The following is a 124,489-nucleotide window of genomic DNA, read 5'->3' as shown; positions in this document are numbered from 1 at the left end:
GGTCCTACAGTGAACCATCTCTGTAGACATCGTCATATCAGCCACCACGATCATTGGGAAAGAAACCAACACAGCATTGGCCAGATTTAAAGAAATAGCTTGCCATGGAGTCTCAGAAGGCAAGAGCCAGAAATTGCCAAGGCTTTCTGGAGGAAGGGGGTGAACCAGAAACGTTGATGAGTTAAGTAATCAGTTCAGGACTTGAAAAATACCCCAATGGAGTCACGTATGGTGGCTCATACCTCTAATCCTAGCGTTCAAGAAACTCAGGCCGGAAGGTTGTGGTGAGTTCAAGGCTAGCCTGATCTGCAGGGATCCTGCCTCAAAATAATAATGATCTCGAAGCCAATTAAACCAACCAGGTTCCTTTCCTCATGGGGACCTCGTGTGAAATGGTTGCAAACAGCAGCCTCTTTGGGAATGTGTGCAGCCTGTTACCTATATGAGTTGCCCCAAGGGACCTTGGAGACAATTTTCTGGTGGCTATTAACATCTCTGATCTCAATGTTGTCCCCAAGCTGGGCTCCAGGCAGGTGCCTTTGGGATGCCCCAGGACACAGTAGTCAGGATTCACATTGGCCAGCTCATCACGTCCATCTGTGCAGAATAAGGAATGTGTGACTGAGGCCCTGTGTAGAGCCAGGTTCAGGTTCCCTGGCCACTGGAAGGTACCTACCTCAAAGAAGTGGGGTTTTCACCAAGTTTAATGCCAATGAATTTGATGATGTCATAGCTGTGAAGTGGCTCATCTCTGGCGGCTGTGGGGTGAAATATATTCCCAATTGTGGACAAGTGGCGTCCACGCACTTTCTGAGGGCTTCCACTGTATTGTCCTGCATCCCACCAAATCATCTTCTGTAATAAATCTCACATCCTGTGTGAGAAAACAAAGAAATAAAAAGATGGCCAGACAAGTCCTGTGGTAACAAGAGAGGCCTGAGGTAAACCCAGACCTGAGGCAGGTCTGCAAAGTGACATTAAAAACTGGAGAGAGCCGGGCGGTGGTGGTGCACGCCTTTAGTCTCAGCACTCAGGAGGTAGAGACAGGCAGATCTTTGTGAGTTCGAGTCCAGCCTGGTCTACAGGTCTACAGAGCGAGATCCAGGAAAGGCACAAAGCTACACAGAGAAACCCTGTCTCGAAAAAACAAAACAAAACAAAACAAAGAAACCAAAAAAACAAAAAAAAAAAAACAAAAAAAAAAACAAAAACAAAAACAAAAAAACCCAAAAAAACTGGAGAGAGCTGGCAAGATGTGAGGCCGTTCGGACAAAACAAAAAAAAGCTCACAAATCTCACACAACTCAAACATGAATTTCAGATGCGTTAAAATGCTCTTTAGCCGGGCGGTGGTGGCGCACGTCTTTAATCCCAGCACTCAGGAGGCAGAGGCAGGGAGATGGATCTCTGTGAGTTCAAGGCCCGCCTGGGCTACAGAGTGAGTTCCAGGACAGGCTCCAAAGCTACACAGAGAAACCCTGTCTCGAAAAACAAACAAACAAACAAAAAACCAAAAACCAAAAACAACAACAAAAAGCTCTTCTTTTTCTTTTTCAAACCCTGTCTGGTGTAGAACTTGCTCCCTGCAGCACCGTGACCCTGGGACACATCTGCTAACACAGGAGCACTGCAGGGCATCGGTGGGAGACCAGGCCCAAGAATTCAGTTCCTAGCCCTCTGAGACTCCCTGCAGACTAGACTCCCAGAAGTTTACATCCCCCCCCCCCCCCCCCCCCCCCCCCCCCGTGTAAGCTGAGTTCTAGGTAGGATTAAAACAACTCCAGGGCTGTGGAGAGAGCTCAGCTGTAGAGTGTTTGCCAAGGACACAAGGCACTCAGGAAACATAGCCCCCAAACCAGACAGATGATAGAAAACTCAAGGCTGGGCCCAGCTCTCTTCAAGCAGCCAGTATCATTGGCCTTGGCCCTGGGGCCTGGGTGGAGGCCACCTGTTAAGAGTGTCCCTTCCGGCTGGGTGGTGGTGGCACGTGCCTTTAATCCCAGCACTGAGGAGGCAGAGGCAGGCAAATCTCTGTGAGTTTGAGGGCAGACTGGTCTACAGAGCAAGATCCAGGATAGGCACCAAAACTACACAGAGAAACCTTGTCTTAAAAAAAAAAAAAAAAAAAAAAGAATGTCCCTTCCCTGGAGAGACTTAAACAATGTCTGCCCCTTCCTCAAAAGTGTGATTCCACTAAAGGTCACCATGGGGGAACCAGTTAGTTTATTGGGCTTACTGAGAGCATGGGGGAGGGGTTACTGAAGCATGGGTAATTCCAAAGCAACTTTACTGCCAAGTCTTCACGCAGCATGGGGATGATGGTTCCACATGGATGATGCCCTGAGTACATGGAGTATACGCTCTAGACCTCTCAGATCCAGAGGGCATTTGCAATTGGAGCAGAGCGGCATTAAAATGGCTGCTCTCCTTTTATTTCTGGTGCTATGATAAAATATCCTGGCAAAGTAACTTGGGGCAGGAAGGGTTTATTTGGCTCACAACTCACATTCCGTTATTGCAGGGAAGTGGAGGCAGGAAGGAGAAGAAAATTATGGGTAATTGTTTGATCCCTTGTTCTCAGCTAGCTTGCTCTTCTCTTATACAGTTCAGGACTCTTTCTCTCTGCCTAGGGAATAGTGCTACTCACAGTGGGCTGGGTCTTCCTACAGCAGTTAACAACAAAGACAGTACACACAGACATGCCCACAGGCCAACCTGAGCTAGATTCTTAGATTCTTCTTCTTCTTCTTCTTCTTCTTCTTCTTCTTCTTCTTCTTCTTCTTCTTCTTCTTCTTCTTCTTCTTCTTCTTTTTGAGGCAGGATTTCTCTGTATAGTCCTGGCTGTCCTGGAGCTCATTATATAGACCAGGCTGGCCTTGAATTTGCAGAGATCTGCCTGCCTCTGCCTCCCGAGTGCTAGAATTAAAGTTGTGTGCTACGACAGCCTGGCTGCTAGATACTTCTTTATGACTCTCTTCTCAGGTGATTCTAGGCTATGCTGCTGTGGTAGTTTGAATAAAAATAGACCCCACAGGCTCACAGATTTGAGGGCTTGGTCACCAGGGAGTGGCACTATTTGAGAAGATTAGGAGTTGTCACCGGGGTTGGGCCTTGAGGTTTCAAAAAGCCCATTCCAAGCCCAGAGTCTCTTTCTTCCTGCTTCCTGTGGATCTGGATCCGGATACAGACTTCTCAACTACTCCAGCACCATGTCTGCCTGTGTACCACCATGCTCTCCACCATGATGACAATGGACTAAACCTCTGAAACCGTGGTCATGGTGTCTCTTCACAGTAATAGAACACTGGCTAAGACAGTCACATTGACAAAACTGACCAGCACAATTCACCCCCGTCAATGTGATATACAAATGTTGTACCCGTTTTGAGAAACCCCCAGAGACCACCAAGGAGCCGGTTTCTGATGCAAGCACATAAGGGTCCTTTTATTTTCAGGTTCAACCTGGGCCACTGTCAGGCAGATGGAGGGAAATGAGGAGGCTGAGAGCCCAGGTGTAGAGAGTTTTTATAGGGAAGAACCGCAAGCCAGGGCTCACATACTTCAGCAACTTGGGATTGGGTAGAAAGGATATGGGGCAAGATAATTTTTTTGAAACTGTTGGTCTAGACTTTGGGCGCGAAACCACATTTGAAACCATTGGGTTAGACTTTTTGGCGGGGAACTATAACCCACTGAACAAGATTATCTGAATTATCTAGATATCTTCAAGGGACATAAACTGCAGACTATACGTCTGCAGGAGCATACTGCTCTGCATCTGTTCGAGTTGTCATGGTACGTTCCTGAGGTCCTTCGAGGAACTGAGTAGAGCAGGTGGTCTAAGATGGTGGCCCTTTCTCTAAGATGGGGTCTGTATTGCCTTCACACAAACATGCCATTTAAACCATAACTTTTTATTCCTTGTCTCCAAAGTCTCATCTGTTAATAGGATATAAAATAAGTCCAACTCCAAAAAGCCCCTGAAGACTCTCTCAACTATGAAATCCTATGAAAAGTTTTAAAAAGCTATAGATTTCACTTTTCTTATCCCTAAAGGGAAGAGCTGGGGCATAAAGAAAATCACACCAGAGCAAAACTAAAATCCAGCAGTGTAAATCCAAATCCTGTCGTTCAACGTCTGACATCTGGGACCCACACACAATCTTCTGGGATCCAAAGGGTTCGCGAAGTCCCACTTCTTCTGCTCTGCTGTCTTCAACATGGAGCTTCTCTCTTAGGCAGCTCCCTTCCACACCTGCAGTGCCCCCTGACAGACAGCCCATGGTCCTGGTCTTTTCAATACTTGGAGCCTCTGTGGCAACTGAGCCTTCACCTTCTCCAATGTCTTTTCAGCACCTCTTTGCAGGGATTCGAACCTGCCACAAGGTGTCAAGCCTCAGCTGCTTTCCATGACCTCTTCAAACCTGCGGTTTTCATGCCCTCAAAACTAGTACCACCCGAACGATGCTTTACAACATTGCTAAGTTTGACCAGCTCAACATGTAGCCTGGTCCTCTTGAGCCAGCCTCCGTGGGCTGATCCCGAGGAAACACATTCCTATTGTCCCAATGACACGTGGGAATTTCTACTTCAGTGGTGCTGTGCTCTGGGACCATCACAGCTGCTTCTTCAGCCCCAGAATAATTGGCGCCCTCAGGCAGGGATCCAAAAACCCGTCTCTGCTCCCACGTTGAGGGAGTGTCAACAGGCGACAGCTGATAATAGTGATGGCCTCTGGCAATCAGCCGAGAAGATCTAAAGAAGATGATGGTTCTGAAGATCATGTTCCACCACTAAAAAGGAGGCCTCGCTTTGCTTGGCCATGTCCACGTTGGCCCTCACTCCCATCTCGTCAGGCGACCCTGGCACAGGTGCCAGCCCCGACGCATAAACAAAGTCATTAAGATAGTTATCTAAGCATTTCCTGCCCGGTTCTGATGCCCAAGTTGTCTTTTTACTGACGTTGGACATGTTAATGGTGTTTGAGAAAGCCAGGATTCACACCAGGCAGCTGGGGGGCATCTCTGTCCAGTTCAGCATATTAAACCCTTCCTCTTTGCCTAGGGCTGTGGGAATTGCCTGTCCTGCTTCCACCTGAGATACACTTCCGTCACCGAGTCTCCAAAAAAACTGTGCCATAGGCGATCTGAGCACCGACACCTGTTTTTGGGGTCTTACAAACACCTTGTGGGTGGTTCTCATAGGAGAGGACCTGGAGTTTCCGGGGCCAAGGTGAGTCCCCAGCTTGGCTCTGAGCCACTTCTGACAGCCCCTATGGAGGGGACAGTGGGTGTCCTGACCCTTCTGTGTGGACAGAAAGGAGGGATACTACAGGAAGCCAGTTACTGACAGATTCTCAGCTGAGGTCTAGAAGCTTCCTTAGCATCCTTGTGTTGGCCACAGGATGGGTGGGATGGGATATGTTGGTGGCTAGACCGGGATTACTTTAACGGGGCACTGTGGATATGTGACGTGGGAGAGCCCCTGAGTTTGGCAGCACCCCGGCTTCTACTTAGTGTGTGCCAGTGGCGTCTTCACAGGCTCCAAACCAGAAACGCCCACAGATGCTGGCAGATGTCTCCTCAGCACACACTCCCCTGGCTGTGACGTGCTGGGTTGGGCGTGGGATCCAGGTGGTCTATGAGTCCCTGTCAAGAGCTCTGTGGGCCCAGAGCAGGGAGAAACAGAGACCCATATTCTGAGTGCCATCTTGGTTGCAAGAAGGCTCCACCAAGCCCAGCCTATGCTTTCCTGAGGACAAAGGGGTTTTGGGGGGCATCCATGGAGATGAGCTACAGTACCTGGCCCCTGCGGTGGCTGAGGCCCTGCACTGCTCAGAGCCCCATCCCTCCTGCAGATGTTTTTGGTATATCTCCTGGCTCTCTCCTGCCTGGGAAGCCCTGTGCCCATGGCCTCTGGTAAGTCCTCAACCCACCTCAGTAACTGCTTGGCATCAAGTACACTATCCTGGCCCCCAGCTGTTCACTCTTATGGCTTACCTGAGCATCGGGTAGCATCATCTGGTCCAGGATGGGGGTGGCAGGAGGCTGGTCTGACTTGTTCACATTGTTTTTAGTATCTGTCTCCAAAAGCAAGCCAGTGGGCATTGTGGGAGGTCACCGTAGCCAGCGGGGGAGGTGGCCATGGCAGGTCAGCCTGAGGATCTACAGTTACAAGATGGCCTCCTGGGTGCACGTCTGTGGAGGCTCCATCGTAAATCCACAGTGGGTGCTGACTGCTGCCCACTGCATCCAAAGGTGAGACACCACTGGGGGCGCCTACTGGGTGTAGAATGTAGACAGTGGGCTACCCCAGACCAAGTGCCTCCCCCAGCCAGGATGCCAACCCAGCCTTATACCGGATCCAGGTGGGGGAAATATACCTCTACAAGGAACAGGAACTTCTGAACACCAGCAAGATCATCATCCACCCCAAATTTAACATTTTTTTTGGGGGGGGGGTTTCGGGATGGGGATGGGGTTTCTCTGTGTAGCTTTGCGCTTTGTGCCTTTTCCTGGATCTCGCTCTGTAGACCAGGCTGGCCTCGAACTCTCACAAAGATCCACCTGCCTCTGCCTCCCGAGTGCTGGGATTAAAGGCGTGCACCACCACCGCCCGGCTCTAAATTCAACATTTTTTTTTTTTTTAAAGATTTATTTATTTATTAAGTATACAGTATTCTGCCTGTATGTGTCCCTGCAGGCCAGAAGAGGGCACCAGATCTCATTACAGGTGGTTGTGAGCCACCACGTGGTTGCTGGGAATTGAACTCAGGACCTCTGGAAGAACAGTCAGTGCTCTTAACCGCTGAGCCATCTCTCCAGCCCCTAAATTCAACATTTTTAATAAGAGGTTGACTTGGCCTTGCTGAAGCTGACTACCCTCCTAACCATATCCAACTGTGTCTGTCCAGTCTCTCTGCCAAAAGACAACTCAACCTTCAACTCAAGTGACCAGTGCTGGCTGGCTGGCTGGCTGGGGCAACCTTCTTGAAAATGGTAAGCATAGCTGGGCCTGAAAGGTGGAGAGACAGAGGGGGCGTTGCACAATCTCTCCTTCCCTGTCCCTTCCCAGAGGGCTAGCTAGCAGTGTGGAAGGGAATGGGTAGAAGCAAGGCTCTCCTAGGACTCAGCTGCACATTGGGTAAGCTTCTTGGTCACCGATGAAACGCCCACAAAAATCAGGGACATTTTCAGATCTCCTGGCCAGCAAGTAGCCAAGGCAGAATCAGCCTGGGCTGCCCTGGTTTGAAGCTGTTGCTGCTGCTGCTGCTTTTCAGGCTCTGTCCCATGCTGGAGGGAAGCTGATTAGATGCCCACCAGAGGCTCCAGATGCACACATACCTTTTTCTAGTATATGTTGCAGCCATGCATCATAGACCCAGAGTGCAAGCAACAGCAGAGAACTCTTATCTTGGAGTGTCTGAGGCCAAGATTTCACTGCTGGCTTCAGGGCATGGTCCTTGTCCCTTCTAGTTCCTCCTGCTCCACACGCTGTCACTTGTGGCTTTATCACTCATCTCTGCTGTCTTTCCATATGTCTGTCTCCTCTGTGTTCTCTTCTGCCTCCTGAAAGAACTCTTACAGGGGAGTTAGAAACCATCTAAAATCCAGGATGAGCTCATTAGGTAGCCTAGGCTGCCTCAGACTTATGATCCTCCTGCCTCAGCCTCAAGGGCTAGGACTATAAACCTGTGCCACCATGCCTGCCTCACAATGGCCTCATTTTTTTAACTTAATAACATATGTAAATAACTCATCTCTAAGTAAAGTCACATTCTGAAGTTCTAGGTGGATATGAATTTGGAGGGTCCGCTAACTCCTATTTATTCATTCATTCATTCATTCATTCATTCATTCATTTGTTTGTTTGTTTATTTATTTATTGAGACAGAGTTTCTCTGTATAGTATTGGCTGTCCTAGAACTCACTCTGTAGATCAGGTTGGCCTCAAACTCAGAGAGATCCGCCTACATCTGCCTCCGAAGTGCTGGGATTAAAGATGTGCACCACCAACCGCCCAGCTCTAACCCCCTTTTATAGACTCTAAACACATTTGACGTAGAAGGATATGTCTGTAAAGATAGCTTGAGATCATGGCCCCATCCAGGACACACGGGGGAATGGAGGCTCTGACTCAATCCAGGCCAAGCAGTGAGGTCAGGGCCAGGATGACCGGCATGAAGTGCATCTGTTAGGCTTGGGGGCCAGGTCCCCTCACTCTTGCTTCCTGCCCCTTCCACCCCTCCAGTACCTCTGCAGCCTCCCTATCAGCTGTATGAGGTGAAAACCCCGATTCGGGATGACAAGACCTGTGAGCAGGCTTACAGGACAAAAATGCATCGCAAAGGCAAAACTAAGATCATCTTTGAGGACATGCTGTGTGCTGGCACCTTAGGCCAAGGCCCCTGTTTGGTGAGTCATCCAGGACCGGCTGTGACCCTCCCACTCTTGATCCAGATGTTTCACCCTTCAAGGGGGCCTGGATCCAGATATTTCCTTGTGCTTTGACTCTGATGGTACTGCTCCTCTTCCTGCAGGGTGACTCTGGGGGGCCCTTGGTCTGCTGGAGGAGCAGCAAATGGGTGCAGGTGGGAGTGGTCAGCTGGGGGATGGATTGGGACAACAAGCTGCCAGCTGTCTTCTCCAGAGTCCAGAGCTCTTTAGCCTGGATACATCAGCACATCCAGTAGCTATGTCTACTGACTGCTGCCAAGCGACAGAGGCAGCTTGCTGACAACTCTGTTCTGTCCTTCCTAGGCCCTGCCTTGCCCTGCAGCCTACCCCTTCCTCCCTGGCCTGTTCTTCCCTGTTGGCAGGAACGCCCAGGTTCCTGTGGGGTTGGGCTGCTGTGTGGCTGTATTTGTCTTATTAAACTGACTGAGTAAACGAAGGTGGTCAGAGTGGTCTTTGAGGTGAGGGCCTGGCTGTGAGGTGGGTGGACTCAGAGTCTCCAGGATCAGTTATAATTCTTCACTTTCTGTTTTGGCACCTCAGTCTTGAGGTGGAGTGTATCTATGAAACAAATATAATAAACAAAATGCAAGTCCGGACCAAGATTAGAATGCATTGATTTAATGTCTGGTGGCACATGTAAGAACCATTTTTTCATAACCTCTTGACTTTGGTTGCTTTTTGAAGGGCTGTCACAAGCAACTAACCTTATCTCGTTGGTTTGAGATAGGGTCTCATCATGAAGCCTAGGCTGGCCTCAAACTTACAACCTCCTGCTTTGGCTTCCCAAGTGCTAGAATTACAGGAGAGCACTGGCAGGTCCAGTGTGACTTAGTTTCAGTTCTAACAACTTTCCCCTTGAGTCTGAACAACAGTCTCTTAGACATTGCTGACTAGCCATCTGGTAGTATGTTTGCAGTTGTCCCGTGATTACTAATAAAGATTTGCCCTGGTTGGTCACACATTGGTGGTGCGGGTTAAGTGACAAGTGTCAAGGAGTTAGTGCCAATAAACTCGTCAGGATCAGTTTAAGCAACAGAGGCAGAGAAGGAGCGACTCTTAGGTCAGTCATACCTGAGTGCCACTCTGCCTGTTGGGTGGGATGTGTCCGAGCATCTCAAAAATGTCGTTCAGGGTCCTTTACCAGCAGCTGCACTTCTGTAGAAGATAACTCTTAGTTATAAGACTTCCCAAAAGCACAACCTACAGGAGCCAGGCTACTCTGAAAATTAAATAATCGGGTACAACTTACAAATATCTGTCAATCTTTAAAAGGCTTACATAGGATAAGAGGTATCTATCCACAGAGCCAACAATCAAGACACAGATATAGAAGCTATTTCTAAAGCAAAAAATGGAATTCTTCGGCTTGGTAGAATAAACCATATAGGCGATCACATTTATTATTTATTTTATACGTGTAACCTGCATGTACATCTGGGTACCACATTCAGGCCTGATGGCCGAGGAGGCCAGAAGAAGGCACCAGATCCTCTGGAACTGGAGTTACAGTTGTTTGTGAGCCCCATGTGGGTTCCCAGAATCAAACCTGCACCCTCTGGAAGGGCAGTCGGTGCTTTTAACCACTGTGCCATCCAGAGCCTGGAATGGCAATTTTTAAATGCCTTTTTTTCCCTAAGTCTGTAAGACACATATCATGCATGTTATGAAACCTTTTTATAGAGGGTGAGAGGGTCTCTGATTCTGATCATCATCCATTTTAAGCAGGAGTCAGTTGGTTTTAGGAGCCAGTAGCAGGAGGAATGTCCAATGTAGCATGAAAAGATTCTATCATTTTTATCAGTGGTTCCTTTAGAATCGCAAAGTTAGGTAGACCTTGGTGGGCCGGCAGACTTTCCTTGTTAATGCTCTGTATTCCATAGTCTCCTTGGATTTAGCCTTTTTCATCCGGGTACTATCACGTGGTTTTCTTGTATCTTTTTATCCTTAGCAGAGGTTGCTTATACTAGTCAGCTTGGCACACGGTCAAATGTGTACGAAACATTTCTCATCTTTTTTTTTTATCATATACCATAAAACTTGTATTTATGAGGAACTAAAATCTCTTTATTTCACCCCACCTTATAAAACTTTTATGCAAATGTTTTGATTCCCCTTGGAAAAAACCTTTGTTTACTTTAAAGCTTTAAAAGAGTCAATCTCATCCCCTTTTCCTTCACTTCGTTTGTGCTGATTCTTTTAAAACTAGCCAAGACTAGACTAAAAGTCAAGTCGTCATCTTCTTCTTCTCCTTCTCCTCCTTCTCTTCCTTCTCCTCCTCCTTCTTCTTGTTTTTCTTTTTTGAGACAACTTCTCTCTGTAGCTTTAGAGCCTGTCCTGGAACTCTGTAGACCAGACTGGCCTGGAACTCACAGAGATCCGCCTGTCTCTTCCTCCCGAGTGCTGGGATTAAAGGCGTGTGCCACCACTGCCCAGTTCAAGTGTACTTCTTGTCCCATGTGCTCAAACCAGTAGGCACGATGGCCCCTGTGTCCCGAATTTATTTCTTTTTTTTTTTTCTTTTTTTTTTTTCGAGACAGGGTTTCTCTGTGTAGTTTTGCGCCTTTCCTGGAACTCACTTGGTAGTCCAAGCTGGCCTCGAACTCACAGAGATCCACCTGGCTCTGCCTCCCGAGTGCTGGGATTAAAGGCGTGCGCCACCACCGCCCGGCTCCGAATTTATTTCTAACAGAGGAAGCAGGGCATGCTCTGGCCAGCTGTGCCCACTGCTCAGGCTGGCTCTGACCTACTGCAGACTCTTCCTTGAGCAACAGCATGAAATTTACAACTCTGTAAATTTTGCATAATATATAAAGTAACAGCTAAGCATGTTTCTAGTCAGATGCACAGGGTATTAAATGTACTAAAGCCAACTGAAAACAGTTGCTTACCAAAGCAAAATTAAAGATGTCACCAATAACCAACCCTTCAAAAGACCTTGACTTTAAGACATTTCCTAAGTAGCCAAAAGTCTGAAACACAGTCATCAGAAAACAAAACACAACTTTTTCGGATGAAACATACAACTTGTCTTAAATTGACAATGTAGTGCTAAACAATTTCTTTAAGAGCATCTGGTAGGGGCTGCAGAGATGGCTCAGTGGTTGAGAGCACTGGAGATATTTGCTTGGTCCCTAGCACTCACATGGCGGTTCACAACTGTAATCAAGGGCACAAAGAAACCAGCAAACTAGACCACTCCCTGGGTAGAAAGAAGAGTTTATTTGGGGAATCAAACTGCTGGGCTGCCTCTCAGGGGCAGAGAACAGCAGCCCCCAGGGAAAGCCTTTCGGATTTTAAGAGGACAGGAGTGGTGGGAGGAGACTTGACGGCCAGAACAGCCTGGGAGTTAGCGTGGGGGCTTTGATCTGCGGCAGGCTGTTTGTGTTAATCAGGACTAGGTGTCTTTGCCCAGGGTAGTTGACCATCATCGTGGATGAGGGGAAGGTGGCTTTCCTGGTAACAGAAGCCACCTTAGGAGATCCCTGAGGGATGCTGAGCTTGGGTTTCTGTTACCCAGGGACAATCCTGCTGACCTGATCAGAGTCTTTCTGTTTAGGACATTGCCACCAGCATGGCCATCTTGGAGGGAGGCCTGCCTAGGACCTAACAAAGCCATTGATAGCTCCAGTTCCAGGGGATCTGACATCCTCTTCTGGTCCCCAGGGGTACTGTATACACATGGTACACTTACATTCAGGCGTAACACTCATATGCATAAAATAAAAACAAATAAAATTTAAAAACAAAACAAAACCAAAAACTATCTTGCAGCTGGGTGTGGTACACACCTTTAATTCCAGCACTGGGGGGGGGGGGGGGGCAGAGGCAGGTGGATCTCTATGCGTTTGGGATCAACCTGGTTTGCATAGTGGCTTCAAGGCCGGCCAAAGCTCCATCGTGAGACACCCCCTCTCCCAACAAAACAAAACAAAACAAGTCTATCTTGTTGCTCTAGACATAGGGATTAGATTACACTGTGCCACCTAAAGCATCTTACGTTGCCAGTTGCTCTCTCTTTCTCTAATAATAAAGAAGATAAAGGCACCTTACCAAGATTCTGCCTGTGAGTGTTGGACTTTTATTTTCCAAATGCAGTGTTCTGAAACTGCAAGCAATTCCATGTGATGCTCATGCATTAACTAAGCTGTCACTGTTTCTCTTTTAATAAACTCACATGTAGCTCGTTTGACATCTTAACAAGCACAGAGGCACAGCAGAAGGAAGAAGACATGCGTTAGATTTATTTATTTATTTTGAGACAGGGTTTCTCTGTGTCCTGCCTGTCCTGGAACTCGCTCTGTAGGACAGACTGGCCTCAAACTCAGAGACCCACCTGCCTCTGCTTCCCAAGTGCTGGGATAAAAGAGATGTGCCACCGTGCCTGGCTTTTATGCTTTTTTTTTTTTTTTTTAATTTTTTTTAACTGACCTACTCTCAGCTGTGAGCATGTCAGTTACGAGAGCAGCTTCTAGTCTTGCTATTTAGTTTCAGGGTTAGGGTTAGGGTGTAATCCCAACCGGCTTGAATTAAGATTTTCAATTGTCTCTAAACTGTATCTGAGTGACACAGTCACATCATCCTGGTGGGCTCCCTGTAACAATCCTCTCAGAGGTAAAGCCTAGAAAAATTTGCTTTGTTTCTTAAATTTTTTTTTTTATCCTTGGACTTTAGGTTTAAAAAATAGACACAGAAACAATTGCTCTTATGTAGTCCAAAATGACCCAAAACCCGTTCACACATACACTTGAGCATTTTTTTAAAGGCATTCCAATTGTGATTACCAGCTTAAAATGAATCTCAAAAAATAAACAAAGGGCTGGAGAGTTGACTCAGCAATTAAGAGCACTGACTGCTCTTCCAGAGGACCCAGGTTTAATTCCCAGCACCCACATGGCAGCTCACAACTGTCTGTAACTCCAGTTCCAGAGCATCTCATCCCCTCTTCTGGCTTCCATGGGCATCTGGCGTGCAAGTGGAGCACAAACGTGATGAACGAGAAACAGAAGGGAAGGAAAGAATGTGACTGCTCTGAGGTGTGGTGGAGGCGAAAGTTTACTGTAGCTATGTGGGAGAGCACAGTGAGAGGCAGGGACATCTGGGAGAATCCAGAGTGGACATGACCCTGAGCCATATGAGGAGAGGGGAGGGGAAAGGAAAGGGGAGAGAGGGGACCAGGTACAGCAGCTAAGAGGGCAAAGAAAATACCAGGTAACCAAAATGGTTGGATTATATAGGGAAGGACAGCTGGGAGAAGGGCAGCCCAGCCCCTGGGCTGAAGAAGTTTAGGGTAAGGGGTGGGGTACACCAGCCAGCAGGGCCCTGTAGCAGGTAGGGACTGAGGGATGCAGGGAGAACCTGGTGGCCAGCATCTGCTTTGATATGTTAAATAGGCACCTCAGCCATTCATGCTGGGTTGGAGACCTAACACATACATGCAGGCAAAACATTCATATACATACCATTTTAAAAATAAATAAGTAAATAACTTTTAAAATTCAAGAGTCTGGTGTGGTTCCCGTTAGAAATAAGTTCCGGGGGCTGGAGAGATGGCTCAGAGGTTAAGAGCACTGGCTGCTCTTTCAGAGGCCTTTCTTAGCACCCACATGGTGGCTCACAGCCATCTGTAACGAGATCTCGTGCCCTCTTCTGGTGTTCAGGCATACATAATAAATAAATAAATCTTTAAAAAAAAAACTCTACTTAAAAAAAAAAAAGAAAGAAAAGAAAAGAAATAAGTTCCGGGCCTCAAAGAAAGAGACCACCACTTCAGCTGAAGTATCTGGACAAGGCAAACTTAACTCTTGATCAACAGGGCGTGTTCAGAAGAGCGAACACATGGAGACAGGAAGTAAGTACATTTGTGGTTGTAAGTTAATAGATTCCAAAGATTTTTTTAAAAGTTTTTTTTAAAATAACTTATTTATTCTTATTTTATGTACATTGGTATTTTGCCTGCATGTATGTCTGTATGAGGGTGTTAGATCTTGGAGTGACAGACAGTTGTGAGCTGGGGTGGGTGCTGGGGATTGAACCTGGGTCCTCTGGAAGAGCAGTCAGTGCTCTTAACCACTGAGCCATCTCTCCAGCCCCTCTGGCTATCTTATTCCTATGGTGCTCCCCTCCCTATCTGTCATCCTGTCAGGGTTCTATCTAACTGCTAATCTCTCAGCTGACACTTCACATCTTTCAGAAGCACTTTGCTCAGGGCCAAGTTTCTCACTAACACATTCTCCCGGTCCCTAGGGCTGGGATGCAGTGGGGCACACAGGAATCACAGGATTGTGCCTTTCCACTGTCCTGGGGAGACCCTTTGCTCTGAGACCCCGGTGCCCAGTGCTGCTCCCTTGTCTCAGCTTCTGCCCAACATCCCTTCTTGCAACAGAGCCCTGGGTAGCCACATCCTTCTAACGGCATCCCTGAGACCAGAACCTGGTTACGACCCTCTCGCTGGCCAGTCTGTGGTCCCTTTGCTAAGAGCTGCACCCCACCTCCATATGGCTCTTTCTGATCCTATCACTACTTATCATCTACTTAGTGTGTGCCAGTGGTGTCTTCACAGGCTCCAAACCAGAAATGCCCACAGAGGGGGCCAGATGCCTCGATGGGGCACACTTCCCTGGCTGTGAAGTGCTGGGCTGGGGATGGGATCCAGGTGATCTGTGAGTTCCTGCCAGGAGCACAGAGCTTCCAGAGCCAGGCTAGCTAGGGTCTCTTTGACCCAAGAAGGGCAAATTCCATTGTAGAGCCAGGAGTGGAGCAAGCACATGGCCTGTCCTTGAGTGTGGAGGTCCCCTGGGACTGCTGCAGGGCCCTTCGCCCACCCAAACACTCCAGCAGTCAGAATAAGACTTCAGGCAAACGTGTTGTCTAATTGGTCCACAAACAGGAGAGCTTGGCTTGGCCCACTGTAGACTCCAGGCAACATCTGTTCTTGGATTTGACAGTAAAGTTTGTCACAGCGGCCACAGTCCTGTGGGTGTCCCTAACCAGCACCGGGCTCCTAAGCCTCAGCTGCCCACTGAAGCAGCAGGGACATGCTTGCAGAATGCCCTGGGGCAATTTCTGCAGGATGCACTGTGTGGTGCTGGACAGCGCAGGTCCAACAGAGGAACCCTAGGCCTCAAGTTCCTTGTGACATGTGTTGGGTACGGCCATGTGTCCCGGCATGGGGGAGCTGCTCCACTCAAGTCTCAGAGTTCACTAGATGGATGGGGGATTGCCTCACCCACAAAACACAGGCTGTGTCAGGGAGGGATATCTGGCACTTCTGGGACACCAGCCAGAGCCACAGCCCTCCTCTTCCCGACATTCCTGGTGATGCTACTGCAGGCAGGTGGTGACACCCATGTAACCTTGGTGACAAAGGACTTCAGGTCCCTGAGCATGGGCCACCAGCCCCCTCCCATCTTTCTTGAGGTCAATTGCCACTTCCTCCCAGCTCTTCCTCCAAGCAGAGGCCTGGCCAAGCCCCCTGCCCACTTCCTGGGGCTTGAGGATAAAGGAGCTGACAGGCCCAAGCAGGAGGAAGCTGTGGAGACTTGGCATGGTAAGGGCATCATCCTCTGCTTTCCCAGATGCCTCCACTGGCTTCGGATTTCAATGTTCTCCATCCCAGCCTAGGCAATCCAGTCCCCTCCACGCCCTTCCATGCTCCTCTCCTTACCCAGAATTATGATCTAGCCCTCTCCATCCTGATCCCGGCTACTCCCAGGCCCCTCCAACTCCCTCCCCTGTGCTTCTCTCCCCAGATGCTGGGCCCGCTGTGTCTGACCCTCTTCTTGGTTGGGTGCACCACTGCTGGAACCCCAGGTGAGTCCTCACTCCATGTCACCCTTTCCTTCTACACTGGTCCCATAAAGCCCTGTCCCCGGGACCCTTGGGACACACATGTGAGCCGCTCTCCTGCAGGGTGGGTGGCAGGCTGAGCGCCGCCCCTCCCCCACCCTCTGCCTGTTGCTTGCAGCGCCCCTGTCTGAGGATGTGCTGGTGGGTATCGTGGGGGGCCACAGCGCCCCCCAGGGGAAGTGGCCGTGGCAGGTCAGCTTGAGGATCTACAGCTACTACTCGGCCTCCTGGGTGCACATCTGTGGGGGCTCCATCATTCACCCACAGTGGGTGCTGACCGCTGCCCACTGCATCCACCAGTGAGTGCCTTTGTCCTCCAGCGCTGGGTAGGATGAGGGGTAAATCGGAAGGGCCGAGCCAACATGGGGGTTCAGTTGATTCTGTCCGGGAGAACCTCCCCACAGTACCTAGAGTATGTACTCACAGCTTCTTTCTGACCTCAGGAGAGATGCTGACCCTGCATCCTTTCGGATCCACGCTGGGGATGTGTACCTCTACGGGGGCAAGGAGCTGCTGAGAGTGAGCCAGGTCATGGTCCACCAGGACTATGTGGATGCTGGCCTGGGCTCAGACGTGGCTCTGCTCCGGCTGGCGGAACCTGTGCGGTCCTCTGCTAATGTCAAGCCTGTCAAGCTGTCCTCTGGGTCTCTTGAGGTCACCCAGAAGGATGTGTGCTGGGTGACCGGCTGGGGCACAGTGAGCATGTACAGTGAGTATTGGGGAAGGATCTGAGCTGTGGGAACACACTTGCCATCTGAGGGCTCCTGGTGGGTGATACCAAGGTCCTGGGAGCAGGATCCAAAGAGGAGAGATAGAGCTGTTGACAAACATGGACTAATCTGGCTGCACCTCCAAGCTGCTCTGCACATCCATTGGAGTCTCTGTACCCGAGGCCAGTGACACAGTTGGGCCCAGGATCCCAAGACTCTGAGGCAGAATGGTTGCTACTTATTTTCCAACTAATAATAAAGCATTTTGGAGAAAATGCCAGAAAACAAACTCATTTGTTTGGCCCTTGACAGACAAGCAGACAGAATTCATGTGCAGAAGTCCTAGAAGTTGTAAGTGAACGTGGATCTTTCAGGCTGTCATCCACACATTCCAGAAGGGGGATGCCGAGGCTCAGAGATGGAGCTGGATTTGGACAGGGATGGAGCTATGCTCGAGACAGGCCTCCATCCACTCTACTCCCAAGTGGAGCAGTACGATTGTGGGATGGGGAGGGGAATCTATGCACCACCAGCCACATCTCTCTTCTCCGCAGGATCACTGCCCCCTCCCTACCGCCTGCAGCAGGTGCAGGTGAAGATCGTGGACAACGACCTTTGTGAGGAGCTGTACCATAACGCCTCCAGGCACCACAATCGTGGCCAGAGACTGATCCTACAGGACATGTTATGCGCAGGCAGTGAAGGCCGAGACTCCTGCTATGTGCGTCCCACCCGCCTCCCCCTCTCTTTCCCCATTCCCACATCAGGGCCAATAACCATCAATGCTTCTTTTTCTTACAGGGTGACTCAGGTGGCCCTCTTGTCTGTAATGTGGCAGGCTCCTGGAACTTGGTGGGCGTGGTGAGCTGGGGCTATGGCTGTGCCCTGAGGGACATCCCTGGGGTCTACGCACGTGTGCAGTCCTTCCTGCCCTGGATCACTCGGCAGATGCAGAGGTTCTCCTGAGCCCAGCTGCTGGCCTCATGCTGGTCAGCTGAGGATGGGTCGGCTTTGATCACAATTCCAGGGTTTAGGCTCTGGAGTGTTGGTGCCCAGTGCACTGAGCACTAGCTACTGAAGGACATGGCTCTGTTTCCTGGCTTCCTAAATAAAGATGTGATGCACATTCGTGTTCAAGTTTTTGTGTGAACACAAATCTGTTTTTCTCTAGTGGAAACACCTATGGGTGCTGTTTTAATGGTTTTCTAGACAAGGAAACCAAGGCCTGAACTCACCAAAGGTGGGACTCAGGCAGGTCTGCATGTGTTCCCCAGGCACCCTGAATAGTTATCAGGCTGATTCTTGTCTCTCAAGCACCTAGCATCCCTAAGCATCTTGGAATCTGGATATGGTGACATTGTGCAAAGACAGACAGGGTGACAATCCCAGATATCCAGCCTTGGGACAATGATACTCTGACCCTCATCAATGTCACCATGGGGCCAGGAGACTGCTGCAATGTTGACATCCTTCCTGTACCTCATTTTTTTAACCCCAGGACCCTGTAGACTCAGTTACCCAGTGTGACTAAGGTTATCTTCTGGGCTTGGGCTATTGCCTTGAACTACGCACAGTGGCAGCTGTCTGATGCCCAGGGTGAAGGTGAGGGCCACCAGGTACCCAGCCTCCCTCACAGAGCAGTTCTGACCCAGGGTGCATGGTGGGGAGGGGCTTGGTACAGAGGGGCTGACTAACTCTTTTCACTGGAAGCAGCAGGAGAAGGAGGGTGGATTGGGTCGGAAGCATCTACTTCAGACTCAGACAGGACTGTCCTCTCATCCAGAGGCTCCACCTAGGAGTTGGTAGTCTGCAGAGATCATCCAGGTGCGTAGGGCAGTGAGTTGCACTGACCTTTGTGACTTGTAGGAGATGGGAGGGGTCTGGCGAGTGCTAAACTCAGATGAGATTCATTTCAAGGGGTCAAGGGTCAAGAGGGAATGGAGAAGGCTCTGCCGGGGCCTCTGCTGAGTCTGGAGGGGGAATCAGGATTGCAGGGGAGATCTTAGGTCCTGAGGGGCTCCCAGCTTGCTGAGCAGGGCCCCAAGGTAGCTCAGGCCTGGCCTCTGTTCCTCTGAAGGGAAGCAGGTGCCTTTAATTGGCTTCTTTCCCTTTCTTGCCTGTAGCTGGGCAGAGCAATGGGAGAGAGGTGGTCACTCCAGGGAGACCTGATTCCCATGGCTCCCACAGGCCTCTGGACAGTGCCACTGTCCTCAAAGGTACCACACACACACACACACACACACACACACACACACACACACACACCCCACAGCCCGTCAAGAGCAAGACCTGCCCTGTGCTTCCAGCACCTCCCCAGGACAGGGAGGGTGGAGGAAAAAGGCTTTTCTGTAGCACACAACTTGGGTGACATTGCTTCAGGGTCAGAGAGCATAGGGTGAGAGAATCTGGAGTCTCGGGACTATGGCTGTCCTATGGCTCCCAGGATGCCGGAACTGTGTTGACCCAGTCCTTTCTCTTGTAATTCCCCCTTCCTGGGGGTGAGGAGGGGGTCCTCAGGCCCCTGAGAGGATGGGGTGGCCAGGGTGCTGGGGCAATGGGCACTGCTCCTCTGACTGGTACAGTCTGGTTCCCCACAGCTGTGCTTGAGACCCTTCCTGTGCCACTGTGCCACCCTAGTGACTTTTTCTTCTTTTGCCTGTGACACTCTGGGAGCCAGGGTCAGTGGGCTCTTTGAGCCCAAAGTCTGTGCCCCACTGTGCTCCATGTGGCACTGGATACCCCATTCCTGCCGTGGCACTCAGTGTCTCTTGAAGTATTTTGTGTGGCTCATAGGACACTAAGCCAATACTTGCCAGCACTTCTAGCTGCCAGAAGTGATACTAAAGGTGTCCTTCTGCCCTTCAGAAGAGCATGTAAGCATATGTGCTTCCAGTTTACCTATCAGGCTACAGAAATATTCCCTCAGTCTCTGCCCAAAAGCTAGTGGTCACAAGTGAGCACGTGCGCGAGAGTGTGTGTGTGTGTGTGTGTGTGTGTATGTGTGTGTGTGTGTGTGTGTGTGTGTGTAAGAAGGGTGTATACGTGGGGCCAGAGGACATCTTGTAGGAGTCAGCTCCCTCCCTACCATGTGAGTCTCAGGGATGGAACCCAGGCTGTCATGTTTAGCAGCCAGTTCTTGTATCTGCTGAGATCCATCTCACCTGCCATTCCCCACACTCCCTGAGACAAGATCTTTTTGTTTGTTTGTTTGGTTTGGTTTTGTGTTTTTGAGACAGGGTTTCTCTGTGTAGCCTTGGCTGTGCTGGGACTCACTCTGTAGACCAGGCTGGCCTCGAACTCACAGAGATTCGTCTGCCTCTACCTCCCAAGTGCTGGGATTAAAGGCGTTGGCTACCTTGCCTGGCTCTGAGACAGGATCTTGCTGTTTGTAACCTCGACTGGCCTGAAACTCACTGTGTAGGCCAGGATGGCCTCAGACTTGTGCCTCAGTAGCCACCCTGGCACCTGATACAGAGTTTACTTCTCACTAAGTTTCACTGAGTAGCATTTGCCTGGAGGCTCAGAAACTTGATCACACTCAATAGACTCTGGAGGTGGAGGAAGGGGTGGGAAGGGAAACCCACCTCGTCTTCCTTTATAGGACAGCACTGGCTCCCGGAGAAGGTACCCTGGTGATATTCCTGTTGTAACCACCCTCTGACCCCTACGAAGTACTTTTGTCTCAACAGCCCTTGCTGATGATGATATAGTAGCTTCCTCCTGCAAGGAAGGCCCTGGCAGTCATCCTCAGAAAATGCGGTAGCAGGTATGTGGAGACACTCTCATCAGTCTTAGTGGGTGCCATGCCTTCTTCTACATGCCCAACTGAGTTCTTTTCCTCATACCCCAGGAAACCCCAGGTGTGGTGTCCTCTGCAGGGGCATCTGGAGGTGAGGGGAATTGGTGCCTGCAAGGCAGTGCCCAGGGGAGCACCCACTTAGAAGAGGGTTCTAAGTCTGACAGCTGGAGTTGCTGTTCCACACCCGCCTTTTCTCACAAATGGTTCAGGCCCTGTCTTTATCTACAAGGAAGGAGATGAGTTTTCATGAATGGCCACTGATGTTGGGGTGACTTGTTGGTGTTGTTTGTTTTATTTTTCTGTTACAGTGTTGGGGGCTGAAACCAGAATCTTGTGCACGTGGACAAGCACTCTGCCGTGGACCTCTGTGCCCAGTCTGACATCGTTGTTTTTTAAATAGCAAAATGCTCTCTAAACGATGAGACAATTAAATGTACACGACAAGAAAATTAAATGGAGAAAATCGTAATTGAATCCCACGGCAGTCTGTACAGAGATGTTTCAGCCAAGCCTGGTCATTCTCAGGGCTGCGCCAGTGTGTCCCAATGCCCTTGACAGGTGCTATTATGAATACACAACTGGCTGGTCCCTCGTGAAATCTTGGGGTAAATAAACCTTTTAGGATTCTATTAGTGTCAGAGCCCTTTCTGGAATGTTCTTGGTAACCTCATTTTCAGAAAATAATGACCAATAATAACTCCTGGGACATTTCCTAGGGACACTCACTGTTTCACACTCACTGAGATTGTCCCTGCACCCCAGATTAGGAATGGGGAAGATGATGGTTTCTCTAAGGCCACACACATCAGAAGACACAGACTGGGAACCAAGCACTGAGAATGTCAGCCCTGGACCTTTCCCCTGCTCGCCTCTGAGCCTGATCCTATGAGAAGAGAACAGGACAAGTATGGCCCTGGGCCCTGAAGACAAACAAGTCAATACAGTGGCACTGGCTTTCTGAGGTAGAGCTGTCAAGACAGAATGGTCCAAGCACCTTGCCCCTTCCCAGCTCATCTCAATCCCAGGGACATCCTGCTCTGTCCCCAACTCGCAGTCTAACTTCCCATTTGCTCAAGGCTCATCCTGAACGTCCATCACAGCATCCTCCATTGATAGTCAGGGGTATCCCAACATGCTGCTTGTTTGTATACCACAGCTCCATCACCAGCAACTGAAATTGTTCCTGCTCCTTCAACTTCACCCTGAGGATGCTGGGAACCAGCCAACATCACACGTGACTAAGCAAATCTGATCATATGGACAATAGAAATTCCTTCTCCCTGGATCACCCAGAACTCAAGAGAACTTCTCAGGTCTTGAAAAAGTACTGTGCTTAACCTAGGAGCTGGCTTATCAATAATCCATGTTCCCCTCGAGCACAGGCTGGGATATATTTGGGGACATTGGAAAAACCTTGTCTGTGCCTCTAATCAGCTATAGTTTAAGTGTCCTGAGGACTCGGGTCATTTTACTCGGAGACAATGATGCCCCAGCACTAGTCCCTTGTCCCAACTCTCCTCTTGCAACACCAGCCCCGAGCAACCACATCCTTCACCTAACGGCATCCCTGAACCCAGAACTTGGACAGGACCTCTCATTGGCTGGGTTGTGGCTCCTGAGCTAACGGCTACCTGACCCAACTCCTGTGGTCCCTAGTTCTCTCTGATCCTATCACTGGATGTGCCCATTCATGGCGGCCTGGTCCTGCCTCTATCAGGGTGGCCAGGTATCCTGTCTCCAGGTCTTGTTGCCTCACAGCAACAGCAGGACCACCAACGGGGGCCTCAGGTGATCTCACCCAGATAGGGCACCCTGGGCTTGCAATGGCCACAGGAAGCAGGAAATGGTTTCCCTTGAGTGAAACCTTAGGTCACTCCCTAGGTTTTGCTAGGTTTCTTGGGAGCTGTAAGGGGCCCAAGCCTGAACTCACCTCCTGTCTGTGCTCCCATGCAACTGCCCAGATGGGCATCCCTTGTCTCAAAGGACCCTTGTTTGCCGTTTCCCAGTCCGGTTTTGTTTTGTCATTTGAGACAGGGTCTCACTATGCAGCCTTGGCTAGCCTGGAGCTTACTATTTAGACCAGACTGGCCTTAAACTCACAGAGATCCACATGCTCCTGCTTTCTGCTGGGATTAAAGGTGTGTGCCACCACATCTGGCCAGCTGTTCCCAGTCTTGATGGTCCATGCAGGTTTTGAGGCTACTCCACAGCTAGGCTTCCTTTCAGGTTGAGGTTCCCACATCACAGCCCCCGCCCCTTTGCTTCTTTGCCCCAGTGTGAGGGTCCCAGAGCCAAACATTCCACGCCCTGATGCTAGGCTTACACTACTCTCCCAAGTACCCTGTGTTGCATTTTAAAAAACGACAGGAAGGAGTCACACCATACAACAGGGCCCATGTAGGAGGTTTATTGAGGGGAAGGGGGAGAAAGGGCAGAGAAAGGGAGCAGAGACCGGTTCCTGGGGATGAGAGCAAAGGAAGAGAAAGAGACAGGAGGTGTACAAGGCCCGCTTCTTATAAGGAAACGTAGCAAATGCGCACAGGGAGTGCTCTTAGTGGCTGCAGCTGAGGTCTATCCTGTCAGGACCCTAAAGGCAGACCAGTACAGATGCCTAAATGCTAACATCCTGACCATCCTGGGGCCCCTGGGCTCACACTGTCCCCATGCACAGACGCTCTGTACACTTAGTTTAAGCACTCAGGACTTGCTCTCACTGTGCGAGGACACGGCCTGATATGCATCTCCCTTGCTTCCTCCATACTCCCCAGATGCAGACAGCCCTGAGTGATTGGATATGCTGTTTCAGGAGCACTGCCCCAAACTCTAAAGCCCACTCTGGTCTTAGAGCTTGGAGACATCAAGTCCTGAGTAGGGACTGTCATTGCTTTCCGGGTCATCTCGGGAAAAGAGCAGAGACATGTTTCCAATGACTGGTGGGACCCTTTCTGGAAGAGGGTATCATGGTGGCTGAAAAAGAGGAGGCTGGCCTGGTTCTTAGGGGGCTGGTGTGCCCACACGAAGGAGCCTCATCCTTCTGTGTAGTGCAGGTGAAGGGGCTGATGCTTGGCAAACCTAGGAATCTGACCGTCAGTATGGGGGCTAGGCCCCCTGGCTTTCCATATGGGGCCTTGAACTTTCCCCAAAGTACCAAAGCTAACACTGTAGGTAAAACAACTGTCAGAGGACCAGGTGGTGGTGCACGCCTTTGATCCCAGCACTCGGGAGGCAGAGGCAGGTGGATCTCCAAGTTTGAGGCCAGCCTGGTCTACAGAGCAAGTCCCAGGATAGCCAGAGCTACACAGAGAAACCCTGTCTTACTCCTCCCCCCACCAAAAGAAAAGACCTGCCAGAGGCTGGGAGTGGGTAGAGTACTTGCCTAAAATGCTTGAGGCCCCAGCGACGCATAAAAACAGGCATGGTGGTGCACACCTGTAATCCCAGTACCTGGGAGGTCGAGAGGTAGAGGCAGAAGAATCAGAAGCTCAAGGTTATCCTAGGCTACATACTGAGCTTGAGACCATCTTGGACTAGAGAGAAGTCACCCACATTTTCCTCACACACAGAATTACTGACCACAAATTGGGAGAACTTTCCGCGGCTCCAGGGCACATCTAATACTAAGATTTGTGGAGGAAACACAAGACCGAGTTACTGGGGGCGGGATGAATGTGGGGGTTGCTGGCAAGCTTCGGGATCCTTGGGCTTCATACCCCCACGGCTGCTGCAAAGAACGGGTCCTGGGTTCAACGCCACAAGCTCTGCCTACAGGTGTCTACAGTGGCAAGGTTCTCAGCCACTCAGGGCAGTTTTTGAGACGTGTACTTGGGGCCTGTGTTCTAGACATGGTAGGCCCAGGAGGAGTCCTGGACAGAAGCTTCCCTGAGCTGTCAATAGCATGGCTACATGCGCCTGGCATGGGGGGGCTGGTTAACCCGGGTCCGAGTGCCACCTACAGAGCTGGAGAGGGTTATCTTCCCTGGACCCTCATGGTGCAAGTTGTGCTGTGGGCTGAACTGAGACTAGCACCCGTCTAGGCTGCAGCCCCCCTCCTCCAAACTTCCCCACGACGCTGCTTTGAGCAGACAGCGACACCCCTGTGACTGTTACTCTGGTGCCTGGACGCAGGGAAGGACATAGTCCCCAACAGTCCCTGCCTGAGGTTAAATGCCACTTCCTTCCAGGCCCTCCTTGAAGCAGCGGTCTGGCCAATCCTCCTGCCCACTTCCTGGGGCTCAAGGATAAAGGGGCCGAGAAGCCTTGGCCAGAGGGAGCAAGAGGCCTGACATGGTAAGGGCAGTGTCCTCTTCCCTCCCGGATGCCCTCCAGGGGCTCCAGGTCCCAGTCTTCTCCATCCGGGGCAAGCCTGGCTTCCTCCACGCCCTTCCGTGCTTCCATCTTCTCCCAGATCCATGCAAGGGCTCCAGCCCTCTCCATCCTGATGGAAGTCAGTCCAGCCCCCTCCATATACTCTCTCTGTGTCTCCCCAGATGCTGGGCCTGCTGTGTCTGACCCTCTTCTTGGTTGGGTGCACCACTGCTGGAACCCCAGGTGAGTCCTCGCCCCATGTCACCCTTTCCTTCTACACTGGTCCCATAAAGCCCTGTCCCCGGGACCCTTGGGACACACATGTGAGCCGCTCTCCTGCAGGGTGGGTGGCAGGCTGAGCGCCGCCCCTCCCCCACCCTCTGCCTGTTGCTTGCAGCGCCCCTGTCTGAGGATGTGCTGGTGGGCATCGTGGGGGGCCACAACGCCCCCCAGGGGAAGTGGCCGTGGCAGGTCAGCTTGAGGATCTACAGCTACTACTCGGCCTCCTGGGTGCACATCTGTGGGGGCTCCATCATTCACCCACAGTGGGTGCTGACCGCTGCCCACTGCATCCACCAGTGAGTGCCTTTGTCCTCCAGCGCTGGGTAGGATGAAGGGTAAATCGGAAGGGCCGAGCCAACATGGGGGTTCAGTTGATTCTGTCCGGGAGAACCTCCCCACAGTACCTAGAGTATGTACTCACAGCTTCTTTCTGACCTCAGGAGAGATGCTGACCCTGCATCCTTTCGAATCCACGCTGGGGATGTGTACCTCTATGGGGGCAAGGAGCTGCTGAGAGTGAGCCAGGTCATCATCCACCAGGACTATGTGCATGGTGTCTTGGGCTCAGACGTGGCTCTGCTCAGGCTGGAGAAATCTCTGGACTGCTCAGCTAACATCAAGCCTGTCATGCTGACCTCTGGGTCTCTTGTGCTCACCTCAAAGTACCCATGCTGGGTGACTGGCTGGGGCATGCACCACATGTATGGTATGTGTCAAGAAAAGATTTGGGCTGTGGGAACAAACTGGTCATCTGAGGATCCCTCGTGGGTGGCACTGCGGTCCTAAGGAGCAGGATCCAGAAAGGGGAGAGAGATCTACTGATGAATACAGAGCATCTCAGACTGTTTTCCCCAGATACTTTAGATGTTTGTTTCATCAGAGCTCTGTACCTGAGGCCAATAGCATGGCTAGGCCCAGAACCCAAGACTAAGAGGAAAAGGCCCTCCTACCTCCTATCTCCCCATTCTCCCCCCCCTCTTTCTCCTCCTCTCCCTCTTCTTCTGGGAAATACTAGAACATCTGGTTCAACTCTCTTTGGTTCTTGAAGTACAGGCAGATAGATTTTTGTTACATTATTTATGTATTTGGGGGGCATGTGTGTCATGGCATTCATGTGGAGGTCAGGAGACAACTTGCAGGGGTGTTCTTTCCTTCTGTAAGTCCCTGGGATTGAACTCAGGTCTTCAGAATTGGCAGCAAGTGCAAGTACTTCTACCTATGGAGCCATCTTGCCAGCCCCTATAAGCAGACAGAATCCATCTTTAGCCTCCTAGATGTCAGAGTTGGACATGGACCTTGCAGATTGGTGTCTCCTACACACACTGTTCTAGGCATGGATTCGGATAGGGATGGAGCTTTTCTCAGCTCCTGGGATGAGTGGCAGGGGAGTGGACAGGTGGGAGCTAGGCATCACCAGCCCCGCTTCCTCTCTCTACAGCGTCGCTGCCCCCTCCCTACCGCCTGCAGCAGGTTCGGGTGAAGATAGTGGACAATGCCCTCTGTGAGCAGCTGTACCACAATGCCACCAGGCACCACTACCAGGGCCACAAGTTCATCCAAGGCGACATGCTGTGTGCCGGCAGCGAAGGCCGTGGGGCCTGCTATGTGAGTCCCATCGACCTCCTCCTTCCTGTCCCCGTTCCCACTTCAAGGACAATACCGAATGATGTTTCTTCCTCTTCTAGGGTGACTCAGGTGGTCCCCTGGTCTGCAGGGTGGCAGGCTCCTGGAACTTGGTGGGAGTGGTGAGCTGGGGCTATGGCTGTGCCCTGAGGGACATCCCTGGGGTCTACGCACGTGTGCAGTCCTTCCTGCCCTGGATCACACGGCAGATGCAGAGGTTCTCCTGAGCCCAGCTGCTGGCCTCATGCTGGTCAGCAGATGAGTCAGCTAACCTCTCCCAGCACCCACTGCTTCAGCCTTGTGCAAGTGCGCGCGGTCTTCTGAACCTGTCCAGTCCTCTGGCCTTCTGGGTGTCTGGACATCCCTGACCCAGGGAAGAAAGCAGGGAGGGTGGCCACCAGGGGTGGCTGCTCTCAGCCTGATGGAAGGGGAGAAGAGTGGGGATTTGCTGTGCATGCCTGCAGAACTTTGGCTGGTCTTAATAAAGGTCTTGCGCCCATTCAAGTTCAGCATTTTGTGTAAGTTTACATCTCCTTTTCTCTGGAAACGATGCCTACAGGTGTTGTTTACCATATGTTAGCAGAACTATCTACCCGTGCTGCTAAACCTGTCTATGCTCTGTTGTCCTTGTCCTGGACGGGTATCTAGAGAGTCACCGTTGGGGCTCAATATCTTGGCATCCCAAATGTACTTGGAGTCAACATGTGGCTGCACTGTGCACAAAGAGTTGGGGGCCAGGGGACATCTTCAGCATGACAAAGGACTTTAGCCAGTACCAATGGCACAATGTGCTTGAGTGACTCACAGAAAGTCTTCATTCTTCATCACCATGTTCATTCTATGCTAGGACATTGTAGACTTGGGTACTCAAACCGTATGGATAAGGTCACCTGAGGAAGACGGGGCTGGAAAATAAACGCCTGCCTCAGCACCCCTCAGCCAGAGCCCTAGGCCCAGCAAGAAGATGTCCAAGCAGCCTGATGAGAGGTCAGCAGGCCAGGATGGGGCTGGCAGCAACTAGTCTCATCTAGGGCAGATTCTGAGTTTCCCAAGGAGGATGCCCACAGGCATGGGACAGTGAACTGAGCGTCAGCTCCATAGTATGTAGGGGACAGGAGGGACAGGGTGGTGGCCTGGATGGGACTAAACCCAAACCAAGAGAGAGTAATAAAAGCTGCAGGGGCCTGAGAAGAGCTCCAGTCAGGGTTCACTTGAGGGATGAGAAGGATGGAGGATTGCAAGGGGTGGTCCTGTCCCCGCCGCATACACCTTTCGGTATCTTACTGAGCAAGGCAGTGGGGGTGGGCTGTACTCAAAGGTGACTGGGAATCAGCCAGTCCTGTGGCCAGCTGCAGGCCCCTAATATTGCCAACCAACCACCTCCAAGGCCCTAATATCGCCAAACAACAATCACCTGCCTGTGTTCTCGAGCAGAGGCCCACCCCAGGATCATTGTACCTTCTCTGTCCCACACTTCAGGACCTCCACGACTGGGACTGAGGGAGGCCACTGGGGAGGGTGAACCCTGACACCCCTGCACATCTATCTCTGCCGGGAGTAGCCTGGAGATGGCTTTAAGGGGAAGAGCAAAGGTGTTGGGTATTTGCCGAAAGCAAAGAGCTGGACAAGCTTCCAGGGGGCTGCAGAGCAAATCCTTGGAAAGCGCTCTTTGCTGTTCATTTAGAGGGCCTGCAGGTAGTGCTGCAGGCCGTGAAGAGGATACTGTGACTTGGGGTGCCTGCCTGCGAGGTGTGCAAGGGGCCTGGTCATAGGCAGAAGGCCAACACCTTCTGGTGCGGGAATGTTTGGGTTCAGCAGGTAGAAAGCGGCCTTTCCCACTCCTTTCAGGGTCGTTTTGTTTCTGTTTCTTTTGGACAAGGGAGATCTATGTGGCCCAGGCTGGCCTCAAATTCCCATGCCAAAGTTCTTGCAGGAGGGTGTCCACTCTTTTCACTGGCTTTTATTTGCTATTTTACGGGTCGCTGGCAGAATGAAGGTGGATTGCCCAGCATATACTCAGACTGCACTGGGTCTGGGATGGGACAGAGAGGGCAGTGGTGGGAAGCAGGGTTTGGGGACCTGGGACCTTTCTACATGAAAACAGGGGGTGCCAGGTGACATGCATACCCACCCAGACTCCTGGCACGCCTCCCACCTCCTACAGTCCTACAGGACCACACAGGCTAGGAGTTTAGTAACGCAGACGTACCTGTGAAGCACTCAGGACCCCGAGAGAAGTGGATCATATCAATCTATTGCACTCGGCCTGATGCACACTCTGCAGCTCCTGATTGGCAGAAGGCCAGATTATTGGCAGGAGGCCAGATTGTTTCCTGGGGAGTGACCACCTTCCTCAGCCTGTGGAGGCCCCTAGGCCTGTCCAGCAGGATTCAATCCACTGGTCCACTCTAGGGTCTTGCAGGTATTGGGCAAACACTCTACCACTAGGCTACGTCTCCAGTCCTTTTTGACATTCTGAGACAGGCTTGTTAAGTTGGCCACGCCACCTTTGAACTCACATGACCATCCTCCTGCCTCAGCCTGCCAGGTGGCTGAGATGGCAAGCCTGTGCCTCCAGGCCCAGGTCTCTTCTGCTTACTGCTTCTGAGCACATGCACGTGACCTAAGTGTCCTGGCTCTTCCCTGTGGCTGATACAGTCCGCTGAAGGAATCCACAGGACTTACTCGTCTGGGTACAGGTTGGTGGACATTTGGGCTGTTACCAATTAGGGATCTTAGGAGTAACACTGCTTTTAACAGTTTGTGTTTTGTGTGAACACATGTTTTCTCTTGGAGGAACACCAACTGCAATTGTGGACTCACACAGAATGTTGCATGGATCCAAGGCTCCCAAATCCAGGACCGTGATTACCACCTGTTGGCTGTGGCCAGGGCTGGAGTTCTCCTCAGTTCTTGGTATCCACCACCTCCTTGGCTTCAGGAATTCTAGGGGTTGTTCGGAGTCTCTTCCCAGGTTTTATTTGTGACAGGGTTTCTTTCTGTAGACGAGGATGGCTTCAAACTTGCGGTGATCTGTCTGCCTCAGTCTCCGAGGTGCTAGGCTTACAAACATTAAGTCACCATGGCTAGCTCTGTGTCCTTTCTTTCTTTGGAGATAGAGCCTCATGAAGCCCAGGTTGGCCTTGAACCCCTGAACCTCCTGCCTGGGATTATAGATTTGCGCCACCATTCCAGATTTCTTAGTTTCATTTTTACTGCTGCTTTGATAGAAACACCTTAACAGGAGCAACTTAAGGGTGGAGTGTTTGTTCTGGTTCCCAGCTCAAGGTATACTCGGTCACCGTGGGGAAGGCATGGAGGCAGGGGCATGAAGCAAGTAATCACGTGATAGTCACAGTTCAGGAGCAGAGCAACGAATGCATGCTGCTCAGCTCTTTTTATACAGTTCAGGAGCCCGGACAGAGAACGGTGCCTCCTACAGTCCATAGGTCTTCCACCTAAACCAATGTAACAAGATAATCCCTCCTGGAATGCCCAGAGGCCCTTCTCTCAGCTGATTCTGTTAAGTTGAAAATCAACACAATCGCATTCAGTTTATTCTGGCCTGGGGAGTCCGACCCAGCGCCTCCTGCGTGTTAGACAGGCACTCTACTAACTGCGCCACACCCCCAGCTCTGCTCTCCCCGTTCCTAATTAGCATTTTTGTCGAGGCTAACAGTGTACATTTCACCACATGTCCATATTTCCTATTTGCATATCCTTTTTGGTGAATGTGCAAATGTTTTTTATTTTGTTTTTTAATTGCTTCCTAAGTTCTACATAATATATGTCTCGAATCAAAGTCTTCTAAACATTTAAACGTTCTATGGAGAACTGATTTCGTTGTACAGAGTGGGGGGATAGAGGTAAATAGAAGAAGGGATCTGAAAGTTCTGAAGGGTCTAGTCATTCTCAGTTTGGGCCAGAGAGCTGTGGAGTCTGTCTATTGTGGGGACAAGACCACCAGGCCAGCCCTGGACCTTGTATCTGCTGTAAGCTGGGAGGAAGGACAGGTGAGGTCCACTGACAGCTCCCCCCAATCCTGCTGCATATGGTGGGGAAGAGCTCTTACCTCCATTTGTCTGCAGCCCAGAGTGCCAGGGACCAGCTCAGAGGCAGAACACAGTGAGATAGGCTGGACAGAGTGGTCCTCGCTGAAACCTGAGTTTCTTTTCCCCTGTGTGGGAAGGGGGCAATGCCCCCTCCAGGCAGCCTTCCTGGTTCCTGTAAGACACACTCACCCACATCTGGGAGTCCAGCTTCAGGGGCTCCTCAGAAAGTTCTAAAAAACACCTTCCTCAGTGTCCGTGTTCCCACATCCAGCCCTGGGTCTTCCTACTCCACCTCAGGTCAGAGGGGTCAAGTCTCTAGCTGCCCGAGCAAGACTTCCTGTCTGGCTGGGGCCTAACGACCAAGGGTGTGGCCAGAATGCGGAGTATAGGACTTTCCTCAGTTCCAAATCTCAGGTCAGGGTTGGAGGGTTCCACTGATACCCTCTAGATCAGCGATCCCCTCTAGGTGTTGGGGAACTGAGGCTGGGGAGAATTGTTCAGTCCTCCTCCTATACATGACATCATAGGGCAGGATGTGGCTGTTTCGGGCCTGCCTGACCCACAGCCAAGGCTCAGGATTGCACAGTAGGTGCTGGAGGGCTGACTCAGCAGTTGAGAGTATGCACTGCTTTTGTAGACAACCCAAGCAAGTATGGGTGGTTTACAACGGCTGTAATTCCAGCTCCAGGGCATCTAATGCTCTCTTCTGGCCTCTGTGAGCATCTGCACTCATGAGCGCACGTAAGGCTCTCCCCACATCATTAAAAATAAAATACATCTTAAAAAAAAAAGAATGCACACTAAATGTTTGATCTGGTGATGCATGAGCCCACTCTGGAAGACAGTCAGAGCACTGGCTCCCTTAGGTGCAGATCTAAGGAGGGGCTATTTGGGGAGGTAGGAGCTGTCAGCTCATCCTAGTACAGATGTGTCCCCACAGGCCATCCCATCTGGTCCAGGAACCTGATGTCACCCAGTTTTAGGGATGTATCCTTCATGTAACGTATCTCCCCAAATCCTGAACCCTAGAGCCATTGCAGGTTCCCTTTAGGGCCCTCCCCTGTCCCACTTCCATTTGCCTCTAATATTAGGGACCTGGTTTCCTCTTCACTTTCTCACTTAGTTTCTCACCAAGTTCTTGACACTCTGGATTCCAGGTCTGCTGTGGAGGAAGAAATTCCATCTGTGCATCCGTGCATTCCCTCAACAACCAGTGACAAGTGTGGCCTTTGTCCTCACCAGATGGAAGGACAGAGGGAGGTCACAACCTGGCTTTGGTTACCCCATCCCAACTACTGGGGTCTCCCAGGGTCATGGACTAAATAAGTTTGCTGTGGACCACAGTGGTAACTTGCTCTTAGGGCCCTGGTCTTTCTGTCTCCGGGATTCTGTACAAGACTGAGGCTGGAGCTGTGCCCTCCTCCAGGCTGCTCACTGGCCTTGGCTGCCCTTTGATCCCAACCAGGAGCGTTGAGCATGTGTCTGTAAATGATTGCTGGGCTGAGATGTATCTCTCTGACACGCACAGAGATGAAAGCCAGCGTAGTGCCTGCCCTGTGCCCCTAACCCAGCCTGTCTGTGGACCTCATACTTGGAGCTCCAGGTTTTTAGGGCCTAACCTTTGTTCTCTCTGAGCCCATCACACACACTATATGGCAGAATTCTCAGAAAGTTGTCCCCCCCCCCCCCCCCCGGACATGGACAGTGACAATCCATGGAGAAGAGGATATGAGCGAAGGCATCCTCTTCACATGATTGGGAGTTGCAGGGTGTTAAGGATGTGCACACAGAGCTGTCAGAGTAGGCAGGCTGGCTATGTAGAGTCAACCCAGGTCCTCCTCAGGAACCTAAGTCACTGTTCTATTGCTGTGAAGAGACATCATGACCAAGGCACTCATAAAATAAAGCATTTAATTGGGGGCCTGCTTACAGGGTTTTTTTTTTTTTTCCAAGACAGGGTTCTCTGTGTAGCCCTGGCCATCTTGGAACTCACTCTGTAGCCCAGGCTGGCCTTGCAGCCTCTGCCTCCTGAGTGCTGGGATTAAAGGTGTGTACCACCACTGCCCAGCTTGATTACAGGTTTAGAGGGTTAGTCCATGAGCACTATGGCACAAAGAAGACCATGGTGATGAGCAGTAGTTGAGAGCTTTACATCCTGATCTACAGGCAACAGGTAGAAAGAGAGAGAGAGAGAGAGAGAGAGAGAGAGAGAGAGAGAGAGAGAGAGAGAGAGAGAGAGAGAGGCCATTCTCATCCAAACCAGCACACACAGGAGGAGACTCTTCCTGTATAGTGAACAGCAGACTCCTGGAAGCCTCTAACTCTACCCTTTGGCTGGCTGTGAGGTCGTTTGTTAGTTGGGGACAGATGTTGGCTCCATAGAAGTAGTTTCAGAGAGCCAGAGAGATGAGAGAGAGAGGGGAGAGAGAGAATACTGCCACAAAACTGAAATCTTCTGTCTCTAATTGCAGCCCCCTCCCATGTTAAGAGCACAGGAGAGGAAGGAACCTCAGTGTACAGAAACAGCAAGGGAAGCTGTGCTGTTAAACTGGTTTAAAAATTGAGCTACTTTTTGAAGAGGCCAATGATGTGTTCATCCTATCTTGGCAAATACCACTGCATATGCTGTAGTATGTATATGCCTCATTATGGAGGCACAATTCATGTTGTCTTGTTATGCCCAGATCTCGGGGAACCCCCAAAGACCACCACAGAGACCAAATCCCATATAGAAAAGCAAAGAGCCTTTATTTCAAGCTCAAGCTTGGACTCTCTGTCTGTCCAACGCAGTAGTAAGAGCAGACAGCCCCGAGACTGGGTGGGTGTGGGAGCCCACAGAGGTTCCTCAGTGAGATCTGAGCTTGCTTTACCCAGCAGGGCTGCATAAGGGGATGGATTGACCATGTGCATGATTACCAGGTGTTTGGAGGGGTCTGCACTTGGCTGTGTGGTACGCTTTGACCTAGCAAGCGGGAGGTCTTTTGCCCCACCCCTTGGTATTCCTATAAAAAGCCCTTTAGAGCCGAGCGGTGAATCCCAGCACTCGGGAGGTAGAGGCAGGCAGATCTCTGTGAGTTCGAGGCCTGCCTGGGCTACAGTCCTGTCTTGAAAAAACCAAAAAAAAAAAAAAAGCTCTTTTGAAGAGATAGAAGGGGCAGGTGGATTTTGATCCAGGTCCTCCCAAAGCTATCCTGTCTTTCTGTCTACTAATACCTTATGTCTCTCTTCTCCTCATAGAAACCCTGTAAAAGGTGGGAGTGGGTCCCCTACAGGTGGGATAAGTTTTTTTTTTAATATTTTTTAAATTTAACTTTATTTTATGTGCATTGGTATTTAGCCACTGGTGTCAGGGCCCCTGGAACTGGACTTACAGACAGTTGTGAGCTGCCATGTGGGTGCTGGGAATTGAACCCAGGTTTTCTGGAAGAGCAACTGGTGCTCTTAACTGCTGAGCTATCTCTCCAGTCCCCCTTTTTTTAGGGGGGTAGGTTTTTTTTTTTTTTTTTTTTTTTTTTTTTTATCATGGTAGAGGTTGAGGGTGAGGGGATTTCCAGGGTTCAGGACCCTGATTGGCTGACATTTGTCTAGGGTTATCTTGGCAAAAGGGGAATAGGTGTGTGCTGGGCTCAGGGACATGTGTTGATCTTATCTAATGGTTAGAATGTTTGGAATGTCAGGTACTTCCCCTTAGATATTGGCCCTTCCCTGGGTGGTGTCAGTTTATGGCTTTTTCCTGGATCCGGGTGCTGCCTGCCAATAAACCGAAACTCAGGCCTACTTTTTAGCTGGTTTTTATTAAGTTGGTCATGGCAGCAGTGTGGCCAAGCTGTCCTGGGTCATACAGTCTCACATGTGAATCCAGTGCTGGCCAATCCAGAAACCACCTCTCTATCGACAGAGTGGCATTGTCATAGACTTCACTGGAGACCTGCCAGCAGGGGGCAGCCTCAGACTTGAGCAGCCCTAGGATCTCGAGCAATCCTGACGTTATTTATAAGGATGTAAGCCAGGAAGCCCCAAAAATGTCTAATAAAGATGCTGGGTGTGATGGGCTGGACAGATGGCTTGGCAGTTAAGAGTACTGACTGCTTTTCCAGAGGACCTGGGTTCAATTCCCAGCACCCACATAGTAGCTAACAACTGTCTGTAACTCCAAGATCTGACACCATCACATAGACATACATGCAGGCAAGGCACCAATGCACATAAAATAAAATTAAAAAAAAAAGATATTGGATGTGGTGCACACCTGTGATCCCAGCACTGCTGGATGTGGTGTGGATCTGTGGTCCCAGCACTGCTGGATGTGGTGTGGATCTGTGGTCCCTGTACTGCTGGATGTGGTGCACATCTGTGATCCCAGCACTGCTGGATGTGGTGCGCATCTGTGGTCCCAGCACTGCTGGATGTGGTGTGCATCTGTGGTCCCTGTACTGCTGGATGTGGTGTGCATCTGTGGTCCCTGTACTGCTGGATGTAGTGTGCATCTGTGGTCCCTGTACTGCTAGATGTGGTGCACATCTGTGGTCCCAGCACTGCTGGATGTGGTGTGGATCTGTGGTCCCTGCACTCGGGAAGCTGAAGCAGGATGATCATGAGTTGGTTGTCAGCTTGGGCTACACAGTGAGACTGGATCTTAAAAAAAAAATCTAATAAAGAAGCATTGGGAAACAGGGGACAACTGGTACATGTGTGACATCAGGTGAGACAAGCATGAGGACATGGTCCTTTGGGTATGAAATTCCGGCAGTCAGGGTGTGTGTGTCCCACGTGATATTTCCTCAGTGTCAGTAAAGCCTCCATTGGACCACAGCAGGGCCGGGGGATGGCGCGGCTGGCAGAGTGTGTGTCTTGTAAGAGTGAGAACCTGAACTTGGCTTTCAAGAATCCACATAAAAGCTGAGCACGGGGGCACACCTGTGATCCTGTGGCTGGGAAATGGAGACCTTTGGGCACATGGATGAGCTAGTCTAGGCTAACTGAGCAAGCCCCAGGCAAGAGACCTTGTTTAAAAAAATGACACAAGCCAGGCAGCGGTGGTGCACGCCTTTAATCCCAGCACTCAGGAGGCAGAGCCAGGCAGATCTCTGTGAGTTCAAGGCCAGCCTGGTCTACAGAACGAGTTCCTGACAGGCACCAAAACTACACAGAGAAACCCTGTCTCGAAAACAAAAAAAACAAAAACAAAAACAACAACAACAAAAAAACCACAAAAAAAGAAAGAAAGGAAAGAAAGAAAAAAAGATACCTAAGGTTGACTTCTAACGCACGAAAGCACACACACACAGAAATGACGAGGGACAGTCAGTATCAACAACAGCAAGGACAAGCACTTGTCACTTTTCTGACATTTCCCCAAGGGGGCAGTTTTCTGTTGTCTAGACAAATGGAGATCCAGCACCCCAAGATCCCAGCCATGTCCCTTGGGAGGAGGTTCCAGACACAGTACACCTATGTGCACAGTAACAGCAATCACCTGAGAACCTCAAGTAGCAATACAGCAAAATCCATGGCTACTTTCACGCACTTTAATGAGCCATTGAAGGCGGCTGACTGCACACTGTAGGTGCCTGGGTGGCAGGGTCAGGAGTGGTCAGGGATGGTGATGGGGAGCAGAAGGACAGGGAAGGTGGAACGACAGGAAGGCAAGGATGCCGCCTGGGCAGGAAGCAGTGTGTTGGGAACAGCAGGCATCTGGTTCTTCCCTGACCCTGGAAGTGATTCAGGAGTCCTTGGGGGACATAGTGGTGGGTCCAGTCCAAGTAATGTGTGACCTGAGTGTAGATGCCAGGTCTGTTGACTGTGCACAGCCATCAGTCCAGCTGATCACATCTACCTGCAGCTAGGTATCTTTTATGTGCAGACCAAAAGTCTTCTGGAGTCACCCTAGAGAGAACAGGGGTCAGTACTCTTGTTAAGGCTTGGTAGAGGTGGCAGGACCATGAGGGGACAGGGGATCACCTCTCAGGAGTCGTGTTTTTCACTCCCAGCACACAGCATGTCATCATGGACAATATGAACATTGTCCCCTGTGTTGAGACCTTTGTGACACTTCAAATCACAAAGGTGGTCTCCACAATGGGAACTTGCACCTTCCTTAGGGAAATGGCAGTGGCAGTCTAACTGTGGGTGAAAGAAAGGTCGTCATGGTGGGCAGGGTCCCAGGGGGCTGGGGTGGGCTCAGCTAACCCTGTTCTCTGGGGATAATCGTGCTGGTGAGTGTCTCCTTGAACCAGGCCTGCTGCACTAGGCTCTGCCAACCTGGTTTCTTCCTCCAGGCTGGACCTGGATTTCTGACCTTAATCAGAGAAGGAGGACAGTCCTGGGGGTCATCAGAGAGCCATCTGGTTGGTGGAGGGCAGGGTCAAAGGCCATCATCTGCCCTTAGCATGGCTGGCTCCGGCCTAGGTTGGGTAGAAAAGTTCAGTGGAGCCCTGGCCCTGGACACCGTTCCCCCTGACCTCTGTGTATGGGGAGCTTGGATCCTGTCCCAAGGATCCCAGAATCCTGAGGTCCATAGCCAGGGCCTGCTCACAGCCCAGTCCCTAAAGTTCTGCTCTGACTTGTCATAAAAATAAAAAAATATATAAAATAAATAAAAGAAGGAGGAGGAGGAGGAGGAGGAGGAGGAGGAGGAGGAGAGCAAGAAGAGGAAGCAGCAGCAGCAAGAGCACTTGAGAGAAGAGAAACTGGTGCTGGAGGCACCCAAGGGCCCTGTCCACACCCACACCACATTTGTGGCCTGGGTGACAGCCCATGAAATGCTGGTCTTCGCACAGTTGAGGCCAGCTTCTTTCTTCAGGTGTGTGACAGTGTTGATAAGCCCTGTCTCTCTCTTCCTCAACCCGATTCCTACAACACAAATTGACTGTAGCCTCTTCAGACATGGAGAGACTAAGACTTCAGGTACCAAATGGCTTGTCCTAGCTACCCCGGGGTATCCTGGCTTATGGGACTTGAAAGCTCTGTTCTGATACCTTCCCACTTCCTAGGTCTTCAGATTTCTACTCCCCAAGTCAACTTGTTGGAAGGAAACCCCCAGTGCTGAGGATGTGGCATGACCAGGCCCTCGCCTGTCTAGCCCTCAGCTGTCCCTGCCACATACCATCATTGGCAATGTCACCTGGCCTATCACCCAGCACAGTGTCCCTGAGGGGAGGTCTATGAGGCAGCAGGGAAGGAGCTAGGGAGACATAGCCGGAAATATTCACAGGGTCCTTGAGTTCCAGCAGGGTGATGTCTGCCAGATCCTGAACAGTATAGAACTCAGAGTGTGTGATGAGCTGGCCCACACAAAGCAGGTGGTCATGGTAATAAAGGTACTACTTGAGATACTGTACTCTAACTTTGTTCGGGTCAGTGATAGTCCTAGAGAGGAGAAACCTGTGTCACTGTGTAGCCTGAGAAAGAACCTCTAAGATGCATCCTCTTTGGGCACACTGGGATGATGCTAGAAATGAATAATGGACCACTGTGTGTGCAAGGGGATTAAGATTTGGGGCATTAATTAAATCAGGTATGGTGACCCACACCTTTAATCTCAGCACTTGGGAGGCAGAGTCAGGAAGAACTCTATGTATTTGAGGTCAGCCTGGTTTACAGAGCAAGTTCCAGGACAGCCAGGGCTACATAGAGAAAATCTGTCTCAAAAAACCAAAAAGAAAAAAAAGGTCTATGGCTTTTTATTTTATTTTATTTTTATTTTTTTATTTTTGGTGACAGGGTCTCTCTATGTAGCTTTAGCTGTCCTGGAACTTGCTTTATAGACCAGGCTGGCCTTGAACTCACAGAGATTCACCTGCCTCTGCCTCCTGAGTGCTGAGATCAAAGACGTGTGCTACCACTGCCCAGCCATTACAGACAGTCTTAATCAGTGGGCCAAAGAAGAAATCACAGGTAAAGCTAGAAAGACAGAGAGATACGCGAAATGAAGACACAACACATCGAAACACATGGGGTGTTGACAAACCATGTTGAAAGAAAAACAAAGCTCCACAAGTCCACACAGAGCACCAAGAACTCAGACAGAGCCCCCGAGGCCAGAAGGTGAACTCTGCACTCCATGATGAAATTACAAAGCAGGGCGGGAAGTGAGGCTAGGGAGTGGAGTAACACATTTCCACACATAGGTCAGGACAGCAAGTTTGGGGTCTGGAAGGCATGTCTAATGTGACCATCTCTCAGACCACCATGAGATGACATTACACCAGAATCCATGATGACAAGTTACATCTTGTCTTCTAATGCCCCGTCCAGGTTGCCATAAGTCACTGGATTACTTTTGTCTCCCTACATCTGGTTTAAATACCTGACCAACAGCAGAGCTGTAATGGGGTTTCCAAATGCTCATATTTTTTCTTCTTTGGTATTCCCTTGTCTTCATACTCTCCAAGACTGCTGGCCAGAGCCAGATGCTATTGTGAATGTAATGCATTTGTCCAAAGGCTCTTTGTGATTAGATGGCAGTTGTAGGTCTGGAGGCAACCCCAAAGAGGAGAAATACCCTGGCATCATCCCATCAGGGGCACCTGTTATCAATGGGACTCTGTTGGAGACATTTGTCAGCCTTGTCCATGGTGGAGGGCAGATGCATCCCTTCAGGGCTACTCTTCTGCTGCCATCCGTCTGGTTGGATGAAGATGAGGAGACGGGGTCCCCAGTGCTGGAGGGAAACTGTGTTGAGACAGGTAAGGACCTCCTCCTCCCATGGGCACCCACAGAATAAGCAATTTCTGTGAGTCCTTGATCCCCATGACATCAGATTTCTGGTTCCCAGGTAGGGGTAGCTAGGGCTGGGGACAACTGCACTCTTCTGACTGAGGCAGATTCCATGCTCCCTGAGGCACATCCTCCTAATGAGAGACTCTCCAAGAGAGGGAGGGCCCTGCTTGTCAAGTGTGTAGCTCAGGCGTGCGCACAGTGCCGGGGCTGACTCTTCTTCAATCGAGTACTGTCACACATGGAACACAGCCTTATGAGTAGAGGCTAAGGGCCATCAGGGGCTGGTGTGGAGGCCAACACTGCATCTTGTTTATCTGAGACATGATCCAACAACCCAGTCCCTGCATGGAACTCACCCTGTACCCTGGGCTGACCCTGGGGATGGATGCTATATGTAGCTCTTGAGGTGTCTGCACTTTTGTCCCTTCTCAGGGGACAAAGTTAGGAAATACACATGTGTGTGCTCACACAATACCCAGGCACATACATGTGCTGATGCAGTACACACAAGCACACATACTGTCAAGTGAGCTCTTTCTCTGGGGAGATTTAAGCAAACTCCAATCGCCTCCTTGTAAGTGCACTAACGACGAACCAACGTATAATTCCAAAGTCAGACTTGGGGAACCAGTGTGTTTCTTGGACTTGCGTACAGAATGTAGATAAAGGATTACTTATGGGAGGGTACGTGACCCCAAAGCAGTTGCACCACCTAACATTCTCGCCTCAACATTCCCCCTCCCCCAGTCAACCTGCCATATTCTGTATACAGTAGTACCTCCGCAACCCAGGGGGCTATGTGCAGTTAGGGTATAACTGCATACAAATAAATGGCCAGAGAGACCAATGACCCTCTCTATCCCTTCTTCTATGGAGGAATCAACAGTCAAGCCTGATCTTGGGAGGCTCTTGTAATCAGTTACAGCTGTTCTGATGAAGATGCTGGCGTCAGGCTGGCAGGACAGCACTCTACAACACATTCCGTGTGTACAACATCCACGCTCACACACTCACGCCTCATATCCATGTTTCTATAGCTACAATGGAAACTGCAAGCTCTTGGTCACAACTCTCCCCTAAAGGGTCCCCAGGTTTACTTCCTTCCCATCTTGGACTGCTGGTCTACATCACCCTCCCGCCCCTCCTCCAAGCAAAGAGGAGGGCAAAGGTCACAGTTCACACACTGGTTAAGTTTAGAGCTCCAGCAGCCCTGGTTCTGCCTCCAGCTCAGAATCTGGGTAGTCCTGCCCTTTCTTTCCATGGGGAAAACTGAGGCTTAGAGTGCAATTACCTGCCATGGTCTCATGTAGAGGGTCTGCCCATCCTGGTTCACCCCGTTTATGCTTGCTCACCCTAGGGGTTTCTACTACAACCCCGTGAGGTCCCTACATAGCCTGGGCTCAATGTCACCACATAAGAGTCAGGTAGCTTAGGGGAGCCCCAGTTAGCCTTGCACCTGGGCAGGAGGCCCAGTGGGGTGCTCCACAGTCTCCTCCCTGGTCTGGTATGCCCTCTTCTGGAGACACTGAGAACTGTGGCATGAGGCACAAACTAGGCTTTGTAGATAACTCCAGATGGTTGTAACATAGGAAAGTCTCAGGGTTCTGCAAATGCAGGGATACCCAAATCGAGTAAGGCAATAACGCACAAAATCAGCTTACAATCCGACTTCACCAGCAATTGGAAAATAAACTCAGAAGCCAAAACTATTTGCTAACACTGGCTGTAGGATAATACACTGTCTTGTTCTGTGGTTACTCTAACACATCTATTATTTTCAGTTACATTTGGAAAGTTCACATTTAAAGAGCTTTCCGCTTCTAGAACATCCTTGATGCAGATCTAGATCATGTTATCTATCATCCTCTTTTTGAGGCGGAACTTTCTCTTCAGATTCCAGGGTAGAGAGATACTAGCAATACATTCTCTCAGAATCTGCGAGGCTGAGAAATCGAGAAAGCCCTGCCTTTTTTTTTTTTTCTGTTTGTTTTTTTGAGACAGGGTTTTTCTGTGTAGCCCTGACTGTCGTGGACTCATTTGTAGATCAGGCTGGCCTCAAACTCACAGAGATTCGCCTGCCTCTGCCTCCCAAGAGCTGGGATTAAAGGTGTGCACCACCATCGCCTGGCTAAGCCTTGCTCTTTGATTTTTGTTTTGAACCAGGATCTTGCTATGTAATCCAGATCTCAACCATCCTCCTGGGATCACACCTGTGGGCCACCACGCTCACCTCCTTACATGAGCTCCTAACTAGTTAATCTCTTGGGCTTGAACCAATCACAATTCCTTGGAGTACCCAGATCCACAGCCCCTGATTCAATGGTGCCTGCAGGCCTAACCCCTCTTGGTCCTCTAGGTTTGGAGCCTCCCCTGTGTCCCTAGGATACCCTCTCCCTTGACACCTCTGGATTCCTGCGGTTCTGTCTTGTCAGCATCCTGTTTGAGAGCGCTGGGGACATCTTGTTAGAAAGGGAGTCTGCCCTGTGCTGTGCAAGGAATATGTCCAAGTTGAATATACCTCTGGGGTGTGCAGAGAATGGGGCAGGGCAATCCTCAGAGAAACCCAGGAGGTGGCAGTGGGGACCAAGCTGGTGATGGACTAGAGCTCAAGGTGAGGAGAGGGCTGTAAAACTCTGATTTGCAGGCCAGAGAAGCCAGGTGGTGAGGTGGATGGGCAGGTAAGACCGTGGTCATCCTGGTCCTGGAGGGGTACAGGGGTGACTAGGGTGGAGTGTCTTCTGGGAGGAGGCTGGTAGCCCCTTCTTGGATTTTCCTCCTCTGCAAGTGTTGCCCCTTACTGATGAAATGCTCGATGAAATGCTCAGCTTATCAGATGCCCAAAAAACAGCCTTCCATATCAGGAGAGCTGGGCAGATAAGGCCCAGGACACACTGCAGGATTTATCTGTAGAGCTGGGTCTGATGGGGGAGCAGGGCCCCTTGGGCTGGGACACTTGGTCCTGTTCCCTGACAAGGCTGATTCCTATTCTGACAAGGGGCCTCATGTGACTCTCTCCCTAAAACTGTCCAGGAAAGCTGAGCCTGAGCCTGAGGACTCGGGGGACTTAAGATGAATGGCACTGTTACCCTTGCTCCTTTTGGGGTGGCTCACAGACTGTCTCCTGTTCTGTATCCCTCTTGGGAAATGTGTTAGAGTGTGTCAACATGTCATTATAGGGTGACACTGAGCAGGGAGCTTTTTTGAGATCTCCTCTGAATCCCTGGGCAGGGGACAGAATCCTCATCTCAACAGTTGGAAGGAGTGTCATCTCAGTGATGTAGGGCACTCAGCTAAAAAGACCCTCAGTGTGCAGTGTTCTGCCCATGGTGGGACCCCCTGGAATCTCCAATACCAGCAGCCCTGGTGGACCCTGAGCAGAGACCAGCTGGATCTCAGAACTCTGCCTTGCAATAGCCTGAAACACCAAGACCCCATGCGGGGCGTGTGTTGCTGGTCTTCTGCGCTCAATCTTGTGACTTGTGGGACTCAGAAGGGCATCTGGGTGGTGGGGGCATTGTTACATGGGGGCCTTTGATCTCAATCATTTCCTTCGTGTCTGGATTGGAGGGTGGTATGCCCCTCCTCTCATGAACTCTGGTCTGGGAAAATAAAAGGGCAGACAGAGGACAGCAGACAGAGTAGAGAGCAGCGGAGACAGCCAAGGTAAAGTCCTTTCCCAGAGCCCCTGGCATCTGCACATCACCCTGAAGCAGAGTAACCAAGCTTATGACCTTAGTGACCTGGAGCACCAGACCCCAGACTCCCTGGCTGAACCTACTCTCCGTTTCACGGGCCCTGACTCCATTTGGACTCGATACTCTGCTAACCCCAGTCCAGCCCTGTCTCCCAGCTGGACTCAAGCTGAATTCCTCACCTCTTCCAGATGCTGAAGCCGCTGCTGCTGATGCTGTGCCTCCTGGCCAGGCTGCTGCGTGCCGCCCCTCGTGAGTTGTGCCTTGAGCCCTCCCTGTCTCTCTCTGTCTGACCTTCACAGGCCATAGGCTATGGGAGAATGTGGAGAATCCCAGGGGTAGTTGCTCCAGTACAGGGAAGAGCAAGCCAGGATGCTGAGGTTGATCCTTGTCCTTTTGCAGGCCCAGCTGAGCAGCGAGTGGGCATCGTGGGAGGACGAGAGGCTTCTGAGAGTAAGTGGCCCTGGCAAGTGAGCCTGAGACTGAAGTTCAGCTACTGGGTACATTTCTGCGGAGGCTCCCTCATCCACCCACAGTGGGTGCTCACTGCGGCACACTGTGTGGGACCGTGAGTTTCCCTGGGCCTGACACGGGTGCGGAGTGGGGATGGGGTGTGTGTGTGTCAAGATTTCTCCCACAGTCCCCAGTGTTCCTGAGGCTTCAATGTTCAGAACCTCCCAAACAGGGCTGTATTCTTCCAGGCACATCCAAAGCCCAGAGCTCTTCCGGGTGCAGCTTCGTGAGCAGCATCTATACTATGAGGACCAACTCCTGCCTGTGAACCGGATCATTGTGCACCCCAACTATTACTCAGTTGAGACTGGGGCAGACATTGCTCTGCTGGAGCTCAAGGACGCCGTGAATGTCTCCACCCATGTCCACCCCATATCCCTGCCTCCTGCCACGGAGACCTTCCCCTCAGGGACATCATGCTGGGTGACAGGCTGGGGTAACATTAATAATGCTGGTATGTGTCGGGGATGGCTGCCAGTTAGTTGGGCAGGGACTAGATCTCACCCAGCCCCCAATATTGGAGGGTGGACAGGGGTTCCCAAGGCTGGCCAGTCACTGATGAGCTTCCCCCAAAGGCTGCACCTCTTTCACCCCAGAGTCCCTCCCGCCACCCTATACCCTGAAGCAAGTGAAGGTGCCCATTGTGGAAAACAGCCTCTGTGATCGGAAGTACCACACTGGCCTCTACACAGGGGACAACATTCACATTGTCCGTGATGACATGCTGTGTGCTGGAAATACTGAGAGGGACTCCTGCCAGGTGGGTCCCGTGTCCTCCCCCGTACCCCACCCCATCCAGTCTCCATATGGAGTGCTAGCCCCTGTCTTCCCCAGGGTGACTCAGGGGGGCCGCTGGTCTGCAAAGTCAAGGGTACCTGGCTGCAAGCAGGTGTGGTCAGCTGGGGTGAGGGCTGTGCAGAGCCCAACCATCCTGGCATCTACACCCGGGTGACGTACTACTTGGGATGGATCCACCGCTACGTCCCTGAGAACTCCTGAGCTGCTTCCAGGTCAGAGGAGAACCAGGCCCTATTGCCTTTAACTGGATGCTTCCTGCCCAGGTGGAAGCCCCACCTTCCTGTCCTTCCGCCTCCCATCCCTCTGAGCCCCTGGCTACCCCCATCCCCTCCGCTTCCCACCCCAGGTGGCTGCACAGGGTACTCACGCTCTTCTGCGGCTCATTAAAGTTCATGAGAACAGCTGTGGGGGTTGATCTCCTCATTGTGGGTGTCACTGGGGGCAAATAGAGTACCTTGGCCAGGCTGTGATGCCCTTGCTGTGGGGTCCTATTCACAGGACTGGCATACTGTAGTGGGGTGGGCCTCTAACCAGCCCCTGTCCCCAGGACTAACCTCTTTCCACACAAGCTCACTTTAAAAACGTATTTTAAACACATCAAACATACGCTTGTTTGCTGGGCTTAGTGGCGCACGCCTTTAGTTCCAGCACTCACGAGGCAGAGGCAGGTGGATCTCTGTGAGGGGAGTTTGAGGTCAGTCTGGTCTACAAAGAGAGTTTCAGGACAGCCAAGGCTGTTACACAGAGAAACCCTGTCTTTTTTTGTTTGTTTGTTTTGTTTTTTGAGACAGGGTTTCTCTGTGTAGCTTTGCGCCTTTCCTGGAACTCACTCGGTAGCCCAGGCTGGCCTCGAACTCACAGAGATCTGCCTGGCTCTGCCTCCCGAGTGCTGAGATTACAGGCGAGCGCCACCACCGCCCAGCTGAGAAACTCTGTCTTAAAAAAAACCACAAAAACGAACATGTGCTTGTTTAATATAGGTGCATGCCACAGTGCATGTGTGGAGGCCAGAGGACAACTTTGTGTAGTCAGTTCTCTCCTTCTACCTTTTTTTTTTTTTTTTTGGTTTTTTCCAGACAGGGTTTCTCTGTGTAGTTTTGGTGTCTGTCCTGGATCTCGCTCTATAGACCAGGCTGGCCTCGAACTCACAGAGATCCATCTGGCTCTGCCTCCCGAGTGCTGGGATTAAAGGCGTGCGCCACCACCGCCCGGCCCCTCTCCTTCTACCTTTACGTGGACTCTGGGTATCCAACTCAGGTCCTCAGGCTTTGGCAGTCAGCACCTTTACCCACTGACCATCGTCTTGCCTGCCCACAGCTCATTTCTTTTATGTGAGAGGCATCATGCCCTTAAGACATGGAGAACAGCGTGGACACCTTAAAAGACCCATGGAGAGGGAAGCCAGACTCACTGCAGCCGGGCCAGGGGACAAAGCATGGCCAGTGCACCTCCACTCCCCTGCAGGTATTGCTCGGCCATCTTCACCCTGCCGTGGCAAAAGACATCTCCTTTGCCTCATTGATGGCTCCGTGACTGCCCTGATAGGAACCCCTTGCCGTCCTGCTTTCTCATTACACTCTGCATAGAGTCCACGTCATTACTGCCTCTGCTGTCCAGAATCCCACGTGGTGGGGCCTGGGGGTGTAGCTCAGGTGGTGGTATTTGCCTAGCTTGCAGGGAACCTTGGCTCGACCTCCACCACCAATATAAGCAGGTGTGCTAGTACACCCCTGCAATCCTGGTACTGGGGACGTGGAAGCAGACCGAGAGTTCAAGGTCATCCTTGTCTTCAAATTGAGTTTGAGGCCAGCCTGGGATATGTGAGAACCCATCCTCAAAGAATAAAGCTCAAAAATAATTTCGCCCAGTGTGGCACATGCCTTTAATCCCAGCACTCGGAGACAGAGGCAGGCGGATCTCTGTGAGTTCGAGGCCAGCCTGGTCTACAGAGTGAGTTCCAGGACAGTGAGATACCAAAACTACACAGAGAAACCCTGTCTCGAAAAACCAAAAACCAAACCAAAAAAAAAAAAAAAAAAATTCATGCAGTGGCACATCTAGCTGCTATGGACTTTACTTTGAGGGGCTCTCAGTTGAGGTTCTCGGGACTTGGGTGTTCATGGTTATTCCTACTCACACAAATGTCTGTTTCTGGAACATTCAGCTGAAGGGAGCTGTTGGCTCATGAGTGGGCCACACCGGGGTAGTCATTCCCTGTTTGCTGGAATGTCGCTTATGTTTCATAATCATACGTCAGCAATGCTGCCCCTTTGTCCCTTGTCTTCATTCAGCATTCTGCATTGGAGGTAACATCTGGTGCGGGGTGACATCCACGATTTTACGATTACTGCTGAGGGCGGACCGTTCCCTTTCTTGGGTAGAGTCCTCATTCTAGATGGGGAAATGAAGTCAGTTGTCTCATCCGGTGCTTGGTGCCATCTTTTGGTGGTGGTGGTGGGGGGTGTCGCACTCTTAACTGCTGAGCCATCTCTCCAGCTTCTTAGTTTTAATTTTTAATGTCAAACATAACATGTATCCACCACAAAAATAAAAGGTAAAGCTGGAACTCGATCCCTTGTCCCTCCATGCCACCCACTCACTCTCTCAGGGTCACTGTGGATCCTGGCAGGTGATGACACTCTGTCGGATAAGTGCATTTAGCCATCCTTCAGTGGAGGCCATGCAGGGTCGGAGATGGACCAGGATCCTAGTGAGAAGCATCTAGGGACAGGCAAGGGGCAAGGAGGAAGGGTGGGAGGGAGAGCAGCCTAGTCTCCTGACGGGCTTTCTCCTTATCTGAGCCTGGCAGAGCAACTCTGCACAGCTCAGTCAGTTGACAGATAAAAGTGATTACTGGCTTCATCTCCCGCCATGGGCTACAGGGGTCAGGCCTGAGAGCTTCAGGGCAGGGCCCGGACCCTCTGTCTCAGCTAGAGGCCAGTACCCAGCTGAGCAGGCTACTTTAGACAGATGTAGCCCTCAGCTCTGGCTCAGTTACGGGAGACTCTGGCAGCTCTCTCTCTCTCTCTCTCTCTCTCTCTCTCTCTCTCTCTCTCTCTCTCTCTCTCTCTCTCTCTCTCTCTCTCTCTCTCTCTCTCTCTCTGTGGTGTGGAGTGTCTCTAGGGCCAGGCTGCCTGTCCCTTTGCTTTTCTGCCAGGTGGAAACAGAACTCACTCCTTCCTGTCTTGCATGGATGGAGCTTTAGTCTGGATAGCAGACCTGGAATGAGTGTTGAGGGGAGCCAGGTAACAGGGTTTTTTGCAGGTGGGGAGATACCAAAAGCAAACGGAGGTGGGACAGGTAAGGGTCCTGAAGTCCTCTCCTGTGGGGACCTGGGAATAGTTCAGAGTCAAGACTCAGGATCTGATTCTGTGAAAACCTGAGTGACGCCAGGCTCCTTGGGTTGGCTGGGATAGCTCCGTAAGAACACATGGCTCCCTTCCCTCCACTGCCTGCCGTATGTTGGGATGAACTGGCAGGCAGGTCCTATGTTCTCAACAGTCCCTTCTGAGGTATGCAGCTCCCTGAGGGAGGCCAGTCACACGGGGTGGGCTGAGAGCATACTTGTTTGACTCTAGGTCAAACATTGAGCATGCACTCTTGAGCCGCACGCAGGACAGGCGGGCACGAAGCAGGCACAATTTGCCCTGTGATGTCACACATCCTGAAGAAGGAATGAGCCATCCTCTATGACCAGTTTCTCTACATCTAATTGGGGATTCCTTACCTAAAAAGTATCAGGGAGACCCTCCAACCCTCTGATTTGGAGCTGGGAGAAGTTCCTGACTCTGGCCGCACCCCTGGGTCAGCTGACCATTAGGCTCCAGACAGACCAGAAGCCCTGCACAGGGTTCTGATTCTGTTTATCTGGGGTGGGGTTAGGAGACTCCAGGCTGGCTATGAGAACAGGGACACAGAGGAGGCTGTGCCGTCCTAGAGGGCTGGGCCTCTCTGAGGAGCCTTGGAGGCTGAGGATCTGGAGAATGGGAGAAGCATGCTCTGAGAACCAAGGCTGCAAGGCCTCCTCCCCACACTGGGGGAAGAGAAGCCGGGGCTGTGGTGGGGACAGCTGGGCCCCATTCTGTTCCTGTTATTTTCCATGTCCTTGAACTCGGCCTTTGCTGCCAAGGCTGGGTGTAGCCTTGTGTGAGACAAATGCAGTTGACAGCCCCTCCCCGTGGTGTACAACAGGATCAGGTGGGGAGCCTGCATCCTCCTCCCTCCAGACCTGCAGCAGGGGTGAGGCCATTGCTACCCCACCCCATACTGGCAGGTCCTGAGCGAGCAGGGGGAGGGGGTGGTCCTGTCTCTGCTGTGGGCAGACACCATGGCTCTGGGGCCCCGTGGCCTCCTACTGCTTCTGGCTGTTCCTGGTGAGTGAGCTGGCTTGGGGTATTTGTATTTGTATGCTTGTATTTGTATCCTGCTCTGGGGTGGGAGTGGGCCTGCTTCCTCTCAGGCCCTTCCCCTGGATCCACCTTATGTTCCACCAGCTGGAGCTTTGAGAGCGTTGGGAGCCCTGTGGAGAGATCTGGGTGCTTTGAAGTCTGAGCTTAGGGGGAGCAAAAACCAAGTTCTTTATGATGGGCCTCTGCTCTGCCTGGGCCCCTCAGCTGGGTAGCTTGGCCATTATTGCTGGAGATAGAGGCTTGGAGTGTGGGTGTGGGGGACACCTATAGGCCCAGACCCTGGTAAGACCCTCCTCAGGAGGACCTAGAGGTTGTGAGGGGCAAGGCTGGGGCAGTACTCAGTGCCTCCCAGCTGTTGTTTATGGCCCATGGCTGGTCCCACTCTACCCTGGGATTAGGATGGCAGCTGGCCAGGCCACGTCCATCTGGCTAGGCCCCACCTATCCGGCTAGATCCTAGCTTTAGCTGCTCAGGGCAGGAACATTCACCTTAGGGCCACCTTGGGACATTGTGGGGACAATGCTTAGGCCCACGGTACCAGAGTCACTCCCATGGGCAGCTCCCTTAATCTTTCTGTCTCCATCCTTCAGGTATCTCTCAGGAGGCTCTGCAGTCAGGTATGTGCCCAACAGATGTTTCAGGATTAGAGACCAGTCCTGGCACGCAGACCACAGAGGGACAGGCTGTGGTGGGGGAAGGGTGGCCTGGTCTGGGGGGGGCCATGTACTCGGCCCAGGCATCTCTGGTGTCCTGGCTGATGGAGCACAGGCCAGCTTCACCTGGGAAGCTGTACCTCTGCATCTCTTTGGTATCTTCGAGAGATACTCTGCATCTCTTTTGTATCTTCGAGAGATACTCTGCATCTCTTTTGTATCTTCGAGAGATACTCTGCATCTCTTTTGTATCTTCGAGAGATACTCTGCATCTCTTTGGTATCTTCGAGAGATACTCTGCATCTCCTGTGCATCCTGCTGGCCCTGCAGTCCGCCCGTTTCTTCTGCTGCTGTTGCTCTTGGGAGAGAGGAGACTCAGGGCATCTTGCTAGCCTTCTTTAGGACTTACCTGGTGTTCTGGGGTAAGGGAATGTAGTCTGCTTCTATTTCTTCTATCAGCGTGGACCCAATTTCCGATTTCATTCTGTCGTACAGATTAAGAGTGAAGCCCTTCCCTGTGGGGTGGCCTCTACTTTTCATTCAAAAAATTAAGGTGAAATTTACATCACATTTAGCCACAATACAGTGTAGCATCTGGTGGCATTTAACACGTTTCCAGTGTTTTGTGATGTTATGTCTATCTAGTTCCAAACATTACTCTAAAAAGAAACCCCACTCTCACCAGGGAGGTGCCCCTCCCCCACCCCATCCTCCTGGCCTTCATAGCTCCCAGCACCCTCAGCCCTTTCTCACTCCCTCAACTCTAGGCAGTAAGCTGCTTGCCCCAGCCCACCAAACCATCTCTCTAAGAGGCCTGCTATATCCTATGGGGCAGTGTTCAGACACCAAGATCCACGAACTTACTTCTTCTAAGGCAGTGGTTTTCAACCTGTGGGTTGTGACCCCTTCCGGGGTCATACAACTCTTTCACAGGGGTCGCCTAAAACCATCTTCATGTAAGATATTTACATTGGGATTCATAACAGTAGCAAAATTACAGCTATTAAGTAGCAATGAAAATAATTTTATGGTTGGGGGTCACCACAACATAAGGAACTGTATTAAAGGGTTGCAGCATTAGGAAGGTTAAGAACCACTGTTTTAGGGCATTGTCATTTCCTGCACCCACGATGCTTCTGGGGGGAGGGGAACCAGCAGGTGGGGAGGAGAGACATTGGGATTCCCCAAGATACTAAGGAGTGGGAATCATGGAGGTCCTAGAGGAGAGGCATTGGGCACAATGCCAGTCTCTGGGATTCCCTAGCCAACAATGCCTCCTTTGGATCAGGGTGTGGCCAGCCCCAGGTTTCGCATGCAGGAAGTCGAATTGTGGGAGGCCATGCTGCCCCAGCTGGCACATGGCCATGGCAAGCTAGCCTCCGTCTGCAGAAGGTGCATGTGTGTGGAGGGTCCCTGCTCAGCCCAGAATGGGTGCTCACAGCAGCCCACTGCTTCTCTGGGTGAGTGACCTGATGAGGCCTGACTGCCTGGGCTTATGCAGCAGTGACAACAAACAGGTCCTTGCTTAGCCTGTGACTCACATCCTTAAGTCCAAGATTTCCTCTTCAATAAAGAAAACTACTGAGGTCCACCCACCTGAAGCGGCAGGGTGCAGCCCCAGCGGGGGTGGGGTCCCCTCTCCCACATCTGCCAGTGCATGGCAAGGAGCCCTTAACTGCCACGGGGCTTGAGAGTGATCCTGACCTCCTAACCAGCTTGCATTTGGGAGGTATCCTAAACCTAGTCAGCGCAAAGCTCTTCTACGTATCTTGCACGATTCTGGAACTGCTGTTCCCTGTTTTAGGACAGCTGCTGGCCCCCAGCCTGCTGGACACCTTCCAGCCAGAGATGGCAGGACCACAGGCTGCTGTCCTTGGGCCCTGAGGTGTGAGGCACTGCCAGGCTCAGGCCCAGGGTACACAGTAGCTGTTTCTGTGCCTAGAGCTGAGGACAAGTGGGACGCTGGATATCGGCAGAGGTGGGTGGTGGGGAGGTTAATCATTGTTTGAGGGGGACACTTACATCTCTCCCTGCTTCCCAGGTCTGTGAACTCATCTGATTACCAGGTACACTTGGGAGAGCTCAAGATCACCCTGTCTCCCCATTTCTCCACTGTAAAGCAGATCATCCTGTACTCTAGCCCCCCCGGACCACCAGGGTCCAGTGGAGACATTGCCCTGGTGCAGCTGGGCACCCCTGTGGCCCTCTCCAGCTGGGTCCAGCCTGTGTGCCTCCCAGAGGCCTCAGCTGACTTCTACCCAGGGATGCGGTGCTGGGTGACAGGCTGGGGCCATATACGGGAGGGAGGTAAGGAGCACTTTCCGAAACCCGCTCCCATGGGGTAAGGGATGGCAAGGGCCACCTGGGGGGGAAGCAGAAGCCACTGGTGCTACCACTGGCTCCTAGTGGCCACATCTGTTCCTCCTAAAAGCCAATCACCTATTGGTCTCTGCCAAGATCCACATGTCTGACTGATAGACTGGGGTTGACAAGGCCAGCACAGGGTGGGGGTCGGGGGTTGGTCACTGCAGGAGGGATGTGCCGGCCACTTGCTCACTCCCAGCACTGTAGCGCTGGTTATTCAGCTTCCTCCTGAACCTTCTTTTCTCTCAGAGCCTCTGAAGCCTCCATACAACCTGCAGGAGGCAGAAGTCTCTGTGGTGGATGTAGAGACCTGCAGCCAGGCTTACAGCAGCCCCAATGGCACCATCATCCAGCCAGACATGCTGTGCGCCCAGGGCCCTGGGGATGCCTGCCAGGTGAGCCGGCTGGGAGCACGGCGGGATCACACAGCCTGAGGCACGGTGGGCTTTCCCCCAAGTCCTTGGTATCCCATCCTCATTCTGACCTGTCCTGCAGGATGACTCTGGAGGGCCACTAGTCTGCCAAGTGGCTGGGACCTGGCAGCAAGCTGGCGTGGTCAGCTGGGGTGAGGGCTGCGGCCGCCCTGACCGGCCTGGTGTCTACGCTCGAGTCACTGCCTACGTGAACTGGATCCACCGCCATATCCCACCATCAGGGGGTTCGGGAATACAAGGGCCTGCCTGGATTCCCCTTCTGGCTGGCCTCTTCTTGCCCAGTCTCCTACTGCTGCTGGTCTCTGGAGTCCTGATAGTCAAGTGCTGGCTGGGGAGATCCTGGCTAGGCTCCACCTCCCACCCAACTTCAGACCTCTGACTCAGGTGTCACAACCCAAGTGTATTTTTTTTTTTTTTTTTCAAGACGGTTTCTGTGTCCTTTTGGAGCCTGTCCTGGATCTCGCTCTGTAGACCAGGCTGGCCTCGAACTCACAGAGATCTGCCTGGCTCTGCCTCCCGAGTGCTGGGATTAAAGGTGTGCGCCGCCACCGCCCGGCTCCAAGTGCATTTCTTAAATAAGTTAGTGTTTATTCAGCTTTGCTTTGCCCCTTCCCTCCCCTTATCTTTGACTTAGGAAGCCAAGTTTTCTGCATCAGATTATTGCGACGTTGAACCTGAATGTGTAAAACAGATGACAAAGCAAACGGATGGCAGATGAATGTCGGGGCCAGAGGCCTGGGATGGAATGGGAAGCCCCGCTCAGTTGGGACTGTGATGTCTTATTGCACGGGCCAGTACTCCTTGGTGATGTGGCCCTTCCCAGGGTCACCGAAAAGTTTCTAGACCTTCTGAGAGGATGGAATAGGGTAGTGTGAGAGGAAGAAGGCCGAGTGGTGGACAGGAACAGGACTGTGAACGAAGGTGATATGGGGTGTGGTGGCTACAGGACCAAGTGTCTGCCCACCAGGGCACAAGGGGCTCAAGCGTGTGCTCCCTACGGAAGTCTGTGTCATATGGATGGATCTGTGGTGCCCTCCTGCCCATGAGGAGTTTCCGGTCCTTCCCAGGACATAGCCTCTCCTCTTGAGACTAACTGACCCGGTCCTGGTACGACTTCAGATGGTGGTGGTTAAAAACTCAGAAAAACCCAAACCTGAATCACCACGAGGGAGGCTCGTGGGGCCCGAGGCTGCTCCTGTGTCATGGTGCAGAGACTGAATGTCTGCTGCCTCTCCCGGGATGACATCTCCGGGTCCCTTTGCCTCAGTAGGGCCTGAGCCAGGGTCCACTCATGGCCCTGACTGGGGTTACCGCCCTGCAGGGAGCCACCAACCTGAATGCCAAATCCCTGTGTATACGCAGCCCAATCTACACAGGCTCATCTCCACTGTTATCTGGGGCAGGGGTGACTGGGGGAGACCCTGGTTTCTTCAAGGGGGTCTGGGGCACAGTGAGGTACAGTCCTTGCCCCTTCTCTGGGGGGTCACCAGAGGGCACAGAAGGTTCAGTTTCATGGTGTACAAGAGGCACTATAGCCCCCGAAGAGGAAACTCTGGGTTCTGGGGTCACACTTTGGTCACTGTCCAAGAAAGAGTCTCCACCAGGTCCCACCATGTCCAGAGGCTCGAAGGCAAAGTTGGGGACAGTCAGGTGCTCTGCTCGGCAGGAAGCCTGGCCCCAGCGCTCACCCTTGGCTACAGGGTCCCCTCCAGTGCCTGGGCCCTCTGTGGACTCTGGGCAGTCCCTGTGGAGGGCAGCCTCGCAGGACGGGGTTCGGCGCCTCAGGGTAGTATTGCCACCTTCAGCCGCAGGGGGCCGGGAGGAGCCCTCGTCCTCAGCGGGAGGGTCAATGGAGATGCAGGGGGGGCTCATCTTCTTCTTCCTCCGTGCTCCGAGAGCCGGCTCGAGCTCTGAGGCCCGGCCCCTCCCCTCCCCGGACTCTAGGTGGCTGTCTCCACTATCCAGTTCCGCAGAGGGCCACCGTTGTGCATCCGCCCGGCCTGGTTTGTCCAGGAAGCTCTGAGCATCTACACTGCAGAACCTGTGTGGGTCCCGCCCACTGCCCACTGCCCCTTTGGCAGCAGGGGAGGCTACTGGGGAGGCCTCTGGGCTGGGGGGCTCTGTAGCCGGCCAGGGGTGGGCTGAGCTGGTGATGTGGCGGACCTCCTCATCTGCCGGGTCCGCTGCTTCAGCCCCCTCCCCTCCCAGGGCGGGAGGGCGGTTAGAGATGCAGCGCTGCCCGAAAGTGTGCTTGCGAGTACGGACACTGGCAGGTCGTGGGGAGCAGGGAGGGGACCGCAGGGAGCCCAGAGACACCTGCCTCGTGGAGGTATTTTCAGCTGGCTTTGTGTGGTCTGGCACGCTGTCTTCTCCAGGGTCATCAACCTGCCCTTCCAGGGACTCGGTGTGCATGGCCTCCTGAAAGGACACGGAGAACCAAGTTAAAGACCCTGTCTAGCACCCAGCAGTCAGGCACGTTCTTTACCATCGGGGACCCTGGAAAGGTCAAGGTTGGCAATACCCCAGGGTGGCTCTCACCCTCCAGGCTGGTGACTCAGGGTTAGGTGGGACCAGGAGCTGTCCTGACTTTAGCCTTACCCACGGACGGACCTTTGAGACTTCAGAGGATGAATTTGCTATACGGTGGGCACATGGAGAAGAGGCCTGGGGGGGGGGGGGTCCTGAGCTCCAAGACAGTCTTCCAGGGCCCAGAGAACTTTACAGGGCCCAGGCCACTTCCTTACTCTTGAACCCCACATACCCAAAGCCCAACTTGTACCCCAAGAACAGGAAGTTCCCGAGAGCTTCCATATTGTAAGGGGATCTTGTGCCAGGTAGCGGGAACTGAGGGGAAGGGCAGGCAGAGGCTATGGACCAGGCTGGGTGGTACAGGCACATTAGCCACTGTGCGGGCCTGAGGCTTCTGCCGAAGAAAGGGACTTGAGTCCATGAGGGGCTCTGCTGCCACAGCCGGCCTGGTGATGCTGAGCCACCTGGCTGAGGACTCACTCAGCGGAGATGGAAAACTCCAAGGATACATACATGTAGCACACGTCCTCTTGGGCCGCACAGCCTTGCTAACCACTCGGAATGGGGAAAAGGAACCCTGGGGAGCCCCACAGTGTGGGCTGAGAGTTTCCCTTACCTGTCTGCAGAGTATCCGTGAGAGGCTCAGAGAGCGGGGTGTACCCCGGGGAGAAAGGGCATGAAGGGGATCGCTGACCCTGGCTGGAGAGGATGCATCTGACGGGACCTGGAAGGAGGCTCGGGGCTCCAGGGGCGGCGAGTGAGCAGAGGTGACCGGGCCTGGGGCAGGGATGCATCTGAACCGTGTGGCCTGAGGACTTGGCCCCCATCTTTCCTCCAGCCCCTCCCTGCCATGCTGTCCAGTTTCCCACCTGCCCAACCTCCCTGCCCAGTCCAGTCCCGCTGCCCTGCTGCCCCCGCCAGCGTCCATACCCGAAGGGGCACTACCGGTGTAGGTCTCCATCTCCACCTCCTGCAGTGGGTGAGGGTGTGGGGCAGCGGCGGCGGGCGCCACGGGCCGGAACATGTAGCTGTCATTGGGCAGCGAGAGCATCCTGGACACAGACACTTTGCGCACGACCAGGAGGTTTGGGGTGTCCGGCTGGGTACCCGGGCTTTCCTGTGGCGAGGAAAGCTGCATATCAGCCCAGCAGCGCCCCCCGGAAACCCTGGGACCACCCTGGCCCCCCGGGAAGCCTCACCTGCGCTTCCGGCGGGGGCTGGGCTGCGGAGCCCTGAGCCATCTCCAGCTCGATCTCGGCGTCCATCTCGGCATCCTCGCGGGCCTCCTTGTTACTCTCCTCCAGGTGCTTCATGAGCACGGCCACCACCACGTTGACCAGCACGAACTGGGCAACCAGCACGAAGGTGACGAAGTAGACGGGCGAGAGGGCGGGAAGGTAGCTGAGGCAGTGCTTGTCCTCACGGGCGCATTCCCGGAGTGTGTCCTGGGGCGGGCAGCAGGGTGGGTCATGGCTCCGTCACCCCCGGCCCCCAACCCCACCCCCGTCGGAGCCAGGAAGAGGGGCGGGAGGAGCAGCCCCGCCATTACCTTCATGATCCCATTCCAGTTGTCCCCCGTGGACACTCGGAACAGCGTGAGGAAGGCCATGCCGAAGTTGGTGAAGGTAGCGTGCCTGCTCAGGCCCTCACAGGGGTTGTCCTCGCTGCACTCTGCAAGGAAGAGTCCCGGCCGGCCCACTCAGAGCACTCCTGCCTCGGTGGGACTGGGGCAAGGTCAGCAGACCACGTCCCATGTGGGACTGGCTGGGGCGTGTGTGTTTGGAGCCTGGGGCCCAGGCCTCTGTTCTGCACGGACCTGTCCTCTGCAGACAGCACTAGCTGAGCTCCTAAGCACCCCCAAGCCTTAGCCGTGGCCTCTCTGCTTGTGGCTGGTATGTACCAAGCCACGGGGTTCTCTGGGGCACAAGATGGCCTGGCTGCCAAGCCCGGCCCCCAGACCTATCTTGGGAGACTTGGAGGCAGGGAAGAAATGATTTGTAGACATTTGATGTGAACGTGTGTGATGACTGAGTGGGAGCCATGCCTGGACTCAGCTCTCAACATTCTGTGACAACCTGCATGGCCTCTGTCCCTAGAAGATCCCCACAGCTAGTGGAAGGGCAGAGCAGCTCCCAACATGCCCTAGCCTAGACGGAATAAGGTCTCAGACTTGTTACAGAAGACCCATCGCTGGCAATGGGTCAATGGGTACAATGTTCAGGGTGAGGCATGGGGATGTACTAGTGTGTGCACGTCTTCCAGTGTACACATTCACCCCAGAATGTGGCCCTGCCTGGCTGGCTTGAGTGTGGTCACGTGCATCACAGATCTGGTAGCGTGCTTCTACGTGGGCATGTGTGCACAGGTGTGTACCCGCTTTAAACAGTGGGCTGGCAGGGTGGAGGTGAAGAGGCAGTCTGAGGACACACCAGAAGGCTCCTGGACTACTTGGTCTAGGCCAGTACCCTGTACTCTCTATAACCCTATGGGGAGGTGTGGGGGGGTAGACACAAGAGCCACCTCTCTGGGGACCAGCATCACCTTGTGGGAGAGGCACAGAGTGGCCACACTCACCTAGCCTCCCAAACAGCTCCACTCCCAGGGCAGCATAGATAAAAAACAGGAGCATGAAAAGAAGACCAAGGTTCCCTACCTACACAAGAGAGAAGTGAAACAATGTCAGCCCCGTGCTGGCCTGCTCTGCCCTGCCCCAGACTCCCCGCCCGGGGACGAGGGCCCAGCTACAGATCCACTTAAGCCTTGTGGCCTTCCTGGGCCTAGGGCATCTCCATCCTCAGAGGATCTCTGTCCCGGCTCAGCATCCCTCTGCAAGCTAGCCTCTGTTCCCTCCATGACTCCCAGTGCCTGCTTTGTTCTCTCAGTTCCTCCTGGGAGCTGTTCTACCCTCTGCCTAGCCCTCAAGGCCTAGAGGGGTCCCACTCCAGGGATCATACCTCCCACATGGAAAGGACACCTCAGTGTCCCAACCCTGGGTTGGTGCTCGGTAGACAGGAGCGCCAGCAGGGGATCTTATACAACCACCCATGAGACTCTGCCAACCCTAGCACCTGCGACACCCTAACTCCAGCATCTACTCCAGCCCCTATTCAAGGCATTTCCCGGGCCTCCATCACTGACCCCGCGGACAGTAAACATGGTATAAAATGACTCAGACATAGCTCAAAATGCTGCTGAGGCCAGCGTGTGTCAGGCAAGATGGAGAGAGGCAGTACAGAGGGCTGGAGAGTGGGTACATGAGTATAAGGGAACATATTAGACAGAGGTGGCAGTGGGTTGAATGAGTGAGTGGGGAGCTAGGTGGATGGGAACATGCCGAGTTGATGGTCGGTCAACTGGAGGATGGGCACAGGTGCAGGGGTGGCTAGGCCACAGGCTAGGCTGTGGAGCATGTGTACAAGTCTCGCAGTGTGTTCCTGCTTGGTACAGATTGGGGTGAACAGTGCAGACATATCCTACAATCCAGGGACAGGAAGGATTGGACAGGGCTGAAGGTGTGAATTCAGGATTCTGGTCTGCATGGGCTCAAACGCCACCACCAGAGTCCTCTGTCCATTGACAAGCTCGCCCTGGACCCTGCTGGCCTCACTGTGGCCCCTTACCTCCCGTGTGCACCAGCTGGGCAGGCCCTTGTCACTAATGCTCTCGCCCAAAGCCTGAGGCCAAGGGGGGATGCCCTCTCCCAACCTCTTCCAGACCAGCCAAGCCAAACATTCGGGCACGACCCTGGCCTCAGGACAGAGCAAGCAAGCAAGGGGACACGTGCCATGCCCTCCCCGAAGTGCCCTGAAGGCTTGTGGTGGCCTTAAGGGGTGCTGGACTCCAACCTACCTGCGGCAGAGCTTGAACCACAGTGTCCAGCAGGGCACGCATGCCTGTGGCCATCTTCAGGAGCTTCAGCACTAGGGCAGGAGCCGAACGTCAACAGGGCCAGGCTGACCCGACAGCCCAGGGGTCCCTGGACACGAGTCCCCTTCACTTTCTATCTACAGACCAGGGTTCTCTCTGGCTGCAGATGTCCCAGGCGTCAGCTAAAGATGGAGCCTATCTGTAGCCCGTCCTACTGGGTCTGGGGCCTCCTACTGACAGCCTAGAGAGACCCCGGACAGGGCGCACAGGGGCCACCTACCACGGGCGATGCGAAGCACGCGCATGATGCGGATGATGGTGGGGTTGATGGGCAGGGCAGCGTTCATCTCAATTTCCTCCAGCGCAATGCCCATGATGGACAGGAGGACTATGGCCAAGTCCAGCTGGTTCCACCTGGCCAGCCATGGGTGAAGCTTAGTGTGGCCATGGCCTGGAGTAGCTGCAGCTCAGCCAAAGCTCACCCCAAAGGGAAAAGAGCCTCCTCCCTACCACCTGCAGCCTGTCCCAGGCCACCTGTGGCCCCGACCTGCCCTGCCTCCGAGACCACACACCTGTCCTTGAAGAACCTCCGGAACCCAAAGGCCACCAGCTTCAGGGCAGCCTCGAAGACGAAGACAATGGTAAAGACGTAGTTGCAGTACTTGAGGGCCTCATCCAGAGACTGGGGACAGAGGAGAGCTGGCTGAGGTGCCCTGTGGCTCCTAGCTGCCCCATCTCCTTGCTCCCCGAGTGCCAACTCTATGATGTCTGTGGCATGCCTGAGGTCATCACCCAACGACCCTGTGAGCAGGCTGAGGACTTTAGGAAAGGGAGGAACCAGGCTACTTATTCGCTGTCCTCTGCCCTGATAGATAGATGGCATTTTCCACCGGCCAAGTGTACTTCCACCAAAAGACTCTGCTGTGGAGAACCTGCACTCCCTGAGGGGTGCCCAGAGGGAAGGAAGCCCTTCAGCAAAGACAATGGCCCTCAGGCTTGAGGTCCCCGGCTAGCCCCTGTTGCATTGGTGCCCACAGTTGCAAGGCAGGGCCCTGGCGGGTTTCAGCCCCTAGTCTTGTGTTGGAGAAAACACAAGCTCCGTATCCCTCCCACCCCTGTTGGAGGGGCCTCTTCCCAGTCCAACCCCCTGCCTCTGGCCACCTTGGGCTGGTTGTAGTGCTCCATGGACATGGTGATGACATTGAGGCAGATGATGAAGGTGATGAAGAGGTCCAGGTAATGGCTGGTGCACAGCGAATGGATGGAGCGGCGTGTATGTGAATAGTCTGCGTAGTAGGGCCGGCGCTGGGCCTCTGTGGAAAAGGGGAACCACTGAGCAACCTGGGCGCTAAGGGATTGCCTGTGCAAGCCCCTCCCACCCCACCTTGGCATCCAAAGGCCCCGTCTTCATTTTGGAACACTAAGTGCGTGCTCGGACATGGCTCAGGCTCAGTCACCTGGCTGGGTGGCCCCTGGACCAGCCCAGGCTGGAGGAGGGAAGGTCCTTTTTAGAAAGGCCTGCTCTGGTCAAGAGGTACCTTTGAGTCCACGGTACCCAGGGAGCAGGACTGGGATCCCCAACAGTGTCCCAGCCTCCCTATCCGAGTGCCTGCCCAGACCCCCTTCTTCAGTGGCTTAGTTTGGGGAGCAGAGGGACTGTCCTCTTGGCCAACCACGTGCTGACACTGGGGTTTAGACATCTTGCTGATAAGGCAGAATCGGCTCCCTGTCTGGGCTCTGCAGCCTCCACTTGGACAGAGATGGCATACAAGCCATCCCTGGCCTTCAGGCTTTAGCTCCTCCCAGCCTCCAAGGGGCCACTAGCGACCACTTGTGGCCTGGGATGTGTACCCCAGAGAGCCCGAGGCTGAAGTCAGGACAGGAGGCTACCTGGGGTACACCCCTCCCCACATGCATCCCCACAGGTTTATCTACACTAAACGCTGTGCCTGCTTGCAGCAGTCCTCTTGTGGGAGCCCAGTGTAGTTAACGGGTCCCATGGGTGAGGGTTTGAACCACCCTGCACCCCAGGACCCACCTCGGCCTAGAACCACACACAGGGGCTGAAGGCCAAGGCCTGGAAGAGCAGGGTCTGATGGGCGACCATCCCACCCTGGACCCACATGCTTCTCAGCCCAACATGCAGTCATTAGCAAACTCAGCTTCCGGGCAAGCAGCCAGGGGGGCCGACAGCCAGCTGCGACACCAGAAGGAGCAGCCATGAGCCCTGGAGTACAAGGATGGACCTTGTCCCCTGGGTACAAGAGACGTGTGTACATGCTAGCCACGAGGAGGGCCAAGCAAGGGCACGGGCATCAACACGAACACTGGCAGGCAAGCCACTGGCCTTCCTCCCACCCTCTGGCAGCACCCTGGCACTTGTGCCCACCCTGAGGTGGCCCCTGGAGGCCTAGGACACCCATCTTTCCCACTGCAGCAGCAGCAACAGCAGCAGTAGCAGCAGGCTGAGCATGCAGAGCAGGGCAGGTACCTGGGTTGGGGAAAGTGCCTGGAAAAACAAGGACATGTCTGAGCGGTTGTGGTGGGGACGCTGTGTGGGAAGCCCTCCTTGCTCCCGAGCTAGGGCCCACTGTCCTGTCTCTCCAATTCATCATGAGGGGTCTGAGAGTGTCCCCTCTGCCTCCTGGGCCCTCACGGGGTATCCTGCATCCTGTCATGACAGGCACCCCAGCTGCTCACTCCAGCTGGCCCCTCTTCCAAGGCCTGGCCCCCATGCAAGGTGGCCACGTGCAGAGCCATCTGGGCGGGGGTTGGGGGCCTGCAGGCCCAGAGCTGGGCGCCACGCAGGCAGCATGCTGCGTTCAGGTACCGACCCTCCACCTTGGGGGCCGCCTTACTCCTGCGCCTCCTCTCCAGGCGCCGCAGCCGTTTCTCCTCACGCCGCCGCGCCTCCTCGGCCTCCTGGTGCTGCCGGCATTTGTGGAAGTTCTCCACCACCACGCCCACGAACATGTTGAGCACAAAGAAGCTGACGATGAGCAGGAAGGAGATGAAGTACAGCAGCATCCAGGGGTTGTGGTTCTGCACGGGCTGCGGCACACAAGAAGGGGTCCCTGACCATCCATCCACCTTCCTGCCCCGAAGCCCTCCCCGGGACTGGCCTGCAGGGTCAGACAGAGCGGCTGCACCATGGCAGGCCGAAGTTCTGGGGAAGGTTTCTGAGATGACCTGCCCCCACATCTCAAAGACATGCAGGACTGGCTCAAGGTTACCCATGAGGGCCGTCCCAGACTTGCGCACCTGCTGGTCAATGCCCACGGCATCAAGACCATCGTACATGATGTTCACCCAGCCATCCTTGGACGACAGCACAAACAGGGACATCAGCGCCTGTGCAGCAGGGTAAGGGTCACTGGCAGGGTAGGACTGTAGCCATGTCCCCCACACTCCTAGATACCTCCAGAGCCACACTGCATACCACCCACACCTACCTGACCCAGGTTGTCAAAATTGTACTTCCGCCTCACCCAGCGGTAGTGGGCGGCATGGCACTCGGCCTTGGTAGTGATATTCCTGGTATCTGCGCCCTCGCAGTAGTAGAATTTGCCCTTGAAAAGCTGACCGGAAAGAGCTGTCACTCCAGGGGGCCTGGCCCAATCCCTGGCCCATGGACCTGCCTACCTCAGGCCTCTTGGATTGCAAACTAGTCGTGCTGACCACCCACCACGGAAGACAGGACCCATCCCGCCAGTGGGGAGCGGGAGGCCCAGGGTGGGGCAGACCCTGGACAAGCCAGGGCCACACACCTGCACCCCGAGGATGCCAAAGATAATGAAGAAGGCGCAGCAGATGAGGACGATGTTCCCAATGGGCCTGAGCGATGATATCAGAGTCTCTACAACCAGCTTGAGGCCCGGAGCTCGGCTGATGACCCTGCACCCAGGCAGAGGGGACACGCCGTTGGGTGCGTCTAAGAGGGCAACCAGCGGGCAGAAGCAATGGCACACGCAAAGGCCCTAAGGGGATGTGAATGTGTGGCTGGAGAGCCATACAGTTGGGCCAAGGTGGGGTTGGGCTTCTGGGTCCTCTCTGGATGTATATGGGTGGCCCCCCGCCCCCTACACCCCCACCTCAGAGGCCGCAGGGTCCGAAGCAGGCGCAGCACACGCAGGACGCCGAGGATCTTGGCACCGCCCGCTGAGGCCATGGCCACGATGATGTCAACCAGGGACACCAGGACAAGGAGCCCATCCAGCACATTCCAGCTGCTCTGCAGGTAGGCGTGCTCACCCCACAGCAGTCCCAGGGCTACCACCTTGGGGAGGGACAGTCATGTACAGGCTTGGCAGAGGGTCCCCAGGACAGGGTAGTGTGGGATGGGGACCCGAGGGGGAGGTGAACACCGGTACCTTCACCATCATCTCTACCACGAAGATGGCTGTGAAGATGTAGTTGGAGACGCTGAGGAAGGCCCTCTCCTGCGGGGAGAGACCAGTGGGAGGTCCAAGTCCTCCTGACCCTGTCCCACCCAGAGGGCCAGCTGCGTTCGGGGACTCACGGTGCTGCCTGGGTCAATGTCTGGCCTCTCCAAGGCAATGGTGATGCAGTTGAGGAAGATGAAGACGAGGACCACGTGGTCAAACATCTTGTGTGCGATGACTTTCTGGCAGGAGACCCGCAGCCTGAGGAGGCAGCCGAGGTCAGAAGACCCCAAACAGACTCGGTGTCTAGTCACGCTGCGTGAGGTGACGCGCTTGGCCATGGGTGGGTTAGTCTGGGCTCACTCTAGCTTCCCGGTAGGATGCAGCCTCGGTGGCTGCTGGGTTTAAGCCAGCTCACCTGTTCTGCGGAGGGAAGAGGTACAGGGCCCAGGACTCCCGGCTGCGGCACCACTGAGGCGCATAGGGTTCCAGCACTTTGTGTAGGCGGAAGCAACAGCCCTGGGGACGGAGACGGGTTCTGTGTCACAGAGGTCTCCTCTTGCTTCCTAGCACACGGCCACCCTGACCCTCCCACCCGAGGACAGCCTTTCTTGCCACTCCCTGCCCCCTCCGCCTCACCCTCCCCACTTGGGCAATGGGAGGGTGGCCCTGCTGGGAGGGCCAGGGGAATGGAAGAGCTGACTGGCTCTTGAAGAACTATCCTCGGCCAACACGAGCTGCTTTTTGTAGTGACCACTTCTCTTCTTCAACCCCAGGCAGTCCCTGACCCCGAGGGGCCTGTCCTCCAATGGCAGGTAGCTCCTACCCTGGGTCAGACCAACTGACGCCTGCCCTGCTCCCTTCCCTTCCACTGAGGACCACACTGAGACAGGAGCTGAGGTAACTATGGGCCTAGAGAGCATTCTGCCTTTAGTCACTCCCAGAGAAGGATGGGAATAAAAATGGCTCTGAGTGTATAGTCCATGCCCCACCTTACTTCACCCACTCACATCCTCTATGTCATCATCAAACTCAGCTGCATCCTCCTTGTGGCTGTCGATGCGCAGGAAGAACTCGCTGGGCAGGGCCACCATCTGCCCGTTGCAGTCATGGAACTTGGTGGGTAGGAGGGCGGCAGGCCGTGGGGGGCACAGGTCCAGCGTGCTGCGGTGGTCCAACGACTCGGCACGCCGCAGCGGGGTGGCGCGGGGCCCAGGCGAGGCTCCTGGGTGGCTTCCTGTGCCGGGTCTGCCGTCCTCAGCCTCGTCATCGGTACTGCCCTTTCCCTCGCCAGAGAGCAGCGACTCACGCTCCCCACACTGGCTGCGGCGTTTGAGGCTGGGTGCACGGCCCAGGCTGTTCCAGCTGGAGCGCCGGCTGCTCCCAGCGCTGTTGGGGCCCCAGGGGGCACAAGGGGAGCTGCGGAGGCTGGCCTGGGGGGTGGCAGGGAGTGAGCAGACTGGCCCAGGCCTGAGATTCACCACGTACCCCCGTTTCTGGGATAGGAGGAACTTTCCCAAGATACTACTGTCAACTGCCATCACGGGCATCTATGAAATGCTTGTGGTACGCCTGGCCATGCATGGCTATCCCACCTAGCAAGCACTCTGCCAGGGCACTACCAATGTTCTGTTTTCAGGTAATACCTGACTCAGCTGGACATGGTTAGCACAGAAGCCTGGGATCAGCCAGGGCTGGCAAAGCGTGACTCTGACCAGGCCCTGGACTTGCAGAAGCCCACAGCCCAGGTCCCCTCTAGCTTTCCACACCACTCCAGAAGTCTCCAGACTCATCCTCACCTCCAGGGTCTCACAGGAGCTGAGCCTTACTCTCCTCTGGCCTGTCTCTGACTCTCAGGGCCCCTTGGCAACCGACGTGTGACAGGCTTGCTAAGTGACTCAGCCCGGAAACTCTTTGATTTCTCCACCCGACACAACTGTCTCATGTTTCTCCTCTCCCCTGATTACTGCCCTCAGATCTGCTCCTAAGCTCCTCCACGTGGTCTAGCCGCTGCCTCTGTACACCCCCGCCTGACCCTTCTCAGGGTCTCAGAAGCCACGGGAACCCATCACCAGGCACTCGGGGTGTGAACAGAAGTGAGCTGCCAATGTCCTCCACGACCCATGGACCCTCAGCCTGGCCTGTCAGTTTCCCAGGTTACTTTTAAATGTCTTCGTCAGTTCCCTTGTTTCTCTGGTGTGCCCTGTGCTTGGCCAGCTTTCACCTTCCTCTGTAATTCTACACAGCTGTAACCAGGAGCGATCAAAGCACACATTCACTCCTCTCTCATGTCCCCAGGCTCGTCTCCTGGGAATAACCACCCCTGGCTTCCAGGAACAGAATGGCCCCGACTCTCAGTCTCAGACAGGGCTGGGGTGTCACGGGGACCCTCCCTTATCTCAGGGGCTGGGGTTGGTCCCTACCAGAGACTTCTGGTCCCCCAGTTGGGGGTCCACAGAGCCACTGCTGCCGTGCTGTGAGTCCAGGAGAACATGGGCCACATCCAGATGTGGGGAGCTCTTGGGAGTAGGCATAGGCGTAGCCGCTGTGTGCATGATCAGAGGCGGCGGCAGGCTGCCCCGGCCCTCTAGGTGCCCGTTAGGGGTCACAGCCAGTGAGTACATCTTCATCTCTAGGGGGGAATGAAGGGGCTGTCTCAGCCTCTGGAGGTCCCAGCAGTAGGAACCTACCTGCCAGAACTCAGCCTCAGTCTATACCAGTAATTCTCAACATTCCTAACGATGTGATCACCCTTTAATACAGTTCCTCATGTTGTGGTGAGGTGACCCCCAACCATAAAATTATTTTCGTTGCTATTTCATAACTGTAATTTTGCTACTCTTATAAATTTTAATGTAAATATATGATTGCAGGATACCTGGTATGTGACCCCCCCCCCAAAGGGTCACGACCCACAGGTTGAGATCACTGGTTTACACCATCTAAGCACATACCTGTGCTTTGAAGATCTCTGAGCTTATCAAAATCTTCCTCTAAGTGGGTAGACGTCTTGTCCTCGTCCGTGTCAGATCTGGTGGCGTCACCCTGAAGCCATGCAACACAAGGTAAGTGTGGAGTTCCCACAGCAGGGTCCTCTGCACCCAGCCCAAGTCATACGCTCGGGAGCACAAGGTGGATGTATGGGCCTAGAGGTTGCAGGGCGAACACGGGGAGGGTCTGCCGAGGCAAGACTGCCTCCATGCCCAGACTGTATCCTATCAACCCCTTACCTCTGCCTGGAAGCCTTCCACCAGGATGGCTACCAGCAGGTTGAAGAGCACGTAGTTCCCGAAGGTCATCAGGGCCACAAAGTAAAGGGCAGCCCAGGAGGAGGTAGACGCCATGCCGTTGTAGAGGACCACGTTCCAGTCTTCCTGTGTCAGGATCTGGAGGGACACGTTTGCAGGGCTGAAAGCGGCACTGGTCCCACAAGGAGACCCTTGCACCTCCCTGGGGACAGAGCCAGGGCTCTCCACAGTCCCTTGGCTGTCCTAGGGACACCTGGGGCTGGCGGTACCTGGAACACAGTGACGATGGCCCACAGCAGGGAGTCGAAGTTCTTCCTGTCAGGGACGGTGTCTCCAGAGTCTGTCTTCAGGCTGAACTTACAGCCAAAGAGGTGCATTCCCAGGATGCTGAGGGGGATGGGCACTGAGCGGGAGGGGCCCAGTACCCCCTCTGCCTGAGTTAGCTACCAGACGCACCACACTCTACTTTCGCAGTAAGGGCCAACCCTGGGGCTCGACAATTTTTCTACAGCTGAGAAGGCTTTAACCATTAAAGGCGTGGGCAAAAGGCCACCATAATGCCTTTGGACAGTGGCAAGGATATCCGGTCTCAGTAGCTCATGGGATGCTCACTCTCCCACTCCCTCCCCAAGTGGCAAGACTGGCACACAGAAGGCACCAAGCAAACCCCACTAGAAGTCTGCTGACACCATTCCCAGGGCCCAATTTAGCTCTTCCAACTGGGGACCCCACAGAGCAGAGCCCCACCCTCCACCATGCCTAGTGTCCTAACTCATGTCAGTGCTGCCTGAGGGAGGAGCTTGGGCCCCACCCACCTGAAGATGAAGATGAAGAGCATGAGTAACATGCAGAAGGTGGCCACGTTGTCCATGGTCCTCATGAGCACCACCAGCTGCCGCCGCAGGGCCGGCAGGAAACGCACCAGCTTCAGCACCCGCAGCAGCCGGAATGTGCGGAGTACGGACAAACCACCATCCGCCTGCCCCACGATCTCCCAGACACTATGGGTCGGGATCATAGTATGAGGGTCAGGATGGCCAGTCTGGGAGTGACCATAGCCTCTGTTTAACCCCATAGCTGGGGGCAGGTCCAGCTGCATCATGGTACCCTGGGAACTAGAGTAGCCTCAGCTGCTGTGGCTCCTGAGCCTCAGGGAAGCTCTGGCTCCCAGCTGTCAGGGCACCTGCTGACAGGGTCTTCTACCCTGGCCTTTCACGCCTGGCTCACCTGTATGTTCAACTCATCCCTTCCAGGTACACGACCCTCCTCTGAAGGGATATGGGCCCAGTCTCAAGCGTTCCATCATTCTAGGCTTATTTTGCTTTTGCAAATGCCGCTTCCCACCCCAGGACCAGTATTCACCTGCCCATAAGCGGGCCCCCACTACAGACATGGCTGCCCAACTGTACAGCATGGACAAGTCTCCAAGGTGGGGATTAGACCTGACGATCTATCATGTGAGTGACCGGGGTCCTCATGTCCGTCCCCCTGCCCACTGTGAATTCCATCATCAGCCTTCCAGCCCTGGCAGGCTGTGTTCCCTGCAGTGCCCACTGACTGAGGCTCCCTGGCCCTCTGCCCTGGGTGGGGAGAGGTCCTACCTGATGACCACAACGATGCCATCAAAGATGTTGTAGGGGTTCCGGATGTAGCCCAGCGGTCCACAGGCCAGCAACTTCAGCAGCATCTCCAGGGCGAACATGCTGGTAAACACGATGTTGCTTATCTCCAGTGCATTGGTCAGCTCGTCAGGCTGTGGGTCAGGAGAAGTGGTCAGGACCCATCATGGTTCCTGCCCTTTTGGGGGCACAGAACCCAGAAGTCAAAGCAAATTCACTGCATCAAGAATGCAAGGGACCAACAGCGACCCAGCCTCTTAGGAAGAGCTACCTTCTACTCAGGAAAGGAAACTAAGATCTGAGAATGTCTCCTCTAGATACACAGCCAGTTTATCAGGCTCCCCACCCTGACCCTCCAATAAGGACAGCTAGACACAGTGCTGCCAAGTCTCCCAAGACACCCCTTCCTCTGCAGGCCCTGCAAACACCGGATAGTTCTGAGACACTGTGCTGGGGCCCAGGATGGCTATGGAGCCACCAAGCAGCAGCGTTGGTATCTACAGTCTTACCCACCTCTTCCTTTGCAGAAGGCCCGGCAGGCCTCTTCCCATGAGTGTGCTGACACTCCTGCCTGTGTAAGAGCATGTGCACACATGTCTGCCTATCCCTGAACCACTGACCTGCATGTGTGCATATGCACGTACCTCTGCATGCTGGATAGGTTTGTGTGTGTGTGTGTACTCTAGCACAACCTGAGCACAAACATGAATGTATTGAACTGGACACCTGATATGTGGAAACTTGCCCAAATCCTCACACTTGTGTGAGGTATGCACCTGCCCCCACCACAGCTGAACCGATGTCCATGTTCATAGGTGAATCTTGTGTGTACAGTGCAAATGCATGTGCACTAGCCTCTATGCACATAGGTGAGCCTTGAGCAGGCACAATGTACATGCATATGAGTAATTTTAATGCACACAGAATCATGCATGTGTAGTATGCATTCATGCACACTTGTGTACATGTGCATAAGTGAGCCTGATACGTGCAGTGTTTGCACATACGCGTGTATGCACAGGGTTCTTCAAGATGGAGCTGAGTTAGCCTCACCCTAACACCACTTGTCCAGGCCTGCCTAAGGCCACAGTAGGTAGTTTTCCTCTACTCACTCCAAGACAAGAAAAAGGAACTGAGAAAGCCCAGAGGCAAAAGCCCCAGGAAATCACTCCATTCACTACAAGTGGGTTGAGCTCCCGGAGCTTCCTGCCCCCAGGAGTGCCTGTCTTGCTACGCCTTTGCCTTGTTTTCCCTAGTGTGGTTGTCCCTGAGGCTGAGGAAGGAAGAGGGCTTGCAGCATCTAGGCATGGAGGAGTCCCAGGTACCCTCTGATCCTCCTCAAAGGACCAGCCCATGCTGCTGCTGATCCCTTCTAGTCTCTTAGGTCCCGAAGACATGGCCTGGGAAGCTGGAAGCTGAGGAAGTTTTGGGAGCCCCTCTCCAGGGAGTCTTGGTGAGAGCTTGCTCCTTGGGATGAGGCAACTGGGTGGAGGCCCTTGCAGAGCTTCTGGGTCCCCTCACTCTCGGGGGGTAGTCCCTGATCTCAACCCACCTATTCCTCCCACAGCCGGGAGCTGCTGAACTAGAGTCAAAATGGCATGCTCACCACTCATCAGAAGCCCAGTCAGAGGACCTGTAATTGCTGACTGAATAAAAGTCCCAGGTCAGGGAGCTCCCTAGCTCAGAAACCCTCGGAAAAGGCTAGGAACTCTAATTTAAAGACAAGAGGCCCTGCTTTCTGCTTCTAAAACTGGCACTTATCATCCTGCAGCCCCAGCCCTGCTTTGCCCCCGGGGAGGGGGCCCACCTGCTCATGATACTCAACGCCCATGCTCAGAGTGTTGACAAGGATGGCCGCCATAATGCCCCTGTTGAAGTACTTGCTGTCTACAATGCGACGCAGCTTGCCACTGAAGGAAGCCCAGAGGCGGCCTAGTCCTCCTGGCTCTGAGGTTGTCCGCCGCGGGGGCCGCCGCCTCTCACTGCCACGACCTGGTGTGTCCACTTCACTGGGCTGCTGCACAGGATCCCGGCAATCTCCATGTCGGACATCCTGGGTAAACTCATAGACTCCGTGGGCATCCGAGTCTCCGCTCTCCGAGCCACTGAACTCAAACTCGGGGTCCTCCAGGGCGCTGGCACAATACGGGCAGCTCTTCAGCTCACAGGTCAGCGTGCCCGCCTGGGGGCTGGGCAGGGGGCAAGGCACACTCAGGCCAGACAGGTGGCTAGAGGCTCGGCCTAGTCCTGTGATGGGAAGACACAGGTGTGGTTAGGTTATTGCAGCAGAACCCAGGGCCCTGATACCCCAAGATTCTGATCTCCATTTCCCCTCCTACACAACCCCCATTTTAGTTTCTTCATATAGAAAAGGGCAGTCTGTGGACCCTAAGTCTATGGCGAGGACACAAAAATGGCCTCACGGGTCCTCTTGGGACCAGGCAGGAGCAATGAGATGTGGACCCAGAACACTTGGGACCAAGGACTTGCCTTGCCTGGGTACCCCCTCCCCACTTTCCTTTGCACTGGGGGCTGGGTCCTCACCTTGTTCCCCAACCACATGCTGGATCTTCTCGTAGGGGCTGGGGCTGCCCAGGCTCAGAGGACTGTGTGCTGCAGCCCCTGCGGTGCCAGCACCCCGCAGGCCCTTGGGCCGTTGGCTGGGGCCACCTTTGCTGTTGACTGTTCCTGAAGGCAGGATGGTGGGATAGTTCATGGTGCCCAAACCAGAGGCCAGCTTAAGACTGGCAGCAGTGGCGATGGAGTGTGCCACCCGGGCTCTCTCCTGTGGCCCCTCCACATGGCAGTCAGCATGGTAGATACTGTGCACAGACTCAGAGTCTGGCGGCCCATGGCCTGGGGATGGTGGCGAGGGGGGCACACAGGCCCGGACCAACCTGGTGTCGCCAGCACCTGGCTCGGGGCTGGGCCTGCGTGGGCCACCGTGGCTGAAGTGGTAGTGGTGATGGTGGTGGTGGTGGTGATGGTAGACCAGGTGGTGCACAGAAGCCGTGCGTCTGCCGGGCCGCCGCGGCCGCCGCCCGGGGCCTTGGCCGTGCAGGGTGCTGCTGGGGTCCACCTTCTTGCGCCAGCGGCTCTGCCAGCGGGCATAAAGGCGCAGGCTACGGCGCTTAACCTTGCGGAAGATGTGGCCCACGTACTTGAGGAGCTCCTCGTAGCAGCTGCCAGGCTCGGAGAAGCTGGCCAGGGTGCTGTCGTTGGACAGATAGCGGGCCCGCTGCTCGCGCATCAGCTGGTTCTCCCTCTGCTTTGTCTCTGAGAACTGCGTGGCGATCACCACCAGGCACAGGTTGATCATGAAGAAGGAGCCCACCTGTGGCAGGGGGTGTGTGACCACCAGCAGCTCCGGATCAAGCCCAGCCAGGACTGCTCTGGGAACTGGGGCCTAGGCACAATGCTCTAAGCAAGAACACTCCAGGTATTCGACAACTGTGTGATAATGGGACAGGACTTCCTTTGGGGTCCTGCATGCAGGACTTCCTGCTCTCAGGTCTGTCCTCAACATACTCTCCTCTGTGGCCACACTGTCCTGTGGGAACTGCCCAGCCGGCCCCTACGGCCCGTTCCCCCTGGCACAGGCCATTACTGGCTCCCCTCTATGTCCTGCCATATGGGCTGTCTGAGAATACAACGGTATGACATCCCTTCCCTGCTGGGTCCCTGAAGGCAGCTCCTGTGCATCCAGGCATCTGGAAACGTCTGTTTGATGAACTAACAATGTCCTGAGAACCGCAGGACACTGAGGGACAAGAGGAGACTAAATCTGAGACATGGGATGCTTTAGGGGGCACGCTATGTGTGGTGTGAATGTTAATGGGGAGTCATGGGCCAAAGAAGTGTGGGGTCATGGGTGCTGTGAGAGACTGCCAGAGATTCGTGTTCACTACAGAGGGCTGTGCTAGATCATGTTTGTTATGGGGAGGCTGTGCGAGAGGGCCAGACACAATGTGGAGGGCTGGGACTGACTGTTGTGTAGCTTCTGGGCATCACCTTGGACCTAAGGGTTGCAGGTTCCATCCTGTCTACTTCCTTCCACTGCAGGATGGGCAGAGAAGGTCCCTGCCTGCCCACCTACCAAAGCCCATCCCAGCAGCTGCCTCAGTACTGCTGAGCTCAGGGACTCGAGGAGGTCCAGAATGAGTGACAAGGGGGAAGGGCTAGGGTACGGCTTCTTCCCCCCATCAAATGCAGGATGCCCACCAGCCGATCACGCCCACACTCACAATGATGAGGAGGATGAAGTAGATGAAGTTGTAGAACGAGTGGGCATCCATGACGTAGTACATGATGTCTACCCAGCCCTCCAGGGTGATGACCTGAGGAGGCAGGCAGCTGGACATGGGCCCACGGTCTCCAGCTCCCGAGGGTAGCAGTGCATGTCACACCCCAGTGTGGGTGCCTTTCTCAGGGGTCACCATCCCACACCCCCAGGGATCCCCAGGCTATCCCAGCGTATACCTGAAAGATGGCGATCCATGCATAGCCGATGTTGTCGAAGTTGATGGCCCCATTGTGAGGGTTGAATTCCCCCGAGCGGCACACGTTGTAGTACTGGTTCCAGTTGATACAGGCATTGCGGCCAGCACCCCCATCCTCGGCCTGTGGCTGCCCGTAGGCCTCCCAGCCAAGTGTGCACTGCACACGGAGCTCACGGCGGCTGGGGATGTGCGAGCACTTCTGCATGCCATTGTCGCGGCGTGAGGAGCAGATGAAAGGGTTCTCCTCACCCTCCTCTGTTTGGTAGTATGGACGCAGGAAGGTCAGGTTGTTGTTCCTGGGTTGCAGAAGGTCAAGGCATGGGCTAAGGGGTTCCTAGGCCGAATACCACTCCCCCAACCACTCATCCAGTCTCACTCAGAGCTGCTGAGCCTGAATCCCACATGCCCATCAAGATAGCAATTCCTCCCCAACCCCTCAACTGGGCCCTAGACTTGAGATGATGAGGGAAGAGGTACCAGGTACACAATGTGGTACCTAGCTCACTGCATTATCGCTGCTGCAGTGACTGATGGGCTATGCTTGAAGCATCTCAAGGCCTCTGGAACCACCCTCACTCCCTTTCCAGGGTGCCTACATCTTTCCCAACAGTGACTTCTCCTGAGTGGGGCCTGACAACATGGGCCAGGCAGTGTGTCTCCACAACTGCAGGCTCCCCGGAATCTCCTCAGGGACCTACTCTCTTCCTCTCTCCCAGCCCCCATATTCCTCTCCATGGACATCTCAGAAGCTCTGAGACCTTGGCCTGGGGGTATCCATCCTAGGGGCTCCGTGCTCAGGTATCTGACTGGTGCTGGAAGAGGCTGACAGTTCATAAGCAGGGTCTAGCAAAGAGCAGAGAGCCTCCCAGAACCACTGTCGCTTTCCAGGGAAGCGCTAGTGGGTCGTCAGCCCTGGGTTACCTGTCCTCTAATGCTATGGCATGGGGCCCGGGATGAAGGGGATGGACACACCCCCATTCCCACGAAGCAAACGCCACGTTGGCACAAGGGTGCCTACACTGAGGAAGCGCTTGCTTGAATCAGGCAGATGCAAGGGAGCATGGACAGAGGGCAGCAGCCACTGGGGATACTATGCCAGGAACTGGCAGACAGATGAGCGCAGCATCTTACCTCAGGCAGGCCTCTGGGGCTAAAGACACCTGGTATCAATCCCTCATCACATCCACTCACAGAGAAAAGAGGACGTGGTCTCTATCCAGGCTGCCCCTGAATTAACAAGCCTGTCTTCATCTCCGCCTTGACCCTGTCTCCGGGGACAGTACTTGCACCTACTATGACCTGTCCTGAGGAAAGCTGAGTGCCCTAGGACCTCACCAAAAATCAGGACCCAGGTTCACTCTACGGGTATTCAAGGACGGAACACCTTGGTGGTGTGGCCTCATACCAGGGTGGGGCAGAAGAACAGTCTTGGAAAGAAGATCCCTTTGGGGATGGGGCTTACAGAGGGGAAGGCCTGCAGAGGGGAAGGCCCGAAGGGATGAGTCAAGAGATAACATTTTGGGGTCACGGCTGCCTAGGTGGGTGGAGCCATACAGCACGGGCGGGGCCTCCACACCTGACGAAGGCGCTGTCCAGGAAGCAGCGGTTCCGCAGCAGGCCAGCCCAGAGCTGGACCCCGACGATGCCGAAGATGAAGAAGACGAAGAAGCAGAGCAGAAGGACATTCCCAAGCATGGGCAGTGTGTCCAGCAGCAGAGTGACCAGGATCCGCATGCCTGAGGGAGGCAGAGCTGGTGCTCAACACAGCTGAACCCCGGCAGAGGGCCCTGGGGTGCTTCCCCTCAAGCCCTGCCCGCCGCTCACAAATCCCTATTGAGGCTATCTGTGTGCTGAGGCCAGGGTCAGGAAAGGCCTGATGGACCCCCAGAAGGGAGTCAGGTTGCGGCCCCAGACAGCCAGGGCGAACCTGTCCCTGTTCCATCTCATTACGTGGCATCCCCAGGGCCTCTCGTGGACCAGTGAGAATGCCAGTGCAGCGCCTGTGGGCACCCCAGCACACTGGGCTCCGAGGCTCTGCTGGGGAAAGGGGCTTTCTTATGTCCATCACAAGAGCAGACCCGCAGGGCCCTGTTATAGGGAAGGCATGGCAGGTGCCGTATCTCAAAGCAATCCTGAAGTCCCTTTTCCTGGGTGGTGTATGAACTTGAACAAGTCTAGGAAGTGGGTCAACAGTGGCCTCATCCTGGTCCCTCTCAGTCATCAAAAGAACACAGCTCAAAATCTGCACAGGGCCAGCCTAGGCTGTGGGCAGAGCACAGGGTCATAAACTAGGTCAGAGATGGAAACAGAGTTTTGAGGAATCCTGGGAGGGGTGGCCATGGAATGGGGGCCCTTGGGTCCTAGGGGTGGTGGTGGTCCAAGCTGATGCAGGGTTAACATTTCAACTGGAAACCCAGTGTCTCACGGAGCAGCAACCAACTAGGTCATATGATCACAGCTCCCTGGGTCATCATGTGATCTAGGGGTCAGAGTCGAGCCAAAGTAGGTAATCGCACAGCTCTGAAGGTTCTGGGGTTGCTGTGAGAAACAGGCAGTCCTGTCTAGGAAGGAATTCCACAGTTACCTGGACACTTAACCTGAGCATTTTGAATGGGAGTGGACCTGGGTTTCATCTCTGCTCCGGTACAAAGGTCGTCCAGGTAGAGGAGTCGTGGGCCCTGCTGAGTTACACTGGGCACACAGGGTGCTAGGCAGAGCCCTCAGAACCACGTGTCCCTTCTTCACCTCACACTCTGCTGTCCTTGGGAAATATACTCTGTACTCCACTGGTATAAAGGGAACCTGGGGCTCAGGGAGGTTTGGTAATGTGTCCAATGTCACACAGCATTTGAGTTGTATCTGATCCCAGAGTCATAGCCAGGCAGGTAGGTGGAAGGGTCAGTGTTGAGGTAAAAAAGTTCAGATTAGGCAGCTGAAAAGGGGGTGTGTATGCCCAGGTGTGTAGACCTGGAACCACACCTGTTCAAGCACGTATAGACACACCCCACACAGCTCCAAGGGTGTTGCACCTCCCACCCTCAAACTGAACATCGGAATTTAGCTACTAAGAAAACACCTAAACTATCTCTAAACGCAGGCAGACAGCCGGCATCTGGACAGGGCCATGTCCCAAGCACAGCCACGTGACTTCCTGCGTGTTTTCCCTCCACGTGTAATGGGAGCATGCAGTGTGCCCCTCCCTTGCCCCAGAGCTTAGCTCCTTTCCTTTGTATGGGAGGGATGGGTAGTGGGCTGCAGAGCACCCCCAGTCTCTCACATGTGCTCCTCCTGCCTCAGACACCACTGGACAGTGGTGTAGCTGGGAACCTCAGCCCCCAGTCTCCCCCCAGATGCTATGCAAATGAGGAGCCCAAGGCTCAGAGCGGCTCCCATCGCTAAGGACCGGGAGTCTCCATCACATCCCAGCTGGCACTACCCTAGAAGGGCCAAGTCTGCTGGTGTCTAGGTAAGCAGTGGGGCCAGCAGGACATACAGGCTGATCTCTTACTCAAGACAGGAGAGACACTTACTAGGGACCCGATTGATGGCGCGGAGGGGCCGCAGCACACGCACCGTGCGGATGGCAGAGAGGCTCACGTTGTGTCCGTCCAGAGAATACTCCATCATCCTGGGGGAGCAGGGGTACTCAGGAAGGAGAAGAGCCCAGGAGCCCAGGACTCCGAGCCCATCACCCACTGCCCCACAGGGGTCGTCGGGACGTGCACATCTTACCCAGCAAGGCCGCCTGTCAAACCCCTAGCCCCTCTCAGGTCTCAGCCCCGAGGTCAGCCCTAGGACTCCCAAGCAGAGGCTGCATACCCCGCCATGACAATGAAGAAGTCCAGCCTGTTCCAGGTGTCACCCAGGTAGCACTTCTGCCCAAAGAGTCCCAAAGCCACCATCTTGATAACCATCTCCACAGCAAAGAAGGCAAAGATGAAGTCGTCAAAGGCCTGGAGGGAAGGGGGTCGCGATGAAGGAGCAGGACACAGGTGGTACCCTCCTGGTCCTCCTCACAGTTCTCGACGCCTACCTCCAAGATGCTGCAACGCTCTGAGCGGCACTCGACATCCTCGCAGGGCCGGAACATGCCGAGCGTCACGCAGTTCAGCATGATGACCAGCATGCTAACGTGCTCGAACCACCTGCGGGCTGTGCGTTAAGGGCCATGTGCTGCAGACAACCCCACTCCACCTCCTCCCAGGCGCTCCCTCCCACATGTATGCAATCAGCGGAGTGGGCCCTCTCCCCAGCCTGAGACAGGGTTCGGCCTGGTGTCAACAGTGCAGGCAGTAACACCAGAACATGACCACCAGGTGGCGCCACAGCACCATGCTGGCTCCTATGACTCTCGAGAGACCCAAGTTCTCTCAGGAAGGCAGTCACTGGCCCCTGGCCCCTGCCTCACACCCCAAGACGGCCCTGGAAATGCTGCAGTGAGCCAGTGGTGTCACATAGGAGGCCCAGATGAGGACATCAAACACACTGGAGCCTGGCAGCCTTAGTGAGGGTCAAATACACGGGCATGCCAGAAAGGCCCGGCGGCAACAGCTGGGACAGGAGCTGACGAACATGTGGTAGGAGACTGAATCTCCTTCAGGTGACCTTGAGCAGGTCTTGCACCTCTAAGTCTCCATGGGTTGCTGATCAATGAAGTGCCCACGGAGACAGCAGCACAGAGCTCCACCAGCATGCATGTATCTATGCCCTAAACAGGAGCACTATCAGCTCAGCATGGGGACACAGGCTGGCGTTTGTGTGGTCTGTGGCCACAATCCACAGAACCAGTACCAGCTAAAGCAACAACCTGTCAGAGATACAGAGACAGAATAAGCTGGGAGACATCCTTATGAGGGGCAGTGCTTGCTGTACTACCCCCCATCCACGGGGCTACCTGGGAGCTAAGGAGCAGGGAGGGTTAGGCCATTCTCCGAACGCTCTTCTTGCAGGCCTGACCCTGACCTCTCACACTCAGGGAGCTGCGCCCCCCAGCCCACACAGGCAGTGTGCTCTGTGGTGCCAAGCTACCAATGTAATTACACGCTCCTGCTGAGAGCGTCATAATTACACTTAATGGGTTCAGCAGTAACAAGTGCCTCTGCCATAATGGGGCTGCGGAAAACAGAAATCAGCCTCCTGCTAGCGCAGCACCGGCCTGCCTCCGGCGGGCAACACAGTGCCCCCAGGCCACAAGACTGTGGAGTTCTCACCCTCTGTACTTGTTCTGTGGCTCCAAGTGGCTTCTGCACACCCCTCACCCAGCAATCCCCAGCTCTGCCAAGCTCATCCACAACACCACGCTATGCTCTTCTCCAGCTGGACGGACAAGGGGGACAAAGGGTGGGCGTTCCAGGCTGGCCTGTGGTTCCAGTGGGCATCCTCATGTGGCTCAGTGGTAGACTAACTTCCAAGGCGAGGGGGTACCGCTCTGGGTTAGAGACAACAGGCTAGCGGAAGCAGCACAAAGCCGTGGGGGACAGGAACCCCGCGACACTGGTCGGCAAAGGTCACCAGTAGGACACATGGTCAGACCAGACTAACAGGCTCCCAGGCCTGACTGGATTGAGTCTACCAGGTGCCATGCCTTTCCGAGCCTGCCTGCCACCAATGGAGGGGGTAACTGTCCCTCCCTTGGCAAGACTAGGCCCCACACTCTGACCACTCCCAGAAGAGGCCGGATCAGTGGGAGACAGGCTTTCTAGCTCCCCCTAGCTATCCCCACCCACTCAACTCCAGAATCCAGGACTGAAGCCCGCTTCTTGACTTCTCTGCCCATCAATTTGGTTCCTCCCAGGCTTGGTCCACATTCATCAAGGAAGACCAAGATGGACTCTTCTCCAGGCTGGCTTGTCTGGACTGTCTCTAGAGCCTACAGCCCACCTACTGTGTAACCCCAGGCCCCCCAGGCCCCCAGCTACTACCTTCACACACAGCTGCTGCTGAGACTGACACCAAGGCTGGAGTATGGCCTCCCTGAGTGACTGCTGCTTCTGGACAAGAGGCAGGCCTGGGCATCTGTGGGACAGGGACACTTGCATGGGGCCTACCAAGACCCCTGACCTGGTGGGGCAGTGGATCAGGTCCAGAGTCCAGGGCTGGTTCGGACCAGGCGCAGACCTCGGACCTGCCTAAGCAGAGACTATTTCAGCTCCCTACAACAGCAAGGACACACCTCACGTGTCACACTGCCCCCTGGCCATGCTCTGTGGGCAGCTAAGCACAGGCAGCATCAACTGGTCACATCACGTGGAGCCGGGTGACTTCCAGAGGCTTAATTACAACAGATAGATTTTCTGGGTTTAATTAAAATTCCTGCAGGCTTTGAACTGACTTCTACAAATGAGAATCAATTTCCATGGGGGTTGGAGAAAACCAAATGGATATGAGAACAGGAGGTGGGTGCTGGTAGATCTGGGTCTGAATCCAGCCAAATGGACTAATGTGGTCCTTCCTTGGGGGGGTGTCACTCAAAAGGCAAGAACCCACCCAGCTCTGAGGCTTAGCAAGCAGCAAAGGTCTGAGCAACAGGCCAAGAGAGAAGCTGAACAAGGGGTCTGAGGAGATTCCCCCTGAAGGGTAGGGTCCTGTGGTTGGAGACCATAAAACAGTACCTAGCTACCCTGTTGGCCACCACTCCAAACTTCTGCCTGGCCACCTCTGAGTCTGTGCACTTTGGAAGGGCGCAAATGCCTTCCCATTCTGCACCACACCATGGGGCCAGGATTCCAGCCAGCAGCCAGCAAAGGGAAGGTCCTTCCATGGGGACTTCAGAACATTAGCTAAAGAAACCTTCTCTAGGGTCTCCAGACTGTCTGCTTTGGACATAGCCTCGCTGGGAGAGCGTGGAACACAAGGCTACCCCCACAGCAAGGTCCTCCTCTCCTCAGCTGTACAGGAAACCCACACTGGACTCACGACAGAGTCCACAGAAGGATCCTCAGCCCACAGCTGGGTGGTCTCCAATGCACCCCAAATAAAACCCCCAAATGCAGCCCTATGTGAACTTGAGGAGGACACTGGATGGAAGGCAGGGTGGTGGTTGCTGTCCGTGGTGCTGAAACAGCTGTCCCACCTGGGGCCCATCCAGGGTGAGCATCAGACGGGGCGGGCTGGGCTGGGGAAGGGGTGTACACCATAGAGGGGGTGTCCCTCACTGGAACAGAGCGGTTCTTCTGGAAACACATCTTGGATCTGCCCTTCCTCATTCAAGGGAAGCAGGAGGGAAACACGACACACGGCTCTGCTGAGAAAGTTGGTGACTTGTCACAATCCCTTTCCTAGCAGAGGTGAGGAAGCTTACAGGGTCCTTGCCCATGTGTGCAAGAAGACGAGGCCACACCTAGCCTGCTGACTGGGGTGGCCACTGTCACTTCTATGAAATCACTGAGGCCCGGCAGGTAAAAGTCTCTTGCTGCTTGCTTGGTTAACTTAACAAGCTGTTGGCTCCCCACGGGTGACAGCCCCAGCTGATCTCCAGATGGAATACAGTCCCTCATAGTGGAACTGTATGACACAGGATGGTATGGCCCAGTGTGAACCTGTACCCCCAGATACCAGTCTTTATGAACACCCAGGTTGGCCCAGCCCCCATGTCTGAGGGCTGAGAGTCCCTGGGATTCCCCTCACCTCACCCTAGTGACTCATGTCTAGACTAGAGTTGGAGGATGGGAAATCTGCCCTGATTCTACTATAATTGCCCTTCTTTGGGCCTCAGTTTCTCCACCAGTCACAACACTTCGATTCATGCAGACTCTTCTGGTACAGCAACAGCAGGGCCTCAAGTCCTCCTGCCATGTGCTCAGCCCCTGGGCTGGGTTTCTGAGTATCACTCACCACAGTGTCATCCTGCACAAGGTGGGACAGAAGGATGCCGCTACAGAAAAGCAGGCCAGTGGCAGCAGTGAGGATTGTAGTACCTAAATCAGTGAGGTAGCCAAGGCCCCGGAGTCCCACATTCTCATACCACTGGGCAGTGTGGCCACTGCTAGCTGGGGTGGGGGTCAGGAGTCTCCAGGTGTGGCTGCTGCCTGGCTTCCATTGCCAGAGTGGCCCCCACGCGAGACAAGGACTCAGGATTCCAACCAGGGCTCCCTGCTAGGTGGTGCATGAGATCAGAGGATTAGCTCTGAGCTGCTCCAGCCCCGCCTGCCAGCCCCCAGAGCAATCTGTAACAGCCAGCTAAGCTCCATTAGGCCAGATCCAGAACAGCTTGGCTTGCGTGCGAGAGGCTGGGCAGGAGGGGGAAAAGGCTGGAGGACCCACTGTAAGAAAAGAGATCGGGCGGTCAGCACCACACTCATGCTTCCTGCCTTGGGGGTCCGGGGCTTCCCTCTGCAGGGACCCCTGCTTTTGTAGAGCCCTCCTTGTCCTGGAGTCTGGAGCCTTTCCTCTCTGTCACTCTGCAGCATGAAGCCCCACACGCCATGCTCACCGCGGCAGCCCCTCCTGCCACTGTGTTCTCAGGGGCATTCAACCTTACTTTTCCAATTTGTTCAAGAAGAAAGGGGCATGTTTATTCATAGTGAAGGACTGTCCTCAAAAAAGACAGCCGAGGCCAGTGAGGAGGTGAGTCTGCCAATGAGTCCTCATACACTTCATGGGAGCTGTCCGTCTCTGCTGGCAGAATAACAGCTTCAGGTCCAGCATCAAATACCACCCCCACCCTGGGCAGGTAGCTGCAGTGCCTGGCATACAGTGGACAGTGAGTACCTACCCAACACAGTCCAGTTGCCCCAGCATGGCCTTCCTGAGCCTCTATCTTCCTGGCCCTTCTCTCTATGACAATGGGATCAGAACAAACTAGTCACCCTGAAGTCTATACAGCCATGGTGGTCGGGGAGGCCCAAGGGCTTCTGGCCCAAGCACCAGGGCTCCCTGTGTTGAAAAGAAGTTAACATGGCAGAGCTTCTGGGCAAGTGTGCGTGGCTCAGCACGCACGTGGTATGTAGTCTGTTCAAAGAAATGCTGCTGCTGTATGAATTACGACACAATGACATGAGGGGGGCAGGAAAGGGGGTAACCAGAAGTTAGGGAAGGCACACAGCCCCATCTAGGGAAAACGTCACAATGCAAAACTGGCCTACATGCATGTGAAGGAAAGCCGAGTGGGGCCATCACTCATCCACAGGCACATGCGTAAGGTACAAAGTGGGAGCCCAGAGGGAGGGCAGAAGCAGCCACTCGGCTTTAGCTCCCTTCACCCAACCCCTATCTATCACATCTTTTGACTTTTTGTGCTGAGGACCCAGGTACTGCCTCTGCTCGTGGAAGTGTTACACCTTCAACAAGGAATGCTGGGCTCCTCCAACGGGAGGCCGCACCACAGCACCCTCAGGCTGCCAGATGGCAAGGAGACCTCACCTGGATCTCTCCAGGGGTCAGGTCACGAACTCTCGGTACAAACAGATGACAAAGAAAAGGGTGTGGAGGCACACCTGCCCTGGGCTGCCAGCCCAGTTAAGCTGACTCTTCCCACACCTGGGTGGAGTGTGTGAGGGGCTCCAGGTGCCATGCTCAGTGACCTCCAGGGCCCCTCACTATCTGTGCCTCAGGCAGATCTGGTCCTGGGGCTCTGGGAGCCTGGCAGGGTCTGGGACGGGTCTCCTGGGCAGAGATCATGTATCATGGGAGGAAGCAGATATGGGAGGCCCATGGACATGACTGTGCTCTGTGGAAGCCGGTTTTTCCACCTGTCCCCACCAGTATCCTCTTCGGGATCAGCAGGACCTAGGAGCCCAGGTGGTTGGCTCACATGGGATGGATGTGATCCTATAGGTCCCTTGGCCAGCTGATTGAATAGGTTCATTAGCTAGTGATCACTCTGTGGCAGTGGGCATGGCTGTGGCAAGGTGTCTGAAAATCTACTTAGGAGTCTCCGAAGGGAGACAGGAGCCACCCACTGGATGATGACACACTCCGGGACAATTGTACATGCACACGGCGCTATGCACCTTCACCCTGGTGAGGTCTCCAATTCGGGGAACCCTAATATCGTCCATCCTTACCCTTCTTGGGCTGTCCCTCATCCCCAGGGACTAGCATCTACCCCTGCTCACTCCTTAAAACCTTAGGTCCCACACTCAGCCCCAAATAACTGGGTACCACAGTGCCATCTCTCACAGTCCACTGTGAGCCAGAGACATCCCTCTGAGAGGTCCCAGATCTGTCCTTGTTCCTGCCATGACACCACTCCTCAACCCATCTGAGCTGTCTCTAAAGCAAACCACTGATAGAGGCATCTGTTCAACATCCTGCTACGGCTTCCTAGTGCCCTGGACACAATCCAAACCAGAGCCCTGTGTGGCCTGGCCCTAGGGAAGCAGTGCTGGATTCCACCTTGCCCTGGCTGCTCCAGGGATCCAGCCCTCCGCTACTCCTACAATGACCTTTCCAGCCCGTAGGGTGGCCCTCCCAGTATCCCTGGAAGTTATTATGGATGGAGCCTGAGCAAGTGACTGCTGGAACCTCTACTGATGCACAGAGTCCTTCTTGCTAGACACCTGGCAAGCTTAACACAGGTGTCTCTGGCATCCACCCTAATCTGGACGTCCTAGGAAGATGCTCTGAAGAGCAGGCAGGCTGCCACCAAGTAGAACATGAAGGGATGCTAGCTATACCAGCAAAGTGAGCTCTGCTACCCTTACATGCTCCTCCATGACCCCCACCTTGGATTGGCTCCCTACAGATGGGCAGGATGGAGTGCTGTGTCTGAGGAAACATGGTCAACCGTGGCCCCAGAAGGAACCCCAAAGCTGGCCCAGATGTTCTAGCTACCTCACAAGTCAGAGTAGGTGGGGCCTTATTACTCCTTTCCCTGGGGGAACCTGCAGATATCTGAGTATGGCCATGTCCTCCAGCCTACATCGCTAGCCATGACCTCTGTGTATGAGGACCACAAAGAAAGAGCTCTGAGACCTCTGGGTCTGCATGCCTTCCTCCCCAGGAAGAAGTGGCGGAAATCCCAAACACTTCTCACAGGCCGATGCCCAGGGAGCTCTCTGTGGGCATTTGTCCTGGTCTCCTGTGAGGTCTCAGGGGCGGGAACACTCACTCTGCAGGGTATGCTGATTGAAGGAGGTTTCTCTTTATTCCCTGAGGCTGTTGCCATGCCGACAGCTGATAACAAGGTGAGGAGGAACCTGGAGACCCAATTAGGGCAAAAGCAGAGGGGATTCCCCAGCCCAGCTCCATTTCCAGAGGCTTCCAACAGCCCTGTCCCAGCTCAGTCACATTCCCGCTTAGTGCTGCTGGTCTTCCGAGGGGAGGTGGTATGTCGAGGAGCCAATTTACATCTGGGATTTGGGAAGAAAGATGGGGATGGCAGGGGGGGGGTCAGGGACAAGGTGGCCCTGTCGGGGTCATCAGAGTGATCCCGAACAAGGAACACTGGCATGGGTGGCAGCTTCCTTTCCCAACTGCTCCTCCTTGAGGGGCGCAGTGTGCCCCATCCCCACATCAGACCCTGTACCTGGGCCAGCTAGTTTTACCCAGAGCTTTCTGGAAGTGGACTGTTTAATGTTGTGTGCAGATCGGTCCCAGCCACCACAGGACCAGCTCTACCCCCACGCAGGCCCCTGTGCCCGTGGAGGGGCGGCGTGCAGCAGTTATCCAAGGTTACCCGGGTCTGGATCTCTCGGTCCTCCCTCCATCAACTCAGGAGGCCTCCAGAGCTGGGAGAAGTGGGCTTGGATACCAGGGGCTGAGCCCGGGCACCAGCTGCTCAGGGCTCAGTAATGCCAGCAGCCATCACCGAAGACAGTTACCTGAAGATGACTCTGGTTCCACGAGGCTCAGCGTTTGCCCTGAGACAGGGTGGAGGGAGACAGGTGGGATATAGTTGGTGCGGTGTATCATCTCTGTCCAGGGCTCAGGGGCTTGGGGTTGGCCCTGTTCTCCCATCAGGAGCCTTTCTAAGCCCCACCCCCCGTGCCTAGGGAACCTGCTTCCTGCTCTCAGCTCCTACTCTAGGAGACCCTTTTTACCTCTATCCCCACCCCCATGGCCTGGCCCAGGGAACATGGCCTGGGAGCCTGGGCCTAGGCCTGTGTGACTCACAGCAGGCTGGGCTGAGCTGGGGCTGGGGGTGGGGAGTGAGGGCAGCGGACCAAACATGGAGCTGTTTGTTCTCCAGCTGCCTGCTCTGCTCGGGGTCACCCAGGGGAAGGGGGGCAGGCTGTCTGTGGAAGAATACTTCCTCCTGAAGCTAGGGTGTGGGAGCCACCCCCCGCTACAGCCCCTTAAACAGGAGGCAGGGAGGGGAAAGACACTCTGCATACTCAGCTCTAGCTTCCAGAACATTCTATCTCATCCTCATCCTCCCCTGTGCCCTAGGAAGCACTTCGCTCTCCCAGTCCTTTGGCCAGTAACAACCAGGGTGAGCTGACACTCCCCACGGCCTGGGCAATGCACAGCAGCCCCACCCCCACCCCAGCTCATTGTTGTGGCCCTAGCTAAAGTGTGTGCCTGGTTGCTGGCCACAGGGGCAGGCTGGGACGGTGGGGCACCCAGGGCCAGGCTGGGATACCAGGCATGGACCCATAAGCCCATGTGTATACTACTGTCTGCTCTAATGTGCGATACATGCCTCACACACACACAACAGGGGCACTTGTACTGCACGTGTAAACACACCCGGAGGTCTTCAAAGGAGGGCAGACCCCAGGCCTTCCCAGGCCAAGTCCCCCTATCCTCAGGGACTGACACTGTGGAACCTGGCTGAGCACAAGCCAATGGCTCTAATTGTACAGTTTTTAAAGCCATGCTAATTAGAAAGTGCGCTAATGTCTCTGCTTAGCTCTTAATAAAGAGCTTGATTCGGGATCTTTTCAAGGGATAATTGAGTGGAAAAGTGCCTGATCCCACCCCTCTAGTGCCTGTGCCTGCAGGAAGGCAGGCTGTGTAGGCGAGAAACCTCACCCCGACTCTGCCAGCCACTTGGCGGCAGCGTACAACCCCCCCCCCCCCCCCCCCGGACAAACACCATGGGGGTGCTGCTCGGAAGGGGAGCCAGGCCCAGCCTGTTTCCCATATTTCCAGACTCTCCTGGTGGATCCTCATGAGCACCAGTCATAGCAACAGCCCCCCCCCCGCCCCCCCCCCCCCCCCCCCCCCCCGCCTGCCCCAGCTGCTCCTTGGACAACCCCCATTCGCCTCAGGGCTACCAGTTTTATCCTGGGAGAAAGTGAGAGGGCCGGGCTTGACCTCCGCCCAGCAGGGTCCCCAAAAGCATTCTGCACACCCCACTCCAACCCTGTCTTGGAAGAGAAGGATGGACAGTAGACAAAAGAAACAGAGCCAGGTGATTCCTGGGAAAGATGACTGCCAGCCCACAGGGATGGGCTTTCAGGGACCGCTTTGCTGGAATTCTCTGGGCCAGAAATAACTGCCTGGGCCTCGCTGCACAGCTGCCTACAGCTCAAATTAGTGACCCCAGGGGATTGGACACTCCTTCCATGGGAACATGGCCTGGTACTCTTCTTCCCCGCCCCCACCCCCACTCCACCCCCAGGGTCTGCTCCTTTCTGCAGAACTGTGGTGAGCCTGTCTGGATGGGGCCCCCAGGTGGCTTCTGTTCTCCATGGCTGGGCAGTAAGGATGGGGCTGGCATGGGAAGGTACAGAGCAGGGTCCTTCTGTGGGACCTGGAACTGACTGTTGTAGCCCTGTGGGACCCTGTGGTGTCTGGGCCTGGAGGCTGAGAAGAGGCTCAGGGGAAGGGTCACAGGGTGTCTTATCAGTCTGCAGCACTGTCTGTCCCTTTCTGCCCAGGCTGCCCTGCCCAGGACTCTGCCTCAGTCCTGTCTCTGCAGTCTTATCCAGTTCCACAGAGTGCCTACAGAGGATAAAGAAAGTTATTCCGGGAGGAGCCACTACCAGCTACCACATTCTTGTCTGCAAGGCTCCCTAAGCCACGCCTCTCTCCTGTCCCCACCATATGCTCAGCACACAGGCTGTCCTCTGTCCTCTCTGAGGGTTAGAAGACTTTATCTGTCCCTCAAGGGATGGAGGGGCTGGGTGGTCCATGAGGGCAGGTGCTCAACTCCCCCTCTGCTGGCTAGGGGCGGGAGCCTCTCTGGGTGGGCCTTAGCTCCCCCGTCCATGCGGCTGAGTCCCTCCTCTTTTGTACATACTGCCAGTGACACCATCATCTCCACCTTCATGTGAAAACCCAGCTCACACTTGAGACCTAAGGGATGTGTGTGTGTGTGTAGGGGGCGGGGGCTGTTGCAAAAAAACCAGATTTGTGTCTACATGGGAGCTGGGGTCCGAGGCACACAGGCAAAGGGAACAGGCGGGGCACCTTGTGGCACAATGGCTGTCATCCACGGGAAACTCAGAGCCCTGCAGCGGGCTATGTTACCACTAGGTCCTTGCCCCCCACCCCCGCCCCCATCCGTCCATGCACAGCCTGGCTATCCCCACCAGTGTTGCCTGGCAACCAAGTATTTATTTAAAAGGGAGACCTCACAGTAATGCCTGCCACCAGCCTGCTCTCCCAGCCTGGTGTAAACCCCTCTCCAGTTTTTGGCTCCCACACCCTCAGACATATTGCTTTGTCTGTCCCTGGGCCTCAAGTCCATGCTACCTCGACCATCCACTTCCTTGCAACCGTAAAAGCACTGGGGGACAGTGGGCCACACTTTAATAATTAATTGTACTTTTCCAGCAGGGTGGAGAGCAGCCGCTCTGTTCACAGGTCCTGCCAGCTTGCCAGACTCACGAGCCTCCTGTACCTAGGACCCCCCAGCTACTCACACTTCATGGGCACCTATGCATAAGATCCCAGATCTCAGGGCGTAGCGAGTCAGGGCCTCTTGGGCTGCTAGGTTACTGGGAGCTCCATACTGAGGCTATGGGCCATCCCAGGATGTGGAGGCCAAGGCCCAGCTGGAGTCCCTACATCCTAGTGGACAACATCTAGAACCTTCATGTCCCAGGGACTGGTAGCGAGGTTGGCTCCTGCCCTCCTGAGGAGCCCTAAGCCTAGTTGGGTGCTGAAAGACAGAAACACAGGCTATTAAATGCTGCACAGGCCCCAGATGCCAGGCCTGCTGCCCATGCAGAGCTCTCTGGACTCCCTATAATTCTGGGAGTCCCTCACCCTCTCTATCTACCAGGCTTTGGTTCAGACCTGTTTGTGAAAAGGTAACTCATTCTCCTGCCTGGGCTGTGACTGCCCGGATCTGTGTGACAGGCTGCCAGACAGTGCCACCTCTCTCAGTGGACACATGGCAGCATCAAAGCGAGAGGCCATCTCGCCACTTCTGTCACCTCTAGGTACCCCCTCTCTGGTACTCCGGGAAGTCCTGCCTTCAGCAGGCCTCAGCTATGTTGACCCTCACTGCAGACCCCAAGCCCTCGTGCAGCTTTCTAAAAAGTCAACCCAGGGACTGGCCCCGTCTTCACGGCACCCGGCCCACGTTCCAAAGGCTGCTCGGGCTGGGGATGAACTAACTGGCCTTGGCCTTGTCCCTGTCCTTCCCCAGCAGCCATGTTATTAATAGTGGTGACATTTTAAAAAGATGGCCCCGACCCCTGGAAAGTCTGATTTCAAACTAAAGCTTGGTTTCCCAAGGTCACTGCTTCATCCCCGAGGCCAGGCTCTTTGCTACCTGGGCGTCAGCCCCAGCATGACATTTATACACTGACTATGTTCTCAGTGGCTCTGCCCCAAAGTTCAGAACCATAAGCCCTCTTCTTCCCGCTTTGGGGAGCCACTGCCCAGGCGCCGAGTTAGCTGGGCCAGGATGGCCCAGAGGTAGTTCAGAGTCCCACGCACCGACTCAGGTGTGACCCAGTGGTAGGTGAAGAAAAAAAAATGAAGGAGTCCCAGCCTCCAGGAATACCCAGTCCTAATCGGGCACAAAGTGGAAAGGGAGGGGTGGAACCTTCTGGAACTGGGGGCTTGCACACCAACACCTCTCAGTCTGGAGCCTGCAACCAGGGAAAGGGTGTGCCAGGGAAGGTTTCTGGGTGCAGGCAGCTGACTCCTGTGTTCACAAGTGCAGAGACTGTGTACGCAGGTGACTCCAGGGACCCTTACCCTCATAACCTTATAACCTGCAAAGGGCTCCATTTCTAGTTCTTTCCAGTTCTAACACACGACTGGATGTTTCAATTGCTGAATCTGAGGGCAGACAACAATTCAGTCCATGACAGGTGGCCACCTCCTGCTAAGGCTCAGTTATCCTGGGTAGGCCAGTCCCTCTCAGGTAGAGTATTATGGGATAGCTCCAGGACTAGGCACTTGAGATGTGCGGACACAGGGTCTTGGAATAGAGTAAAATATGGTTCAAAGCAGGGCCTCTGTTCAATGCGACAGGTCCTCATGGGAAGAAATCAGGGCACAGATCACGTGAGGACGGTGGTGTGAGGACACAGGAAGTAGACACCATCCATAGAATTTGACATCTCTGGACTTGCAGCTTCTGGGGTCTTGAGATGGTAACTTCTGTCGCAGCATTTATATAACAGGCCCTGTAGATATAACATGTCCTGGTGGAAAAACCGATGCTCAGGGTATGTCACCTGCCAGGTCACTGATAATGGGGCCTGGCTAACCCAAAACACCCACCCCATCAGTCATTCTTTGCCCACTGCCCCAGAGAACGAGGTCATACACAGCCCTGTGCTCATGGGCCTGCCATACCCTGCAGGGACAGGTCCTTTAAGGCCCAGCCCAACTTGCCTTATCTTAGGAAGAGTCAAACTCGTGGGCAGGGTGGGACCACTCAGAAACATCACAGCTACGCCACGTGCACGCACCCCAAGTCGGCGAGGGCTACCCGCCAGGCACTAATTAGAGCTCCACGTGGCTTGCTTGAAGAACAGTCAGGGCGGCTCCAGCACAAATATTTCAAACCGCATGGTATTTGTGTTTAATGGGATGAAATTCTCCAAGCCTAGAACCCAGCTGAGCCATTATGCCAGCCAATTTGCAGAGAAGTGGGAAGCACAGTACACGGGGCCTTACATGGCTCATCCACATAACTGGAGGGGAAGCCGAGTGGGCTTAGCACAGCCTGCCTGCTGGCCCCAGAGACCGAGCCCACCTTGGCCTGGGAATGTTGCAGCCTTGGGCCATAGTGGGTGGTCACACTGGGGGGTACGGGGCGTCACGGCTGACCCGAGACTGGTGCCAGCCACCACACTCAGTAACACCCGCTTCTCCTTTTGCTTTGGTAACCTCTACTCAGCCTCCAAAGCCGGTCTCAGGAACGGTTCCCCGGGAAAGAACCAGACTCCTCTGCTGCTCTGTCACTTAGCAGCAAAGTCCATTCCAGAGTACCCACGGCACATCAGGGGTGTGCTGCAGGTCCACAGGCCTGAGCGTGAACAGACAGGGGCTGCCCTTCATCAAGCCAGGTGTAGGGGACAGTGAAGGACAAACTACGATAAGCGAGCGGACACGGGACAAGGCTCAGAGAGGAAGCGGTGAAGGGGGGAACCTTGCTTGTTCACTGGGTGAACACCACCACCTGCCAGAGCCCTGTGATGGGATCAGTGGGAAGCTCTGTGGGCCCAAGTTATCACCCCGCATTGGGCTTCATAGCACAAACCCTCAAACGCATCCACTGGGGGAAAACAGAGCCTCCTGGGCCTCCTCAAAGACCCCTGCCTCCTCCAATAGTGGGGTGGGGGCACACAGAGGAGTCCTTACAGCAGCAGGACTGTGGGACCGCAGACACCAACATTGTAAGGCCTTGGTCTAAATGGATCACACTTCAGGGCACCACCCACAAGAGGCATATTTGGGAGTGTATGCACTTATGTGTGTGCACACACACTCTCTTCCCTCCCCCCCCCCACAGCAGGCCCCCCAATGCAGGGACTGGCCACCCTGCAAGAATTGTGATTCCCCTGCGGCCACCAGGAGCTAGGTGCCTCTCACTGGCTACCCGCCTGCCCACCAGCCTGCTGACCGCAGACCTGGACCCCAGGGAGTCTCCTGGCCAGTGCCACACCAATTTGCTGGGTCTGGCTCCCCTCCAGCTACCCATGTCTCAATCGATCCCCTAATAACTCGATCCATTATGTCGGAACAGGATTCTTGGAAACCAGCAGGAAAAGGAAGCTCTGAGAATCGTCTGAGTCATTTTTTTTTTTTTTAACTAACAATGGGGCACTTCTCCCCTCCCCAGTGTGGCAAGCTGCACTGCCTCCACGTGCTCTAGAAGATGCTGTGCGATGATACCCTTGCCGGGAGAGGTGGGTCAGGACAGCCTTGTGCGGAGCAGGGTCCTCCTAATGGAGAGAATGAAGCTCATCCCTTCTTCCTCTCAAGCTGGCCCCATACCAGCTTCCAAACCAGCAAGGCTGATTGGCCCTGTGACTCCGGCTACCCACAGCTGGGGAATCCTGGTGCTATCCCCCTCCCTGGGAGCCAGGGAGACACCCCCACACACACCCGCAAATTGGAGGATGAGCTCAATTTACACTTGGCTGTGGGAGTGTGTTACTCATGGCTCTTGGGCTCCTTACAGTCGGTACTGTGCACCCCAGGGTCCAGTACCTAACAGAGAAGGAAGGAAGCTGCGCCCAGCCCTCTCCATGGCCTCAGAAACCCTAGGTGACACAGCCAGGCCTAAAAACCCAACCCAGGGAGGCGGAGACATGGCCCATGTCCTGGGTGATTGGGGGCGGGGGCGGGGGCGAGGCTCGGCCTACAAAAATACCCGGGAATTCTCTGCGGCATGGCAGCATGCATCCTTCCCTCCCATGCCTTGCTCCTCCACAAGCCACAGTTCTCCACCAGGCCAGATGGCTGAGACCCCGAAGATTAACAAGCAATGCTCCTGCTCCCAGTGAATCTCTGTGTTTAGGGAAAAAACAGCCATTTTTCATGGAAGAATGTATTCACACACAAGGTGTTATTTTTAATGGGGTTTTAAAGTGAACTGGTCAGTCACGAGTTTTCAATTTCCCAGTTTTAAGATTTACTTTTAAACTGTGCAACTGTGTGTCTGCGCCTGTGTGTAGGTATATGCACATGAGTACAGTTGCCCTTGGAGGGCAGAGGTGTCGAATCCCACGGAGCTGGGGTTACAAGTGGTTGTGAGCACCTAGATACGGATGCTGGGAACCAAACTCGGGTCCTCTGCAAGGGTAGTGCGTGCTCTTAGTTAGCGAGCCATCTCTCCAGCCCCTAAACTTCCAAGTGTTTAAATATCATTAGTATAAACCACCAGGACCTCACTCCAGCTGCTAACGGGTCCTCATTTACCTTCATATCCTGACAGGGTCCTGAGACCCCCTTGAGTATGACAGTCCCTGTCTCGAGGGCTGGAGAGCAGGTGCAACCTTGTCAGAGAACACGGGCTCAGACACGAGTGACCCCATCATATCAGGGCTCCCGTTTACTCTAGCTGCCTAACTGGGCTTCCGAGCACCACCCGCCTTGGTACCAGCAAAGAAGACACTCCTCCCTCCCACTGGCCCAGGGTTCCTGTGAGCCACTAAACTCATCCATCTGCAGCCTCAGAACATAAGCTCAATAGCTATACCAGCTCGGCACCCCAACATCCCTAGGGGTCTCCATGCTGCTCTAGGCAGGTGTCTCCACCTCCTTCAGACACCAACCGCTTAGCATGACGTCCCTCCCTTCATGTCCCTCGGATGTCTCTGAGGTCTGGCCTGTGGCTGAATGTATCACCCCAGGGCAGACCAGGCTGATGATCCCCTAGCTCTGCTTAACCCCAGGAGTTGATCAGTCTCACAAACATCCTTTAGGCTCCAAGATGATCCCAAGGGGACACGGAGCACCAGTCTGGGCTACTGGTAAGCTACAAGCTAAGAATTCCAAACGGGGTGTCAGGCTGCATACTGTCCACCAATGCAGCCCCTGTGGGATGGCTGCCTGTCTGTCCCCGCAGCAGCAAAATAAAGCAGACTCCAAGGAAGACGGCCGCTTTAATAATAAATTGCTTAATTAGGGAACCTCCAGGCTCCCATGAGGAGCCGGCGCAGTGTGGAGCACCGGCTTGAGGGATGTTACCTGCTGTTCCCACATCTTGGGGATCCCCCCACCATGCTAAGGAGCTGATGCTGCAAGATTCGGCATATACTGTAGGTACGATCCTGCCAGCATCCCACAGAGAGGTAGGCTAAGCCCCATGGCAGGAGCTACCCTGGCAGGAGGAGAGCTGGGAGGATGACCTAGAAGGGGTATCTCGTAAGGTGGGATAGCTATCCTAGACCTGTATGTGGCTCTAGGCTCTGCTAGGCAAGATGGATGAGGAAAAACCCAGGGCTAGCCTGTGGCCCCTCAAACCACCGTGACAGCCCTGTCCGCTCCAGCCTGGTCTCAGCCACACCTGCAGCAACTCAACCCAGAGACAAGGGACCTGCCAAGTGGCAAATGTGAGGGGATGCAGGACCTGAGCCAGCTGGGCCAAGGGGGTTGACTAGAAACCACTATGTCTGCCCCACCCCGGCCACCCTCAAGGCTCCTCGTGGTAGTGCCCCCCAGCCCCCCCTCCCCGTCCACAGAACCTACACAGCCTGAGGAATCCCTACGGGTATGGACCATCCTTACCACCTCTGATATGAAGCCCAGTGTGAATAACAGGGATGAGGTGGAGGGATTCAGGGGACCCACTGCACACTCTGCTCTGCCTGTCCCCGAGTTAGAATGGCTTAAAACAGATGGTGTGGACCAAGATGTCCAGCAGCTATGGAGCTGGGGTCCGAGGGTTAGGATGGAAGCCGGTGTGAGTGAGCACTGAGTGCGGCAGGTCACAGGCTACCTGGGCACTGGATCCCTGCAGGCCTTGTAGAAAATGAAACCCCACCACACTCAATTCCCTGCCTCCTTCAAGACTCAGATTTTATTTCCAGAAGCTTCCATTAGTCTCTGTTGAGAGGTAAAAAGGTTTGTGAAGAGGTTTCTGGGATCCACTGGTTCTAGGGGCAGGAATCTGCAACAAGCAGGCAGGTTGTGAGGGTCACAAGCACCCTGCTCCATTTAAATGGCCCTGTCCTCGGACCCTGGGGCCTCACCTCTCCAGTTACCCCAGTCTCACGTCATAGAGGCCAAGAGCCCTCCACAGGAAAGAATCTGGGTTGTACAAAGAAAAGCATACACGAAAGATACCCCATAGGGTAGGGGATTCCAGGATACCACCAAGAAAGGGAATACCAGCCTGGCCTATAGAGGAGGGACTAGGTTAGGTAAAGACCTAGAGAGGGCTGGAGGGATGGGGGAGCCTCTGCTCTGGATGGGTCTGTGGGTATTCTGCGGGGTGGAGGGCTAAGATGGACACAGGGAATGCTCAGCCCCTCAAGAGCATCTTTCAGTCTGCACCTCTACTTCTTCAGGGCCCAGGACACCTGAGTCTTGGCTCCTGGACCACCTGGCAGTGGCATAGTCCCCTGGCAAGATTGCTCTGGACCCTTCCATATGCTGTCTGAACAAGCTGTAGCCACAGACACACATCTGTACACAGGAGGAGAGGCAATGCCAAGACCTAGTCCCTGCCTTAGAGGACCCAGCTGTAGGTCCTGCTTACAAGGGCTTTTACTCTTTCCCTGTAGCCTCCCACAAGCCTGGGTGGCTGGGCAGGGGTGGAGGTGACAACCCCCCACTCAGTGACATGACAACCAGGGAGACAGCCCAGGGCCTCATCAGACCAGTCACTGCAGAATGTAATTCCTAATTAAAGTCAAGCAGTCAACATCAATCCTCAAGCGGTCCTCGTAGCTCACAAAGGAGCCAAGAGGGGTGGTCAGTGAGGGGTTCCCTGCAGCCTGTTTCCGTTTTTGTCTCCCCGGGTGACAGCTGAATGCTTCCAGTACTATTGCCAGATTCTGCTCCCTGCCCTGTGGTTCCACCCAGGCAGCCGGGCGGGCAGGACAGTCTGGCCAGAGCATGACCTCAGATCCCCATCCGAAAGAGGCCTAGACCAGGTGGGAAGGGGGCTGCCCCTCACAAAGAGGGCACTGTGGTGGGACCCAAAGGACAGCAGTGTTACTAACCTGGGAACCCCTGCAGGGCTGGTGAAAATTTTTTTACTAGCAGCTGGTAGGGGTGGGGGCTAGGGGCCAGTCTCTGCCCCGGTAGCTCCGGACACACACTCCCGGGGACCCTGCAACCCCTAGACAGCTGGAAGCAGAGGGTGGTGAAGAGGGAGGCGCTGAGGGGCAGGCAGAAACTCCAGCCCAGCACATAAACAGTCTAAATTAGGAATTAAAACATCCCGAAGCCAATCCCAGCCACCATCATCGGGCAGGGTGTATTTCAAAGGAGTAGGAAAACATCCCTGCTTCAATTCCTAAACTTCCCAGTATGACTCCAGCATGGTGGCCCGGGACATGTGTCCACACACACCTGCATGGACACAGTCCCGCAGATCCCCCAAGAGACAAGGACAGGCCTGAGAGGGAGACACACGAGATCCTCCCAGGGGACAGACTGGGCAGGACTGTCCCAAGCCCCTCACACCCACAGCAGTCAAGACTATTCCGTGGCCTCCTGCCAAGCCCAACCCCCACACTGTGGCTTAGCCCAGCTCCTGGTTTCCAGGGGTGGAAGCCCCAGGGCTTGGGAACTGGCCTGCGATGCCCCCACCCTGTCCCGTGACTGGGGCCACCAGCCCTGGCCCTGCTTCTCCAGGAGAGAAGCCAGAGTGTACAGCAGGCACAAGGAACCCTAAGAAGATGGTGGGGGAGGGGCAGCCTGGGAACACGGCACCCTTCGGACTGGACTGTGGCTTTTGCAGCCCAAGTTCCAGAGCAGATGGCAGCGGATGGAGCTTCTGCATCCCTCAGCCACATCCTGTCTTGCCTTCCTGACCTGAACACCTGCAATATTGGTCCCATGGGATCAGGAAGCAGCCCCAGGGAGGGAGGGAGGGAGCTCTACGGTAGAGCTCAGAGGGGCAGCGGAGCTTCTTCATTCACCAGAGGTTACCTATGGGCTAATAAGGTAACCAGGTTCAACCAGGCAAATCCTATGATGTCATAGGGGTTGAGGGTCACCCAGTCTGGTCACTCTCTAGGTTGACTCCAGGTCAGGAGTGAAGACAAGTTGATTCCTGGGTTGGGAGCCAAGCAGGTCCCTACTCAAAGCCCTGGTTATCCATAGGGGCTCCATGCTATTATCTTCTGGACTGTGTGTCATGTTTGACATTGCCTCATGGGCCTGACCTTTGACCACACTCCATCTGTCTGGCTGCTGTTTTTCCTGACACAAAGCCAGAAACCCAAGCCTATCACCAGTGGCGCGCACCAGCAGACACAAGTCTTGGGTCACATAGCTTAGCAATGGAGACTCTGCCACTATACCAGGCCAAGAGGGGCAGAAGGATGCTGACACTCAGAACCTAGGTGACCAAGGGACATGGGACCTGGTCCCAACACCATCAGCTGCCACCACAGCCATCAGCTCAGCTCCCAAATCCACCAACATACTGGGATGCTCAAACCCAGTTCGAGTGGCCACCTCAGCCACAGGGGTCATGTCGCTGAAGCACCTAAAAAAGAGGGATCCTACTGGTGTCCCCAAGGTGTAGGTACTGGGCTCCTGGCCACCCGCCAGTTCAAATCTGGTCTAACCCCCTGCTGTATCCATCCACTCAATTCTCCAAGGCTCACAGGCCCAAAACCCACCCAGGCAGGCATTAACTATCTAGGCTCTGTAACATGGAGAAGTGCCTAGGAGATTATAAAGCACACCTCTGAGTGTTTCCAGAGATGACTAAGTCAGGGTATGCATGGCAGGGTACATGGGCAGAACCATCCCATAGTCTGGGGACCTAAAAGGAGGGCAGGGAGAATGAAGACCTCTTCGTGTTTACTGGCCGCCTTCTCCACACACTCCCTGGACATTCTGCTGGAAGTAATGGAGTCAGCTGACGATGGACTGAAACTTTTGAAGCCATGGACCCAAATCAGTCTTTCTCTACATTGTTTTTTTCTCAGCTATCTGTCACCGAGACAAGAAATTAACTCACGCAGGAGCCACAGAAGTCCTGGACCAAAGGGGTCATACGCTTACTAACCCCAGAGACTGGGCTGAAGCACAGGGCCCTAGCACTGTGTGAATGTGTCTTATACTCTGCCCTTTCCACCTACACCATCTCCATCTTCTACAACCATGTCTTAGACCAGCAAGCTGAAGCTGGGAGAGGTCTGCCTGCAGCTGCCCAACACCCCCCATCAGCCTCCTTGTGTATGACCATCCCTTGCCTGGAAGTCCCTACAAGATGCCCTGAGAACACAGGCCGGCAGGAAGCAGGGCTAGCCACTGATACAACAGCTGACCTTGGCCAGCAGTCAGCTCAGGAAGGGATCATTAAGGATGAGAAGCTGGGTACCTCAGGCCCATGCTTGGGGTTTATGCCACAGGTTCCTCTCCCTTGAGTGGCATAGAACGTTCCCTTTGTCCTCTCATGGATGCTACTCAACTACTTACTGAATACTCAAGCCCTTGAACTCAAGGCTCTTCAGCACTGCCCCATGAACTAGCTGTGGGCAGACTTAAGCCACACAGCACTTCCCCAGACTCCAGTCCTGACCTATTCCATCGATTACCTGGTGGGCAGGGCACTAGGATTCAGGACGGCCTACTGTCTCTCCAAGGCCAACCTGGTTCCATCAAGCTGGCAGCCAGAAGGCCAGCAAGGCTACATACTTGGTGGGTGACATCTAATGAGTCCTACTTAGGCCCAGCTTGCACCCTTACCTGCTGGGGTACTTTGGTGTAGGTACTCTAACCCCATCCATGTAGAGTCCTCTCTCTAGCAAAGCCTGAGACACCATCTCTGCCCTCCCTGTCTTGGGATCCCATGTGTGGCCCTAGAGGAAGGGTGAGGTTCCAAGAAGCCTGGTGGGGCCGGGAGCAGCAAGGATCACAATAAGAGGCTTTATGTAAGCATAAGCGGGCAGCTGGCTCCTGGGGCCAGGCCGGTAAACCAGGAGCTGGCTGGGGATTAGTGACAGGCGTTGCCACGGCAACCTAAGGAGAAGGAAGCATGCCTGGTCTGAGCATAGCTCAGCCTTGCTCTAGCTCCGCAAAGGTAAGAGGAAACCCCAGAGATTCATTAGCAACAGGTTCCCATGGCAACCGCACCAAGCTCATTAATAATTTTTTTTTTTTATTCCGAGTGTGGGTGTTGAAATCCTCCCGAGAATGAAGGGAGGGAACGGATGCAGAGCAAACACACGCGCCACCTACTCCTACCCGTGGCCCAGACGCCACCTGACAGTAACACCTGTCCCCACCCCAACTGAAAGCCGGGACCTAGCCTTCATAGCAGGGGGCAGTCAAGCTCAGGGACCAGAGCCAAGACCCCTATTTCGGACCCACTAGACAGGCTTCTACACCCAGGAGATGATGTCACATGTCCTGTCATGGCACCGGGGACCCAGACTCATAGGTGGGGTAAAGGGTTAGCAAGTGGGGTTGTTCGACAAAAGCCCTGGTAGTTTCTCATGTGACCAAACAATGTGACCCAGCAATTCTGTTCCTAGTATCTACCCAGGAGGACTAAACTCAGGGATTCGCACTGAATGCCGAACCTGCCCATTCACTGCAGGACTTTCAGCCACAGGTAGAATAACTCGGGACACCTGTTAGTCCTTGAGCACACAAAGCTCCATCTGCACCTTGGAACACGTACCCATAAGAGAAGACCTTTGGGCACTGGGGCCTGCTTCAGTGTCCCGGTGCTCCACCACCAACCCGTGCAAGCACGTGACCCACTACACGGCACCTCCAGAATGGGGACTGGCGGGTGAAGAAGGTGGTCAGCAGAGATGGCATGGGCACAGTGCTCCTTTCACGGTGCGAAGCGCTCGGAAGCATACTGCAGCCAGGAGGCCCAAGTGTAGGACTAGGGTGATAGGTACGGAGCTGTACACTCCCAAGTTACACGTGCGACGCATGATCCTCTCCAATAAATAGTAAAAGCAGTGCTGGGGTCAGCCTACCAGCTCCAAACCCTGCCCAGTAGCTGCTGCTGCCTTCACTGAGCCTCTGGACCCCTAGGTAGAACACACAGGGGCTTGGTGAGGTGACCAGGTTGCAGACCCTTGGACATGTCACGTGCCAGGCAGGCAGGCAGGCAGGCCGGCAGGCAGAGCTCTTGCCTTCGGCTCTGGACAGCTGACTGAAGACCACTGACTTCTGGGACAAACGGGGCCAGCAGGAACTTGGCAACATTGAGGATCACACAGCAAACCCCACGAAGCTCGTTACACCCACACTGGGTCCCAGACCACCTCGTGAGGTAAAATGTGCTTTCTCGTCCCCAATGCCACTCAGGCCACTAGAGGCTTGATGTCCCCTTTCTCAGTCCTTGCCAGACCCCGAGAAAGCTTCAAATAACAAGAAATCCCTGTCACTGCTCCTAAGAACCTCTTGGTGGGAGCTCACGAGCGGGAACATGTCCTTCACAGCAATATGAGGAGAAGGGAGTGGTCACGGAGATATGGTAATGCAGAACTGAAAGGCAAAACTCAGGAGCCCTCTGCAGCCTGTGCCACACAGCCACTCATACCCCACGCCGTAATAAACAGCCCAGTGGGCCAGGCCCAGTCAGCCAATTTCCCAATTAGAAGCCACGAGCCCGCCCATGCACAGGGCACAGTGTAGTCCGTTCTTACCCAGCAAACGAGAAGAAAGCAGCTTTCACTTTGACACTTGGAGAAAAAAAAGACAGTCAGCAGAGGAGGTTGAGGGGGAACACTGGCCTGGCGTCACGGTGAAGCAGTCAGAGCTATTGCCAGTGTGCACCTTGGGAAGGGTGGTACACACTGCCACCTGAGGATGGAGCTGGGATACAGAGAGGATGACAAGGACTTGGGCATGAGAAGGGGTGGGGTGACCTGAAGCCTTATCCCTCTGGCTCTCTGAATTCCCAATGTTGATGCTCCAGTGCTGGAGTGCCAAGCACTCCTCCACAAGAAGCTCTACTGAACCAGGCCTTGGTAGACAAGACACTGTACGGCTTCCCAGGGCACACCCAGCCTGCCCTTGTGGCTTCGTGCTGGCTGGACCTTGTCCCATTTGCTTGGTGATCCAGATTCAGTGGTGAGAAGCAGGCAAGGTTCTGGGATATTACGAAGACTGTGGCAGCAGGCCCAGCTTCTGAGACAAACACCATGGCCTGGTATCTGCTACCAGTTGGTGAGCCTTTGTTCCCAGGTCCTGCGGACAAACTTGTTTTGGTGGCACTGTCTGGCTTGGGGAACATTCCTCTTGATGGTGGCACTGGAACGCAGTGGTATGAGGGCATCATTCTTGGGCAGCGCCTCACCTCAACAGAGTGCCTTCGCTACAACACACAACCCGCTCCACAGAGTCTTCAGGAGACCCCTCCTCACCAAACAGATCAGCACTATCCACCAGTGTCACTGAAGAGTGTTTTGCGTCCTAGAACCTCCATGGATCCACTGCCTGGAGGACACTCCTGGTGGACTTAGTTTAGGGGCAGGGCTGTGGCCCTGAAAGGAGAGGAAGCCATCAACTTCCATGAGGTGGGCTAACACTGGGGAACTGGGGTGACCCATACTTAGAAACTCAACTGGGGCCATGAGCCCCCATGCCTCCAGGCCTCCTATCCCTGAGCTACAGTAGCCCACACCCAGCCAGTCACTGACAACACAAACCAACTCCAAACCAACCAACCATGTTGCACAAGGTCCTTTCTACCGGATCTCACAGAAAGGGGTCTGGCAGGGTCTGTTACACAGGCACAATGAAGACCCAGTACCAATCTGGTGTATGTCACTGACCACTTGGTCGCACCAAGGCTCTCTTAGAGGATGAGGTGGGGAGGCAGCAGCCAGCCCAGACCTATAGCCAGGACTTGTTTTGAGGGGAACAAGTCACTAGCAGTCCCAGGACAGAGCTTGGTAGGGACTGTCCAAAATGGGCCACTCTACAGATGAGTAAACTGAGGCTCTGCGGCTGGGGGTAGCCACATCACACTCAGGTAGCCCATGATGACCAATACATCCCCACTGTTCACCTCACAGAATATGGACTAAGGTGTTCCAAGTGGGTACTACCTCACCAGGCCAGGCAACAGAGGCTTCCCAGGACCGGGGTCTGAAGGGCTAACCAGAGATACACCCACACAAGAATGTCAGATAGCACCAATGAGGAGGACCCCACACCCTGGAGGGTGAAGGCCAGCTACGTCCATACCATACAACTAAAGTCTCCTAAACTAAAGTGCTTGGGATGAGGTCACCCAATTCCTAAGAGTCAAAGACACAGGGCTGGAGCCAGAGCTCAGCTGGTAGGCTTGCTTAGCATGCACACAGCCCCAGTCTGAGCCCCACTATCACATAAACTAGGCATAGTGATCCCAGACCTCAGGAGATGGAGGCAGAGAGATCAAAAGTTGAAGGTCATCCTCAGTTGTACATGAAGTCAAGGCCAGCCTGGGCTACATGAGCAGAGATGGCCCTCCAGGTAACCATATGCCACTAAGCCTGAAGGCGGAGTTTGATCTCCAAGACTCAGGTGACACAAGGAGAGAACCAACTCCCACAAGTTGTCCCCTGACCTCCACATGCGCAGTGGCACACATACACAAAATATAATAAATCGCCAAACCTTAAACCTGGATCTCAAATAAAAAAGAATACTTTTACTTTGTGTTTCAGTTACTTTCTGGGTTGTTTCATTTACATCTTTTGGTGGAAATACTAATTTCACAGGGCACCCCGAGTTTCCTCCAGCACCAAGACCCAGCCCCAGAGCTGGCCTGCATCACCCACAAACAGCACCAGAGGAGCTAGGCATGCCTGTATCCACCCCAACATTCCTACTATGAAACTGGCCTGGAAAATGGCCACACATGGCCTCAGCACCTACAGCTGTTCCTTGTGGGGCAAGGAATCAACCTGGCCCCTCACTTCTACATTAATGCAGAAGATGCTGAGTGACGATGATGACGTAGGAGCCTCTGAAGACCTGGCTCAGTTGGTGATAGTTTCAGGATACTTGCAGGTCCCATCTAGTCACCACAGTGACATAGCAGAGGCCCAGGCTGTCACCACCCCAGAAAGGCCTGGAGGAGAATGTCTTACGGGAAGCATCCTATGGCCACCCTGAGTCTTGCTGAGTCCATGGTGTGGTGGATGTGGGTGGGGATGCAGCACATGCTAACAGTCAAGTGTGGAGGCCTCAGCCAGCCTTAGGCACAGCCAGGGCAAGGGCAGGAGACACTGGGCTTTCCTCAGCAACCCAGGAGAGCTTGTCCATTTTAATGAGGCACTAATGCAGGCTGACTCACCAGCCGTCGGCCAGAGGCTGGACTGGTGTCTGCTGCCAAAGACAAAGGGACATGATAGGGACACTGCCGTGTGGTCCCCATGGCCCTCGTGCCCCTCTGTACCTTCTCGAGAGCAGTGGTTGGGCATCTGGGCAGGGTTATTGTCCCTGTGTCAGATTAGAATGCTCCTCAGAGGATACTCACCAGGCGTCCCAGGACCAGAATCCTTAGCCTGGAAAGAGTCTTGCTGAAGAACAGACACCCTCATACTGCTCTGACCCCAGGCCCTACCCAGGGTCCCTGGTTCTCACCAGGCCCTCCACCACCTTCAGATGCATACCTGGGCCCTGCCACATTGCAGATGGGGCCACAGCTTTTCTAAACAGAGGTGTAGCCCTTAACTTGTGGGCTACCTCTCCTGCCTGAAGCATAGAACAGAGAGGCTGGACATGAACCGCAAGGACACAGAAGTCTTGAGGGTCAGTTATCCAAGAGCATGTGGCCACTAGCCAGGAGGTGCCCAGGACAGCTTCAAGGTGACCACAGTCACAGGCCACAGCTACCCCCTCCAGTCATCCCTGTTCATACCCACCCATGTCTCTAGCCTGATCAATGACCTATCCAGTGGTCTGCCTTAGCAGAGCAGGGCCTGAGCGTCTCCCGGAGGCCCCGGGAGAAACATAATGGTCCATAATGTACTTCCCAGTACTCTCTGAGCTGAGGCTGGAAGCTGGGGGCAGGGTGCCGCTTCAGACTAGAGCAGCTTCCTCCCTGGCCATCTGTGGTCAACACTCCTCTCCATGGACACCAAGAGGGAAATGGTCCTGTTCCTCTGGGGATAGCTGCAACAGCTAGAGGCAGCTAACATCCAAGGCCTTAGGGGCCACACTTCTGGGAGCCTGAACCCCAGCTTTCACAACTAACTGGGTTCATCTGTTGTTTCCACTGCTCTGCTCAGAAACAGCAGAAAAGCTCCTGAAGGACTGAGACCACCAGGATGGAGAGAGGGTTGAGGAATCCCAGGGGAGCCTCAGCAGGCTCCTTCGTGGGCAGAGTGGTCTGCTCTGTAAAAGCTCACCCAAGACCCCCCATTATGGGCTGACCTGCAGGGGGCACCTTCCAGAAAGCCCCTGGGCTGGATGTGAGTGGCTCAGAGCTCCCTGGAGATCTCCCCATCAAGGCACCAGACACCTGCAGTAACCTCGGGGAGGAGGGGCCTCTGACCAGAACACAGAGCCCCATGCATGGCCCGCCTGGCAGCCCAGGCAGTCGGAAAGGCCGATTTCATGGCTGATTTTCTCCTCTCCCCAGGTGGCCCACCCCTTGTCTTAAGAGCCTGACCCTGAGCATTTGATTTATCCCAAGTGGCCACCTCCAGTTAGCACATCACAGCCTCCTGCCCTAGCCAAGCAGAAGCGCTCATCTTCCTCCGGGGGTGGGGCACGCTAGCTGGGAAAGGCTCATTCAGGCGTGCATGCATAGAAGGGCACACTCAGAGCCACGTGGGCAAGCGTGCCACCAGCTGGGCTGGAGTTCGGTGGCTCTGTAAAAAGCACCACAGGCCAGCAGCCTCAAACAACAGGAACTTACTTACTCCTGGCTCAGTCTGGACCAAAAGTCGCCAGTCCAGGCCTCAGCAGGGACTGCTTATCTCCAAGGCTCTGAGGAGGCTGTGCCTGGCCTTCTGTACCTCCTGGCGTCAGTGACAGTCCTTGTACTCTACGGCTAGTCCAGTCTCTCTCTGTTGTCACACAGGCTGTCCTCTTCCCAGAGACTCCCATCATTGGGACTGGGGCACCTGGCCCAACCTATCTTCTGCTCAACCAGTTACATCTGGAAATAGCCCATTGCCAAACGGTAGCTCCACGTTCTGCTGGCCACAGTTTCTGAAGGGGACAATATTGAGGCCAGCACAGAGACCGAAGCATTATGTGTATAGCTTCCCGTGCCGCTCAGCTGGACGCCATAGGTCCACAGGGAATAAAACCAAGGCCCCAAAGGTCATCTGTCCAGAGACAATGCAATTTTGGCACCCCCTCCACCAATCCAACTTCAGAGGGTCCCAAGTCCGCTTACTCTAAAGGTCCCACTACTTCCCAGGAAACCCACTGACCCACCCCTCCTGTCACCACGTCGGATGCTGCACACCCCAGTATTGGCCAACGCGACAAGGCTCAGGGAGCCCGGTGTTGCTGAGCACAGGGGCTGGGAGCAACCCCAGGGGATGGAGCCTGTGCCCACCAGCCAGAGTTTTTACTAAGTACCTGCTGCACTAGCCTTGTGTACAACAGACCTGGCCAACGGCCTCCTACCATGGCACCACACCCAGCCACTGCACCTGCCCGTTCAGCACCCTGCCCAACTACTCCATACACACAGGCATCAGAGTCAACTGAGTTTGCTAACCTTCCTGCAGCTACAGGGACCTAGGAACTGAGAGATTCCAGTTCCCCCAATGGTAAAGGCTACTGTCCCCCAACAGTGTCAGGGAACCTCCTTTAGTTTCATGCCTGTGAGAGGCCCAGAGGCAACCCTCCCCCATACCCAGGGCTCCGCCAGGCAGAGACTAGTACAGAAGAGAAGGACCAGAACAAAGTGGGGTGTCCAGAGCAATCAGCTCTTAGACCCTTAACAGCCCCTTCCTCAGGTCACTGCCCCAGCTGCACCAACCTGGAGCCTAGCCTGGGGAGGGGACAGCATTAGCACAGTCCAGAGGACAGGGCAACACAGCCAACCACTGTGCCTGCCAGGAACATCCTGTGTGCTGCCAGGGTCAGGCCATGGCGGGCTGCAGCACTCATCTATTTAAACATAGCTGAGCAGGGACTGTGGTCCCCAGGACTGGCCCGTTCCCTGGCCCTAAGCAGGTCGTCTCCTTGCTGTCTGCTGCAGGTCTGGCCAGCTGAGAGGCTGAGGCTTCACGCTGGTGCCATGTTAATAAAACATGGACTCTTTACCTAATGCTCACATACAAGGAACCCATTTCTGTGCCATGGTTACTTCCCTCATGAAAAAAACAAAAAACAAAAAACAAAAAAACCACACAAGTCCCGAGGGACACAAACAGCAGAGGGTGAAGAAATCTGACTGGACCAGGCAGGGCTGAGGCGGTGCCCAAGGGTCTCGTATCAGGAGGTGGTGGGTGGGGATGGGTGCAGGAATAGGTGTGCCTGCGTCAAGCCTGATGGACCCCTCTGCAACGTGGGCAGTTGGGAGGAACGGCTCTCATCCTAAGGCAGCCCCTAACTTCTGGAGCATAAGAGAGGCTTCCAAGTCCAGCCCCCAACTTTGGCAAAGGCTTGGGTAGCCAATGTGTGAAAAAGGAGTCCTCTGGGACCCGTGAAATCTCCTGTAGCCAAGATCAGCCTGTGCTGGGCCAGGAGGGGCCGATTCCTGACTGTCCAGGGCTTCTCTATCCAAGGCTCACACATCCCAGAGGTGGAAGCGGTTAGAGTAATCCGAGGCTGGCATTCCCCAATCCAGCACCGAATTCAGCATATTCTTCAGCTGTCCCTGGTATCTGCCCCTGCCACCAGAACCCCAATCTCCCTGCCAGCCTGGGCCTCACCTCCTCCTCCTGCCAGCCAGTGCCTAGAGGGATTTGAAAAGCCAGAGATACCAGTCCCGGCAACCACATGGAACAGTGCCTCCAGTCTTTTCCACAAGGCCCTTCCTGAGAAGATGGTGTGTGGCTTGAGTGGCAAGCCGATCTGTCATTCCAGGCAGGCACCACACTCCGGGTATGGTGCCCAGACCTTCTGCCAACTCTCTTGAGGTGGGGACGGGGCTGAGAGTCAGTAGGTTCCTTTCCTCCCAGTCCCTGGCCCCCTGGACTTCATCCTGTCTGGGCCTTTGTCCCCCATCTCTGATCAAGGATCCAGCCCTACACCACAACACAGGGTGTATGACCCATACTACACCTTACTTCTGCCCAGGGCTGTGGGCAGCCTTTAACCTCAGGCCTGGAAATTTAACCTGGGCCCACATTTCTTAGGGGTGCTCCAAGTTAGGCCAGGACTGGCCACCCAGGAGAAGAGAGAAGGTTAACGGCTTGCAAGGTGGGAAAGGAACGTTTTGAGTCAGGTCCCCAGAGCTGCTGCCCCTTCCCCAGCAGGCTCAGCTCAGCACCAGGGCCGACATCTGCGTAAACAAAGGTAACGGATTTGCGCGCCTGACCTTGACTGCTCAAGACCGAGGATTGGACTTGGCCACAGGCCACTGCTCTGGATTCATCCCTGTTTGACAGGCCGCCCCATCCCCCGCATTCTTCCACATCCTGACCCTGAACGGGACGGCTGCCAGCAGCGCTGGGAGCCAGGCCCACTGCATATGAGGAAGCAAAGGGAGCCCCTAGACCACCCTGTGTGCTCCTGCAGGCCACAGAGACGCCCACAGCCTGCACCAGTGGCTTACTCTATCAGCACAGAGCTGAGGTGTCTAAGCATGCTATACAGGCCAAGCCTCCAAAGTGTGAGGGCACCAGCACCCACCTCTCATTCTTTGTCCTGCAGTGCCCTTACGTTCCAGGCTTACCTCAATTTCCCACCAGGCTGGGTTCCTGAGGAACACACTAGATTCCTGAGTCCCCAGGCTGGCCTATTCACCCCTCTTTGAGATCCCAATGCTCCATTTCATCTCACATCCCACACTCCTACCAGCAGGTTCTGGGGATCCAGAACCCTTTCCTCTTTATTCCTCTCCTCCTGAGATTGGCTGTCCTTCTCACTTACCTCAGGAGCAGAACCATGGCTCCTGCTGGCCAGTCTGGTCCTGCTACTGGCTTCCTCTCACACAGACTCAGTGGTCCCCAAGTAACTACCACTTCCCTGGTCCTAGTACTAACACCCTCTAGTCCAGACTCTGCACCCTCCAAAGGGCCCCACCTGCCACAGGCCTAAGGACAGCTGGATTCTGGATGGGTTCTGTTGGGGAAATCCTGGCTGAATGAGGTCGCCAAGGCCACTGGTATCAAGAGCCCCCCCCCTTACAATCCCTTACAACACAGGGGTTTCAAGGATTCATCAGGGAAAGGGCAGCATAGACAAGGGTGATAGAGCCTGTCATGGTCCCCACGTGACTGGTAGCCCGGCTCGTGTCCACTTGAGGTGCTGATACTATGAGAGAGCACTGGTCAACCCCAGAATCACCTCTGATTAGGATTAGGAACAAGCAGGGTAAGGCCTGGTAAAAGCGGCCCCCATCCACGGGCAGCAGAGGTGGGAAATATTTTCGTTAGGAAGGTGATGCCTTCATCAGGAGGGCAGGACTGTCAGTCCACACAGCCACTCCCGAGCCACACAGGCAGGTCTGGGAGACACAGTCTGTGCCAGAGCAAAGCCTGTCCTAGGATAAGACTCCTCCTCCTAGTCCTTCTTCATGGGCATGCTTGGCCTCACTGGCATCACGCCCATTTTGTGGAGGGACGAGATGGGAAAGGTGGTATCACGTGGGTATGTGGACCTATCACCTCCTTGATGAGGGTATGAATGACTCTCCAACAGAAGTTTGGGAGACATCCATCTGAGGCCCTTTCCAAGATCTCTCTTCCATCTACTGCTCTCAGTCATAACGGTGCTCCCCCTGTCCCGAATGAGCCCCAGAACCATCCATGGTACACCGTCACCCAGATACAGCCAGGGATCAACACATGCTCCAGATTCCCACTTGGAAGATGTTAACTAGTAGCTCCAAAGGTACGAGGCATATGTCCTGCCACTCTTCTCCCAGCAATGACCTGCACACACTGGATGCTCAGCTCTAGGACCTTGGGGAAGGCGGACTCCTGAAATGCTGGGTCAGCATTCCTCGATACACACGAGTACCTGTCAAGTCACAGGAAGCCAGTAGTACTCTGATCCACATGCCATCGTCCCACACCCTGGATGAGAGTGAAGGAAATAGCAGCTGTCCTCCCAGGCCAATCAGAATCTCCAGAGTCCACAGAAGCAGATATGGACAGTTAACAGTAGGAGAAAAACCCAGTAAGGTACCAGGTTATGGACAGACTGGCTAGGGAGGGAGCAACGACCCCCACCTAGGGTCCAAGGACCCCCCAAAACCCACAAGGTTCCTTAGGCAGAGTGTCAGCCGAGGCCACAGAAGCATAAGCTACTTAATGTCCTGGCTCAGAATTCAGGCCCAGGAGTCCCTAGAGGCCCAGTGACTCCCAGTTCGGTTTTCCTGAGAGCCAGCTCTTGGAGGCTCAGAAACAGCAGAGATGGACCACTCTCAAAGCACAGGATCCGGGGCAAGGACAAAGGACTGGCCCTCCCAGACCAGCACCCTGTGAGTTCCCACTGGGGACATGCATGCCAGCGGTGAGCCAGGTACTGGCAGCCACCTTGCAGCTCTGTGCCCTTGCATGTCGCAAAGCATCCATTTTTAAAAAATGTCGTAAGGACTTAGGTTTGTCTAGCCAGGGCTGCAACAAACATTGAGCTTCCGGGGTAGGCTGGGCCCAACCAGCCCCTCTTCACCTATGTGACCTTGACATGTCCTTCATTCTTTGTTGGTGACTTGAGGGTTTGGTGCCTGTCGTGGGGAAGGAGAGGTTCGAAGGATCCTCCTAGAGACTCTCACTTCTGAATACCCAGGTTCCTCCTAGATTCTGAACATCCACAGCTCACTTCCCTTGATGACACAGGACAGCCGGGTGCCCACTCCTGGGCTTCCTACCCCAGGGAGGCCCCATCTTCCCTTGCTGGGATAGGCAGAGGCACTGCAGGCACTTCTGGGTCAGGAGCCCGGGGTGGGGTGGGGGAGCCAGGGCAGAACATAACCCAGCGGAGCAGGCTACAACACACGGGTCCCACCCACCTTCCTCTATAAATAAGCCTGTGTAGGAGAAACAGCGCTCTCCCCAAAAGTTCCAGCCCGATTGTATTTTTAAAGAGCAAACTAAATCAATAAAGACAAAGACTGTCCTTGGAGGCTCCTTTGCCACAGGGATGGGAGATACCATCCAGGCAGAACCAGGACCACGTGTGCATCGGGACCTTGGCTAGCCATATGAGAGTTCCAGAAAGGTCCGGGACTGGGAGAAGGTACTTCACTATGTTCCAACGGCCAATAGAAGCCCAGCTATGGCTGGCAGGCATCTGCAGGGAGGCAGCAGCTGCTTCTCACCTGAGCAAAGCTGACTTTCCCCCACTTTGGAGTTTACCCTCTGGGAAAGACACTAACGTCGACTTGCAGGGGAGAATTGAGGCCCAGGAAACATCCTCTAGCCACATGGAACTACACAGTCCTTGTAAAACCCTGACCACGCCAATCACCCGTGGTTTCCCTGCCTCATACAAAGCCACCCCCTCCCAACTCACAGGAATGTAAAGAGCCTCAAAGAGCTTGGAAAGCCTCGGCCCACATGGGCTTCCCCAGTAAGCCGATTCCCCGCCTGTCCAGGCGTGTAGCTTATTTTAGGATCTCCCTGAGGCCCAGGTTCACACCCCTACTCCAGAGCCTGGCATCTGCTGGGGGTCAGACCCATGCCAATGTGGCCAGAGCTCTCAGGAACCCACTCCAGTGACAGATGCAGAGTGCTGACGGGGCCAAATAGCCTGGGAAACCAGCTCTTTGTGGGGCATTTCCCTAACTTGGGGACACTCAGAATCTATGCCTAGTTTTCAGGAGTAGAAGAATCGAACTGTGTCTTGAGGTATACACAGCAAGAAGATGGGGGGGAGGCGTGGCAGGGTTCCTGGAAATAGCCAGCAGCTCCAACACAGGGATGTACTTGAGGGCAGGATGGGCAAGACCCATCTCTCTCCCCTTCGTGGTCTCACCTGCAGGGACAGCCTGGCACCCTCTCCCCCAGCTGAGAGCTCTCCTCATCTTCCTGCCCTCTCTTCCAGGGCTCGTAACACCTGAGTCTCTCTTAAGACTCCAAGGGCATCTTCTACTTCGGGTTCACAAAGTCGGCCCTGGCCGGGTGGCAATGTTAACTCCACAGCCCTCGAAGACTCACTCTGCCTACATGAGCCACCCCATCCCCACCTTCCCCACACACAGCAACACAAACAACCTTGTTAGAAGTCCTCTGGGACGCAGCAGCCCAGAGAACCAGGGCCGGCCTCAGACGCCTGTGCAGCCAGATCCTGGCTGGCAGAGTAAGCCTAGGCCCACTCCAGTCTTGCCCCCAGTTTGTACAGCCTTGGGAACAACGAACTCCAGCACTAGCACAGGGCTGGCCTCTGTCCCCTCCCTAGGGTCCACAGTAGCACCATGGCCCAGTGATCTACCACCACTCCCAGCCACACCTCACCTCTCCACCAAGGCCAAGTGGCCCAGTCCCCTCCAGGCTAGATCCTGCAGAGGGGACAAACTGACAGCCGACACACAAGGTCACCCTTTTTCTGCACAGACGGCCAGCCAACCCAGAGGATGCCCACCACAGGCAGTCACCACAGTCAACCGCAGAGGACAAAGACGGCAGGCACTGGAGCCCCGGACGGCTCAGAGTAGGCCACAGCCATAGCCCTGGGACCACCATCCTCTTTTATAAGCAGAGAAAAATCTGACTCACCCAGTGTTTGGATTGGAGTGAAAAGAAACACGGGCTTTATTACTTTTTTTGGTACAGATTTCTCTTTTGTATTTAATATTTATACAGTTAAACACACAAGGTAGAGAAACATATACACACATTGCTCATTTTGCCTCTGTCTCCGACTCTGCCGAAGACTGTTTATGGACCCATGTCAACTCCCCTTGGCCCTCCACCCAACCAGCCCAGGAAGGAAGCAGGAGCACCTACAGCCAGCCCATCCTACCCTGAAGCTCCGATGAGTTGCTGGGGGGGGGGGGTGGTGCGGGGAGAGCAATACTCGCCATATTTCAGCTCCTCCTCAGAGCTCACCAGGGCAGTCCCCAAAAGGCCACCTTCTGGGGGCCAGAAGCCTCTTCTTGCACCCCAGAAATACCTCCAGCACTGACCCAACCCTGTTCTGGAAGCTTCTCTGAAAAGTCTGTGCCCTTGGGCCAATTTTTTAAAAAAAGATGCAAATCCTCCTCTCTAGCCAGGCAATTGTGAAAAACGGGGTCGGGTTCAAAGCTAGCTGCCTCACTGTCCCCTCCCCCGCCCCCAGCCCCCAGCCGCGCTTAAATCAGCCCCTGAACGGACTTCAGCCTTGGAAGAGTGAGTTCTCAACCAACGTCACTGCCTCTCCTCGGAGAAGAACTAGGGACCAGCCCTGCCTGGCACACAGCGCCCACAGAGCAGGTGGAAAACTTTCTCCCCTCCCAGCCTCCCAGCCTCCCGCGAGGGTCTTCACACAGGCTCAGGTGTTTGTTTGGAAAGCTAAACAGGCGGGGATTCCCCCCTCCCCCCGCCCCCGCCCGTAGGACGCCAGGAGTTACTAACTACATTCCTTTTCCCTTGCGAGTCGGAGGCATCCTCGCCGCTTCTGCCCAGACTCTCCCGTCCCAAGATGTCTCTGAACCCAGATCCCACCGGCGAGTTCCGAGGCGTATGTACCCCCACCATCTCTGAGAAGAACACTGCCCTCGCACCCCTTCCCAGTCCGCGCCAGATCCCAGAAGCCGGGGTTCGCAGGGCGTACGCAGGGCGAGTCCCACACCCCAGTCCCCAGCGCCTCGCCAACCCTGTAAGGATATGGGTTACAAACCAGTCGGAGGCACCAGCTGCGTGGCCGCGTGGTTTGCCCAAGGCAGAAGAAGACCGTGGCCGCCAGTGCCGGGTATGGGACGGGCTGTTCCTCGTCGGCGCCCAGCTCCGCACCACACTCGGTCGCTGGGCTCTCGGGAGCCAACACGCCGGACCCGGATCCTCGCTGATCCTCGCGCCCGGGCGCCCCAGGGCTCGCCGGGGAAGCCCTCGCCGGCGCTGCAGGGGCCGGCGGCGAAGCGCCCAGGGGCACCCGGACCTCGTCGGCGGCCAGCGTGCCCTCGGTCATGGTGGCAGAGAGCAGCACCTGCGAAGAGAGGGCAGGCGGTGACCCTGGCCCAGGAACGACGCCCCCGCCCCGCCTCAGGCGGAGCGGAGCTGCGGGAACAGCCGCGGCCGCCGGGATGTCTTTGTCTCTCCTTATTAGAGACAAATGCGCCCCCCGCCCCCTCCCGCCCCCTCCCGCCGGCAAAGGCTGGCAGCCCCACCCCCAAGGCCCAGGCGAAGGGCTGCGGGAGCCCGAGGGGCTCTGCGCCCACAGAGCTCAAGTTCAAAGGGTCCCAGGCGCGCAGTAAGCGCGCGTACCCATCGCGTCTCACCTCGCTCCGGTGGCCAGCGGCGTCCCCGCGGGCATTGCCCGGGCGGCGCTGTCACTGGGGACCCAGCCCGGAGCCCGGAGCTGGGCCAGTACCGCCGCCTCGGCCCGCGCCCCCGGCCCACCCGGCACCAGCTCTCGCGGAGGCTCTGGCTCTGGCTCGCCCAGCAGCAGCAACGGTGTCCCGATGCGGAAAACCGCTAAATGCACGGCGGGGCGGGGCGGGCGCGGACCGCGGGCACGGGCCGGGGGCGCGGCCGAGCCGGAGAAGGAGCGAGCGAGCGAGCCCTGGAGCCCGTCCGCGCACAGCGCAGGAAACTTCGGAGTGAGCAGTGGCGGGGGGCGGGGCGGCGGGGGCGGCCCATGGGGCGGGGCCAGCGCGGCCGGGGCGGGCCGGGGGCGACCCGCAGGGACCGGGATAGGGACGGAGGGTGGGCGGGGGTCATCAGCCCGGCCCGCCCCCACCCAGACGCACGCTATCCCACGATATCCCCTGCTCCGTTCTTCTCCCGTGCCCGTATCCCGCCTGCCCCAAGTCCAGGACTGGGCGAACCCGGTCCGCGCCCCCCTTCCCGACCTCTCCTCCCGCCCCATACCGTCTCGCGGGAGAGCACGGCAGCAGGGGGCGCTCGTAGAGATGCTCGGGCGAGGGGCGGGGGAAGCGGCACCAACGTCCTTCCCCGCCCCCACTGCGGGGGCGCAGAGCCGGCGGGGACCCCCTCCTTTCCTCGCGCGCCGCCCCTTCCCTTGGCTGCTAGGGTCGGCTAGGGGGCGGGGCTCAGCAGGCGTGGGAGGCACGCCGTGACCATGTCAGCGAGGCGCGTGCCCTTCCCCCACCGCGTGTGGCTTGGGTGTGCCGGGGCGCCAGTGTCCTGGCGCGCGTGGGCGACGTGGGGCGCGATGCACGACGCGACACCGATTGTCCTAGGGCAGTCCGGGTGCTCCGGTACGCAGCTCCCCCACACTCCTCCCAGTTTCCCCAAACTTGCCGGTGCCCATCCCCCTCCCCCTTCTCGTGGGGACTGGGGCTCACGGAAGGACCTAGTGAAGGAGTGCAATCCGAATGGGGCCTCCCAGCACCCGCGGGCGCACAGAGAGTATACCCTGGGCTTATGAATCTCCTGTCATACTCCTCGGGTTGTACGACCCCTGTCCCAAGGAGGCATGAGCAGAGGGGCTGCTCCCCCTTCTTCCACTGAAGGTATGCAGGGGTTTTTGCTTTCTCACAATTACTACTCCAGGGTCATAAAATTCCAGCTCCTAGGTATGTATCCACTCAAATTTCAACCAACAAGGGGCTCTTTCACCTTCACTTCAGGCCCTGTTACTGGGAATGATCGCTCTTGTAGACAAAGAGCAGCCTCCTTCTCTCTGCCCTGGGGCAGCTGGGCTCTTTGGAGGGCCAGAGCTACATAGCCCAACCCCAGACCTGGATGGGGCCCTGGCAGGGTGGGCTGCAGAGAAGTGGAGTTTCCCGTGTATGGTTCTGGAGCTTTGGGAGGGTCTCACACCTGGGCCTGGGAAGGGCATAAGCTGGAGGAAAGGGATGGAAGGCGAGAGCTATGTCCTCTACGTAGGTCCAGGGGGGGGCAGTCCCCTGGGCCCAGCAGCACCTCGTCTTGTATATGTGAACTTTTCAAGAAAAGGAAAACATTTACTCTATTTTAATGCTCCTACTTACCAGTGGGTGGCTGCGGCTCATAATTAAGGTCCTCAAAGAGCAATTAAGGACCTAGCCACCCAGCAGAGGGACCGGGAAGAACCTAGAACCCAGCCTTGAACACAGCCGAGAGAAGTACAGAGAACTGGGGGCAGATCATGCCAAAGCGGGGTCCTGGACACGGTTGCTGGTCAGCCTGCCGCTTTCCTTAAACCCCTTGTTAAAGGTTAAGATGAAGTGCAAGGTTCGGCAGTGGTCTGCTTGAAAAGCAGCTGGAGGCCGATCAGGTGTCAGGCCCTGATTGGAACCGAAATCACGATTGAAGTGACCACTATAAATCTTACCCTTGTTCCTGGGAACTTCATTCCGGTGAGAGGCAGGCTGTGAACAAGAGGATGGATGGAGGAGACAAGTATCTGTTGGCCAGAGCAAGTGCCTCAGAGGTCAAGATAGACTTCCTGGAGGATAAGGAACCGAGAATCGGAGAACTCTCCAGCATCAAGGCCCCTATGCAAAGGCCCTCTTGAAACAGGAGTGGCTGCGAAGTGGTTGGACACAAGCAGAGCCGGAGGCATCCTTGCAGAGGCCAGCTGTAAGATGGACGAAGTGGGCCAGAGCTGATTTTCTACAGAGCCCCATGGAGCCTGGAGGGAGGGGCTTCATGTACCCTAGAGTTGAGGGCTCTCCCACCCGTCTCTGTTACACTCTATTGTTCAAATTCCTGTAGAAGAGAGGGCCCCAGACTTGTATGTGTGTGTATATGTATGACTGAGCCATTTCCCCAGCCCTGGCTGTGGACTTTTGAACCGTTAAAATAAAGCTATGAGCCCCTGGGCACTGGTGGTGCACGCCTTTAATCCCAGCACTTGGGAAGCAGAGGCAGGCAGATCTCTGTGAGTTCAAGGCCAGCCTGCCTCGAACTCTACAAAGTGAATTCCAGAACAGCTAGGACTGTTACACTGAGAAACCCTGTCTCAAAAAAAAAAAAAAATGCCCACAGCCAGCAGGACCCAGAGCCCCTGTATGGACCAGATGCGGGGGCACCTACAGTGCGATTTACATCTTGGGCAACTTCTCCCCATGTCTCCTCCCCTTCCCACTCTGTCAAGCCTCTTGAAGACCTACTGTATTGTCTTTATCGGGTCTCATGTCCCTGGGCTGATACTCTGTCTGCTCAGCATCCTGTGGCAGTGGTCATTCGCGGTGGCCTTCCACACCTGAGCACCCATTAGCCCAAGATAATGTCCGAGTTGCTGCAGGGGGTGAGCATGTCCACGTGACACAGACTTGCCTTCAGGAGAGGAAATGAAAAGCAAACACTGCTCAGATACGAGATGAGAAAATCGGGTTCAAAACAATGAACACATAATACATTCACGTGGCGAGCAAGGGATGAGAGAGACAAGCATAGGACAACGTGGAAGTTGGCGTTAAAATTGTTTAATTAAACCGCACAGAGTGTTCAGATGCATTTTAAAATCCTCCAGGCCTCTGGAAAATTTGCTTCTGCTTCTTGCTCTTTCCTGTGTGTGTGTGTGTGTGTGTGTGTGTGTGTGTGTGTGTCTGTGTGCGCGCCTGCGTGTGCGTGTGTATGCAGAGCTGCTGCTTGACAAAGAGCTGAGGGCTGGAAGGGGAACAAATAACCTGGGAATTCGGCCAGTGGGAACCTCGGAGCCATGATCCTGGAGATCACTGGCCCCTCCACCTAGCAGTTCATGGTCAGCTGAAGGCAGACTGGCCCACAGTGGACAGTGGGGATGCCTTCACCACAGCCTGCGGGCAGGCACCTGTCCAGCTCAGAAGGTACTCTTGGCACCCACCCTCACCCAGCTGTAGAGCCTCAAGACCTTCTATTCTGGCTTCATGGGGCTTCCTCCTCCCCTTCACACACCCATGTCCCTCCTGAAAATCCCAGTGGTTCATGTGCTGCTTGGGTTAAGTCTGAGCTTGGAGCCTTGGACTGCATCTTCCATGAATGTGTGGGTACCTGAAGGGACACTAGCCCACTTGAGCATGTGCTCTGGCAAACCTTGCCCTATTCCCCCATTCCTTCTGCCTTGCTAAAAAAACAGTTGGATCACATTCCTCCAGCTAGCCACCAAGGTCTGTTCCCTTATTTGGCCACTTCCTCCTCCAGGGGCTGACTACCAAGGTCCAGCTATCATAGTATTGAAGTCCAGCAATCAAATTCTCCCTTTGCCTCACCTAATTAACACACCCAATTAAAATAAACACCTCATCCTAACATGAGATTTCACTTGTACCTTTATAAACTGCTGTTTTCCAATGGGCCACGTCTGACTCCTCTCTATCCAGAGACAGTCCTTTGTCCCTCTGGGACAAGTACCCCTTCCCCCTCCCTCCCTTGTTTCCTTCTTCTCTCTCTTCCTCTGTCTCCTGTGCTTGTCCCTTATCCCTGCCCTCTGTCTCTGGGGCAAATAAATCTCCTTTGTGCTGAGAACTTGATGCTGTTCTTTTACAGCGCCCACACCTAGGCACCGAGTATCTGTCTTCTCTTAGCTGTCTCCATCGGAACACAGGCATCTTCCCCTGGCCGGTTGGCCCTGTCTGTCTCCATCGGAACACAGGCATCTTCCCCTGGCCGGTTGGCCCTGTCTGTCTCCATCGGAACACAGGCATCTTCCCCTGGCCGGTTGGCCCTGTCTGTCTCCATCGGAACACAGGCATCTTCCCCTGGCCGGTTGGCCCTGTCTGTCTCCATCGGAACACAGGCATCTTCCCCTGGCCGGTTGGCCCTTCCATGCTCTCAGCCCTGATTTCACCTGCAAGTAGGTCCCTCCAACTCAGGGGGCCTTGGGGTCCCCTGGATTTTCCCAGCAAAGCTTCTGCCGCCTAGCAGCCCAGCCCTCGGAGCCCTCACCTCCATGTCCGCTAGGCCAGGTGTGTGTGAAGGTCCTGCACAGTGTTCCTGTGGTTGCTCCTTTATGTATAAACCCCAGACACACTCCTATCCTCGGGTAGGGTGGACAGGAAGTGTTTACTGTGTGAGTAGGTGATAGCACAGCAACATTCAGGCTCAGAGAAGCTAATGGGGTCACCAAGCAGGTGAGCAGCCTTGGCTAGGTGCCCATTGAGCTATGATAGAATTGAAGAACTCGATTCCACACTCTGCCTTCCCTAAGGGTGCCAAGCAACTCTGAAGCCCCATCCCCAGGAGTGCGGAACTCAGAGTGGGGGAGCACCTTAAGGTTGCCATGGTTTTTAGCCTCCTTACCTCTCTGGAAAGAGGATGTATGGGATAGGGGGAGTCAAGCAAGGCATTGGCGGTAGTATATTCCCTGAGATGGCCCTGTGTACTGGCTAGTTTTGTGTCAGTTTGGCACAAGCTAGAGTCATCAGAGAAGGGATGAGAAAATGTCGCCATAAGATGGGACTGTAGGCAAGTCTGTAGGGCTTTTTCTTAAGTAGTGATTGATTTGGGAGGGCCCACATCAATTCTAGATGACTGTGCATGGTGCCACCCCTGGACTGGTGGTCCTGGGTTCTATAAGAAAGCAGGCTGAGCAAGCAATGGGAAGCAAGCCAGTAAGCAGCACTCTTCCATGGCCTCTGCATCAGCTCCTGCCTCCTTCATGCATTCCTGTCCCCACTGCTTTTGATGATGAACTATTACATGGAACTGTGTTATATGGAACCCTTTCCTCCCCAAGTTGCTTTTAGTCATGGAGTTTCATCACAGCAATAAGAACCACAACTAAGACAAGTTGGTGTCAGGATAGTGTGGTCTTGCTGTGACAGACCTGACCATGTTGTTTTGGGGGGGATTGTGGAAGGACTTTGGAACTTTGGGCTAGAACAGCCATTGAATGTTGAGAGCTCAGTGGGATGTTCTGTGGGAGCTTGGAAGATAAGAGTATTGAGAGCAGTGCAGATGATGGAGGCCTGGCTTGTGAAGTTTCAGAGGGAAGCAAAGACTTGCGTGTGAAGAATCTGTGGTGTCTGGTCAGCTGGGGCTGGATAAGAAGAGACCAGCGTCATTGAGGTGGAGTCTTCTGGGAAGTGTTTCCTCAGGGTCAGCACACAGAAGCTGTGTTCCAAAGGAGGCCAAGGTTGGACCTCCTGCTGGCAGCCAAACTTGGTAGTGTAAGAGTCACCCAGGTGGTACTGATTTTGAAGGTATGAAGGGGTCACGGAGAGCAGCTGAGACTTGACACTGTGTGGCAGGCCTGGAATCCCTGAAGAGAGCCCAGGAGAGGCTATTGGTGAAAATGCAGCCCAGTTGCAGCAAGGGACTCCAGCATTTTTGAGATGTCAGTATCATGGGATGACCACCGAGACCAGCAGCAGCAGTGGAGTGGAGCCAGCTGGAGCCCAGAAGACAAGCTGTGTGTGCTGCAGAGGGCGGAGCCGGAGAAGTGGCCCAAACCGCTTGGAGGAGCCCGGAAGATCACGAGTGAACCCCAGGTAATTGAGCATTGAGTTATTTACACTGTTGGCCTTGAACTCAGAGATCCTCCTGCCTCTGCCTCCCAAATGCTGGGATCAAAGGCATGCGACACCACTGCCCGGCGTGGTTCTTCCCTCTTGAAGAAGGTATTTGACTTTATTTTGATTTTTACAGTAGCCCACCGCTGAAAGACTTGGAACTTTTAAAAGAGATTTTGGATTTTTAAAGAGATTGAATATTTTAAAGAGACTTAGAATTTAATGTGTTTGAATTTGTAAAGACTGTGGGACTTTTATGTTTTATGTTGTGATATTAATATTAAAATGCTATCTTGGGGATAAATGAGAAAGGAAAGGTTCTAATTGAAATGTTTTGTGTTTGTGTATCGGGTGACAAGAGGTCAGTTGTACTGGCTAGTTTTATGCCAACTTGACACAAACCGGAGTCATCAGAGGACAGAACTTCAATTGAGAAAATGCCTCCATAAGATAGGGCTTTTAGGCAACCCTGTAGGGCATTTTCTTAATTAGTGATTGATGGGGAGAGCCCAGCCCATTGTGGATGGGGCCATCCCTAGGCTGCTGGTCCTGGGTTCTATAAGAAAGGCTGAACAAGCCATGGGAAGCAAGCCAGTAAGCAGTACCCCTCCATGGCCTCTGTATCAGCTCTACATCCAGGTTCCTGCCCTATGTGAGCTCCTGCCCTCACTGCTTTTGATGATGAGCTGTGATATGGAAGTGTGAGCGAAATAAACCTTCTCCTCTCCAAGTTGCTTTTGGTCATGGTGTCTGATCACAGCAGTAGTAACCCTAACTCAGACAAACTATGTTTGCCCGCTAGCTGGTCTATGTGAGCTGAACTTAGAGCAGAATGAACCAAGAGCTTTGTTCCTGCAATCTAAAGACTTAGCCATGATGTTCATCCCCACAGACCAGCAAGGCCCTTGCTTCTCCTGACTCCCTGTGGCATCCTTCCTGCCACCCTGGGAGCAAGTAAACGCTTCCCTCAGACCACTGTCACCAAAGGTCTGTCCTAGCCTAGCTGTCTGGAAACCAGACCCAACATTGCTCCGCTTGGTGTCCAGGTGCGGGAGGCCAGCCTGGGGCCCTTGGGCAGGAGTGGGCTTTCAGAAGAAGCGGCCGGCCATGTTAATCTCTGGCTGGACCCAGCTCTGCCATATCTTGGCTGTGTGGCCTTGCACAAATGTTTTGACCTGAGAATTAAATTTCCTGCATTGGAAAACACTCCTCCTCAAATGACAAGGTGAGGGTAAAATGGCAGGTCTGAGAACAGCTAAGCATGGAACTGTGACAGAATGTCCACACAGAAATGTGTTCGTGAGCGGCTCCAGCGGCACACTTCACAGTAGCCTGGAGGTGAAAACTGCCAAATGTTCAGTAGACATAGAGATAAGTGGAATGTGGCCTCTCCATGGGGCCAGATATTGTTCAGAAGGTGGAGCCCCAACATGTGAAACAGCCCTTGAAGATGCCCCTACTTCAAGAAAACAGCCAAACGCAGAAGACAATATCCATGGCTTTGTGTATATGAAATTATCAGAACCTGTAAAGACACAGAGACACAGCCAGCTATGGCCTCCAGAAGAGGAGGGCTGACAGCAGTGGATGGGGGACCCTTTGTGAGTGATGAAAGGGTCTGAGAGGATGGCAGTGACCGAATATGCTGAAGCCCATAGATTGCATGTCTGAAGGAATCTTGACTCTGTGAGGCTTTGGGTGCAGCAGGAAAGGGGCAGGCTGGACTTGAATACTCACTGGGGAGTTGGAGCCCCTGGGGTGCAGCCTCTGTGGGAGCTGTTTGAAGTTATCTCTGTCTTGGGCAAGGGATCCAGGGTTATAGCCTGTCCTGTGGGTCTTTGGGGTCTCAGGAGTTATGAAAGCTGGGAGCTGAGCTGCAGAAACATCTGGCCAGCCAAATGGGGTGGGCCTTTGGGAATTCAGCTCAGGCTGTGAGCTTGCAGACATTGGAGGGGCTGTGGGAAACACAGGCAGATGCCAGGCTCTGCTGATGGCTGCTCTGCCCAGGCTGGGGCCCTGCCCAGTCCCTCTACAGCAGAAAGGGAAGGCTGAGCCCTTACAGATCCACTCAGAGCTCCTTCGTCCTGAGCATGACCTTGTCCACAGAAGGATGCCCAGAGGTACACATGGCAGATCACTCAGTCACAAGACAAACAGACTGCCATACCTCCTCAAGATTTCAGACACCAGTGCTCTGGGAAGAGCTCCATATCCTCCAAATACTGGCCTAGTACCCAGAGAGGGTACCACATACACTGGTGACGTCCCTGAAATATGTGTCTACATGTGGCCCTAGATTCTTAGCTCGTCCAACCCATAGACCCAGCCTGATTGCTACCCTGAAGGTCACGATGGCCACTTGGGCCAAGACAGTTGGGGAGAGAAGGCCACAGAGAGGGGCCACCCCTGCCTGTGACCCTGGAAGGACAGCTGGGGCAATAGTGACAGCATCCCAGGGATTCCTGGATGGGCACCAAGGGGTAGGGAGTCAGGCTTGGCTCCTGCTAAGTGCATGGAGGAATGGGTAACACTGTGTAGCTTAGCTTTTGTTGTAGAGACTGAACAGGAGGCACAACCAGTTTAGAGCCCACATAGGCAGGCCAAGAGTCCAGGTGAGCAGTCGGAGGTCAGCAGGACCCTGGGCTGCAATGCTCTGCCCAGCTGGGAGTCTAGGCAGACTGTCTCTGACTCATGTCTCTTTCATACAGTCACCACCAGGGATGTTTTCTGTCTTTACAGTTAACTGAGTTAAGTCATCAGCTGCCAAATATTTGAACAGCCTCTCTAGGGATGCCCTCATCCAGCTGTGACAAAGGTCAGCACCTGGGACACCCACCCAGCTGCAGCATCAGCAGATGGTGGTAGCAGAAGCTTGTGTCTGCCCAGCCACTGCTAAGGCCGGCTCCTTGGCCCTTGTGTGAGGGCTCCGACACCATTTACATAATTTATTGTAAATCATTTGCTCTTTGTTTAATGTTCTGTTGATTCTACTTAATACTGGTTTCCTCAGCTGTCCTGCTTGGGTAAGACACAGACTTCAGGGAAAGAGAGCTACACCCAGCACAGCGGATGTGGGCAATCAGGGCAGCCACAATGGGCATCACGGGAACAATGGTGTACTGGGTTTGTGGAACAAACATCATGTGTTGACTACCCATTCTCCAGCTGTGTCAGGAGCCTGTGGTGACCCAGCTGTGGCCAGCACCCCTATTAGGTCCTTCCTCCCCAGTAGATTGAGTGGGGTTGATAGGAGATCCAGAGTCTAGAGCCCCCAACAGAGGCAATGGCAGTCTGCCAGGGTGCTCAGGTTGGGCAAAGAATACCTCATTCATGTTAAAACCTTGAAAATGACCAAAGAGTTGGAAGGCTAGTTATCAGGGACAATAGTAGCAACTAAGCAGATGAGGATGCTTGGTGGGGAAGTTGAAACATAAAAGGTAATGTCTAAAGGCAGGGGACACTGGGTTAGGGGAGGCTAGGGAGAAAGTCCACACACTGGGAGGGGCAGTGAGTTGGGTGTGAGTGTCCTCCCAAGGACCAGATGATGAAGGCTTGGTCTCTAGAGTAGGTGAGTAAATCCTGAGGGCTCGGATGCCATCCATTGATTGATCTCTTGATGGATTCTTAATCTGCTGGCATTATTGGGAGGTGGCCAAAATTAGAAGGGGATTGGTTGGAGGAGGTGTGTTACTGTGGATGTGCCTACTTGCCTGTGTCCCCCTTCATACCTCCCTTTCCCTCTCCCTCTCCCTCCCACATCCTTTCCTGGCCATCATAAGGGTAAGAGCTCTGCTCTGCCACACCCTCCTACCACCATGCTCTGCCTTCCTTTAATCCCAGAAACAGACCAGCCACTTATGAGACGAAACCATAAGCCAAATAAGTAATCTCTCTTCTAATCTGTTTCTCTTAGGTATTCATAACAAAGACAAACAACAACAACAACAACAACAACAACAACAACAACAACAAAGCCTGACTAACAGCAGGGTTTGCAACACACGGCAGCCTCTTTGGAAGACTGTGTGGCAGTTTCTTAGGGTGGGAGACACATCCTCACCCATGAACCTAGACAGGCACTGTCACACGAAGACCTAAGTGTCCAAAGCAGTCCCTTAGACAGTACCCGGTGCCTGGTCCGTCCCCAATGAGTCACCGCTCTGTGGCATAGGACAGGATGCAGCACACAAGGAATGAGTGAACTGTCGGCATAAACCACAGGTGACACCAGAGGCAATCGTGCTGAGTGAAAAACGCCAAACAAGAAAGAGTCCAGTGTGCCGATTTCTCTGTGTAATTCTAGAAAATGCGAGCTGACCTGCAGTGACAGGAAACAGGTGGGCAGCCACCTCGGGGTCAGAGAGGAGGGAGGCATCAGAGCCTGACAGTGACAGATGTTTCCACCGTCTTCATTGAAGTGTTGGTTTTATAGATGTACACGTGTCAAACTTCAAATGTGTACATTGCACTTGATTACATCTTAGCAAAGCTCTTTGTGCTCAAAAAAATAAAAATTCCCCTCACCAGGCCTGTTGGTATAGGCCTGTCTTTCCAGCTACTGGGGAGGCTGACACAGGAAGATCTAAAGTTCTGGGCCAGCCTGGGCTACAGCGGGAGTTCTAGGCCAGCCTGGGCAATTTAGTGAGATCCTGTCTCAAAAATAGGGCTGTGGGTGCAGCTCAGTGGTAGGAAGCTTGCCTCGCATGGGCAGGGTCCTAGGTGTGGGATGCTGGGTATGCACACACAAAAGAAAGAAGATAGCTTCCCCAGTTCAAAGAATTGGATGCCTTATAGCTGTGCATTTCTGGGTACGTAAAGTGTTCTTCAAGGCTGAGAGTCCGAAAAGAGATGTGTCTAGGATTATAACATCGGAGAAAGGACTCACAGGTCCAGGGAGCAAGCTGACCTGCTTGGCTGTCGGCCCTGTGTCCTGTAGCCTCATCCTGCCTGCCTTGCTGGGGCCCCTGGTGGCCTGAGCCCTGGCTGTGGATTCCCGATCAGCACAGCGAGTTCTTGGAGATGTTCTGGTCATAGACCACACACACACATCCTCTCATTGCACAGTGTCATCTATCTTCCTGGATCTGATCCTTCTGTTGATGGCAGGTTCAGAGATGCAGCCTGTACTGGGCCACAACAGGCCTGAGCGATGCCATACAGAATTCCAGAACTCTGGATCATCACTCTTAGGGCAGAGGCTCCAAGCCCTCTGGCCCAAGTGGGCCTTTCAGTCCCTAATGAGTGGTCCTGGGCTTATGTAGATCTTACAGAGTCCCAGTGTGAGGCGCCAGAGTGTGTCCCCATAGACTACACCCCCGGGAGGCAGCTGCAGACAGATCCAGCAGCTCCACTGAGGTAGCTGAGCCCTCTGCCCCCAAAGCCCTACGTCTCTTCCTGCCATCCACCGGCCTGCTCCACTCTTCCAGGATAAGCCAACCCCTCATTCCTCTAAAGGGACGCTGAGGCCCAGTGAGAAGAAGATCGTTCTGTTAGCTGATGATGGGGACCAATGTTCTGGGTGGGAAGGGATGCAGTCTGCCCAAGGCCTCTAATCCTGGTGAGAATGTGGGCAGTAGGCAAGGTGAGCGTGCCTGAGACACCCAGGCAATGCTTGCTCTGTACTGAGATCCTTCCTTCACAGCCAGGGAAGATCCCAGAGCAGTATCATCTGAGGGCAGATGGGGAGATCCTTAACCCTTCTGAATCGGGGAGGTCCTCCCTAACCCTCCCCTGAGTCAGGTGGAGGTGGAGGTGGAGGGGGCCCTCTCTCCTACCCCTCATCTCAGCAGGCTGACTTTGCCTTTTGAAGGGAGACACTTCTCCAGCCTGAAATTAGGTGACCCTCCCTCCCACCTGGCTGTGGCATCCGACTGCTGTAAGGGGTAAGGGATGCAAGAGGCCCAAATTCGAGTCCAGATTGGCCCCAGTGGCCGGGAGCACTGAGCTTTGGTATTCCCTTCCACGAAATTCAAACAACACTCCCTGCCCCGGGACCCCACCATCTGAAGGTCCTGAAAGCAAGCTTTGTCTTACATTTACCACCGTGCCTTGCATCCAGGATCCCTTGCATTTGCTGTCCTGTGTCTGCCACACAGTGTCACAAACTGGAGCACTTAGAACAACAGAAGTCAGCTCTATCGTGGCT

At 54.3% G+C, this 124,489-nt stretch overlaps 6 protein-coding genes, 1 non-coding gene and 1 pseudogene across 10 annotated transcripts; 6 read left to right on the top strand and 2 right to left on the bottom strand.

Annotated features, from left to right (window-relative positions):
• Window positions 1–339: 339 nt before the first annotated feature.
• Window positions 340–474, top strand: LOC131918116 (small nucleolar RNA SNORA70). Its single transcript, XR_009380860.1, has one exon. It is a non-coding gene; the product is annotated as a small nucleolar RNA SNORA70 (small nucleolar RNA).
• Window positions 475–5,857: 5,383 nt separating this feature from the next.
• LOC131916575 (serine protease 28-like) lies at window positions 5,858–8,692 on the top strand. Its single transcript, XM_059269924.1, is given in 7 exon segments — window positions 5,858–5,918; window positions 6,077–6,257; window positions 6,334–6,460; window positions 6,853–6,963; window positions 6,965–6,998; window positions 8,251–8,414; window positions 8,540–8,692. Coding segments are annotated over 7 exon segments (831 nt in total).
• Window positions 8,693–13,444: 4,752 nt separating this feature from the next.
• LOC131916533 (serine protease 29-like) lies at window positions 13,445–18,121 on the top strand. Its single transcript, XM_059269891.1, has 6 exons — window positions 13,445–13,534; window positions 16,205–16,265; window positions 16,420–16,600; window positions 16,745–17,010; window positions 17,566–17,732; window positions 17,813–18,121. Exons 1-6 carry the CDS (start codon window positions 13,445–13,447, stop codon window positions 17,975–17,977), a joined length of 930 nt encoding a protein of 309 aa, XP_059125874.1. The 3' UTR covers window positions 17,978–18,121.
• A 7,176-nt stretch (window positions 18,122–25,297) lies between these two features.
• On the top strand, window positions 25,298–27,247 carry LOC131915939 (serine protease 29-like). Its single transcript, XM_059269244.1, has 5 exons — window positions 25,298–25,358; window positions 25,513–25,693; window positions 25,838–26,103; window positions 26,836–27,002; window positions 27,083–27,247. The coding sequence occupies exons 1-5, from the start codon at window positions 25,298–25,300 to the stop codon at window positions 27,245–27,247; spliced, it is 840 nt and encodes a 279-aa protein (XP_059125227.1).
• A 9,297-nt stretch (window positions 27,248–36,544) lies between these two features.
• On the bottom strand, window positions 36,545–39,647 carry LOC131916532 (tryptase-like; annotated as a pseudogene).
• Window positions 39,648–43,458: 3,811 nt separating this feature from the next.
• On the top strand, window positions 43,459–45,150 carry LOC131915938 (tryptase beta-2-like). Its single transcript, XM_059269243.1, has 5 exons — window positions 43,459–43,737; window positions 43,888–44,053; window positions 44,187–44,452; window positions 44,595–44,758; window positions 44,833–45,150. The coding sequence occupies exons 1-5, from the start codon at window positions 43,677–43,679 to the stop codon at window positions 44,995–44,997; spliced, it is 822 nt and encodes a 273-aa protein (XP_059125226.1). The 5' UTR covers window positions 43,459–43,676; the 3' UTR covers window positions 44,998–45,150.
• Window positions 45,151–49,123: 3,973 nt separating this feature from the next.
• Window positions 49,124–53,035, top strand: Tpsg1 (tryptase gamma 1). The gene is made up of 6 exons (XM_059269242.1): window positions 49,124–49,169; window positions 49,796–49,822; window positions 51,147–51,318; window positions 51,900–52,165; window positions 52,472–52,617; window positions 52,718–53,035. The coding sequence occupies exons 1-6, from the start codon at window positions 49,124–49,126 to the stop codon at window positions 53,033–53,035; spliced, it is 975 nt and encodes a 324-aa protein (XP_059125225.1).
• Window positions 53,036–53,222: 187 nt separating this feature from the next.
• Cacna1h (calcium voltage-gated channel subunit alpha1 H) lies at window positions 53,223–76,939 on the bottom strand. Of its 4 annotated transcripts, none has more exons than XM_059270285.1 (34): window positions 76,834–76,939; window positions 76,620–76,753; window positions 76,331–76,428; window positions 74,377–74,536; window positions 72,781–73,096; window positions 72,546–72,638; window positions 70,846–71,635; window positions 70,109–70,548; window positions 68,284–68,435; window positions 67,498–67,683; window positions 66,952–67,069; window positions 66,665–66,820; window positions 66,389–66,479; window positions 65,858–66,066; window positions 64,445–64,867; window positions 63,853–63,953; window positions 63,572–63,695; window positions 63,423–63,491; window positions 63,144–63,328; window positions 62,820–62,946; window positions 62,505–62,630; window positions 62,314–62,403; window positions 61,911–62,103; window positions 61,544–61,561; window positions 60,214–60,365; window positions 59,625–59,734; window positions 59,333–59,466; window positions 59,035–59,105; window positions 57,760–57,838; window positions 56,735–56,856; window positions 56,385–56,630; window positions 56,116–56,302; window positions 55,802–55,962; window positions 53,223–55,074 (listed from the first exon to the last, which is right to left on the bottom strand). In XM_059270285.1, the coding sequence occupies exons 1-34, from the start codon at window positions 76,924–76,926 to the stop codon at window positions 54,025–54,027; spliced, it is 6,804 nt and encodes a 2,267-aa protein (XP_059126268.1). In that variant the 5' UTR covers window positions 76,927–76,939; the 3' UTR covers window positions 53,223–54,024. The 4 variants fall into 4 exon arrangements, with proteins under 4 accessions (XP_059126268.1, XP_059126271.1, XP_059126269.1 ...); XM_059270288.1 differs by having other exon boundaries at window positions 55,802–55,884; XM_059270286.1 differs by having other exon boundaries at window positions 56,131–56,302.
• Window positions 76,940–124,489: the final 47,550 nt, after the last annotated feature.

The sequence above is a fragment of the Peromyscus eremicus genome, chromosome 8a (assembly GCF_949786415.1).
Source record: "Peromyscus eremicus chromosome 8a, PerEre_H2_v1, whole genome shotgun sequence".
Taxonomy (NCBI): Eukaryota; Metazoa; Chordata; class Mammalia; order Rodentia; family Cricetidae; genus Peromyscus; species Peromyscus eremicus.
This window is presented reverse-complemented; position numbering and strand designations above follow the sequence as displayed.

Coding starts and splice junctions, on each gene's coding strand:
- LOC131916533 (XM_059269891.1), top strand. CDS start 13,445: ATGAACGAGAAACAGAAGGGAAGGAAAGAATGTGACTGCTCTGAGGTG. Junction 16,601..16,744: donor GCTGCCCACTGCATCCACCA/GTGAGTGCCTTT, acceptor TTCTGACCTCAG/GAGAGATGCTGACCCTGCAT. Junction 17,733..17,812: donor AAGGCCGAGACTCCTGCTAT/GTGCGTCCCACC, acceptor TTTTTCTTACAG/GGTGACTCAGGTGGCCCTCT.
- LOC131915939 (XM_059269244.1), top strand. CDS start 25,298: ATGCTGGGCCTGCTGTGTCTGACCCTCTTCTTGGTTGGGTGCACCACT. Junction 25,359..25,512: donor CACCACTGCTGGAACCCCAG/GTGAGTCCTCGC, acceptor TGTTGCTTGCAG/CGCCCCTGTCTGAGGATGTG. Junction 25,694..25,837: donor GCTGCCCACTGCATCCACCA/GTGAGTGCCTTT, acceptor TTCTGACCTCAG/GAGAGATGCTGACCCTGCAT.
- LOC131915938 (XM_059269243.1), top strand. CDS start 43,677: ATGCTGAAGCCGCTGCTGCTGATGCTGTGCCTCCTGGCCAGGCTGCTG. Junction 43,738..43,887: donor GCTGCTGCGTGCCGCCCCTC/GTGAGTTGTGCC, acceptor GTCCTTTTGCAG/GCCCAGCTGAGCAGCGAGTG. Junction 44,453..44,594: donor GGGTAACATTAATAATGCTG/GTATGTGTCGGG, acceptor CTTTCACCCCAG/AGTCCCTCCCGCCACCCTAT.
- Tpsg1 (XM_059269242.1), top strand. CDS start 49,124: ATGGCTCTGGGGCCCCGTGGCCTCCTACTGCTTCTGGCTGTTCCTG. Junction 49,823..51,146: donor TCAGGAGGCTCTGCAGTCAG/GTATGTGCCCAA, acceptor CCTTTGGATCAG/GGTGTGGCCAGCCCCAGGTT. Junction 52,618..52,717: donor GCCCTGGGGATGCCTGCCAG/GTGAGCCGGCTG, acceptor CCTGTCCTGCAG/GATGACTCTGGAGGGCCACT.
- Cacna1h (XM_059270285.1), bottom strand. CDS start 76,926: ATGCTGGTCATCATGCTGAACTGCGTGACGCTCGGCATGTTCCGGCCC. Junction 67,684..68,283: donor GGCATCGTTGTGGTCATCAG/GTAGGACCTCTC, acceptor CCCGACCCATAG/TGTCTGGGAGATCGTGGGGC. Junction 63,696..63,852: donor CTCTTCCCTCCGCAGAACAG/GTGAGCTGGCTT, acceptor CTGCCTCCTCAG/GCTGCGGGTCTCCTGCCAGA.